The sequence below is a fragment of the Cyrtonyx montezumae genome, unplaced genomic scaffold (assembly GCF_038088225.1).
Source record: "Cyrtonyx montezumae isolate F1298 unplaced genomic scaffold, pur_monq_1.0 scaffold_13, whole genome shotgun sequence".
NCBI lineage: Eukaryota > Metazoa > Chordata > Aves > Galliformes > Odontophoridae > Cyrtonyx > Cyrtonyx montezumae.
In genome coordinates, this window is record NW_027071859.1 from 30,743,506 (window position 1) to 30,887,684 (window position 144,179).

Genomic DNA, 144,179 nt, shown 5'->3' on the forward strand with positions numbered 1-144,179 from the left:
TGGGAACTACTAAGTCACAGCCTGAACCACTGAATGAGCACCTGAGGAAAGATCTGGTCAGCTCTGGGAGCACAGGTGAAGGCAATTCACCTGTGCAACCAGAAGGGATAGAGCCAGGCTCAACCCCTCTTAGACCTCATTTAAGGGCTGTCTGCTACTGAGTAAAGATCTCTTTTTGGAGATCCCTCCTTTATGGAGTTCCTTCCCTGTGAGTGTAGATCTTTGGAGATGGGTGAACAGTCATTTTCCTTCTTTTTGTAACACCGCCTTGTTTGTGCTGGTCTCTTTGCTTTTACAACCTTTTCAAAACACATTTCCCATGGTATCTGAAGGAGAAAGAGTCACAGATCTGATTATATTCAAAGGTAGTTTTGGGGATTTGCAGACCTTGCTTATTTTATCGTATGTAAAATGATAATCTGCTATCATATGTAAAATATCTGCTATCAGCTAGCTAATCTGTGGTGTGTATAGAGATGCTAGATTTGATACTTATGTTCAATAGTATAAGATACATTTCAGTTTAATATGATAGTAGGCTCCTTACTTTGTTTAAACACTTCTCTCAATCACTTTTTTCAGCTCTTGCGTCTGCTTTCTAGCAGGAGAGGACTACTGGGAAAAGTCTTTTCAGTGCTGCTCTGAAGATAGCATTGCTAGCTGAGAGTGTTTCCTAACTTTGCTTTTTTTTAAGAATTGTGCCCATTCTCTACTCTACTTTGATTTCCAGCATTTTGCCTTTGCTGAACAAACAAGTTGCATATCTACTCATATTTAAGATAACAGATGGTACTTGTCCTGGTGCTGATTAGGGTGACTATACAAACTGTTTGTAGGGTGGAAGAGCTGCAGTAGTGTCTGGCACTGCCTAGGTTGAGGTTATTTTTGCTGTGCTGGGCAGCAGAAAGACTCCAGATTGCAGCATCTTTCCATGAACTACTTCAATCTAAATCTTGCTTTAGGAGAAATGGCCCAGTAGCAACAAGCACATCCTGTATGTGGAGGGCCAAAGCCATGCTGATGGGGCTCCGTGTGAAGAAGGCTCAGATGCTACTTTGCCAAGGGGCAGGGTAAAACTCTTCCACATCTCACCAGGCTGCTCATCAGGGAAAGGACTTACTCATCCAGCTGGGATTTTTTGTTTGTGTTATACAGCCAAGATAGTCCTTTGGGGTTTATTTATGTATTTGCATACGTGGTAATCAACCGTTGCTTCAAATTCTTAAGGGGGTGAAGAGTTAAGAGTAATCTTCCTGTGTCATCTCATCTTCTGGGAGAGGAGCATCACTGGGCTGTTACTTACGTTGTAGTCTCAGGTTTGGACATAGCCCTAGATGGCACATGTGTGCATTCACATTTGAAACATTCTTGTTCAAGAAGTTCCTAAGCTGCAAAAGATCGAGGACAAGGAAAATACTCCTGATAAGTGTGGTATTTGTCTTTCTTCCTGAAACACTCAAGTTTGGCAGCTGCCAAGGTAAAAAAAACAAAAACAAAAAACAAAACAACAAACTGGGTGAGATGGCCCTTAAGCTTTTGTATTATCTGACAAAGTCTCTACAGCCTTTCAGATATCCTATTAAGCAAATTAAGGCTATGGGGTGAGGGCCAAAGATACTGCAAAAATACTAGGTTACTGGAAAAATCCTCCTCAGTCAAGCTTTGATGGCTAGCAGTGAATTGGGCAGCTCATCACTGGGAACTTTTAGCAGAAGTTCAGAAGGTGAAGAATTCATTGTGGAAATTTTGGGACTCAGGTGTAAGTGCAAAAGAAGATATCTCTCTCAAAGCTGTAATTCTTTTTCATTCTGATAAGTTCTCCTGGATATAACACAAGTGATCATGTGCCCAGGAGGATGTATGACATTTTCCTCTGTGTATGGAAAAGAGTAAAACCAAATGCTTGTCTATGAATGTTGCTAAATATTCTCAAAATCGATATCCCACAGTTTAATGATTTTCTTCCCAAAGAGAGCTAAGTTCCTTAGAGGTTGTCAGTAGGTCACCCACTGTAAGCTAATATGGATTTTTTTTAGGCAAATCCTAAGTCATAAGGAATTAACCACATCACTGATTTTCAGTTAAAAAATAACCCATCAGCCTCACACCCCCCCCATCCCCTCCTGTAGAGGGTAGGAGGGATGGTGTGACATTGTGTGATATGAATGTCTCAGATGTGTGAATGAGGCTCCCTCCGGAGCAAGAACACTGGAGAAATTAAGTCAGTCTACATCATCTGAGTAGCGTTAATAAGGCAAGAATAACATTAATATGGCAAGAGTACATAGCTTTCAATTCTTTCTTTCTTCACGCTTTTGGTATTTCTACATGCAAAGCCTGGGACAGTAGCAGAACAGATCAGGCAAGCAGTCAGATCCTTTCACATCTGGTGCCAAGTTGAGCCTCTTTTAGGGAGGAAGGTGGCCCAGGTCAGCATTGCAGAGGCAAGGAATTATTATGAGCTGAGTTCTGAGCACTCTGAAGTAAATGGAAATTCTTATTGGCTCCAGACCGCTCTGGCTCGGGTCCTGACTCCTTCCACAGCTTCCCCGTCAGCAGTGTGCTATACCTGGGGCTATGCCAAAAGGATGCTTGTAGGCTTTGGTTATTCCATGGTATTTCTTACAGTGAGTGGTTTATAGGCTGCTCAAAGGCTGTAGTGTCTTTGTATTTGTTTCCAACGGAATCCAAACTCTGACTCTTAATGTTTAATGCCATTCACATGGTTTGTATCACGTTAAATGTCTGTGCTGCAGCATCAGACCAGTGGAATTCTTTTCAGTGCAAGTTATTTTCTCAATATTTCACTACAGAATCAGGCTGAAAGCAATCACCAGTTTTATCCAGTGTGATAAGAAGAGGATAAATCCATCATTTGAAATTGTACAGTTTAAAAAGTAGGTATTTTTATTATCTCAGTGGATAAAATACAATTTTCACTTAACGAGGAATAAAGAAGCAGCAGAAGTTGTGTTATGTTCTGGATCCATGCCTTCTGCTGCCTGCTGGTTCCCCAGAGGCCCAGAGACAGCTGATAGCTTCACAAAGCCTCCCTTGCCTCTCATCTGGATGACTCTGGGCTACAGCAACCACCTGGGTCTTACACATGGCCCAGGCTACCCTTTATTTACCTGCTTTGCAGCAAAAGAATTTGCACAGCTGTTGCTTCATGGTCATTCTTAATAGTTTTGAAATACTTTCCACTAGACTGGGGAAATATCATCTACATACTTGCAGCAAATTTTCAGCAGGCTTTTTAGATTTGGATTGATGTTTGGGCAAATCTTAGTATTTTGCATGCCTCAGCTCCAAGAGGATTTCAGGCAGTTGCTATAACAAACAGTGCCAAATCCTTTCTGGATCATGGAATACCTCATGTACTCCTGCTCTGCATGGTATATTTCTTGTTAGGACCTCTAAAACTGGCAAAGAGACAGGATCAGACACAGAGCAGTCCAGATCTGGGTCATGAGATCCACGAGGATCTCCAGTAAATTCTGGAAGATGTCATAGCTCAGCTAGGCAGCATCAGAGATATCTGCATATGCATAGATGAAGGGCCCAGCCACCAGATCTGCTCTAAGATTCAGGTAGTAGGTAAAAGGAAACAGTAGGAAGATTATCCCACCACGGAGCACTGGCATGGCTTGAGAATAAACTACTCTTATCACTTTTGATGGAAATCTATGGTCTTTGGTCTGCCAGCCTGCATGATACTTCACACCACTACCTCCATCTTGCGGGTGTCACCTACCCAATTTAGATTAGTATTGAAGTATTTCTACCTATCCAGACCACAGTCTTAGCATCACTTGGTGTATAAACAACGCTATAAATGTTCTCATTCTCTTCTGTGTCAAAATGATCTCCTGTTGCCGTTTCAAAGCTTTTTTCAGACTACATAGATAATATTTTTTTCCTAGACAGAGTGGTACCATTAACTAGAAAGGCTGACAGAGATAACTGTGCAGAGTACAGAACTAAAGTGTTTGTTCAAGATTGTTTTACTTTGTTTTGGCAGGATACTATGCTCTAAAATGCCCCCACTATGTACACACACTGCAGTAGGAAGCTCATCAAGCTTTGATTAAGTTTATCTAATTGATGTTCAAAGGAAATCTAGGCAAGTTTGCTTGGAATCTTCAGCTAATCACCTCTCTTCAAGACATTGATGTAGATGCTATTGATGAGCACTTCTTCAGGTTCATCTTAGAGGAGGCTACACTAAATTAAGTAATTGTAGAAATACTATATATCAAGCCAGAATGAACTGAAAACAGATGATCTCTGTGCTCTGAAGTACCTAATTTTGAAGAGATGAGAGGATTTGATGACTGATAAAAACATTTCAGAAAAACTATTAATGCATTTTTGTAAGCTATATTTATTTTTGCCTGATGAAATAATCTTTAGACTTTAGAACTTGAAGCAGAGAACTAGAAGCATTTCCAAGACTCCATGTACTTTCAAAAATCTTTAACAATCATAAATTGTTTTTCTAGCAAACAGTGATGTTGCCGTAGTTCCAACTGTATGATTTCTAGCAAGTATTTTTATAACTGTTTAAACACATTTCTTTATGGTTTTGGCTTCCCAGAAGTTTCTGCTTTCAAGTAGTAGTAAAGTGTATTCAGTTCACCACTACTTGGAGATGGATAGTTACAGAAACGATACATAAAAAGCTGATCAGTGATAAAATCAGAATAAATTCTTATGTTCAGAATAGATTTAGGTTATTTTTCCCTGATCACCCACTGACTCCCTTTTCTGTTTCACTTAAAACTCTGTAATTGGCTGTAATTGCCAATTGTACTAACTCCTTTCCCACAGGTTGTTTTGTGTAAGACTCAGAAAAACTGTAGGCATTAAATCCCTTTCCCATATTCACAGAATCCTCCCCTGACTTAGGAACTGAACCATATGGTTCAAAAATCTGTTTATCAGACAAAAGCCATTGTTATATGTCATTTCCAGGATGTGAGTAATGAAGACTGAGAGCTACTGTGTCATGCCATGAGCTGCAGAGCTAAGGTAGCCCAGTTTCCTATAGATTTAAGACCTTTCCCCTTCAAACTGCCCCACATGCTTCTGCAGTTACCTTAGCTTCCCTCCAAACAAATAACAGATGTTGTTCTGTGGACAGAAGAAGTGATGAAATGCTGTTTCCTACAGATGTGTACAATCTGCTCCTCCATTTCTCACTTGCAAGAGTTCCATATGTCTCCACTTCCAGGTGTGCTATGATGTCTTCAGCAAGCATCTTGCCATCTCCTATCTGTCTGGCTGGAGAAGAAATGTGAAATGAAGAAATGGAGAAGCATGTGTTGGGGTTGGCATCAAGCAACGTATATGCTGACTGGTCATCCATCAGGATGATAAAAACAACTGTCAAGCTTATTCTTCAGTTTCAGGAACGTAAACAATTTGCATCTCTTTCCTCTCCTATTCCTTTTCCAATGGATTTTATGAAACTTGGATGAATTTATCTCTGAGGGCATCAAAAAGTTATTTACCAAAAGTAGTATCAGAAGACTGACTCCCTCAAAAACCTTCCAAGGCCTAACAGCTCATACCTTCTGTCTGCCACTAATGTTCCATATCTGCATGTAGCAGTGCAGCATAGGGTTGTAGGTGCAAGGCTTTGCTTTTTTTAAGAATTGTGCAAGGAGAATGTGAAGAAAGGGAAGTAATCGTGGGTGGTTATGGGTGGGAGCCAAAAAGAGAGATCAAAAAAGCAGAAATTTGGGCAGAAGGGTCTTGTTAACCAGCCTAATTTCTGTGTATTGTCCAGCTCGTTGTTATAAGCCAATGGCCAGCTCAACAACTCATCTAATCTACTGTTTCTTAAGTCTCTCCTTGCTTTCATTGCATAACTGACAGTGCAGAACTTGGATTGCAACAGGTCTACAGTCACAGTGTTCTTACAGTTAAATGGAATGAATAGCATCTTACAGAGTGGGGCAGCCACATAAATATAAGTGGCTATATTTTGTCATTTCAGAGTTGTGAGCATCCCATAAATTGAGAGTGTTATGTGGGGAAAAAAAAGGAGGTTATTTTTTCCTAGTGCTGAATACAGGGGGAGGTGCAATTTGCAGCAGTCAGTGGGCTCCCATAGCGGCAATAGTGGTCACAACACCCTGAGTCACACTTCCAAAATGCCATATGGTGTTGTAAGCACTCAGAAGTCAGTCCCCATGCCTCCAAAAGGCAGGAAAATTTTCAATGGCTCTCATCTTGCAGCTTTTATTGCTCCTTTGTAAAGCAGCTGTAATCATACCGACCTTTTTTGTGACAGATGTGTAGAGGACACACACACCAAGCTTTGTGGTGAATGATGCACCTGAGCACCTTAAAGTGTCACTTAGGAAATGAGTAATTCTGTGTTCTACACCATGCTCTATAGCACACAGTAAAATAAAGCGGGGGTCTATGCATTATAGGGAGAAGATAAAAAGACAAGATACTGAAAAAGATGATTTAGGAAGCACTGAGTGAGGCAGTGATTCCATGGGAAGAATAATGTGCCATTAGTTATGGTGTGAACCAGCCTGCGAGTCTCTGGAGTACAGAAAGATGAGCAAGCTCAGAGGGATTTGTGCCTCACTTGTGTGAGATGCCTGTCTTAGGTTGTGTGAATCACATTCTGAGGTGCTTTATCTCTGCATAGTGACACAGCTGTTGAGCCTACCTGACCATTTGGGATTCAGTGCTTAACTTTCAGATGTTAAAGGTTAGATTAATCCCACCTTTGAGAGGTGATCTGTATCCAGTCTGCATGTGCAATATTAATTTTAACCTCTCCTATTGTTAGCATAGCTTGGCTTTGCAGTCCTTATCTTCTTCAAACACTTGTTTTTAAATTTACGTTTCCAGCTAGAAGTGTATTTGTAATAAAGAACAGATCACTGATAATTCAGTGATTTTGTTCACCTTCCCAGAAAGGAACAAGAAGACCCACTATTCTCTGAGAACAGTAGTATATTCAGTTTAAGAATACCAGACTTCAGGAGATATCTTACTCACAAATCTCAATCCATATTATCTTTACCAACCCTTCTGTGAGTATTTTGTGGAAAACTCATAGTAATTAAAATGTTTCGTTAAGAAAACCTAACATTTAACTTTTGATAGAATACAGTTATGAGTCACATTCAATCTCAGTCTTAAATATTGTTTTCTTTGTACCTGAGTTGATTATTATAGGGTATGGCTATGTGCAAAAAATGGTGCTGTACTTCATACTAAAATCACACAAGGAAATATATGCCACATTTACTATCAGGTCTGCTGATAAAACAGCCTAACTCAGGGGAAAAAGCCATGGTGATCAGTTTCTATAATAATGCTAGAGGCTAAAAGAGCCTCAAAATTTTTAATGACAAGGAAGATCTCACTGAATAGAGTGTTACTAACTGTACTGAGATCCTCACTCTTCTCCAGTGGGACAGGACAGGAGAGGGTGAGGCTGTTGTTCAGTTTTGCTTGGGCTTGTTATCAACTGTTGTCCTAGGTGAGGTTGATTTTGAAAGTACAAGTTGTCATTCTTCCTGCTCACCTCTTTTCTACAAACATACACACACACACACACACATTGCCCAGGGGTAGCAGAAATGTTGCAAGATGAAGCATTGTAAACGTCAGATAAGATAAGAACTTCACTAAAGTAAGGTATGGTCACAGCTTTCTGCTAGCAGGTAATATCAGGGAGCCAAAAAAACACTGGGTTTCAATTAGCGTGGGAAAGATCCCATTTCAGTCACAGAGGAAATGGTGCAAGCCATGCACACTCGAACAAAGACAGATGCTCACTAGCAGGGCAGGTTAGAAATCCAGTGTGGCTGAAACAGCAGTGAGGATAGGAGGGGAGTGTGCAAAAGAAAGTTATTGCTTATGCAGATCTAGAACGATCTAGGAGCCTTTTCCCACCACAATCCAGCAATTAGGATTAATCTCTCACTTGCCAATACTGTACAGATGTTTGCTTGCAATTATACAAATATCAGTCAATGCACTGGAACATGATGATGTTGTAGATGGATGTGGTCGTTGCAGCATGAACAGGGTTTGTACTTCTGTAGAAAAAGTAACAGTGGCATCATCTTTGCTGTATAACACTGGGAACTCAGCACAGCTGTGAGAGCTCTCGTTTTTTTCCTGATGACATGTAATACATAACGTTGGTGGATCAGACTGATAGAAAGACAATCACAGAATAACAGATGTTGGAAGGATCCTGTGGAGAGTAAGCCACTAAACTTCATACCTGCATGGAGAAGTGACCAGCGGGATGTTACAAGTGGCTCCCAAGCATATGGCCATGATACCCTGGATTGGCAAACATTGCTACAACCTTTCTTCTTGAACCTCAGTCCCTCCAGCCCTGCTACATCCAGCTTTTAGTTTCTGCACTCTCCGTTTAAGTGGTTTTCACACCACTCTGAGGCACCAAACGTGAATGCTGTACAGCCCTCTGAAGGCACATCAGTGTGGATTTCCTCACCCACACTCCAAGTTAGGCAAAAGCAAGCCAGTTCAGATCTGAAAGTCATGTATTCGTACAGATTTCACTAACTCCAGCACTGCCCTAGGACACTCCAGCTACACAGATTCCAGAGGTGGGTGGCATCCAGTTGGCATGGAAAGCAAGTGAGGCAAATATATGTCTGTCTGCACCTGTCCTGGTCAATATATATGAGTCAACAGCATCATTATTAGGAAAATAAGATTAGAGTTTAAGATTAGGGATTAGGAAGGTCCTCCTACAGTACTCTGGTTTCTCTTATTGTGGCTACCAATCTTTTATATGATCACTTCCTCAAATTTATCAAACCCTATCTGAAAATTATCTAGGATAAGTTTACATGCTCTGTTTCTAGTGGGATAGCACTCAGAACCTTCTGTTCTGATGGTTAGGAACTTTCCAATTCCAATTCTGAGTTGTTAACAACGAATCATACTATCACAGAATCATAAAATGCTTTTGGTTGGAAGGGATCTTTAAGGTCATCTAGTTCCAGCCCCCTGCTATAGGCAGGGACACCTCCCTCTAGACCAGGTTGCTCAAAGCCCCACCAGCCTGGCCTTGAATGCCTCCAGGGAGGGGGCAGCTTGCTCTACCTGTGGATCATTCACATTGAAAAGACCGCTTTAAAAATATAAGGCATGGTAAGTGAACAACTTGTTTCTTTTATGGTTGCTCCTCCTTTCCCATTTCCACACAGAACCATTCTGTCCCAGACCCAATCAATAACCTTAACCAGTGTACTGTTAGACACCAACATAGTGAGAGTAGAGAAACATCACTGGTATCTCCAAGATCAGATCGTTTAATGTGAAATGCAAGCCAAAGGTCACAACATGCTGCAGACTCCAGGGGCAAATCAGGATGTGCATGCAGCTTGCACCGCACACTGAATTGCATGACCTACCTGTCCTCCAGCAGCCAGTCTTTAAGAGAGCCTGGGTAACAAAATGCAAAATCCTACACCGCAACCAAATGAGGCATGCTGTAGATTTCACAAATACCGAGATAACAGCTTCTGTGCCTACTGTCATTTTTCTCTGGCTGAAGTGGGGGAACAAAGAACTCCCAGCTTCAACATGATTGCCTATATCAAGAGTCACACTGCAGGCCTTCCAAGCACTGCCACCACATATTTTTCTGTGAATAACGGGTTTCAGTCTCTGCATTGTCTCTTATTCAGTCATGTGAGAGTTGCATTGAGCTGAATTTTTCTGCAGATTGGATGAGTCAATGATAAGACAACAAAATAGCTCTTCAGTGCTTTTGCTTCTTTCCAGTGTAAGTTTAACAAGATGTTACAGCAAACTGCAGCTGTATTATGTTTTCTGGAATTGTTACTTCCCACTCTGGTAATGAGTTTAAAACATAAACATATGGAAAAATCTGCACTGAGATTTTCCAGTTAAGCACATATGACGATCTGTGGCATGGTTCCTATCAACAGCACTGGAAAAGAGTTTTAGGACATAAGGATAAATCTCTTAAGAACTGAAATCTGCATCTCGGGGAAATGCTGACCATAGCCAACCTTAATTCCTATTGAGTCGTTAGCAGTGGAATTAGTCTCCTATGCAGCAGTCACTGAATGAGATATCAAAGAGCCATGCCTTACTCTGTGATTCCTGCTACCTACCCTCTCACCTCCACATCCACTGGAATTCTCAAATCAGCCTTAGATTCAGAGAAACAAAGGCTGATGGTAGTACAAATTACCTCTCTTTACATTCACACATCTATCTATCAGCCTGGCTATCTAAACCTTGCCACACCAAACCCAACCTGTCTATGCTGTGTAAAAATCCCCTTGCTGGCCCTAGACAAAAGCCTATTCCTTTCAGACCATTTAGAATCAAGACTCCCTAAAGAGTAATTTTATTTCTTATCTCCCAGTAATGCCTGGTGCAATTCTCCTGGCCTAGAGTCTAACTCCAGCAGTCAGATCTAGCTTGACTAGGTTTAAAAGTAGAGAGAGAAGAATAGATACAGTTATAGTGAGACTTCACTTTTGAAGAACTCCCATTAGGGTGAATATATCATTTTTTTTTCCTCTCTTGACAAAAGGACTGCACAAAAATGAAATCTGAAACAGTCTTGATGAAAGCAGTGATCTCTGTCTGTAAGTTATTTAATTATTAACCACACAAAGCTCTTGACAGTTCACAGTGAGAAATAATTCTAATTCAAAAAGGGTGGAGAGAATGGTCTGACACATCTTTATTTCAACACATGTATTAGATTTCAACAAGTAAAAACATTATTGTTTTCTGCCACCTAATGGTGTTAGTGAAAAATTACAAATCACTATGACAATTCTCAGGTTATGGTATTTCTAATAGATGTTAGTGAATTTATTTAAATATCAAGAAAGATCCAGGGTATGGATAAAAGTTTGAATTACTACAATCTTTCAATGAGTTCCAGGCTGTCTAATATAATCAAAATAATATGTGTCAGTGAAGATGGAAGCCTAAACTAGATGCCTATGCTGTCTGAGGACTCCCAGACCAAGGCCATGGTGCCTTCTATGAGTTTACATTCATAAGGCACAAACATAAGCAAAATTTTATTGTATGTCATAACAAAACAAACAAACAAACAAAAAACCCTTTATAAAAAAGTTAGGAAGAATTACTGTACAGCAATAGTTGACTCAAAAATGTTGAACCAAACTTAGATTTACTCAGAACCATATGAACTGTGCAAGTGAAAAGAACACTAAGGAAGACGTATTCTTTTTATGTTAAAAATAAATTCATCTACACTTACTTTTTTTTAAGGAATAAAGGAAGTGGATTGAGTGTCAATAGAAATATATAATAAGTACCACAGTTAACTTTGTGGCTGCATGGTGGTGACTGCACTGTGCAGACACCTACACCACAATGACTACAACAGCAGAATCTCCAAAACACTGATCTTCTGTAAATCAACCTAGGTATGAAGAAATTGCCTAGATCATCACGTAATGGCAAAGCTCATCAAAACAGAAGTGATTGGTACATAGAAAGGTAAAACCAAAAACAAAAAAGGCATTTAGATTAGATGCCAGAAAACTGGCCAAATGGGATTTTGTCTTCATAAAGCCAGTAGCACAGGTGTCCTTAGAGTATGATCTATTCTAGGGTAGCTTTGAATACTCACTCTATGAATACAGATCTTTTCTGACTTCTCATGGAATGTCAGCCTGGATATTACACTGACTCATGCAATATTGCCTATCTGGCTATTGATACTGGTTCAAGAAGAAGGCAACTGAAAAACAGAAAACGATGTCTCTGGTAGAGCAGAAATTCTATACGTTCAGTTTACAAAAATTGCTATTAACATTATGGGGTAAGACAGACTATTTTTGTAACTGACAGCAGCTCCTGCTCTAATCAGCAATGCAAGGTCAGTCTGTGACAAGGTGAACTGAATCTCAAACATTTATTTAAAGCTGTGGAACATGCTGCCTTGTACACTGCTATCTCCAGTGCAGTATCTGCTGATGGCAGACAGCAATACAGAGGAAAACTGCAGGAAAATCATGTGATCCAAAGGTGACTTCTTTAGAACATGACTGTTTTTTAAAATCTACTTTTATCTGCCCACAAAAGACAGTTCACGGGCTGTGGATTTCCTATTATATTTTATAACACTCTCTTACTTTTATATGTTGATGATATAAGGTTTACTATTTTAATTTAAATCGAAACAAATGCTATCAGTCTGAATGAAATGAACAATTAGTCCTAACAACAGCAGCAAACACACAGAGCTATGCTTAGGACACCCATAGAGGACAAAATGCTTTGTATAGGTTATTTAGACAATTTAGACAAGCACCGGAATTGCACAGGGGAATGGCTAGGGGAAAACAGGGAAGCTTTGCCTCAGTGGATTCCAGGCACAGGTGGATCCATCACATTGTCTTATTTTCTCCTTTTTAACTTCCACTGACCATATTATTAGCAGGTAACTGAACTGACCAATATATGATTGCATATTATTAAAAATATCAAAGAGGCATTCTAGTATATATATGTATGTTCAGCCAGATCTATACAGTATATCTTCTCCTAAGAGATCTCATTTTAATTTGAAGAACAGAAGCTATGACAATCAGCAAATTCTCAGGTAAATTTTTCCTATGTTTAACTATCCTTGAGATAAAAAATATTCTCTTTTTTTCATACAAATTGAACTTAATTATCCTTTATTTATTTTTTGTACTAGAATTATAAGCTGTCAACTACTAGAAATTTCCCTATGCAGTTACTTCTAGATTGAGTGACACAGTAGCACATAGAGCAATTAAATATGCTCTGTGTATTCAAAACCATTTAAACTGATTAAACTAAAAAAAGGAGTGTGAGATTCCCCTCTCAATTATGAAACACTACAATCTTTTATAAGAAAAAAGGTGAATAATGTCTCTGCAGGTAGCCCCTAGTTTCTAGTATTGCTTCACTTAACATTAGGAAATACTCATATCATTTAAAAATTGTATTGCTGATCATAATTAGGGTAGGAGGAAGAGAGAAAACAGCAAAGGAAACAAGAGAACAGCAGTATTGCCAGGGCATAGCATTAGGGTGACAGAAGCGCTCACCAGCACCTCCTGTAAGAGGGGGTGGATAGCTAACTGGGGTGGAAAACATGTTACAAAATTCCTTCTATGACCCACAAAGCAGCGAGAAAACCTTACATCAAGACTATAGCATGAAAGAATTTACAAGATAAAAACAGTGAAACTACGATCAAAGGAATGTAAGAGAAATCTTGTATTTCTCTTGCACATCTACAGAAGTACAGTGTAAACAAAGCAATGGGAAATGTAAGAAGCTCAGAAGGAGTCTAAGATTCACCTACAAGCTATGTCCGAATTTGGAAGATTTTGTGGTAGAATAACAGACCTGGGGCCATACGCTCATGTCAGAGTCCAATATATACAATTAGCTCACAATTAAATTCATGTCGATCTTAAGTAATATCATGAACTTGAAAGGTGTTAACATCTGATAATCTGGTCAGTCCCAGTAGGGTAAGCAGTCACCATCAAAACCTCAGTTATTGCATATGGTTATTCAGAAATAATAGTAAAGATTTCCAGAGTTTTTTTAATGGTTGTCAACAGCACAAAGGATGCTCATGATGAGTAATATGCGCAGATGGAGAGTGCAGTTGATTTCAGTTCTTAATATCTGGCGTATAGGCTTAACAGAAGTGACCCTAAGTGAGTGAATGATTACCAAGTAAGAGCGCTGTCTTCAAAACATAATCAAAGTTGCTGGAATATATGAGAAAGGATATGAACCTTACTTCACTAACAGAGCTGCAAGTCGTCAGTGCTAGGATTTATCTCCAATAACATACAGGTCAGCTAAAGTAGATTTGGATAAAACCCTTAGGTTGTCCATTTCTATTTTCAGTCCAGTGCAGCTTTCCAAGGCCATGTGAGTACAAACTATCCCGTGCATTCAAAACGCAGTAATGAGGTGGCAAGCCTCATCTCCAGGCTCTACTTTCTCTTCCATTCAGGTATGCATGGCAGTAAGCAAGTCTTGCTGCAGGTGAATATTTCTTCTTTGCATGAGATGCCAGAACTTACTCTGTAAGACACAGGGCTGCATTCCTTTTCAATTTCTTTGTACCAGCAGATGTAGGAGGCAATGTACAGCAGCAAGCATCCTTTATCTAAAATGGAGGCATCTCCTGGGATATCTAAGCAAGGTTATTGATATGTGTTATCAATCATTGCATATAAACCTTATGAACGTCACACTCATGGTTTGAATTCAGCAATTCACAGGTCCAGCAATGAAATACTAACAGATGACACCTCGCAGTGTTTTTCTGCACTGTCAGTTCTCCGTTTGCAAGTGTTGCTATGCATATGCATAGCTAAAAATTCTTCCTACTAGAATACATCGTTTGCTGAAAAAAACAATTACCTGAATAATAAATCGGGCCAGAATTACCTATTGCATTATCAGACATATGGGTAAATGCTTATACACAGCTTCAGTTATTATACCTAGCTTCAGTTACTGTACCTTCCATGCCTTGTGCATTTTCAGATATTTGACCTTCGTCTCCCAGTGCAACCCAACAACGTGTTTTTTTTTTTCCCCTCTTGTTTATTACATTTCTCATTAAGTTGCAGACACACACCCCCCCCGCCTCACAATACTACCACGGACTCAACCCCAGCGACCAACTCTCGCCCGTTACCGCGAGACGTGCAACACCCGTGGCCACGCCCCTTTCCATATAGCCCCGCCCCTCCACATAGCCCCGCCCCTCCCGCGTGTCTCAGCGCATAAACACTTCCCACCCACTCTCTCCCATCTCAGCCTCCCCACCCACCGAGGAGCGCCCTCTGATTGGCCCGGAGCCCGCCGTCGCTAGCCAATGAGGGCCCCCATCCGGCACCCCGCCTCTTTAGAGCGCGCGGCGGCCGTGGCGCCCCCGAGCACGGTGGCGATGGCGGCGGTGGGGTTGGTGCGGGCGCTGTGCCGCTCCGGGGGCAGAGCGCGGTGCTGCGCGGCGCTTCGGAGCCGCCCGCCCCCATTACCGGCCGCGCCCCGCCGGGACGCCGCGCACTTCGCTTTCCAGCCGGACCCGGCGCCCAGCGCTTACGGTGAGAGCCGGGCCGGGGTCCTCCCCGCGGGCAGGGCTCTGTTTCCAGGCCCGCCCCCGCCGCCTCTCTGAGGCTGCTGCGGGAACGAGGCCTCCTGGAGCGGTGCCGGCACTCCGTGTGGCTCGGCCTTGGCGTGGCTGAGATCCCTGGGTTTGCTCAGCCCGGAGCAGAGGGGAGGCCTCATGGCGGCTGCAGCTCCTCGCAGGGAGCGGCAGGGCCCGAAGGAACGGCATGGAGCTGTGTCAGGGGAGGGAGGGGCAGCTGGAGGATAGGAAAAGAGGTTGGTGGGCATGGAGCAGCCTGCCCACGGCAGTAGGCACGGCCCCGAGCTGCTGGAGTTGAAGGAATGGTTGGTCTGTGCTCTCAGACATAGCTGGATGGTGCTGTGTGGGGCCAGGGTTTGGGCTCGGTGATTCTTGTGGGGCCCTCCCAATTTAGGGTGTTCTTACGAGATGTTCTGACTCTGTAGGCAGAACATTCAAGGCAGTTCTTAGCCGTTCCCATGTGCTACGGGGAGGCACGGGCATGCGGGATGTGACAGCAATGTCTGTGTGCTGCCGGCCTGTTTTGGAGGTCCCCGTGAAAAAGCACTTGTGGGGCAGTCAGATCTAATGCTAAGAGGGAAGCTAGTTCCCTGTCTTCTTTAAAAAAAATGAAACAAATAAACCCAGCAAGTTTTGTAATTCTGTGAGAAATAATAAAATAAAATAAATGACAGTACTGGTCTGGTCTTGATATTAATCCATTTGTAGCTTCACGGTTCACACCTGAAGGGCATGGTTACTTTCTCCTCTCCTGCAAAGGCTGATGCAGAAGCCGTTAGAAGCATGAGCAGCAGGACTGGAAAGTAAGTGCTATCAGTTCGACAATTGCTGGAGGAATAGACATTTCCTTATAGCAAATACTGGAATGAATGTGTCCAGCTGAAAGGATAGCCTTATGTGGGGAAATAGGAAAAGAGAAACAGCTGCTGTGCTTTTGCTTTGCAAGTGTTGATCACTTATAGCTTTAATACAATTAGAAAGCTCTACGAAACCATTGTGGGAGCTATTCACTTAAAGGCTTGTGTAAATTGTAACAAGGAAAGCTACTGAGCATGAAAAAGTATAGGAACACAGCTCCCTAGATCTGCTTGTTTTGAACCATGACCAAAAAGTGTTAATTACCAATAGGTAATGAGCTGAGTGATTGTTGAGAGATACTGGAAACAGAAAGTAATTCTTCCAGTTGCTCTGATTCCTGTTCTCACGTATTTTTATTTTCTGCCTCTTCTTTCTTTGCAGTGGAGAAGGGGACCTGCATTAGACCATAAAACTTAAATCCCTCTTTAAGTATAGCTGTTCAGTACCTAACTTCCATTTTTTTTTTTTGTTGCTTAATGCTTTTTAATTGCAGGCCAGACAGCAGGTAGGAGGTGTCTGTAAATAGTAAAGGCCAGAGGTTAAAAAATAATTTAAGCACAATAAAGGAAGTTTGCTGAGATCTGGTAAACCTCAGCAGAAGGTATCCCTGTCAATAATGTCACAATAATGCTTTACCATTGTTTTTTAGTTGAAAAACTGAATTAATCTTTCTTCCTAGTATTTTAATAAACTTTGCAATGCTCCATTTGCAGCTATGACTGTACTTTTTTTTTTTTCAAAAAGGCTGAGTTCTAGTCCTGTGGGATTGCAAAGTATGCTGTAGTTGGTCCCATCTAACCCATGAGTTTGTTTGCTCAGCAAATGAGTCTTTGAGGCATTCCTAACAGTGATCTTGTTTATGACTGTTGACTGAGCTTATAGTGATGTTTTGCGCCAGCGTTTTTTTAATGCATTATGTACTTTGTACTGAGTTTAATATCAGAATTATCCTTTTTACACAGGGCAAACTCAGAAGATGAATCTCTTCCAATCCATAACAAGTGCCTTGGATAATGCTTTAGCTAAAGATCCAACTGCAGGTATGCTCTACTTGCTTGCATGTTTTGCTTTGCATCAATTGCATTTTGTATTGCCTATTTGTGCACAACATTAAATATATTTCTCATTGCCTTTAAGCTTTGTCGTAAGTTGTTTCTACATTTTGATATTAAACAAAGCTTAAAAATGTTTTAAGATTTAAAACATAAAGAATATTAACTGATTGTTAATAGGTATGTATTCTAAGCTGTAGTTGTCCTCTCTATAAGCTCACTGTATTTTGATTGAAAGTTTGGACAGAAATATATTCTTATTAACACATTTCTGGTATTTTTAGGGCAGCTTAAGTTGCAGCAGAAAGTAAAGGAAGGCTTTTTGTTTTCACTTTTTCACCAAACTCTCCATACTCAAAAAGTGATATTTATGAAAGACTTTGTTCCTTTCTCTCCATCCCCGTTCTTTACTCCTTTCCTGCTTTACTGATTTTTGAGTCATTACTGTACATAGGCAGTGTAAGATTTCTCCACTCTTTAGCGGTCTGGATAACACAGCTTTGAAGAAACTGGCTTAATGCAGTTCAGTTAAATTTTGGGATAATTCATTTTTTATTTTGCACAAAATGATCCAATTAGTTGATGGAGATAACAGGAGATCAGTTGCTTCTGTCATCCATGAAGGTGTGATGAAGGCCATATATTTGAACAGTTTTTTTAATGACATGAACACAGCCAGAGAAGCTGTATGATCCTGTTGTGTAGGTTTGGTTTTTTGTCTTAATGCATTAGTAACTCTTTTTGTTGCTGTTTAAACCACTGCTTAGTTTGAAGTCTAATTGTCTTATCTGTCAGGGCACATTCCTTGTTCTGTATCTAGGTTTGTATTGCATTCCCTCTCAATCTACAGCTGTGTTATAATCAGCTTTATTAAATTTGACTTTTTTAATTGACATTTGTCAGGCAAATTGGTTCCAAGAACAGATTTTAGTGATATTTCTGCAGTATCAACAGTATAAAAGTAGAATGTAAGTCTATGAGGAACCTGGGCTTGTTCTTCAGCCTTTTACTTGCTTTAAAATTCTAGTCTTGATTCTCAGCTTGCAGGGCTGTATCTGTGTAAAGCTCTTTACCAGACCATACTGGAATTCTGCAGTCCAGATCTGTGAGTTGTCAGTATTGCTCTACTTATTGAACTAATTAGTAATTCTTGCAGTAGAAAGTGTGTGTTTTCAGTTATATGGGAACTGAGTAACTGCTGTTAAGTAGTGGAGGAACTCATACTTGGGTAGATGAGAACTAGAATCTGGCCAGGAAAGCATTTCAGTGGATGAGAAGTATGAGTAAGTTCATGGAAGCTTGCTGACAGCAACATGAAATGGGGCTGTTCTTAATAGCAGATGATTCCAAAGTGCGAAGCCATATGGAAGTAGGAAGATGCTATGAAGATTTTAGCACATTTACAAAAAGCAAATAACTTGGTAAAAATTAATTGCAGCAATGAACTGAGGACATTTCTGTCATGAAATGATGATGGCATATTTTAGCAGAATAAATAAAACTGTTCTAAGGGAAGTCAAACCTCAGTATTTTATAAATTAAAAGAAAAAAGATCAGATTAAAATTTAGCCCTAAATTAGCTAAAGTTAATTACTGTGGGAGGAATGACGTTACCATTCTCATACAGTACCTGGACAATTAGTGTTGAATGCTAATAGCTGACTTGGCTATTAGATTGCCATATTTTCTGTATAGGATTTCCTTTGATGAGGCTCTTGAGGGATCTGTCAAGTTATGTTTGGAGAAGGCTTTCCATTTTACATTAGGCTATTATTTCATAGAGCACTTCAGTTTGATGCTCTTCAAGACATTAAATGTACTGAAATCTGTAGATGAATGTGAATATTTGAGTTGAAGCAACTTCAGTGACTCTTTCATAATTGCTTCTTGGAATTGACTGTGTATGTTTAGATGTCTTGATGTTAAAGAATACTTCAGAAAAATAAATGGCCTAATTAAGTTGTAGCTGAATCAGATTAATACTATTTCAAGCATAGATGTGTTGCTTCTCAAAGAAGTCTGGCTTCTTCTATAGTTAAGCTATGTAAAAGTGCTTTGAGGTCTAGGTGTATCCTGAACTAGAATTAAGTGTTAAGTGATTAACAGAAAACTTGTTGAAACATGTTCATGGAAAAATAAGATGCACTGGCATCACATTAACCTTCCTTTGCTATTTTTTTCTTTTAGTAATATTTGGTGAAGATGTGGCCTTTGGTGGAGTCTTCAGATGTACAGTTGGCTTGCGAGACAAATATGGTAAGCTAGTTTTAACATCTCTTATCTTGATTTTAACATCTGTTTTTCCTACCTCATGGTTTGTGGGAAAAGAGAAGAATATCTAAGGGAGAAATCTTATAAGCGGATTACTTCATTTTTTTCTATTTGTCTTTGATAATAGAAGTTCTGAATGTGTTATCAGTTATTCAAGCTTTCAAAGTTACTGAATTCACAGACACTTCTATTTTTCTTCAAATAACTTTAAAAATTTGAAGTTATTGATAACTGTACTTGAACCAAATGTTCATTGTTTTGGCTCCGTTTAATGATTATTCTTTGCAGTCTTATCTGTCATGAACTGGGAAGGGATTACCTTTAAAATAGGTTTAAGTACTTTGTTAAATATAATGTTTTCTAACACGTCCTGGAAATGTAGAAATCTTATAGCTATCCTTATTCTTCATGTGGAGTGCAATTGGCTTACTTGCTTGGGAGGCTCATGTGAAGGCATTCAGAGAAATGATGTTGCCATCTAAGTATGGAAAAATGCATATGCAAAAATATGAGAATGTGACTTAAGTATCTCAAACAGTCGAGGTGGGTTTAGTGGAAGAAAAATGTAGTTACTTACAGGATCTTTTAATTTTTCTTCTGAAAAAAGGCCACCTTAATTTTTCAAGTGAATTTAAAATAAGGAACCTTCTAGAAAAGAGCAGCTGAATTGGAAGAAGCCTTCAAAGATCATGTAGTCCATCTGAAAGTTTTTGTAATTCAGAAGTTTTCAATAATTTAATGCTTGATTATGATTTAAGTTAATCTTTATATCATGTTTGTTTAAGAAGAAACTTAATTCTGCTCTTTCTGCAGTATGGTTTTCTGTAACTTCACATCAGCAAAGATAAGAAAGATGTAGATCTTGTTACAATTTATAGTCTGAAGGAAATAAGTGCCACATTCACAGTTCTTGGTGGATAGAGTTAAGTGCCTACTCAGTGATATCTTGTTGGCAAATTTGGAGGAATTGTTGGCATCACTGTTTTTTCCTTTGGTATGATTTCCTTAGGTATGCTTTTTGTCACAGGAGCTGCTGTGTGTGGAGTGCTACAAAAAAGAATAACTTTTTAATGTATGGTATGCGAGGCATTACCTAGTGGTTTACCCTCTTGTAGCTATAGTAATGTGGTGGCTTTTAATATGGGAGTTGTCCCCCACTTGGCTATACAACAATTGAAGAACACTGTATGTTCTTCAAGGCACAAAAATCACTGGGACCACTTTTAGCAAGTTGCATCTAGTTCACTTTTTTATATGGAGGAGATGAGTACCTGCTGCCCTGGATGTCACATGAAAACAGTGGACTGAAAAAGCAAAGCCTTACTTCTTTTCCTTTAAGACAGTTTAGTAACTGTGGGGCAAGTAACTCCCAAGGATAGTACTTCACAAAGAAATAGTATAGATGATGGTATATTTTGAGTAGCTCTATATAGACAGTATACAAATAATACAAAAGAGAAGATGGCTCACCTTCAGTATGACAAGGCTCACAGGGGACTCCGTGTGGGACGGATGTTTTCATTCTTTTGGTAGCATGTTAACACTGCATGTTCAAGTGTCCTGGTGCTGTTCAAAGACTCTGTGAACAGCTTCTGCCCTGGGGTGCAGAGCTTCTTTAGAGGGGGTGCTGCTGATGGAATGCAGAGAACGTCTATAAAGTAAGTTGGTTCATGTGACAGGCAACAGTCTCATTATATTGGTAACTTAGCATCTCAGCTGGAGTAGAGAAATTCAAGAAGCTTATTTGATGTTTGTGCCTTAAAATAAATATAATCTTATTCTTTTACTTTTTTGTGATAGAAAGATCTCAAGTTCCCTTTCTGCCTTGTGAATTTTAAGATAGAGGTGTCGCTGAAAAGTGAACTGAAGATGTTGATAGTGATTGAGATGGAAGGTGATAGTAGAGAAGATGTGATAGGATGAATGAGTTCTTTTAATTATGCTGCTGGTAAAGTACCCGTAAGTACATGGTGACTGAACTACATCTGAACTACAAATTTGGAGAGAGAAATATGAACTTAGTTGTCCACAAAATGATAATTCAGCTTTGTAAGGCAGGTAAGATGACACAAGTAACTTCTGGTTTCTTCACTAACAATGAAATCCTATAGAAAATATGCAATGACTTGAGAGGAAAAAGCGAAGAACCTCATGACAAACTGAAGATTTTACAGGGCTTAGAAGAACTAGGAAAATCTGAAAGCACAGAAGTTGAAAGAATCCAAAATTTCACTAAAGATGTAGCTGGCTGTCAGTGTTGCCTTAGACATACGCTCCAGATACAGTGCTTGTTTTAAGCAGAGGCTGTATGTAGTCTATGTAAAATAAGGAGGAATTCCAGAGTGCAGCCAGCCTCATGGATCTTACTTGTACAATGAAGATTACGTACTTATTGACCTCTTTTTAACACACTTAACTCCTGCAATTACCATTAGCATAGTAATAGAGGATGGGAAGTAACATAGAATGTTGATGTAAAATTTGATGCAACTGGAGACTTTTTTTTCCAATTCTGTAGCTAATCAAAATCACTAGGTGGCAGTCTGTGCCTACAAGTAATAATTTTCCCACGTATTGGTAGCTGCTTTTAAAGCATATTATGGAGGTTGAAGTCTAATTATCTAGTATTATAGCAGTGGGAGTTCAGCATATTAATATTCAGCAGTAGTGCTATGCAGATGGTGGTGGCTATCCAGACTGTTACTCAAGTCTCTCTGGACAGGTAGTGAAGAGGAAAAAAAACTTTTAGAATAAATTATTATCAGATCTAAGACTTTTTTTTTGCCAGAAAAGCTGCTTAAGCCCTGTGTTTTAATAAAAACACAGCTAGAGATGTATACTAATAAGCAGAAGCCCAGCTTTTTGGCATTATAAGGAAATAAATCTTGTTGATCAGATGAGTTTTTTAAGTTGTTTAATTGAGGAGTCATAAGTAAGCAGGTCAGCATGCAGAAGTTTCTTCTCTACAACAGCTGTACCTAGGATATTATGTTTCTTCCTGTGCATCTTCTGTTAACATCTGAAGTAGTGATGTCAGAAAGCTGGATTCAACCTTAGCAAATCATCATTCTTCCATGGGTACTGGTAAGTTTTGCATTAACCAAATGCTTAGAACTCAGTTGCTGAATAATCCTCCTTCCTGAAAATGTGTAATTCCTGATTATTATTATTACGATTAATTTTTTTGTGTGTGAAGTTCCCTTTGAATAAAGGAACAAAGTCTTGTTTTTCTTTTGCCACTCCCTTAGGTCTTACACACTGCATGGCATACTCTTACCTTATTCCTTCTCTCCTCCCCCATTATTTTCTGACATGTTTTTGTTCTCACCATTTTGCAGAGGTTGCATACTCTAACCTGAACAATATCTTTTATTGAAAAAACGAGTGTCTGTTGCACCATACTCCTATCTTGAAAAGGTTTCTTGTTTCTTGTCTCTAGTGCAAAGATGTAAACCAAATGTTTTGTATCTGGTTCCCTTGCCTACTTGATTTTTGTATCTTATGCAATCTGTGTAAATCATTTATTTCTTTCTTTGAAGGCATACGTATTAGTTTAGACTTTGAAGAGAATGACAACTGGCTGAAATAGCTGTATATTTGTTCTTAAGCCTGTGGATGGATTTAAAATGATCTTAGTGTAAATACATGTGTCTAGTTGCTCTGCTTGAAGAGCGAAATAAAACTGTGGCATGGAAAAATTAGCATTAACTCTTTCCCTTATTCACTATTAATGAAAATACAGAATAGATCATAGGGAGGAATCAGGTGACAGCAGTTAAAGGAGGGGGTGGAGAACAGGCCTAGATAAATATGGAAAAAATGGACAGAAGTGAAGACTGAGAAACAAAAATGTCAGAAATAGTGACTGAGAGGACAGAATATTAACCATGTCTAAATAGACCATTCCAAAGAAAGGTCCACCTAGGCTACTGTGGCCAAAAATGAGCATGTTGGGAAGTTCATATAACCAGAGGAAGTGAGACATGTATGTATAATTTTGTGAATATTCTTTCTACCATCTTCCAGACATGTCTTGAGGGCTTCCTGACCCAGAAGTGCTTCTATGTAGTAATGAGCCATTCTGGTCTGTGCTTGAAAGGAGGGTCTGATCTGTGCTTACTGCTGTGTCAGGCATCTATCAGTGTAGGATCAGTCCTTACTCAGAGCTCTGAGAATTCAGCAGAAGTAGGATTGACTCATCAGCTCTTTTTCTAAAGCAATGCCCTGGGGAGACAGAAGTTCTTTGGTTTATGTGCAGCGAGTTTTGCATATCCTGGGCTGTTATTTTTGCAGGTAGTAGAAACCAAACACACATGCTTTCTAAATGAAAGTGGAATATGGTATCAAAAATTCCCATTAAGAACTTCATAATTATGAAAATTAATTTACATCCCTAGTAAATATGTATATATAGGTTTCCAATACCTCACCTGTTTATAGGTCTTATCAGTTACATCCAGATGCCTTTCACAAAGATGCACTCATCTGTATGTATGTATCTGGATACTGTGTTTTGGTGAAGTTATATTTTAGGTAAGAATTGTGAGGGTAAAGTGCTTGCCAAAATTTTTATAGGGATATATGACGGCATTCCATAATTCCAGCCCTCTGTTAAGGAATCTGGGGGGTTCCTGCTGGTGGGAAGGTGTGCCTGAGCCAGCAGCATGCCCTGGCAGCCAGAAGGATCAGTTGTGCCCTGGGGTGCATGGGGTAGCAGGCCCAGGGTGCCACAACAGGGTGTGAGGTGGGTGGGGAAAAAAGATTGTGAATAAAAATTAGGATCTGTTTAATCTATCCAGGATACAAGATATTTTCTTGCAAGCTGGAGAACCACAGAAGAAGAAATAGCACTTGTATAGAACCCCGTGGGTGCAGGGGGACTTAAATCGAAGATTTGCCCAGTGGAAAATTTCAATCAACATCAAAAAGCAAGTGACTTAACTGCATATGAAACCACAGTTAGAGCAAGAAAATAACATCCTTATGTGAGGATGACCTAGCCACATCATTCGGAATCAGCTGGATGCTGTAAAAATGATTTTATTTATCACTTCCATATTTGTTTTGCTCTACTTTCTGCCTGCCTTACAGAGTTGGATCCCTAAAGGACAGGGTATGTTTTGGGACAGATAACTGCCAAGGCTGTTCTTAGCCTTCAGATATGGAAATTCTGTGGCTTCCCCTACGCACACTGTCCCAGCACAGGATTATACTTTCAAAGCTCTTTCTTATTGATCAATCTTTTCTGGACTCTAGTTGCTGCAGCTGAAGATTATGGGCCATCCAAAGCTGAGTACATTACTCTACTTGGATCTTCCTTAGTAAAACATGATTGCTTACAGCTTTCTACTGATATATCCCGTCATAATGCTAGCTTGTCATGCAGCACTGATGTTTATTTCCAGTGTCTGATCCGCTGTAATCCCTGAATGTTATTTTGCAGATTCTGTGTCTAAGGTGTAAGCTTGTGTGTGAGTTTTCAGGGAACACTTCATTTTTGGTAAATGACTGGTCTGTATGTAGTCCAGCAAAATAATTCAGGAGGTTTTGTTTATCTAGCCAGGAGAGCCTGCATTTTTTAAACTGAGGTAGTCATTCTCTGGAGAAAACAAACACAAAAAAAATATTGTAATAAAATATTGTAATAAAAATATTATAAAGCTGCAGAAAGCCTCTGAAAGCAGACTATTTAAGTGAAGTGCTTATGGGGAAAAATGTAAATGATGATGGGATATACCATAACAACCTTGGGTCTTCTATTAGATGAAGTTCCTGACTAATGATTGGATATGGTTAAAAATTAAAAAAATGCTGAACATCCTGACAGCTTTCATTGTTGTGAAAGTTTTTTGAAGCTAGGTAAATAGAGGTAGAGTTTTTTTTAATTCTAAAATTTTTCCTCTAAAATCTAAAAAAAAATACTTCAAAGTGTTTATATTGTGGATGTGTTTTTATTTTTTATTTTTTTGGGCAAATTAGTTATTATGGAGACTTCAAAGCCAGTTACTGCTAAGGGAATAGAGATCCATCAGTGGAAGTTCTGTGTCTGCACTTGTAGTGCCAAGCAGTGTACTGCAAGATCACCATGTATATGAATATAGTTTGGACAGTCTGACTGGGACTTGTAATGCCTTCCTAAACTCTATGACTAGTTGGGGATTACTTAAATAAGTGCAAGATGCTCCTTTCTCCTGTTCTGAGGGTTTTTTTTTTTTAATCAATAATCATAGTGTCTTTTGCATGCTGTATTGACACAGCAATAAGCTGAGGAGAAAAATTCATCCTAAAGAAGCATGGGAAGTAAGTGATTAGGGGTTTATTCTATAAACATTGCTTCAGAAGCAGACTGTAAATTTATTGGAGAAGCACCCTGCTACCCCTTTTATGGATATGCTTGTCCTTACACACACAGTGCATGAGGTTGAATGAAATAATTCAGTATTTCTTGATTTGTCAGACTTAAGCTTTGAGTGGAAAACTTCATTGAGTTAAAATTGTCTGTATATATAGAAGAGGTAAATCTAAGAAGCCTGGAGTTTGTTTATCCTTATATCTTTGTCGATAGACTTAAGTAGATCATTCTGCAGCTTTTTTTGCCTGGTTCTTCCAGAGCAGTCTGGCAAGATTGATTTAGTTCTGATTTATATAAATGCCTTTGAACAGGAACATCTGGAGAACGTGTTCCATGTTCATTACACAATCGTACATTTTGTTCATTTTCATCTTAAATAGCCAATTCTTTTCTAAATTCTTTCTGTAAATACAGCTAGAAAAAAAAGTTATTTGAGAATTTGATAATAGCACAGTATGTACTTCTGTTCTCTGTATCAATGAGATATTGACATAAAAAAAGTCAATACCAGAACTACATATTTAATTTTTAGCTTTGTATAGTTGTAAAGGGCAATAAGGTCTCTCCTGAGCCTCCTCTTTTCCATGAGGAGTCATGGAAAAGTCATGACACTGAGGTTTTTATGTCATGTAGTGAGGGACCCAGAACTGAACGCAGTACTCAAGATGCGGTCTCACCAGAGTTGTGTACAGTAGGTACTCAAAATCTGGTCTGTCCAGGTCCCTTGGTAGGGCCTTTTTACCCCCTGATTGTCACTTCCTCCCAACTTAGTGTCATCTTCAAACTTACTGTGGGTGGACTCAATGTCCTCATCCAGGTTGTCAATAAAGGTATTGACCAAAGACATTATCAATAGAGGTATTGAAAATGGCTCAAATACCTGAGCCGTTTTGCAACAGAAGCACTTTGAGAGCGTGTTAGCCTTAACTTAGTTCAGTATTGTCTTCTAGTGACTAGACTCATATAACAAGTTAGGAATTACTGAAAATCTCCTTTATGCTAATCTGTAGAGATATTATATCCTTATAATCTGGCAGGGGTTTTTCACTATTCTATGGAAGCATTGTATATAGATCAGTTTTCATTTTTCTTATACACGTACTTTGCATTATCTGAGATAGATGTTTTTCATTACTGCAGATTCCTGGTAATTCAGTACTTTATTTTTTTTTTTAGCAGTGTTAAATCCTTGCTGTTGTGTTGAGTGTAGTTGCTTCACAATGTAGACTAGAGCCAGCTTGCTTTCAGATTGTCATAAAATATTTCTACACTACTGATTCTAATGAGTGGGAGAGGCTGCCTCTGCTTCTTCCTCACTTTGTCATCCAGATAGTCTACCCAGCCTCTCATAGCATGGAAGCTATGATTTAATACTTAGCTTTGGTAACTGTTGTGTATTTTCCTGTTGGATATCTTGTAGTGCTATGTAATATCACACGTAGTCAGAAAACGCCTGGAACTGATCAAAGTTTTATCTCATGTATAAGATGTATGCTGATCTTAGTGCTTGGTTTTGCAAGTGAATATTCTGTCACCTGATACAGCTTTCCAAGTCTCCATTGTCAGTTAGGTTTTTCTGCAGGTGTGCTTCTTGTGCAGCAGAAGTTTTGGTGGGTGGGCAGGGGGTGCTATGAATCATTGCTGTGTAGGAAGACATGAAAATGCTGTGGTGTGGTTAAGCAGAGTGCTTTTTTCTTGAGGCTGGTATAACGTGGTTCATAAACCAGATGATCAGAGTGAATTCATCACTGAGTGGGCTACCTGCATAGTCATCAGCAGAAAGAAATTCTGGTGAGTAAATCTGCAGCTAAATGTGAGCTGCTGATAACATATTTTTCTAAGAATTTGGAGCTGAATCAGTACTGTTTTTTTTATTGATGTCATAAAATATCCCCATCAGCAGGATAGGTGCAGGCAAAACGTTAGGGCATTCAGCACATAGCCCTGCTTGGGGCTGTTAACAAATCATAGAATAATAAGGGTTGGAAGGAGGAGACCTTGAAGGTCATCTGCTCCAATTCAGTTTTCAGAGTAAGAACTAGTTTAGGTTGCTTGTGGTCTTGTCCAGGTGAGTTTTGAATATGTCCAAGAAAGGAGCTTGCTTGTTTGAGCATGTCTAACATCACAGTGAACTGTGTTCTTTATATAATTAGTTTTCCTTTTTGCATCTGTTTAACACATCAGCGTGCTCCTGAAGAGAACTATGCAATTGCTTGGCTGCTTTTCTATTATGGAAGGATTAAGTGATGTAAAAAATTACTGTTTCAGGTTAATGCAAAAGCTTTGCATTAGCCTCTCCTGACCTATTCTGTTCCCGCTTGCCTGCTGAGAAAGGGAGAAAATTAGGTAACATATTTTATCATTTTTGCTTTACTCTGTAGCTTCTGTGGGGATGCTAGTTTGTCATAAATGATAGGAAATCTAGGAGAGGGCAAGAAAAGCAAGTTTAACTTACGTTCTTTAGGTGCCAGAGAGCCACATGCCTGGCAGTTAAGTGAATGATTAATGTTACTTCATGTTAGTAAAGCCTTGAAGTTGTTTCTAGAAAGTAAGCATCATTTCTTTCCAAAGCTGCAACTCACTGAACAGACTATAAGAATTTAAGAATTGTATAAGAGTATAAGAATAAGGAGCAACCCCCTCAATAACCTTACCCATGGTAACATTTTCTTTGTGCTCCAGTACTTCTGACTCTGATATTATAGAGGCTCTTTGAGAATGATGATGAAATGGAAATCGAGTAAATATTTTCTTCTAAGGGACATTTAGGGGAGAGGTGAAAGTAAAATTTGGGTAAATGGAACACTTGGGAATAAAATGTACCACCTTGAACAAGAGAGCACCATGTTGAGAATGCTTTGAACTGTTGCTACTTCAAATATTGAGGTCTATTTATATGTATGAATGTCTCAGAAATAGTAACCAGGGAAGACTTAGAGGGAAAAATACCCCTTCAGCTGCTTATAATTTCCTGTTTACAACTCTTCTGAGGTGTTGGTTGTGTCAGTGGAACAAAAGAAATCTGGATAAACCTGGGGGGAATTCCTGTTCTTTGCAGCTACGCAGGTGTACTTTCCTTTGGGCAACACTGTGGTGATCAGTGCTTCAGAAGTATAGATTTATTTATCTTTCCTAATTGAATATTTTCTGAGAATCCTGTGGAACAAGTGAAATGAAGTAGGAAGACTTATCTGACAGTTGTGGAACTTATATATGGAAGGTGGCAGGATCCTTTGTTGCAAAGCAGTGTTATAGCAGGTTGTACAGCAACAGAATAGGGAGCAGAAAACTTAGTTCAATGCATGCAAGTCTCCTTTCTGACCTAGATTTCTGTTGCTTTCAGTTTTCTTAAATGTCTATTTTTGACTTAGTTATGCCTGGATGCCGTGGTGTGGCTTCTTGGTTTAAAGGAAAGGCAGGAGGACTATCATGGAATTACCTGCTGATTTATCAAAATTCAAATGAATTTTTCATTCACCCTGAGTTGTGGGATATATATTTAGCTTTAGAATATATCTAGCTTGTTGGACTCTTTTGTTTGACTTCTAATGAAGATTTTTAATGGAAGCTACTGAGATCACATGGCAAATAAAATGTTGCCTAGATAGATTGCTAATAATTTTAGTAATAAAATAACCCAGTATTAACTTTTTTTTTTTTAAGGTGCCTTTTTTAACAAGAGTGATATAGAAATATCCAAAGGAAAAGTGTCCTTAGTAAAATAACTGGTACTATACAAACCACTCAAATATTTGAACATAGGCTCTTGCAGAGTAAAAGGCTCCAGAGTTGGAGCCTTGGGTCATGTGTTAGTGTATAGGAGATTTTATATTGTTTGAATAACTCATTTTTGGAGATAAATTAAAACAGAAAGATGTTTCACTCACTGTAGATATTGAAAGCTGAAATACTTTTTTCCTGACAGCTTGGAATAAATAAGGAAGAAGTGGGCCAAAACATTAATGCATAATAATCGACTACATATGCCTGTAAACATGTGTTCTGTTAGGTTGCTATGAAGCTTTTCCTTTTGGAGCAGGAAATGGTTGTAAGACTGATTTAAACCCGTTGCCCCTTAGGCAGAGTGTCAGTAACAGTCTGAGCACTGGTGAGGTTCTTTTTGTTCAGAAAATGTCAGAGACCAATGTTGTTTCTTTCAAATAAAAGCAGTTCACTGGGGGGTGAGGGGAAGAACTGTATAAAAAAACCCAACTTTTAATCAGCTGCTACTTTTTTCCTCAATTTTTAATCTTTTCAGATTTACCACACTATGTACCTACCTGTACGCTATTTACCACTAATGTATTTATTCACTTTCTTACCATGCATCTAACCCTTTTCCTGAATTCTTGGGGTGGAGACATAAGGAGAATCATCCATTTTCCACATAGCCCCGTGTGTCTCTTGTTTAATTCACTGCATGGAAAAGAGTAGCAACTTGTTCAGATGACTGAAAGCATGGATGCTGATAAAGCTGGGCAGGATGAATGAAAGAGGGCAGCACTGTAATGTCGCCCCAGAGGTTGATGCATGCGGATTCAGATAAGGCGAAGCTGTCACTTCCTTCCACCTGTGGTGAAAAACTGAGTTTGTACTGGCTTGTTTTGAGCTGCTTGGCTGACATAGAAGGCATGTTTGGGGAAATGTTTCTTCACTGATACGGAAATGAAATATAGAAAGATAAAATATCTCTGGATTGTTAGTCTTGATTTAAATTTTAGCTGAGTGAATCGTTTCCAAAGGCTGCTATGAAAAACTTCTTCACAACAGACTTCCTTTCCACATTTTGTAAAATATGTAAACATACATAAGCTTTTAGTTTTCAGTGTTTGATATTTGGTATTCCTTTTATTAATGGCTTTCAGACTGTATAAATCCAAATAAGAGGCTAAAAACATACCATAACATTATGCTTTATCTAATGGCGTGTATATCTTTTGTCTTGAAAGGCAACTTTTATGGAAAACAAGATCTTAATGAAACGATATCCAAGACTTGTTTTCCCATCTACTGAATAGAAAAGGCATACTTCAGGCTTTGGTTGAAAGAAGGATCAACGTAATTGTTTTAAATCTAAAATTAATTCCCAAGTAATGAATCTCATATAGTGAGCATTACCTGACCATCTTTATGGTTTTAAGCTGTAGTACCTCATGGTTACACCTTTACTTCTGGAAGTTCAAATTGTTCAAAGTGCTTCAAACTGATTACATTACAACAGTCATAGTATATTTTACGTTTTCTTTCACTGATTCTCACATCATTTATTTTATTCTATCCATTGATAGCATCATGCTGCCTCTAATTTAATCCCGAAACTTTTTCAGCAATTTCATTAGGATGTCTTTTATATTCTGCATCACAGAGGGGAATGTTAATGTGGTGATTCTAAAATGCTTTTAATTTGTTCATCTACCTACAAATGATATTAAACAGTTATTATTATTATTATTATTATTAGTTATTATTAGATAAATTAATACTCAAAAACTAATCTCATAAGACTGTTTAAATTCATTTATTTTTTTTGTGTGATGATAGTACATTTATTTATACAACCAATGCACAAAACTATTTCAGCACACTCTGAAAATCTGTTCTTAAAGGAATCAGATCAGGTAAGCTTAGTATTATATGACTATTTGTGGGCAATTATCAGTGATCCATTTCTTATGTGACAGTAAGCACTGCTGGCTTCTTTTACCTTTCTGTTTTCTAATACACCCATGAAATAGCTTCTAGTGCTCTGAGAGGGAAGAATTGTGACTAAATGGAACAGCACATCTGAGAGAAACAGGTTAAAATGCAAACCTTGCCCTACCCTTCCCTTACGCAGCTACTGGTTTTCAGGGGCCTGCTTAGTGTGGTGAATTTAAAAAATACATCTGCCTGTATACAATCAGAACACTGTGTAAGCGAACGAGGTGAAATGCTTTGAACTGCCTGTAGACATCTATGAAGCAGGGACTTTTAATATGATGTTAATGCCTTTTAAATTTGAGACAAAATGATTTAAAAAGAAATTAAGAAAAGCAAACATGACACGCATCATCAAAGAGAAGGGCTTCCTCACAGGCCCAGGCGGTGGTGAAGCCTGGGTCAAATACATTTTCATGTTCCTTTTTCGTGGCTAAAAATTCTTTTGGCTGAAGAATTTTGGATTATACTGGCTATAGAGCCTGAAAATAAAAATATGGGTGCTAAAATGGAGCTTGGATTGCTCAGGTTGCTATGGGTGGTGCAGTTGAGGCCCTTGGACATTAGGAGTAAGGGGAAGGCTGTGGTGTCCTTCAGCAGAGGGAGCCCCCAGAGGAGGCATACAGCTGTCCTCTGGGGTCAAGGGCAGCAGCATATGGGTTGCTCTAGTTTAAAAATAATACTATGGTCTTGTTATAGGATTTCTTTCATCTTTCCATGCTGTTTCTTTCTTTCTCTGTCCTATTAATTAGTTTACTGATCTGGTGATTCTGTATTCTGCTAAATAGCCCTGAGAGCCAAAATTACTTTTTCCACATGTGAAAAGAAAAGTACTGATGTGACTTAAACTGTCTCCATTTTTCATTTTCTAAGGGAAGAGATAATTCCCAGTTGAAGATTTTCAAAACAGATTTTCTTCTTATTAAATTTCTCTACAGTAAGGTCAATGAATTATCAATATCTGTCTGAAGTTAGTATAATTTAATTGCAAGGACAATAAAAATGAACAACATTTTAATAAAGATCTGTGTCTGGCTTTCCCAGTCTTTTTATGGGAGCCTTCGGGGGTTGAGCCTATTTTTATGTAGTGATGGTGGTAGTACTTGTAAAGGAGGAATAGAAATATGCAGTCTTGCTGCTTTACCAAGGCACACTGGTAAGATAAATGCCCAGCAACAATAAATGTCAGTGCTATGAAATTGCTGTCATTCTGACTTTCTGCATCATTTTCAGTTTGAAGAACTTTTAAACATGGTATCTGTAAGGATTTTATGTATGTATTTATTTATTTTTTGCAGGACGTGTGAAACAAAGTATAGATGGATGACCCACATGTGGAAATTACTTGGGTCAATTTGCTCCTATATTTTGGATATGAGAGCCAGTTGATCTTCCTACTTGTAAAATGTTCTGATATCTGCATCGTAATGTGATTCAAGAGTTGATCAGGATAATATTCAATGAATATTTGGCATATTGACAACAAATAACTTATTTCAAAAGCTATGCAATGATTTTGTTAATCTGGAATTCAGTCTTAATTACTGATTTAGCTATGGTAACATTCTTGTTTCTCCCAGGAATGGCAATACTTCTAAGTCCTAAGAAATGAAAGCTTGAAGTTTCTTGGAGATTAATTTCTAAACAAAAAGTGGCCCAGTGTGCACATATCTTAAAAGTACTGTAGGCCACAGGGATTTGGTACAAACATTCATTTTTAAGAAATGAGTAGAAGTTGCGGGAGTTCAGAAAGCAATGCTTCCCTCCAAATAAATGTTTTTTAAGGTGCTTGAAAATATTTCTCCTGTCTTGCCTGTGAAACTGTAACACATCCTGCAATTGTACTAGGCATTCAGACTTGTCATGACTTACGTAGCTGCACTGACACTACTATCATTTCAGTACTGTTGCAAAGCATTTTTTTTACTTGCCTTAAATAAGTCATAGAAGTATTCTTACGGAGGTGTGAGAGGAGGAAAGCAGAAGGAGAGAGAGCCAAAACCTGATGCCTGATCTGTCAAAAACCAAACCAGAACAACTCTTAAAGTGTGAAACTCAAAACACTGCTAGCAAATATTGCATGTATACCTTACAGAAGAAACTGCAATGGTGTTTCACCTCCCTCCCCTCCTTGTTTTTAATTGTTTAATTTTTTTAATTTCTAATTTCATGAACAATTTTGTAATTACTTATTATATCAAAGTGTATTTGGAATTGAAGTTACACAGAAGTGTCAGTTAAAATGAGTTTTGCATGGAGATGTTACAAAACCCAGAATACTTGGTTTCCAGTCTTGTTCCTTCAAAATCAGGAGCAGCTTTTTTTCCGGTTGATGAACCATGCTGATACACATAAAAAGCCTATATAAGGAGCAATATGCTTAATTGCAGGTGATTTAACTTGAGTATTTATGGGACTAAATTTTCCACTTACAACTGGTGTGTTAAAGAAATTGTTCTTGTTTTACAGGCAAAGATAGAGTTTTCAATACTCCCTTGTGTGAGCAAGGAATTGTCGGATTTGGTATTGGAGTTGCTGTTGCAGGTGCTACAGCCATTGCAGAAATTCAGTTTGCCGATTACATTTTTCCAGCATTTGATCAGGTTAGTGCTGATAATATTGAATGAAATAAAAAATAAACTTCATGAATTTAAATATTCTTTTGTTATGCAAAATGTTAGCATTGATACTTGGTCTGAATATGTGCTTTATGCAAAAAATAGCCACAGCTGCAATACTAATATTGATGTATATACTAAGTAAACAGGAAGCTACCAGAGCCAGGTTGGACACTGATTAAATAGTGTAGATTAATGATGTGGTTTGAAACACATATCACTCTTTTATTTATTTATTTTGTGGTCCTGTTAGCTTAAACAGTCTTAAACTCCCCAGCTGTGTTGTCCCAACACCATCTCTTACTTCTTTGTGTGATTGCAGGCCAACCATTAGTCAACAGGATAAACTGCAAATTTGAACTGAGCTGTCTGACTGTCTTCTAGGAATGGGGAAACAACTGGGCTGTGCAACTGCTCTGGGCAACTGAGTGTTTAACGTGAACACACTTGAATTACCAACTCACTTGCCATGGAAAATGTTTAACTTTCCGTAGACTTGCAGGAGTCTTCTGCCTCTAGCTTGGTCATCTGCATGGAGTAGATGATATAGGTACATCTTGTGTGTTGTAGAGGTTTAATGATATGTAACTAGAGGTATTGGACTGGATATTACTTTTTCTTTTTTCCCCAGATTGTTAACGAAGCAGCAAAATATCGTTACCGCTCTGGAGATCTGTTTAATTGTGGAAACCTCACCATCAGAGCCCCCTGGGGTTGTGTGGGACATGGTGCACTGTATCACTCTCAAAGCCCAGAAGCTTTTTTCGCTCACTGCCCGGGAATAAAGGTACAGTAATTCATATGTTACAGAGATTGATTTTTTTTTTTTTTTGGGTGAACCTGACTAAGTAGACTAATGAGTTTGGGTGCAGTCAGGGAAGGGAGGATGGAAGTCAGTGTACACAGCAGAACATCTGAATATGCTAATTAAGAACTGTGTTAGAACTTTTCCATTAATAAAGCTTAAACTCTGTTAAAAAGTTGAAGAGTTCTTAGTAATAATTGAAACAATCCTTAGCAGGTACAGCATTGTTTGCTTTTTGCACTAAAAGCATACATTTTACATTTGCTCGGTGTCCTCAACATACTGCAGAAATTTAAAACTAATAGTGCTTTCCTTTTTTTTTCCTACATGTTTCCTTAAGTGATGTATAAAATCGACATATAAATAACGGTGAAAGAACAAGAGCATTTAGATACACACAGAAACATGGGAGGTTCAATCAGAAACACCAGGAAGCATTTCTGTTTAACAGTGTGGGTGACTGAGCCCTGGTTGCCCAGAGAGGTTGTAGAGCCTCCTTTCTTGGGGAAATTAGAAGCCATTCCTGGGCAACCTGCTTTGGGTTTCTCGGCTTGAGCAGGGATTGTGCCAGCTGGATCCAGAGGGCCCTTCCAACCTCAACTGTACTGTGATTCTGTGAATGATACCTTGGGGCAGACTTTCTGTGTAGGGAAAGTGGCATTTCTTGAAAGTAAAGATTCTTAGCATTTAGATGGATGTGAAGATGGAGTGAAGATGGTTCTAGTGAAGATGGAGGGGAGGGATGTTGACATTATAATCATATGGTTAAGAAAACACTGTTTACTGGCTTTCTGAGTAAATTCTGAGTAAAATCCATTCTTTCTGAGTAAACCTTATGTCGATGGACTTGTACATTTGGATTAACTGACATCCAATCCATTAAAGAATGAATCATAGCTTGATTAATGGGATGGACTTGAAAAAAAGCAGTATTTGTATGTGGAAGACACATGTTCATTGTTTATCTTCTGTTTAAACTATTCCTTAATATGGTATTGGTGTACTGAAATGTGAGATACTAATCTTGTACAGGGAGGCCATAAGCATTTACCCTACTTGCAACTAAGAGCTTATATTGTTCCCATTTTATTGTATGTTATTTACATTATATTTCATGATACTTGAAAAAGGGGAAGCATTGTCTTTGAATGTTATTTATGGCCTTTGAGGTGTTCTTAGACTAAACTTGAAAATATTCAGTGATATGGACAGAAGTAAACTATAAATTCTCTTGCCAGGTAATTAATTCTGAAGGTTTCTTGATCTTTTTCGAAAAAACATGAGCAGTTTATTATGATGTAGAAGAATAAGATGATTAAATGATGAATAAGATGATTTCTATGATTAAAGATACTGACACCAGGTCTGTCTGCTGGCCTTGTTTGTCAATCTCAAATGCTTCCTACTGAAATAAATAACCAGAGAGATTTTGTTGTGATCAAACCCTTTCTAATTCAGTGCAGTCTAATACTACTGAGTTTAGTCTTCTGAGTAAGTTAGTCCAAATTTTATTTTATTGTCTGATGATTTTACTTTCTTTTGTATTTGATCCTTTTTCTTTTTTTCCTTTTGCTGTAAATGTGTGTAGTGTATGGAAAATACCCTTCCAGTTCAGTTTCTTAAAATGTATATCTTAGCTGTACCAAGGATGAGATGCAAGGATCTATTAATGGATGGGGGCAAATACGCTGTTTTATGGCTTGTAGGTGCTAATGGGAGGAAGTGATGGGCAATAAGATTTGTAAGAAGCCTTAGGGACTGTAGGGAAATATGAGTTGCTTGAAGACCTTAAAGGAACCCAAAGCAGAAATTCCTTGGGTAACATGCTAAAATATATGGTCACAATTAATTGCTGCCATCTCAGATAAAGAGTACATTAAATTCTATGGGATTGATGGAACCATGTATTAATTTTGGATGCATGGAGAGTTACTTTAGACTCTGTCTTTTGAATTTTAAATCTTTGTGAAAACAGCTTTGTGCCTTTAATATTTTCTGCAAAGCTGCTCATTAATTGAGTTAATGTTTAAAGCAGTTATTACTGCTTTACTGAAATTGAAACTTATCTCTATTTCATGTGAATGTGGTAGTAGTAGAATATTGATGTAACTCAGCGAAGACTTTGTCATGTGTGCATATTTTGCATGAGAAGTAAGGCTGAGATTTACAGGTTGGGGAGGAGAGGAAATATGTAACAGGAGAATGCTTTGCAGAACTGCCCTCTTCCTAAGCTCTGCAGTTGGTTACTGACTGAAGGTTTTAACACTGTTCTTATTAAGTGAAAAGTGAGGTTCAGATTCCCTTAGCAGAAGAAGGTTTGAACAACTTTGGTTGTGGAAGGGAGAATCTATAATCGTTCAGTGCTTAAGAATGAGGGTTATTGAAGTGAGGAGGACATTGTTAGATTATTGTTTCTTTTGTCTACCATTCTAAGGAGATGTCTTAAATTACAGTATTGACTCTTTTATTCAATTGCAAGAGTGCTCCAGGATCTTTGCCATTGCAGATAGTTTTTTTTTTTCCATTCCCAGCCAAAATGTCTTTCTAACTTGAATCTTCAACTCATCTTTTCTTTCATGTACAGAGAGCAATTTTTTCCTTTTAGTCATTGTTTCTTCTTAGACTAAACAAATCAAACTATCAAGGAGATGCAGAACAATTTCTGAAGCTGTTTTTGGCATCTGTTTTGATTCATTTTCTTTCAAAACAATGTACTCATGAAATATTCCAACTGAATTCCTAGCAGTGATTTTTTTTTCTGTAACGCTAACACTTCCTTTACTACATGATGATGCCTTTTGAAGCTGTACTGCTTGGTGTCTTACTTATATGTTGAGTAAATAGTGCATTCAGATCTTTGTCTGAATGTCTACTGCTGAGCTCTAAATTTGTAACAAAAAATTACTTTCTAAATGCTGACTTACTACTGTGTATTGTTCAGTTTTCTTTTGCTTTCATCTATCACATTTTTAATGTGAATTGTTTTTATCATCCTCTCCGTTGGTGGTGACTCTGAGCTTTTGAATAGTTTTCATTTCTGCATTCTGAGTTAACATCATAAATGAGTATAGCCTGAAAGTGATCCTGAAGGAGCTGAGCTGCTAGCATTCATCAGTCTGATAATTTCTCATGTCTGTTATCAAATGTTTTGTTGAAATTTTTGGTGAAATAGATTGCTTCTCCCTTGCTTAAAAATTCACTTACCAAGTTAATTGGATGAGATAGATGATTTAGGTTGTGTTTTGAATCTTGACAGATATAAAATGAAGTTCTAAATAACTTCACAGCTATAAAATCTCACATCCTTGACCCCCAGCATATCTCAGATTTGAGTTCCATGGGATGTAATTTATTTGATTCTTATTTTCTGAGGAAATTGAGCTCTCTTGGCTTTTGTTTTCATTTAAACTGTGACAATTTGGTGACTTTGTTTGTTATTAATGTTCTTAGATCATCCATATTTAACTCTTCTGTTGGCAAAACAGTTATATATTTTTTTCCTTATGAGTGCTCAGATTACATCTAAGGACTTTATTTAGTTTTCTTAGTTTGACAGTTTCTTTTTTTCTTGTGGGACCTCCAAAATGACCAATTTCAAACTTCTACCATAAGTAAAATTCCTCTTCCAGTCTTCAAAATGTACTGGATCAAGTCTGAAGATCTTCAGACTTCTTGTATGGAGTTTACCTACACAACTTGAGATCACTCAGCTGCTTTTTTTGTCATCCGTTGTCTTGGTTTCATGATTTTTGTTGTCAGTATTCCACATCATAATATCATGTAAAGCACTGTGAGTTAAAGAGTTAATGCTCCAGTTCCATGGACTGCTGAATTTCTGGGTAGCTGGTTCTCAGAAGAGAAGGAGAGTTACATACCCCAGAGGACTTTGCATGCAGTTTTATCTTTCTCTCTGAATGGAAAACAGGAACACAAAAAATGTTATGATGTGGAATACTGATAACAAAAGTCAAGAAACCATGACTTTCATCTACATTAATTTTACAAAGCTAGTACTTTAATAATTTGTTGAATCTGACTTTTTTCTATTCTTTCAACTTCAAAATGCTCTTTGTAAAATGCTAGTTTTAGTATTATCTGAGGGGAATGAATTAGTATTTATATCATATGTAAAAGGAAACTATTCTAGTCTGAAGAATAAATAAAAAATGAAATTTCAAAACTTGGGAGTGTTAGCATTTTTATTACACTTTGTAACAGAATCACAGGATTGTAGGGGTTGGAAGGGACCTCAGAGATCGAGTCCAACCCCCTGCCAAAGCAGCTCCCTAGCCCAGGTTGCACAGGTAGGCGTCCAGGTGGGTCTTGAATGTCTCCAGAGAAGGAGACTCCAGTAACTGAGTAACAACTCAGTTGCTATGGAGTTCTATTTAAAGCAAATACTTGCTTCATTTTACAGTCAGTGTATTGTTGAGGAAGCTTGTAGGAGACTTGTAATAAACTATTTAAAAATATTTTTACAGATTGTTATTCCCAGGAGTCCTCTTCAGGCCAAAGGATTGCTGCTGTCATGCATAGAGGATAAAAATCCGTGCATATTCTTTGAACCTAAAATACTTTATAGAGCTGCAGGTAAGGATGTGCTGTATTTTCCAATAAGGCAACACTGATTTTTGCACGTATATTTCCTTAGGTACAGCTAAATTGATATTGTAGCAAAAATCTCGACGTGCACTCATTTTGTCTTTAGCTTTGTTTCGGCTTGCATTTGTAGAGAAAATCTGAGAACTGGGTAAGATTTCAAAATTTGAATACGAACATGAAAATTTAGTGTCAGATTCATGTTCAGCAAATGCTGGACGTGGAATGCTTTGTACAGTCTTCAGTTTAGGAAAAAAAGAATAACTAGAGCTAAAAGGCATTGTCTTATGTGAAACTGCTCAGTGGAAATACAAACAAGACTGAGTTTCTTCAAGTGGTGTGCAGAGTATTTAGTTAATGGCAAGAATTTGGTAGTTAGAAAAACTAAACCTTGAATCATCTAAAGATAAACTGGCTATAGTTAGCATGTTGATTTGCGGAGTTCCTTACAGGCTTTATTGGACTAGGACAGTGTAAGTCTGACAGAAGAGAAAGTGCTGTTCTCTTGGTAATTTCAAATACTAAAATAAATTGCTAGAATTGTCTTTATTTTGATTTTACACAATCACCATTATTACAAATCTTAAATTTCCTTTGAGTCTTTCTAAAAATCTAGAAAATCTGTTCCTTTAAAGTCTGATTTTATCTGGCAGGGAATTCAACTGCCTTTGCTATTTTTCTTTCCTTCAGTCATAGTGACCTTTTTGTTCAATTAAGTTTTAGCAGCCTTCATTATGCATGACATAATAACTCAGTCATTTGAAGATGATAGTGCATGTTGTATAATCAGTGTTAATTTTAACAATGCAGTTGTTTCTAAGGACTGGGGAAGCTATATTGGACAAGAGAGCATAGAAAAACAAAATTGCATAGGGAGAGATTGACAGAGTGTCTGGGTGAGCAACTGACAGCAATAGCCATCACTTACATTCATCATTCCTATGTCATATAATTTTGTCTACCAGCTATACTTGAATAGTGAAACCAATATCTTCAAAAGAGCTCTTTCTTTCACTGTTTTTACTATTTAAAAATCTCAGCTGCAGACTGCAGTGTTAATAAAATATTTACTTCCATAATGGAATGAATGATTGCACATTAAAAATGTCACACAGCTGTTAAGAGTATAGTAGGATTTTCATATATGAGAAATTGATCTATGAAAGAATTACTGGATCTTCTGGAGAACACAAATGAGCCATGTGATTGAAATCTTGAGTGAAGATGTGCTGAAATCGTGGTTAGTGGTGTTGATCTGTAACCAACCACAGCATTGTTGCAAGACTTCAGTGATTTCTGAAAGAACTTTTCTGATAGTCTTGCCCTGTAATCTCATGGTCTGATTTCCAGAGGAATTACCTTAGATTTTTAAGAACATCTGTTTAGTGATCTAGACTGAAATCTGTAGTGCCACCATCTGACAAAGCCAGCTTTGACTGTGTGTTGTTGATCACATTTGTGCCTTTGGGTGTGCCTTCTTATGACTTCACTCCTTGTCTTGATTTATTCCCGTTTGCATTGGAAAAATCCTTTTTCAGCTACTCTTAATGAGAGCAGAATTTTTTTACATATATTCATGTGCCTTTTATAAAATTAGAAGCAAACCGATGCAAACATTTCTGAGAAAAAGTCCGAAGTTAAATATGGAAGTGTACATCTACAGAGGGAATTCTGCTGCTGCTTAAATTACAAAATTCTAACATTATTGCAAATGCCATGTTAACGTCCCCCTAAATGTCAGTGATGCTAAGGAAATATCTGAATTTAAAAAAAAACAGAATAGAAAGAAAAAGGAGGCTCTGGTTTATAAATAAGTAGTTATCAACCTCTGTGTGTAGTGTCAAGAGCGTGTAATGATTATGAATCAAAGGAGATGAGTCACCTTGACATTATCAGGTTTAGACATCTTGTGGAGAACCTACTCTGATGTTTTTTGACCTTTTCAGTTTCATTTCGTTGTACTATATATGACATTGGTGGTGTAGAAATAAATACAACTTGCATCAGTGGTTGTTATAGAGACAAGACAGTAAGATTAGAAAACATATGTTTTCTTTCTGTGCTTCAGACTGCTCTTTAAAAAAAAAAAAGCAACAGATGGTGCAACCTCTTAAGACTGTGATAGTCCTTTTTGTCTGATTACTACTTTTTGTTAATTGCTTTTCCTGACATCTGGCTTTGAAATACTTGATTTAAAATATTTATAAATTCAGTAATAGATGAATGGGGTGCTGTGCGTATAAACACTGTTGTCCTGGTGTGGTTACTTGTTCTGCAAGAAAATGCACAGGATAATTTCATGTGCTGTTTTGTATCACTGCTAGTGGAGGGAGGAGACTTGTAAAGGCATTTGAAGAGAGTCCTGACAAGTCTAGATTTCCCTTAGTTATTTTTTTGACAAGCATTTAAGTATCATGAGTGGTTTAGTTATAATAAAAATTTGATAATTGTAATTTGTAATTGTATACTGCATTTAATTCCTCTAAATGGCTGAAACCATTACTCAGAGGAGCTCTTTGTGTCATATGTGCTGTCCAGGTCTTCTGCTGGTTCATCTACCTGTCTTCCAAACTGAATTCATGTCAGTTGCCTGGGCTTACATTTGAAGGTCCTGTGGTATTTTTATAGGATTCTTCTCCAGGTTTCATGTAGATGAAAATCCATTGAAAAATGCAATAATGTGATGTGCTTTCATCTTTCATGCCTATCATGAGGTTTTTATAATAAGCAAAATCCAGAGCAGCCTGGTTTGCTTTTACTGTCAGCCAGAAGGGCTGGCTGTGCCTTATGCCTCTTTCTTTCGCTACCCCATATTCTTCTATTCATTTGTCATTTAAAGAAATTACTACAGGAAGCTGCTACTAATTTAATGCATTAATTGTCACTAAAGAGATCTGACTTCTGAGCTGTGTTAAAATGGACTTTAAAACTGATGTTTTTTCTTTCCATCACTGAATGGACACGTGTTCTTGAATTACTAATTATGCTGAATAAGCTTCCTATTCTGTCTTTAGCAAGAAAGAAGTTAAATTGGTATCTATTTCTACTCTGTCTCTGTTCACGTTGAGATATGTGACATAAAAATAGGAAAAAACATTTTATTCAGTGTGGCCAAACACAGGAACAGATTGCCCAGAGGGGTTGTGGAGGTGCTGGAAACCCTACTGGCCATGGCTCTGAACAACATCCTTTTGGTGAGAGAGGGCTGTGAGAAGGGGCCTTGGACTGGATGATCCCTGGAACTTGCTTTCTCCTTCAGCCACTGTATGATTCTGTAGTACTTGGTGTTTGTATACCATCTCTGGTGGGGGGGAAAAAGGTATTATTTAGCAATTTATTCAACTATTCACTACTTGATTTATTAAAAATAGATGTGTTCCTACTTCAAGAACTACTTGCATTGGGTCTACAAATGAGAGGCAAAATATGATATTTAATTTTTCTTAAGATGTTTACATCTAAAATTTGTTAAACTGGTATTAATTTTAATGGATCCATCTTCAGAGTTACATTGAAGACAAGATGCTTTTTTTTCCTAGTTACTCTAATTGTAATGTATTTTTGGTGAATTAACTATTTGAGTCACGTAAAACTGCTATCATCAGAAGTTCCTGTGACAGTTTCTGTGCAGATTCTGAAACCTGTTTTTCCTACCACTTTGCTGGAGAAATATGGAGTGTTGTTCCTTGTAGGCAGCAGGAGAGTGCTCTGAGTATTGAAGTGTGATTTCAAGGCTGTGTTGATGCTTATTCAAATCAACTGCAGTCTTTGCTTGAATTTTTATCCGTTTAAACCATTTCCAAATCTGACGCTAGTATCACTGACTTGGTAGCAGGATCTCTTGCTACAGTGGTGTATATGTGTATCTTTTTGTGTGCCACACAAGATAAGTGAAACATTAACACATTGATGTATCCAGTGTATAATTAAAATATTTTTAAATATTTAAATTAAAATATTTTTAATTATAGCTAAACTTCTGAAATAAAGGATAATTCTTAATGTGATTATTGCTTTAAATAGCATTATTAAGAAAGTTCAGTGTATGTTTTTATGGGATAGTACTGATTAGTAAAATAATCCAATGCTTATTTTTCACTTAGTTTTTAAATTTTTTTTTAGTGGAACAAGTTCCTGTGGAGCCCTACAACATTCCTCTGTCTCAAGCTGAGGTGCTGCAGCAAGGCAGTGATGTGACGCTGGTTGCTTGGGGCACACAGGTCAGTAAGGTTCTTTGAAGCTCTTTGTTGTTTGTCAGAGCCCAGGTTAAGGGCCAGGAGTTGAACTGTGTACACAGTCTGAAGTGCCAGACAGTAAACTTTGTATGTCTTCCATTGGTTCATGCTTGAATGAATGATTCTCTTTATTTCTATTTATATGAAACCTGCTTTTTAATATGCAAGATTTTTCTCCTTTTTTTTTTTTGTTGAAGCTGACACTGAAAATGGGGAAGAAGTGTGGAACCTCTGCTGGAGGTTGATTATTTGAATATGGTTATGAAAGTTACACTTCTAAGGACATGGCAGTGGAATGTGACCCTGAGGAAGGCAATGGGAAGGACAGTTGAATGTTGTATGTTGAAAGAAAAGTATAGGTCTTTACTTCACAATTTAAGAATAGTGCAATCAGTCTGAGGTTGCCTTTATGCAGAGAGCTGAAATATACAGAAAATTTAGGTAATTTAAAACTATTAATACAAATAAAGATAGCTTTGTTTCTGATGATTTATTTTCAAAGCTGTGATTTGACTCCCCTTGTCCCCAGCTGAGATGTTCAAATATATAAAAAAAAAAAGAGCGAAACTATACAAAAATCCCAGACATTCATGTTGAAGAATGATAGAAAAAAAATTTTAACCTAGTTTGGAATTACCAGAAAAATCTTTAAATTGCCTTTAACCTGTAATTTAGAAAATTGCTGTTTTCCTGGCTTAATTATGTGTTAGAAGCTGTTAGCGGGAGGGAGTGTTGTAACTTTCATCACGTTAGTGTTGATCTGTGGTTTTGTTTCTTTTTGTTTTTTGCTTTTCCTTTGAAATCTGTAATCTTCATTGCTTTCTTGTGGTAGGTCAAGCAGCTAGAAGACAAGAAAACTTATGATTGTTCCTGCTAGTTGGTGCACTGGTGTTAAATTATACTACTTTGATATCTTTATTTGTGTTTATTTCTTCAGCAGAACAGAATTTACTTTTCTCCTTGTTCCCTTTTGAAAGTGCATGCACGTTTTTTCCTATATAATGCCCACTCGGTTTGGATGAAGTCTTCATTTTCATCACACTCGCCAAAACTGAAATGATAAATAACCATAAGGATGTTATACTTCAAAGGTCACCTAAGTATTGGCTATAAAGCTGTCACAAGCAATTGAAATAATATCCTGCAGTTGTATGGAGTGGATTTGGAATGACATCTTTTCAAAGAACTGTGCTTAAGAGCTTGCAGAACATAAGCAGAGTGTTGAGATAGGCAGTTGTTTTGATGTACAGCCCTAATGTGGATTAATCCTAATCTGACTTCACCATGGGTGTGGCTGTGTAACAGTTCCCCTTTCAGTATTACACAGGACTTCTCCCTCTTTCAGGATTTCTTGATGGAAGTCTGAGCATGTCCATTGCACGGCGGATGTGCACTGTTGCCTTATACCAAAAATGTTGAGCATACCTCTGTGTAGATAGTTAGCATGTAAGCAGACAGAAAACACGGTGTATTACGTGACAGACTTGTGCAAGTGAATTTGTGTTGTGAGTATTTGCAGGCTGCGTGCATAAACTTGGAACATGAACCAACAAATCCAGAATTTATTTTCAATAGGCAGAGAGTGTTTGCATGTACTGAGTGGTTAATTCTTGTGGCTTTTGTGTGCTAGGTAGTTGCTTGGCAGCTGCTGCCTTAATGAGGTTACCTGGTGTGTGCTTTCCTGAGTTTTTCTAATGAAAGGCAGTAATGGCTTTTAGTTCCTTTCCAGTTGTACTCAATGTTTTATGGTCATTAACTAATCCTTATCTGTTGTGAACTAGGCAAATATTTTCACTTATGCATCACAGAAAAGGCAAAAACATCCTTCCCATGTGTCACACTGAAAAATCTCAAACCATTACAGCCACTGATGCTATAGAAGTTTAAACAAAAACACAAGCTATTTCTTTTTACTGTTACGATACTTGTATTGTGATTTATCTTTTAAGCAATCCTCTGATGTTTAGCTATTCCAATTTCTGTAGCACAGATTCATTTAAAATTCTTAATCATCTTGTTTCAGCATAGATTTTTGCTCTGTGACATTGACTGCAGCCCTTTGATCCCCCAGCAGTTACTGCCATCTAACAGTGTTAATATTATTAAATGCTGTTGTCTTACCAACCAAGGTGACCACATCAAAATCTGGGGGTGGTCCTTGGTCTCCATCCTCTGAACTGTGCCTAGCAGTTGTTCAGGGGAGGTCAGGTACCTCAGTCTGAACCTGCCTTGTGAAACATTCCGATCTTCTGACAATGAGGACTACACCAAAATTTATGACAACATTGTATCAGGAAATTCTGTATTAAAATACATCACTGATATTTGGATCTTGGTTTAGATACAGACATGAGAAAAATTTTCTCCTAAAACCCAGGCTGACTGCAATAATCAAATTTCGAGGCCTGATGCTACTCAGTGAAGGATACTTTTCTAGAAAGTAACAGTTCTGTTTTCAATGATCCTTCGCTGAAATTTATTTTTCCTTTTTTGTAGTAATACTGAAATGCAAAGACTAATTTAAGGAGAAATTAAAGGAATGAAGTGAGCAATAAGTACTGATTAGATTACTAAATGTTTTCTGCTAAAAAAGCAAGTAACATGTTAAATCATTATGTGTATCAGTATGTCTTATTTGGAACATCTTAAACTAAATGTTTACTTGTAATAATACATTGCCTTTTTCAGGTACATGTGATCAAAGAGGTTGCAGCGATGGCTCAGGAAAAGCTAGGGGTGTCCTGTGAAGTAATTGATCTGAGGACTATTTTACCCTGGGATACAGAGACTATTTGCAAGGTAAGAAAACGATGTATATTAATAAAAAAAAATGAAACAAAAACCTATTGGTAAAAACAATTTAAATGCTAATGACTTTGTATTTTGTTTTTTTTAACATCTAAATTTTTGTGTAGTTAAACGTGGAGCTATATGTTGCTTCTTAAATGTTTGATTTTTCAGCTGAAGTGTTTTCAGTGTTCGTTTTCAGTGTATTTAATATTACTTGGATGTGCTTTTAGTAAAAAATGAAATGAGTTAACAATATGAAGAGAAACTTTTATGTGCTATTTCAGTTATTTCTAATAAATCCTTTATAAGCCCTTGTGAATAAGTCAAAATTAACCAAGTTGTTGAATGTTTTCTCCCTTTTTTAAAAACTTGAGCTGTCTTGCTGTGAAATCAAAGCACCTCTGTGAAAGAGCATTTAAGTCTGTTTCATTGGCTTGAATCTGCACTGAAATGCAGTCAGGAAAGAAATGTGGTTGTGCACAGGAAACACAGAGCTGTAGTTCTACAACAGTTTGTGAATCTGTGCTTCAGAAATAGATACTCTGTGAAGATCTTCAGCTTATTTTCCATTCTAATAACCTTTTAAAAGTAATAGTTGCATAAATAAAGAAGATGGAGTTGATAAACATATTGCTTTAGATTTTTTAGCAAGTTTACTGTTAAGTATTTAAAGTGAGTTATTTCTTGTAGTGCACATTGGCTGAACAGTTCCTGTATTATAACCAATGTCTAACAATAAATATTTTTAGTGTTGCTTTTATGTTAGTATGTATGCCGACTGGCCTGTCTAGTAGGAGAAATGTTAACTTATCCCTTTATATCTATCTTGTCTGCTTGTTCAGCTGGAAACAATCAGTAGTTTGTATTTGATACTGTGCAACTCTGCAAGTTTTAAACTTCATTTGTAGCCTGTGCAGCTTTTGAGGTGGCTAATATCTAACATAAGCAGAAAGATGAAAATTTTGGCTGTAGCTGCTTGCTGTCATCTCATTTAAAGAGAAACTCCTTACTGGAGTTGTAAATGTCAGTGGCTTTCAGGGTCAGTTCTAGGATCACGACTTGCTGTATTTCAGTTACTCCTTTCATGAGATGCCATCATGAAGGACTGAGAGAGCAGCAGAAAATATAGTGATGCCAGAGAAATTCCTCAGCTTCCCATGGGACTATTTGAAGTCCTGTTTGTGGGCTCATAGTAGGTAATGAGATTGGTTTTGCTGTAGTCCAACCAATGAGCAAATCATCAGCTGCTACAAAGCTGTCCTTTGTTTGAATTTCACTTACATCAGTGTCTCTGAATCTTAGGCAAAGTTTTTGTTTTTTCTTGCATTATGTGTTTGAAATATGTCTATAATCTTTTTCCTGTTGGATGCTAAGGAAATGGATGGTGTATGTGATAAGCTGCAGGCTGGGTGCCATTCTGCTGTGCTGGCATGCAAGATCTTCTGCTGATGTCCAGTGTGTACTGGGGGTTTAACAGAGCAGACTTCGTGTTTTGGTGTAAAACTACATCTCTGTTTTACTGCTGAGAGTGGTGTGCTTTGTTCTCAGTACAGGTTATTTCAGTCCTGGGTCTGCTGTTTCCACTCTCATTTTGTTCATACCTTAACATTTCCATTACAATTCTGTGCTTTATCACAATTCTCCTGACTGCTGCTTCTTTCTAGAAGGCAGGAAGCTTATCTAACTTCTTGTAGGCTATATTCTTCTTACTAATCATATGCCAAAATTTTGGTACAGCCTTCTAAGGGACCAAGTGTTTTCATAGAATCATAGAATGGCCTGGGTTGAAAAGGACGTTGAAGATCATCTAGTTTCAACTCCCCTGCTGTGGGCAGGGTCGTCAGCCATTAGACAAGGCTGCCCAGAGCCACATCCAGCCTTGCCTTGTGTGCTTCCAGGGATGGGGCACCCACAACCTCTCTGGGCAACCTATTTCAGTGTGTCACCACCCTCTGAGTGAAAAACTTCCTCTTAACATCCAACCTAAATCTCCCCTGTCTTAGTTTAAAACCATTCCCCCCTTGTTCTGTCACTATCAACCTGTGTAAACAGTTGTTCCCCCCTCCCATTCATATGTTCCCTTCAAGTACTGGTATGCTACCATGAGGTCTTCCTGGGGCCTTCTCTTCTCCAAGCTAAACAAGCCCAGTTCCCTCAACCTTTCCTCATAGGAGAGGTGCTCCAGCCCTCTGATCATTTTAGTGTCTCTTCTCTGGACCCGTTCCAAGAGCTCATTTTTCTTGTGCTGGAGACCCCAGGCCTGGACACAGTACTCCAGATGAGGCCTTACAAATCTGAGTAGAGGAGGAGAATCACCTCCCTGTCCCTGCTGACCACCCTTTATTTAATGCATCCCAGGATGTAGCTCGCACTGCTGACTCATGACCAACTTTTCTGTGGGTCAGATTCATTATTCTATAATAAAGAACTGAATTTTGTAGAAATACTATAAGTTTGCTTGACATATGTTTTAATCTGCAGGTTTATTTTATTATTACAGTTATCCAAGAAGTGTTATGATTTTTATATAGAAACATTTTACTGGATTTTCCTAATTATATAATTTTCTTAAACAGAATGAAGGAGCATTCATGGTGGATCTTAGGGAATTAGCAGGAATGAAATGCTTAACTGAAAATACATGCAGCATTAAGACTGTGACAACTGTAGTGTTGGAATGAGGATGGGTGGACTGAGATGGTTACTGCTTTGGAGATGAGCATCAAAATTTTCACTGGAAATATAATTGCTTTGAGTACTTCTATATAAAAATGTATACGTTGAAAGCTATGTTACTAAAATACCTATTTCTTGAAACTTTGAGTAGCTATACTTTGTAACTGCCACCAGAGGCCTCTTTTTAGCCAAGTTATGCAGCTGCTTATACTTTTACACTGCTCCTTTGAGCGTGTTATGAACATATGGCTGTGAGTGAAACATAAATACGACATGGATAAGTATGAGGATACACAGATAAGAATTTAAGCCAGATTTTACTGAAAATTTCATTTTCAAGGTCCTGATATCATATTTAATTTTGAAATAGGTTAACGTATATTTGCGTGAGGGGGAGATGTGGGTATTGAAATCTGAGCTAGTGACAACAGCTCATAGAGTTCATGGAGAAGGATATCTCCTGAAAGTCATTCATCTCAGCAGCTTATTGTGAGATGAAATAGTGTCCTCTAGAAATGTCTTGGGTTTTAAAAAAATAAGAAATTATGGGAGCCTCAATTACGTATAAAGTCAGGAAGGATAAATCCTGCCTTCATTCATCATCTGAGAGATGATACCCACTGCTGACAGAAAGGAATCAGGTATTTGTCCAGTTTAAAAAGATCTCCTTGCTCAGATAAAATCAAAGATTCCTTGTGTGTATAAATACAGTTTCTTTATATAAGGCTTCATTGCTGTTTAACTTGGGAAAGAAGCTTGAGAAATAGTAGGTGCTTCTTTACATAAAGACAATGGATAGAGTTCCTAGCCAACGAAAACTGATGTAGCTTGTTCCAAGGTTCCATAGCATTCTTGAGGAATAACATTTTTGCTCTGTATCAAGAGAAATAATTGATTTTTAAATATTGGCATCTTAAAAGAGATGCAGGAAATACTTTATTGCTTTTCACAAAAATGCAAACAGGTAAAAAAAAGTCAAACTGCATAAAATGCAGTATGTCACTTAGTTGTCTGTACTTAATCAGAATTTGTCACTGTGACCAGATTTCAAACAGCTGAAATTATGACTTCTTGACTCTGCTGTTTGATATATTTAATGCCATGAATGGCTGATGTGGTGTCTTTTCTAAACTTCACAACTAAGTGCTCATGTGCTTAGAAAACTGATTTCTGAAGTGATTATTTTCCTGAATTTTATGAATTAAGTTCCAGATAAACTTTTGGTTTTTTTTTGAAGATTTTGAGTTTTCATTTTCCTTTGACACTGATATTTTTTTTTAATGTGTCACTTCTATTTTCTGGTTTGCAGTTGAGCTGGCATACTTGGATGACATGATCACTTGAGGGCTTAACTTCTCAGAAAATTCAAATCACAGTGGAAAAGTCACTAGGTGGATCTTCCAGATAAATTTTTGTTTGCACCTTTTTAATAAAGAACAGTGTTCTGAAAACGAAGATAAGATGCTTTTTAATGTCCTCCTTACAGGAAACATCACATGCTTTTTGCTTTCTCTTTTACTGTACTGTGTGTTCCCTGTGCTTATTCTAACATTAGAGTCCTATTTTTTTGTCTTTAATTTGTGTATGAAGGAGCTGGGGTGAGGAGTGATCTCAACCCTTTATATATTGAAGTGGAAATAAAAACTCATGAAATCAGCGTGCTTCTCAACACATGCTGCTGATAACCATAGCTCTGCCTTGACTCTACTCTGCTGAATCCCCAGCTGTCGCATGGCATGTAGGTTTCCAGGCTCAGTGCAGCCACACCAAAGAGACTGCTTGCTCTATAGATTGGTAATGCTTTCCTACTGCTTGACTGAGCAGCTGCCTTATTATTATTGGAAGAGCAGTCTGCCATGAAGGGTGCTGTTCCAGAAACTGAAACATGAAATGTGTATGAAATATCTATAAAATATCTACAAAATTTGTTTCTTTACAACCTACAAAACTATTTAAAGATGCTTTTCTTCCTTGCATAAACTGTACTTTCAGACATTTTTCTTTTTTCGTTATGTTTAACAGATTTGCTTTGAAGCTTTGAGATTAGACTGTGTGGATTTCTGTCTCTAGAACTGTTGTATGGTGTGGTATTGATTAAAGACGCAATGGCACACCTCCCAGTGCTTCACTGGTCACACTTGGGGTAAAACTTTGTGGTTATAGTGGTTTTTTTTTAAGTCCTGGAATGACTATGTTACTGGAAGTAGGAAATCTAGTTCAGAGTTAAATGCTCTTAAGGGACTGTAGGAGTTTCTATATTTTATTCACCCTGTATTGAACCAAGCATGTTATTTAAACTTTAAATAGATTAGAACTAAACTGTTCAGTAAATTTCACTTTTGGAAGTGCAAATTTTTAACTTCACTTTTTTGTACTTGTGTATTATTTAGAAGGCAACTATTTCCTATGCATAGCAATGAAGCTTTGCATTTATTTCCCAATTAATCTTATACTAAAGGTCTTTGAACTGTTCTTATGCAAGAAAGCACTGAGTTATTCCTTTATGACTTAGTAATGAAGGCACTATAGACTGAACTTAGCTTTAAAGACCTGTGGTTTATTGAGAGCTTATGTAACTGTGACACAACTGTGTACATTTTGCAGAAAAATAATGTTGTCCTTGCAGAAAATTAGTTTATGGATTGACATTATCAATGGGTAGCAACTGTGAACTTTATTTTCACAAGACAGTATTTAACAGACAAGTGAATGGGTTTATGTTGTTCTGGGCACCTGGGGTTGCTTTACTCTTCTACTGAAAAGTTCTTGCAGACCTCCCATCAGGTCAAAATAAATGCTTAACAGTAGAAAAAAACAAAACAAAATCTGCACTCACTGGAAAGAGAAATTTGAGCAAAAGTGAAAGCAGCAGCAGTGGGAGCTTGTGAAGAATCCAGCATCATGAGTGGATTAGTGAAAACCATCAGGGCTGCTTGGTTTGCTACAGTAAGCATTAAAACTTTCTCCTTGATGTGCAGGTAGCATTTTTGTCAGTCATGATCATCACGATGATTGAATAATTCTTAAGTAGACTCCTGGTACTTTATATCTTATAGTCCTAATGGACTTAATAATCTGCTGGTCCTCCAGCTTGTTCTTCCCATTCCTTTATGTTTACTTCATCTAATTGGATTGTGAATAAAGGAAAATCAGGATCAGCAAGCCTGATTTATTAATTTTTTTTAACTACATGCTCCAGGCATTGAACTGTACAATTGCAGTGCAGGTGTCCTGGGATCAAATTTGTATTTCTTGGCCATCTATTCTTGATGTTTTGCCATTTTACTTATTGCTCATTAGATTTCTTACTAAATGGATGCTCATACCTATAAAGTGTGATTAAAATTATATTGCTTACATGATGACAGTTGACTTTGTCACTGAGAAACTTGTTTCTTTTGGTTGTCTTGTACTTTGGTTGAGACCGTGTCATAGGCTATTGTTTGGCTGACCGAAGCAGAACTCTGGAACCATGCCCTGAAGTAGTCATTTCTGAGTTATGAGAATACGTAGAACCATTTATAAATGAATTATTCACATCTTTTGCTCTTCTGTATTTCAGGAAAGCTTAAAATGGAAAGCTTGTAGTTATTGTTTCAAGCAAGTACCTCAAAGCTGATATATTTTTATAGCTCTTGTTTTCTTCTCCTTTCTCCCTTCCAATATAAAATTCACATCTAATTTTCATGTATGTGTTGTCAAATGGTGCTAGAGTAGGAATCAGATTGTTTAAAAACAAAAAACCCACAACCCCCTTGAATAAATAGGGATAAGGAAAAAGGTATATGCATGTTGTTTCTGTTAACATTGAACATTGTGTTGATAGTATGGTCAGTGAATTCCTTGTGAAACCTCTTTTCACTTTTGCCCACATTCCATGTTTCAAGCTTCAAATTTAAAGGGACTTAAGCAAGTAAATGAGTAATGATGCTTAGTCTATAGTTAGAAGGTATTTTATAGCTCCAATGTGTGTTTTTTTCCCCATAGATGCTGATTGAATTCTGATGGATGTTTGGATTAAGTTCTACAATAGTAATCATATATGAATCATTCTTCCATGGAGATAATTATTACTTCTCTACAGTATCGCCTTCCTTTAAATGTCTGCAGCTATTTATCCTGTTATTATCACTTAGTTCAGCCAGCTACTTTTTCTAAACTACTTATTCAGGATTCAGATATTTCAGATTCTTACTATTTGTGCATTATTAAACTTAAAGCTAAACTATCTGGGCTAAAGTATTTCTGCAATACTTCTGGAGCTTTTAAGGTAATTTGATGATTCAGTCTGCTTTTTACTGAATTACCGTGTAATAGCATAATGCATTATATTTGGCTTACTGTAAGTATTTTTGACAATCAGTATTGATTAGCTTTCTATGAAGGCAGTCACCACTGATCATAATTGTGCTGGATAGACTGCAGAGATTTCCAAATGTAAATATACTGATTTTATGATAAGATTTTTGTTAACTTTTAAGGTTTACTAAAACTCAGAGCTCTGGCTGGTAAGATGACAGGCTGAACTTTGGTCAGATAGACTTACTGATTAATTATGCTGTTAGTTTCCACTGCTGCTAATGTGTGGCTAAAGAAAGCTTTTACCTTCTCTACTGCCATTGTTTTGTGCTGAAGAACCTGCATTTTTGTACTGCTTTTAATTTTGGTTTGTTACTCAACGTCACCCACCAAAATCAAAGGATTTCTTCTAAATAAACCCAGTGTATTTTATGGTAACCTCTTCTATTAAGTCACTATTACCATTACTTTAAAATCCCCCTGGTCTCATAACTTAAAGTGTATTTTCATGAACATTTCAAGCTATTATAAGTTAGCTTGACTGTAGGAATACAAGAAAAAGGATGTTCAGATCTCCATGAAATGCTCATTTAATGCACTTTTTGTCCTTGGTACTACTAAAATCCCTGGAATCTTTTGTAACTTCTTTGAGCTTACTTAACTTTTTCCCTGTAGAACTCATAAGCTGAGTAAATGCATCAAATCGTGAGTGCTTGACTACCAAATTATCTCATTAAGATAGAAAACAATTGTTGCCCTGTGTACTTGCTTCTATCATATTATCTTGTTATGGATCTTGGAAGGCTGTAAGGCTCTGGCACAATGTAAAAATTTAATTTGTTAATAAGTTCTTTATTGCATCTTTTATGTAGATGTGATTTGCTTTTCATTGCATGTAACCTACGTTGTCCTCAAACATGGTGTTAAATATTTCACTAAATATGATGACATAGAACAAAAATTACCTGGGCTATGGTGTATATTTTACTGTGCCTGTGAATTTATGAAAACAAAAGTTACTGGATGGTCATGCAAAATGTTTGTGAAATGAAGTTTGTGGATTGTAATCACTACATATTCATGCAATTGTTTAATGAATGGAAGAGATGAGCGTGGAAATCTTTTTTTCTTCCCTTGAATGAATGTGACTGGATTTTTTTTTTGTAGCTCTTTGTGCCTGGAACACAGTCTTTTGATATTTTAACCTGTTGCTTCTGGTGTAAATTTAAATTACCTTAAACTGAAGTATATTTTTCAGAAAAGTAGACTTGAAGTATTTAAATGGGTTAGTGGATGCTTCAGTAGCTACAGTAAGGAGAATATTTAACTGGATTTTTCATGTATAATAGTACATTTAGCAGCATACCAGTCAACTTGCTCTCTCTTTACTTGAAATACTTTACCTGTGTGGCAGTGTAGCATTGATTGGTGTCATTGCCATACAGCATGTTGCTCTGTAACTCACCTGTTATACAGTAATCTTTATTTCTTTGTAAAAATAGGTGATAAGCAGGGGTTTAATTTTTTTTGCCCTGAAATCATCAAAAAATCATCAAAAGTGCCAGCATTACACAATACTTACAGTGATGTCATTTTCAGTCTTTTTTCTACTTGAACCATATGTGAGGTACTTAATTATCAGAACAATATACTGTCTTAAGTCGTAGTCACATTACTTAGACCATCAATGCAGCATTCCATGAGTCAGAACAGTATTTTGGTTGAGGTCATCTAGCTTATAAGTTATTGTTGACAGAGAATGCTAATCAAACTTTCCAGATGAGAAAAACAGTAAGTGGCAAATTATAACCAGCACAAATACAGTATAAGTAAGTTAAAGTTATAAATTGATTATAAATAATGCTCATGATTTATCATGATAATGCATCATAATTTCTACATCCAGCTAAAAAAACAAAAAGCAAAAAGACCACAACTATTTTTAGCAAAAGTTACATGTTCTGCAAAGGACAAAACTTTAAAACCACTCTTTATGTGTGGTCAAAGATTACCACAGAGTACCAGTCGATACTGTATTATTATCTCCAACATTTGTGGTGCTCTTATGTTACCTAGACTCTAAGGTTTCCCACAGTGCTCTGGAAGATTTGTAGAAAAAGGGCTCTTATACACATGGCTTTATTGCAAATTTGGAGGTATTTTGAACTTTAAGTAGCATTCTCTTCACCATTTGCAAATATACTGGTTCGTTATTTTAGCACCAAAAACCAAAGTTTGGGATATTATTTTCGTCAGTTCTTTTTTTTTTAGATTCTTCTTAAAAAATGTCAAATTCTTTAATAAATAACAATAAATTTAGAATTTAGAGGTAAAGTCAAGAAGTTAAATAATTCGGTTGGGCAGTCCTGACTTCTAGCTTTATTTTTGATAGTGTTGAACTATCTGCAATCTAATAGCAAGAAATGTTGGTCTTTAAAAGGCCTGTGGAAACAGTTAATTTCTTGTTACCAACTTCGATGTTTTGTTGCCATTAAAGAAATCTTCTATCATCTATTTTTTTGGCTTATATCCTTAATGATGTTTTAAATATGGATTGTCTAGAGGAGGATTTGATTTTAGGTCTTAAAAATACCATTGGCAGTTTGTGTTCTTATGGTCTTAAAGTTTTATGTTCCTATAAAAGAAAACAAATCTATCAGAGTAATATCTTATGTAAATTGTCTTTTCTACCAAAAGATCTTAGAATCATCAAGTGGTTTTGAGTTGAAAGGAAGCTTAAAGATCAATATATATATTAAAGTTGTTAATATATATGTTGTAGAGGATATGCAAGTCTAGATTTAAAACAGATCATTGTGGCTGATAAAGCTTTTTTGCAGTTAAAATTTAAATATCTTCTTTGTTTTACCTAGTTACATTTGTTTGCACAAATTAAACTTTGAAGTGTAGAGATTTTATCAGGGCAATTACTTGATAATTGAAATTTAATTCAGAAAAGTAATTGCAGAGATAATGTATAGGATCTTTGTCATGTCAGTCACTGACTTAGTTTAACACTGCAATTTACTTACTACATAAAATAAATTTAGCTATATACTTTATTTTTGTTTATTCAGTCATTGTTAATTGTTTTAAAGTATTGTAACTTTGTGTTCCTTAAGGCATCAGTGTTAAGTAGTTTTCTGACGTGTATCTGTAATGCACTATAATAAAATACCAAGATGTATTTTTTTTCTGTGAGGCAGAAGTCAAGACTTGCATTTCAACTCCCTCCTGTATTCTTTATTGGTGCCACAACTGTTTGTAGCAATGAACTGTGACATACCAGTCTATATAGTTTCATTCAGTTGACAAGTTTGATAGTTGCATTTGTTCCATTGACATTTATGCAACTAGTCAGTATTCCTAGGATCTTGTACTTAACATCTTCTCTTTGGTACTTGCATGGAGAGAATGAATATGAGGAGTTCTCAGTGAGCATTTCTGATTACAGTGATGCTGAATTGGTTTCTGGCTTGGCATGAATGTCATCCAAGAGCTTTATGTCAGGAAATCAAAACTTCAATCAGTAAGAGCTTATTAGTGCTTGTATGGGTTCTTAAGCAAAGCTCTTGGATTCTGTCTGAATCTTACCTTTCACATAAACTAAACACCTCCTTAGTTGGGAGGAAATTCTTGGTGACAGCCTGTCAGATGTGTTAATAATATGTAGTAAGAAGAAACAAGGGAACAAATTCTCCATTAGTTGACGATATTCTAAACTCTGAAGTGAATTTACAGGCTTTGATTTGTTATTGTGTCATTGCAAAGGTGACAGCTGTCTTCTAGCTTGATAAACCTGTGAAACAAGCCTCCTAGGCTCTTGCTCTAAGGAAAACTGCCAATATCTGTGTATTGTGTCAAATTTTCTTGTGAAACCAAGGAATGAGTTCTTTGAGGAGTTATGCACTCATTTTATAACGTAATGCCTGTAACTTGTTCATGCTGAAGACTCATTTTGATGCTATGATGATCTCTACAAAGGAAAAATATGTAACAGGCTGTTTTTCCTGTTGTCGCTTTCATGAATTTTAGGCTCACTGGGGGAAGGTATTTATAATGAGTGTCTTGGTCTGTAGGTAGTCTTAATAGTTTCTGATGTTGTTTTATGTTTATTGAAAGTGTTGAGGCTGCAGTCACTCTAGGAGAGAAAGGTAAAATCCAGGCAACTGGATTTAGCAAGACACATCAAGATCAATCTGAAGCTATTACACTAGAAGCATCAGAATTGCTTTCAAATAGAAATCAACTATCTTATTGCAGTCATGTTATTTTAATGGAAATTTGAATTAAAAAGTTACAAGCATATTACTGAACAATAATTATATATCAAGAACAGATTGTAGGAATGTTCTTGTGAAATGGAAGCTTGGAAGAAAAAATCAGAATTCTGAGATGTTTTAAGGGCTTTGAATTTGGCCTTATCTTTTCTATTTCCATGCCATGCCGTGAAGGTATAGAAATGTATTTACTTTTTTTCCTTTGGATAACAGCATTATCATAAAGAATGAAAATAAATTACTGTGTGAGTAATGAAACCTGTACAGATTTATGTTCCATATTTCCTACCCTTTACCTTTCCATATTCCTCATTTACTTCTGTAGATTGTCTTTCTAAAATGGCTGTCTAGACAAAAAGTAGCATTGAAAACAATTTGGTGCTTATTGGAAGAGCTGTGGGAAAGGTAGTGCTAAGAGCATCTTTTATTTTAGTCTACTAAATTAGAAGGGCTACTAATTTCCTTTACCCAGAGAGACTGAATTTTACTGAACTTGCAGGAACTTTAAGGCTTTATCCTTAATCTTTAAGACTTGCATTCGGCTGCAACGTGGTTATCAGGAGACTGACACATAGACAGAAGAAAATCAAACTAGCTCACTGAACCATCATTTCCTTGGCTAACAGGCTGAAAATGAATATAACTGTACCTTGAAAATGACTATTCATTTTTCCATTAGTTGAACTAGGTCAGAGTTTGTGACTGATAAAGAATGGAGACTGAAGAAATGAGGGTTGCTTAGACAGCTTTGATTAAGAGGGCGCAGTGAACAGAAAAGATAACACTGCAAGAATGAAAAGGGAAAAAGGAGTGAGTTGTTGCCTTAGAAAAATAAATTTAAAGAGAAAGTAATACAGAAAAAAAGGTATCCGGAAGAATATTATCAACAGAAAAAGTAATCTTTGAAAACAGTTTTGCAAGGTATTTGGCACAACATTCTTAGATGGTGTGTTTTTCAAGTACAAATCGCATCCATTAGACTTCTGCTATTGTTTACTTTCGGAAGGGGTCAAATATGATGCAGGTGGCATTCTTAGACATCTGCTTGCCATCTTCATCTACTTATCTCTAAATAATTTACGGAAAATGTTTGCTTATATGGAAACCTGATCAAAATTAGTAATACGGATGATAAATCCTAACTGAGTGGGTTCAACAGCAGTGGTGAAACAGATTTATCTGCCCTGTGATGAGTTGTGTGAATTTCTATGAATCAGAACTGGGTTAAGTTCAGGAATTGAGATGAGCCTTCCTTTTGTGGTTCTTTCTGTATTACTTGAAATACACTGTTCCTCTGTCTGAGGAATATCAGTATCTTCACAGATGTTTATTGCTGGCTAAAAACATACTGTTTTGTTTTTCTGCATCAAAGATGTTTTGTGAAGGTACAGGAACTACAGACTGGCTTCATTATTTTAGCCAAACTCTGGATCTGTGACAGTTTGAATACCTTGGACAACCTTTTTTAAACATCTTTAGTCTTGGGTTGAGAAACATCATTTTAGCTTTCAGCTGTTTATTCCAGCTTATTTATTCCAGTTATTGCAGCTATTTATTCCATCATGGGGTAATTGGTAAGACATGTGGGTTGTTTGCAAGAACAACCATAGTTAGACATAGTTAGAGCCATAGTTAGACTGTGTGGATGGGAATCAACTGTAGAATTTGCACAGTCTGTTCCCTTGATGAAGGAGGGTCATTTTAATGGGATGCCAAGTTTTTGGTGAAAAGCGAAACAGTGTTTCCTGTTTTCTTTTTTTTGATGGAAAAAAAGAAAGAAACCCCATTGCATAGTTCTGAATCTTCACGTTTGAATAGTTGGGTCATCAGTTGTTTTGAGTGGCACAATTAGCTTTAAGATGTACTTTATTATATTTCACGTGGTATTCATGTCAGTCGTAGCACCTGACATTCAGTTTCCTTTTTCTCTTGATATGGTGGTGAGATGATTGGTCAGATCATCTCAACACAATAGCTTGAGGATGCTTAGATTTTTAAAAGGAGTTATTTGAGTACATTGTGGATGTGACTATTTCTTCCTTTTCTCCTGAAAGAAGACATTAAGCAATATCACTTATGGAAGACGCTTTATGGTGGATAAAGAGAAAATTGCATACATTAGGCCATGAAAGCCCACTGGTAGCCTGGCTAGTAATCTTGCTGCTGTTGAGTGCTGTTTTATTAGCTGTGTTGGAACATCCAGTTCATACCATGAGCTGGAATCAAAGGTAGCTAACGTGCCACATATGCCACAGGTGATACTGCCAAAAATTTCATATTTCCTTTCACTATGCCTTCCAGAATGCAGGTATTTTCTTTCTGCAACTTGACATCTTTTATTTTGTCCTTCTTTTTTCTCACTGTACTTTTCTTCATCTACATTTTTGCATATCTAATTTTTCATATTTCATGTTTTTTTCCTCCTTATGTTCTCTTTTCAAGTTCTTTGATTAATCTTCTGTCAGTCTTTCTGTACATCTTCAAGAAATACCAATTTCATTTTAATCTTTCTATTTGGAAAATTGAAAGGGTGCTTAGATAGTGAAAGAAAATTAGAGGCTATCAAGCATTTGCTATTGTTCTACCTAGTGGCTTTACATCACATGCTGCACTTTTTACTAGCTGATAGTCTTTGTATAGCTTTGAGTAAATTGCCATATACTTTGATAGGTCCTTCATTACGTTTTTAATGTAATTGTAAAGATGAAAGATAGTGGTGTATGTATATGTACTTTCTATTCAGTAATGTAAAATCAAAGGAGGTTTTTTTAATTATTATTTTTCTATTTTTTTCCTAGGATACTGTTTCTCCTACAGTTATTTCAGTCAGGTTAGAAGCTTCTTAAATGTGACAATTGATGAGTTCAGCAATAAAATTTGTCTTTATTTCCTTGGTGTTACCTAATGCTCTTTTTCTTTAAAGAATAATTATTTCCTTTTTTCTTTTAAGTTCCCCAAACATCTTGTTAATAAAGTTATATTTAGAAGGCCTTACACGAGTCGTACGTAGTGTTTGTTTGAAATCTGTATGAGGTATCTTTGCTGCTAGATGAATACTGCTAAAATTTGTGCCAGGAAGTGTCTATTTACACCAGAGCATGAGAACAGCAGTGAATTTGTTGCTGTGTTCTTGGATCCTCCAAAATAACAGCAAAAAATTTGTAATTCTTGCTATATCTGGGGAATTCAATGAGGTGTTCGACAGTATTCAGTTGCTGCTTAGTAATGTCAAAGAGAAGCAGCAGCCTATGCATTTGCACTCCAGTATACATATATATATATATATATATATATATATATATATACACACTATGGTTAGGTTGTTTGTCTAATTTTCTGTGCAGAAGCTGTAGGATGAGGCTTGTATTATCAGGAAAGTTGTGAATCTTACAAGTAACTGAATTCTCCATGAGAGATCATTCAGAACTGCCCAGATTTCCATCTGTTTTTCAAGAATAAAATCATAAGTAGCACATAGAGATCTGATTGAGCTACTGTCCTTCTGTAATTAGCAATTTAGCTGCGTATTTGTTCCTTAAGACTCTCAACGAGAGTTAAAGCATCTGGAAGAACTAGAATGCTTTCCATCCTTTTCTTGGATGAAAACAAGCTCCTTAATGAAAAAGAACCTCTATTTCAGTGTTTTCCATCAATGTTTATCTATGTGACTTTCTACTAGTTTTGCTTCTCCAGAAGGATGGAAGTAGACTAGTGGGCAAAGGGAAGTACAAATTTGCCCATAGTGTGTTATTAACAGCTGATTAAGTTTGGAGGCTGCTGCTGAAGTTCTTGTGTTTTGAAACCTTTACTATTGGTCTTATGTTTCAGATTACATAGTTAGTATTGTTTGAAGAGATGTATCTAGTTATGTTACCTAGGCAGGTACAACTGGAAGTGTTGAGGAATTTAAGTTAACAGCCCGCTGGATTTGTGTATATTTTTCATAAGTTCAGTTGACTTAAAAAGACTATTTTAGGACTTCTTGTTCATCAGTATTACCAGAAGACAGTGACTGGGGAGATCTAGAAATACTTTATCAAGAGAAGCATTTTTTATTCATGTTATGTATTTCTGTACTGTTATTCAGGTATGTGGCATCCCCCAAAATTAACAGGAACTGTGTAAATTAAACTTATATAAACTAGTAATTGTCACTGTTAAGGGAAGCTTCTAATAAAAGAAAACAAATGAGATGTGAAAAGCTGGAGAAGACAAAGAAATGAAGACAGTGTATATCACAGATTCATGGAATCACAGAATTGTAAGGGTTGGAAGGGACCTCCAGAGATCACTGAGTCCAACCCCCTGCCAGAGCAGCTCCCTAGCCCAGGTTGCACAGGTAGGCGTCCAGGCGGGTCTGGAATGTCTCCAGAGAAGGAGACTCCACCACCTCTCTGTGCAGCTGTGCCACTGCTCCGTCACTGCACTGGGAAGAAGTTCCTGTGCTCATTTGTGCAGAACTTCCTATGCTTCAGTTTGTGACTGTTTCTCCTTGTCCTATTGCACTTAGTGCTGAGAAGAGTCCAGCCTCACCCCTTGGCCTCCCACGCCTTAGTTAGTTACTTATAGATGTGGATCAGATCCCCTCTGAGTCTTTTTTTTCGAGGCTGAGCAGACCCAGGTCTCTCCGCCTTTCCTCATAAGGAGGTGTTCAACATTCTACCTATAAAGTGTCAGGGGTGAGCCGGGTGGGTTGGAAGTCAAAAGCAAACCTGAAAGTAAGAATCAGGTTTTTTTTTTTTTCTAATTAGTTTATTCCAATGTGTAAATAGAAATTTGATCTTGTGGATATCAAGAGGTCACACTGTAGAATTCTTCTAGGAGTAATTTTTATTTGCTTAACTTCTCCTGAATTTGGTTAATTTCTTTTGAGACTAAGCAGAAGGGTTTGTGTGCATAAATGTAACTTTTCTCCATTGTCTCCACATCCATTGATCATTTCTACTAGCTATTATTTTCTTGTCAGTTAACTTCTTTAAGGTACATGGAAGAAAGTGTTACCTGAGTGCTTCTGTTAGGGTTGTTTTACAAGAAGCTAAACTTCCTGGAGGTGTTAGAAAGGTAGACACTGGTTGATACGGTCCTTTTAATTTAGCTTAGCACACTTCTAAATAAATCTGTCGACCTAAACTGTTGAGATAGATATGATGCAGCAGAGTACATTTTTTTTTTGTGTTCAGGGTTTTAGCTGCTCAAATTGAAAGCTGTTTTGGGTATGAATTCCCTTCTACTCTATGTCTTTGTGCTGTGTAACACATTGGGAATCTATCTTGCAAGTTGGCTTTACTGGAATCTTTATAGATATTTATGTTGAATGTATCAGCTGCTCCGTGACAGTATCTGTGCAGTAGAAAAGTCATATTCTGATCTCAGTTATTTTATTTTTATTGCTTCTGTGGATGTTCAGCCTAGCTCTATAGCCAGCTCCTCTGATTTTAGTTGTCATTTTTTAATTCTGAAGGTTACTTTTGTAGTAACCTGGAATTATTTTACTTTGCCTTGCTCCTGTGCTTGCTTTCTCTATCTCTGCACCACGATCTTTGTACTGCAGTGTTGTTTTCAGAGCAGTGCAAGAAAAACCCACGTTAGTCTTCCAGAATAATTTCTGGCATTTGTAGTGTAAAATTATACATACTGGAACAATGAAGTATTGTAACAATGAAGTCCTGGTGTATTGAGGTAGTGAGCTTTATGGTTGCATTAACATTTCTTTTCAAGATGTTCCTTTTATGTGTATCCCAGCTGTGGTCACTTGAGTTTTTTTGCGCTATTCTTACCATACGTGTATTTTTTAACTGGGGAAGAAGATCAGTCCTGAAGTGGATTTCAAAGTGGTGAAAACAGTGCATTGCACTGTGTCAGCATAATGCTGTAAATGGTGCAATCCTGGCCTGGGCACCACTGAACAGAGCTTGTTCAGGTGTTTCTGTACAGTGATGAAATCCTTCTCCTGAGTCTTCTCAAGTCTGAACAGTGCCAGCTCTCGCAGACTTTCCTCGTGGCAGAGAGATAATTCAGTCCCTTCTTCATATCTGTTGCCCATTGCTAGGCTCTTTCCAGTTTGTCCACATTTCTTGTACTTGGGAGCCCAGTAGTGGACCTAGCACTCAGTTGTAGTCTCAGCAGTGTTGAGTAGAGAGATCTTCTCCCTGCTGGTTATACGTGGCCTAAAGCAGCCCGGAATACTGTTAACTTTAACTACAAGGACGTGTTACTTGATCTGTTACTTTGAAAATACACTTTGGCATGGGAGGAAGCTGAAATGAAAACTCAAGGAACTCATTTGAGTTCAGAGGCGATAAAACCCTCACCCACTTAGTATGACACTATATGAGATATATAAAGGACATCATGGGGCTCTTACTACATCAAACTAATTCCTGGGAATTGTTTTTCTTCTACCATAAGAGGCCATGTAGATTTAAAGTGGAGTGGAGTTGTTAAAGTGAAGCTGATAAGAGAACTGGGAGTTAGTCACTAGATATTACTTATTTTTAGACATCTGAGAGGTTATTTATGCTGAATATCAGAACAGATTATGACTGACTCCTGAGTGGAACATTTCTATTGCTTTGACACACTGAGATATTCATTTCAGGCTTCAAACAGCTTTTTACTTTTGAGACTTGTCTCAGAAATCAGTATAACGTTTTGTTTCAGCTGGGAACAAGGAAAACAGACATGCATCTGCATGCAGATCTAGGTATGCATATAAAAACTGACAAAGTACAGACGAGTCTTTAAGTGTCTTTTTTTTATACTTGGTTGGCCATTTAACAGTATTTTGACAAACAGGAACACTTTTTATTCAGTTCTCATTCATTGCTCACCGTAGGAAAAGCGTATTAGAAAAAAAAAACATCAGAATTCAACCTATTGTAGTTTTTTCTGTATACTCAGGGTCAGAGTTCTTAAGAGAATTGTCTGAAAAAAGGTTTCAAGAATTATTGCAAGCCTGTTAACCTGTTTTTTCCTGCTTGCCTCATGAATGTGGAGCCAGGTTTCTTCACCACAAACTCAGATGAAGCTGGAAACCTTGGAAGTGTGTTTATTCATAACCTTCCTGGCAGTGCAAACAGGGCACAGCTACTCCAGCAGCAGATGATGTAAATGCATGTGCTTGAATATGCTTAAAGAAAAAACATTTTTCTTTCTCTAGTGCATTTGAGTTAGGGATAAGGATATGTGTATGCATACATTGTCTATACATTCAGAATTTTATCAAATGGTGAGCCTTATGGAATTGTCTCTTCTTGGTTTAGCATATTTATGTTGAAACTTAAATTTGTACTGTGATCTTTACTCTTTATTAGAAATCAATATTTGAATGCACAATAATAGCTGTGAAAGAGCTCCAACAGATGAAATGGCAACTGTTTACAACTTGTTTTGATAAACAGCTTATTATGACATTTGGATTTCTAATGTGAGATTTGGTCTTTATGCTCTGTAGGAGCTAATTTTTTGGTCTGATTTGAAATAAAGTGGGCAGTAGGTTAGACTAAAAGCTTTTTAATTTTCAGGGTTTTTTGTTTATTTTCATTTTTAATTCCACAGAAGGCAGGTGAGGGCATAGTCATGTGAAAGGAGGGCTGTGCAGCTGGACAGACTCTGCTCCAGTGGGGTAAGGTTGCATTCTGCAATTAACAGTTTTCAGTTCATTCCTCTCCTGCACCCCTGTTTTTTCCTAATATCCTATGCTTTTTTGGATCATATTCTGTGGTTCTTCACATTCATTCATCGTCACATTCTTTACAGTCTGGAACAGTAATGGACTGCTTGTCCTTACCATATAAATTGCCTGTTGGAGACATTGTCTTTGCCATATAAATTTCTTACTGCAGTTCCTTCCATTCTGGGGTAGTTGTCAGTGGCTCTGAGCTCTGAGCAGCTCTGGTTGATGACAGCAGCAGTTGCTGTGGTACCTGCAGCGTGTGGCAACCAGCACCCTGGGATGGAAAGCTGCTGATGAACCACACAAGCGGGTGGTAATGGATTAAAAGCCTCTGTGTTGTTTAACTACTAGCAGAAAGAGAAGGATTTGTGCTCTGCTGCTGTGGATCAGTTAAAATGATTGGTAATGTTTTAGCAATTGATGTAAAGTTGAGAAGAAATCAAATTTTCTTTTGTGTTCACTGCTGTTAATCTGCATACTCACCTATTACAGATCTTCGTGTGGTTATTTTTTTTCCATTTTATTGTTTGAAAAGACTTTGTTAAAAATTTCTCTTCAATCACCTTTCTGAATGATGGAATACAAATTATATTTTCCCTTTTCAAGTAATTTTATCCTTTGATCTACCAGCATTCCTGCCAGTGTTCAGCTAGAATTCTCTGCTTAATTATTGACCTGTATGCTTACACTAGCCTTACAAATCTTAACAACTTGCACATAAGCTCAGTTGTCTCATTACCAACAGTTAAGAAATCTTATTCATACTTCGGGCTGTTGAGCTGTGTTTTATGAAATAATATTTTTTCTTGTCATTTATTTGTCTTCGCATCTTCAGTTTTACTGATAAATGAGTTTCAATTAACTTCGGAATGTAGTGTAGATATCATGATATAGTAGATCTCATTTCTGAGCTCTGGAAATTTAGTACCATTGGAAACTGAACCATATGTTATTTTCTTTTAGATGAATTTAACGGGAAATTTAGATCAGATGTTAGGAAGAAAAATCTTTACTTAGAGGCTGGTGTGGCACTGACACCTCAAGTAGTGTGTTCAGTTTTGGGCCCCTCACTAGAAGAAGGACATTGAGGCCCTGGAGCGTGTTCAGAGAAGGGCAACAAAACTGGTGAGGGGTCTGGAGCACAAGTCTTATGAGGAGCGGCTGAGGGAGCTGGGATTGTTCAGTCTGGAGAAGAGGAGGCTCAGAGGAGACCTTATTGCACTCTACCACTTCCTGAAGGGGGGTTGTGGTGAGGAGGGGGTGGGCCTCTTCTCCCTGATAAATAATGACAGGACGAGAGGGAATGGCCACAAGTTGCGCCGGGGAAGATTTAGATTAGACCTGAGGAAGCATTTCTTTTCTGAAAGAGTGGTCAGGCACTGGAATGGCCTGCCTGGGGAGGTGGTTGAGGCACCATCCCTAGCGCTGTTCAAGAAGCGTTTAGATGAGGTGCTAAGGGATTTGATTTAGTAGTTGGGTGGGGATAGTGATAGGAGGGGATGGTTGGACTAGATGATCTTGTAGGTCCTTTCCAACCTAATGAACCTATGACATCGGCTGCCCAGGGAAGCTGTGGGTGCCCATCCCTGGAGATGGTCAGTGCCAGGTTGGATGGGGCCCTGCACAGCCTGATCTGGTGGGGGTTGCAACTAAATGATCTTTAAGGTCCCTTCCAACCCAAGCCATTCTGTCGTTCTCTGAATTTCATATCCTTCAATGATATGAATTATTTTTGGAGCTATTAAAGAAATGAATACAGTTTTTAGCTTTAACTACTTAAAGGAGAAGAAGGTAGTTCTTTTGTGCAACTGATAGATATGATTTGCGAACTGGATCATAACATCCATAAGTTAAAGGGCTTTTATATGTCCAGGCTTCCTAGGGCACTTCCTATTCCCTTTCATTCCTTCTTTTTGCATCATAGTGCAGAGGATCTATTTGTCTCATTTTCCAGAGATTCCGCAAGTCCAACGTGGCTCTGGAAACTGGGAATATAATTGCTGCATTTGTTAAGGTGGTTAACCTATCACATGTACAAGAAGTTCCTTTGATAATTTCTTTAAAGGCAGTTGCCATGTAAGGAAAGCAGCTGATTACAGTGGAAATAGTGCTGTTACCGTGTGTATCGGGTAATAGTGTTGGCTATCAAACTCATTTTGATTAAAGTCTGCTTTCCCATAAGTGAGGACCCAGTACATTGCTGGTAATGTCAGCACTTTGATTTCAAAGTGTTTGGAAGTGCCAGATGTGTATTTTATTCTGTCATCAGGACCTGTAAAAGAGGAGAAAGCAGTCAAAATGACAAATTGGGAATTGAACAGAAAAATGATTATGGAAACTCTTGGATAAAGAGTGCAGTGAGGGAGGTTGAAAATAATTCACAAAGCTGCTTCACTGCAAAAACATTGGGCAACTGTTCAGCAAAGCTTCGGCTGCAACCTAAGTCTTGATTCTGGTAAAGGCACAGAGTGTGGTTGAGGAATTGCGCTGCCATCTCTGACAAAACCTTAGTTATCATTGCTGTGTCCTACACCAATGTGAAATGGATCTAACAAGGAAATCGGGGGTGAAAAGCTATATTTGGAATTTGTAGTTTTAAAGTTGATTTAGTAGTTGAAAGCCCTATCCTCTGTTGTCTGAGTACAGCACAGGTAACAGTGGCGTGGCAGCTCATGCATGGCTGTCACTGACTGAGCTTCAGTGGCACTGGAGGGAGCATTGCAGAAGTGTACTGGGAGCTTCTGAAGGAGGTGACCTGGATCTGCCCCCATCTTGGTTGCAATGCCTGCTGATTTCTGCTGACTGTACAGTGCTGTATAGTAAATCAGATTGTCTCCTGAAGCTGGCTTGCCTCATGGCCTTATAGGTGCTTGATGGAATGCCAGGGTAAAACACATGCTCTGGGTTGGGTAGGAGCCTTCCCTTCTGGGAGCAACCAGACTTGCATCAGCTGAACTTGGCTGTGAAAATGCGGAATGGCTGGGGCCCCAGTTCTCTAAATGACCAGATGCTGCTTCTGACTTTTCTCAGTGAACTGTTCCTTTAGATAGTAAGCAAGAGCTCCCATTTTCATTTAATTTGCAGGAAATAGCTACAGATACACTTATTACCCTCAGAAATATCTCTTTGTACTTTAAAGATCAGTCAGTATCAGATATAGATGTAAAGTAGTATTTTCTATCAGTATCAGCCTCCTAAGCCACACCATGTTTTTTGAAGATTTTTTTAAGTATATTACATGAGCTGCAGTGTATGTGTACAATTAAATGTTTGGATCTCCTGCTGAGGTAGGACCAAGTGTAAAGACTTGGGTTTTTTGAAAGATAGGGAAATTTTGGGGGGAAATGGGAAGAGTCAAGCCCTTCTGTAAATGTAAAAAAGTTTCTGGGTTTGAGGGGACCAAATACTTCATTCCTAGAAAGATCACCTATTTCTCTAGGCAACTCAAATGGAGAAAGAATTAACACTCCTAGTACCTGTCTATGTTCTGTGGTAGTCAGTTTATTAATTGTGCCAATTTAAGCAGTTTTCTTTGTTAATTTTTGCACTTTCGTGCTAATGTTATTTCAGTTTCAGTTTGAAGACTGAGGACCCCATTACTCATGCCTACTGTGCCATAGACAGAGCTTCTAGTGGCAGTCTAATAAAATATTTGGACTGCAAAATGCTGTCCTGAATGTTGGGCTTTGGTTACCTTAGAGATTGAAAGCTTGGCTCATTTGCTGTGACAGAGAGTAAAGTTTTGTAGTTGAGTTTAAAAATGAAAATAATATTTTATAGAAGAACATTGATATCCTCAAACAGTCTTAACAGTTCATGTCCACTGTGCTCTGTAGCTTACAATTAGTTTGAAAATTTTCCCTTTAACTCCTTAGGTACTTTGCTTCTAGGAAATAAGATTAAGATTCCATATGAAGGTGTGGAAATAAAATATCTAGCCATTTCAGAACACTGTTGATGCAGGAGAAGCTTTATTTTTTTTAAATCACAGACTACATCTTTCTTCTGAGGGCATATGGAGACTCATTATGTTTGTTGCGCCTTTCAGCCAGTGATTTATGAACCTTTGATGTCTTATGGAATTTCTTCATTTAAAACAAACAAGACAAAGCAAAAACAAAAAAACCCACCCACGAACCAAAAAAAAAAAAACACCAAAAAAACCCATCCCTTCCCCAAAATGTGTACTAAGCCAATTAGGAGGAGTTATCTATAAAACTATGACTAAATTAGCAATGAATAATGCAAGTAGGGAGAAATGGCTTGAAAATACATGATCAGCAGTTGAAAGTTGTTTGAGATCTTCAATAAGTGTTCAAAAAACAAATTTATTTAGTTGAAGTAAGACATTTGATGTGCCCTGACTTAACATTGCCTTTCCCTGCTATTCAGTGAGAATAGCAAAGTCACTGAGGGCTTGCAGAGTGATCTTTTTAACCTGTTTAATATTTCTATCAAAGATATGGAAAACAATTTAAACCCTTTAAAACTATTACTGATTGAGGGGGGGGAGGGGAAATTAAAGCTAGGAAGCAGTTGGAGAAACTGCTCAGACAGCAGTGAAGAGTTGTTTATTATCTGAGCTGAATTCAGGCACACATTATGTTCTTCACCATATTCCAATATAATTTTGCATCTTGAAATAATGAGTGCAGACTATATTCCATCTTTATTCCAGCCAGCAATCATTTGTTAAAGACAAAAAATCAAACAAAAACCCAAAATGTAACAACAAAAAAAAAGTCTGACAAAAAACAGCATAACCCCCAAAAAACCCTCCCTTTTCCCAAGAACAAGGAATCATAGTCAGTTGAATCTGGACTCCTGCAGTTGTGCTTTGACCAAAAGACCTTCTGAGTCCAAGAACTGCAGGATCAAGGTTACATTTATCTCTGTTTGTCAGTGTTCTGAACAAGGATGGAATGCTAATTCTGGATGGGTGTAGGACACTGTAAACTGGAGATGATCCAGGAAAGGATTGTAAGAATGATGAAGGAATTGGAAGCGTGCTGCATGATGAAAGATTTAAAGCTCTGCTTAGTTTAGCAAAAGGGTGATCAGGAGATGATTTGGTCACAATCATAACATATTCACATGGGGAGCAGAGATCTGATAATGGATAACTTCTCCATCTAGCAAACAGAAGAAAAATGAGAACCTTCAGCTTTAAGTTGAAATCAGCCAAATTACTTTTGAAATATAGTGCAGGATTTCAGCAATGAGAGCAGTTGAAGACTGGAACAACTTAGCAATAGCCGTGATGCATTTGTGAACACTGAAAATGCCATAATTAACATAGCATATTTTTCTGAAAGACACTGTAGTTTAAGAACAAGTGCTAAACCTCCTGCAAAAATTAATAAAATAGAACCTGTAATATTCGTGAATTGCAGAACTTGCATTCTTTCTTAAAATTCAGGGCTGTATTGACAGTGCAGTATTGTGCTCATTTTGATTCTCTTTTAATATTTAGAAGAATTTTTAAGGTATTTCAGTATGGCACAATATGGTGTGGATATATGAACAAGCTGAGTTGGGTACCAAGTGCACCATTGCAAGCTAGCCTGGTTGCTGTCCTGGTACTTTTTATTCGAGCTGAGATGCTTGGTGATGATGTATATGTGCTCACTGTTAGGAAATTAACAAGGGCTTTCCCAAGCCCTTGGGAAAATACGTAAAAATGTAGTTCTTTTCAAAGGACAAGAGGATTTTTAAAAATGTTTGTTTTCATGGGTTCTGTTTGTGAGCAGACTCTTTCATAAGAGAAGTTGTTAATAAGAGAGACCATGTTGGACCCACAAAGTCTATGATGTAAAAATAGTTGAAGGCTGAGAAATTCCCTATTCTTATCCTTTCCTAAACATCCAGTGATCTCAGTTTTGGACTCACGATAATGAACTGCTGGAATGCTGGTTTGATCCCATGCAGAATTTTCTTTCATCTGTTTCAACAGTGTCTGCGTTTCACATTTATATATTCTGAAAAATGAAACCTGTAATTTTAGTGGTAGCTTGTGATGTTTCAAACTGTGTACTTCTCAGAAAAATATATGCAAAATAATATCTATTTAAAATAAGAAGATTCTAAAATAAATCAACCTTAAATTGACTAATCGTATCAGCTTTATCGTATCAGATTAAATCTTGAATGCAAATGTTGTTTGTTGAGCTGTTGTTTCGATGTATTTCACAGATTTGTAGTGCAGTTAGTATCTTTGGTCTTCAGATATGAATTTTCAGCGCAGACCTGAGAAACACAAGAAGACGACCTACCAAGCCATACTTTACTTTCCAGTTGTTGAAATGCCTTTTCCTGTCTTGCTTAGATCTGAACCTTGTGAAAGTTTTTGACAGTACATGATAGGGAAAGTTTTTGACAGTACATGATAGGATTTGGATTGCTTGTAGTCCTGTCACCTGCTGGCAGCTCTGTGGATGAGCTACGTAGGGCCAGACAGACATTTTGGAAAAGTGAAAGAATTAGAAAAGTTCTGGCATTACAATGAAAATTCTGTTACTAAGATATAGAATTTACATATTCTTTTATGTAGGTAGCATCGGGGTGTCCCAGTGGACAATGTACTGGTGCAGACTGAAGATCACAGTGTTAAGAAAGATTGACCTATTAGCTAGCACTGTCCTGGGCTTTCCTGCTTGATGACTAATGGTACACCAGCAGTACGTTGGATAATTATCTTTGCAGTCGAACTGTAACTGACACCAAAATAATGACATACACATTCTTTTTTTTTTCCTAGCATGTCTCTCAAGAAGCTCTTAGATTTTTTTAATGCACCTTATAAAATGGTGAGGTTGCTGCTGTATTTCTGACATATATTTTTTTAACCATAGGCAATTTTCCATGTAGTTGCAATAAACTTAGTGTGTATTGAAGCTTTATACTCTAATCACATTCCAGTGTTTTTTCTTGAATTATTATGTTTCAACATAAATACAATTTTTTGTTAATTAGAAGTTGTTTGTCGCATTCTGTATATATTGTACTATGTAGCTGTTTCTGAAATGAGTCTCATAAAAACTGCACAAACATTGAGATTTGAAAGTTAAAAATGCTGCTTGTAATTGCTGAGTAAAACTTGAATAAGAAGCACCACACAATTGTTTTATTGCTAAGTGTGTATATATATATATATGTATATGTATATATACTCTTCTTGAATTGTTGTGATTTGTGGGTTCAGATTGACTCTTAGGCAAATTCATTTATCAGTGAATGATTTATTTGCATGCATGATTCTCAGTGTTTTCAGAATCCATGCTGACCTCTAAGTGAAATCTTATTTTCCTGTTGCAGATTGTTCTGAAATGATAAAATTAGTGGAAACTATTCTTCGTGTCTGTTTTAAATGGAATAGATGATGTTACCACTTCTGTAATGAATGACAATACTGTAGTAAATGTAGAAGCATTACATGCTGTATTAGTTACTCAGTTTAGATTTCTCAGGTGATTCACTATTTCAGTGAAAATGCAAGAGGGAAAAGGTTGCTAAATCCAAATACTACTAATTATATCACACAATTCATATATTTCATAAGCAACACATGTAAAAAAATCACGAGCTGTAACTTGATTGCATTTTTGGGTTTGTTTTTCCTTTTCAGTCAGTGGCGAAGACCGGGCGGTTGCTGATCAGCCATGAGGCTCCCTTGACAGGAGGGTTTGCGTCTGAAATCAGTTCCACAGTTCAGGTACACAGATAAATTTTCTTTTTAAAGTGTCTGAATACGTTTACCTGTAGATGTATTTATGAATGTATTAAAAATTGAGGTTTTTGTATTTTTGAAATTAGTTTCTTTTATATTTTGATTTCAGTTTTGTGGTTATTTGCATTACTCTATCTGAACAGATGATAAGCCATATACCCTGCAGTGTGCTTTGCAGCTGCTAAGCTAGGAAACTTCCAGTGAATAGCAGGGAATATATACTGTCAGATGCAAAGGAAAAATCTTTTGTATGATATACTTTTAATGTGTTTTTCTAACCTTTCTCGTGTTTTGTCCTCATAACTTCTTAAAATTCATTCTGGGCATGTTGAAATCAGAAACAGAAAAGCATCCAAATCCAGTAAAGTACAGGGTGGTGTTAAACAGGAATGTAGTCTACAGAAGTGGTTCTGGTAGTGTTTTGGTAGTTTCCATACATACGCTGAGCTTGTCTGCACAGAATGGCTTCGAAAGTCTGAGATGTTTGAGATCAACTGTCTAGAGCACCAGGCTTTAACAGAAGTTCTTTTGAGTTTTTGACTATGTTTTTATCTGTATTTGCATGTAGATTTTCCCATTAACTAAATTTCTTTCCTATGTGTGTCAGTGATACTGGTTCATATAAAAATCTAAACTAATCATGTGTTTCACTATTGGATTACTCTTTTCTGATTACTCTGATCTCAGAAGAGTAAAATCAGAAATTAGAGAGAAAAGTGATTCCAAAGTTTACACAAATAATAATCCATACGGACAGTAGTTGAAGCTTAGGAATTAGCCTTTTTTTCCTTCCCTTTTCCCACAGAATAATGGAGTTAATTGATCTTGGAATGTAAATTGAGTTGAATATGCATAAGAGTTCAGAAAACTTAATTTTTTTTAGTATATGTGAAACAATTTTAAAGAGTAGTTGTATTCATTTTAACATTGCTATGAAAATAATTAACTTTTTCTATGAAAATTTTCTTTCCATGAGCAACCAAATATTTATAATCTTTCTAAGTAATTAGTATTTGACTCTGGTTCCATCTCCTCCCTTCTATAGGTGACCTTACTGGTTAAAATAGGACTAGTAAAATTACTGCCAACCATGAACCTTGGAAGTGATGATTTCTCTTAAATTCATATGAAAACGTGAAACAAAATCAATGGAAGTGTGTCTTTTAGTGTCTTATGTTTTTATGAACAGTTGAGGAGAAAATTATTTTAATGACTAATAGCATAAAAGGGGAGAGCATGTGTGTTTGAGTAGAGAAAGAAGTTGAGGAAATAAGCTTATCAGTAAATTTTACTGGGAGATTGATTGCCTGGGATAGTTAATGTACTGCTGGAACTACAAAATGAGTATTTGTTCTCCTCAGTCCTCTGATGAGAAAGAATCTCACTTAATTGATCCATCTTGGGTTGTTTTTCATATAAGGGATGTACCTTGACAAATATGACTTATTTAGAAAATGAAGTTTTAAATTCCTAATAATTTATTATTTCTCTTAGTCCATACTGAAAACATATATTATTATCATGGTAGTAACTAACAATCTTACATTCATCTTTTCTAGGAAGTGAGGATTTGCTTCTTGAGAAATATTAGTTATATAAACTGGCTAACTTGAATCTGTCATATGACTATGTTATCATTACTCCTTAAATCCATTCTTGAAGATTTTAACATCCTATCCACAATTCTTCATACCGGTTAAGAATAGCTATATTGAAAAAGCGATTAAAATTTGGAAAACATCGCAGCTATTTCAAGAGCAGTATCACTTTAGGCATTATAAAACCTTGCTTTTTTAAATTTAGTTAAATGTATTCCCTAAATAATCAAGTAAAGTCTATATGTCTGATACCAGTTTGCAGTAAAAATAAAAATGAAAAGTGAAATTCATTTTTTCTGGACGCAGTGCATACTGAGAATGCCAAAAACTGGGGACTGCAGTTGGCTTTACTTTCCTTACATATGGAAATAATAAGACTTCAATCACTTGTGTTCGGTTGGATTGGATGGTTAGTTTCCATATTGTTATTCCATCCTTGCTGTGAGGTCTCTCATCATAGAAATAAGGTGAATAAAAGTACATAGGTTATTTCAAAACAGTTAACTGTCATAAACATTTCATGATGATGTAGACTTCAAGGAAATGAGTATGAATGGAAATGATAGTTTTCACTCATGAGTTAGGGAGAAAACTGTATGGAATGGTTTCCTTTTTTGGTGTTTGAGAGATGAAAAGCAGTATTTGGTGAGCATAGTAACTGAGTTCTCTGTCAAATACAGACTATTTAGAAGGGGTTCATTATTGCATTAAATAGCTATTCACTGATTTCTTAAACACATAAAGCTAAGAATGGGACAAAGTAGTGTTGTTAAAACTCCACGTACTCTTAACTTTGTCCTCAGTAGTGCAGTTTTTGTGTGTGCTCTATGGATATTTTGAAATCATGGAATATAATAGGACAAACTCAGTACATGTGTAGTTAATACTATCTATTATATTCAGTATAACAGCTTTCAGAAGTGTTCAGCAGGAAGGACACTAAACTTCCTTAAGGGACATCACTGAAACATGGTTGGAGAATCCTTGGCAAAAGGACCACTGAGATGTCAGCTCCGAAAAATTGGGTGTAGAAATCATCAGTACATTATTAACTTATAGTGTAAAATAAAGTAAATCCAGTGTTTGCATCCCCATGAAAAATAAAATGAGAGAAATGGTTGTTTTCAAGGAGGGAAGGGCTCTCCTGTGTGTTGAAACAGGAGTGGATTATGTTAGGTTATGTGACAAATCTATAGTTTCTGCTTACACGTGCCAAGAAGCCCAGTCACAGCCCAGGCAACGGATCCACAGTAGTCCACCCTTGGAAATGGAGCCCTGCTCTGGCTCTCCTTGTGGACTGGGGGGGGACAGCCAGCATCAACAGTCGGGGGGGACTGAGTAAAAAGGGCACCAGCAGCGAGAGTGTCTGTGTCTCTTACCAGCTAACATTGGACTGGACAAACTGGGGGTAGGTTCAGTGACAAAGGAGCCAGGAATATGTGTGTGTGCCTATGGATGAGAGTCAACTGGAGAAGCTGGCTGCTGGAGGAACTGATAGGTCTAAGCCAGCTGCTGGCTTTGCAGCCTTTGGACATGTTAAACTGACAAGAAGAGAATTTATGTCAGGGTAATGCGAGTACCTGCTGTGTTAGTTTGCCTTTTCTTTTTTGCTAATCTTATAATCATTTTATTTTAATTAACTTGTAGTGCTTCGCCTTCTAAGTGCCTACTGTTCCAGAGCTGTAGGTGAGGCTGACCAACCTCAGTGCATGGTGTTTCTCTAATTAGAGCAATCAGGGAGCCTTCTGAATGTTTCTGAAATTGGGTTAAGCTCTAATTTGGGCATATGCAGCCTGTGGCCCTCATGAAGCCTGGCACAGCTGGCACTGTATCCCAGCCCCTGCCCTGTGCCAGCTGCCTCTGTGACTCTGCCCCACCAAGTACCTCAGCCCAGCCCCAGGGATGGACCCACCACTCACCAGCAGCCAATTGGTATGCTGTTAATGCTGTCTGAGCTGAAAACGGGGCATGGGGAGTGTGCAGTGCAGTGCCAGCTCCAGTTATAGCAAATAATTGGATGTATTTTGATTCACTGGCTAAACAGAGTCCTCTGAACAGCAAAAAATATGCAGCCTTGCTTTCCATTCTGATAAAGGAATGTAATGATAGGTTTCAAGATTGTAATAAAAAGTCTTTTTTTTGTGTGTGTATGTACTTGCTACTTCATTTTCCGTTGACATAAATACATTACTTGGGAATTTTCAAATGAAGAGTATGGAGTAGCAGTCCAACCAGTCTCAGTCAGGTATTCAACTCTAAAATCTGATCATCTCTCTACTTTTATAAGGCCTGTTTTAGTAGAGAAAAACATTCCTTACTTCTCAATCACACCATATTCAAGTCATTGCTTTTTTGGCAGTATACACATTTGTAAACATCTATTTTCAATGATGAAGCATGGGAAGAATAAAATTTAATTAAAAATATCTGATGAATGCTGAGAACTCACTAGAAATTGCAGCCATTGACATCAGACCAGATATTGATGCACTGGTTTCACAAAAATAGGGTCACATATCCCACTAGTTCTGTGTTATTGTTACTCTCTTTTTTTGTTCTAATAAAAAATAATAAAGATTATATAAGTAACAAAACTTATTTTATATCAATTATATTATGTATTTTAGGAAGGCTACTCTCAAAGTAATGCCTTCTGTTTTATTATATTGTCCCACAGTGTCAGAGGTGGATGTTGGTCATATGGCAGTATAAATTGAACCTTCCCACCCGTATTCTATAACATTTTGTTGCTGTGCTACAGATGGCAGCAGAAAAGCAGTCTGACACAATGGTGTCTGACATGAAAGTGTGCATGGTGCAAACATGTGTCATTGAATTTCTCCACCTGGAAAAAATGACACCCATTGTCCGATGCTTGCTGAGCATTGATGGAGACCAAACAGTGGATGGGAGCACAGCGAGGTGGTGTGTGGTGCATTGCAGCAGTGGTGACAGTGACAGTAGGTCATCTCCTCTGATGCATTTTTGTATGGGAGTGGCATACAGCTCTTGTTCATCACTGGCAAAAGTCCAAAGCTAATGGTGGTGACTGTGTTGAAAAATCTTGTTTTGGAGATGAGGCTTTGCTCTATCGAATAGTGGTATTGTATTCTTTGTAGCAGTTGTGTCCACAGAAATAGGAGGTTTTACTTTTGGAGAGGTCTTGTGTATGCAGTCCAGGACAATTTCTCTTTACTCAGTGTGGCCCAGGCAAGCTAGAAGACTGAACACCCGTGCTCTTAATTGATGGCTTTCTTTCTGTGTGTGTGGTAAAACCTACCTTACAGAGGCAGGTTGCTGTCCCACTTTTTCCTCATCATTGCTGCCTCACTGACAAAATAAAGATGATGGTGTGATATACTGTCAGAAAGAAAAGGAGCCTTATTAGAGGACTATGAAACAAACAATTGTACAAAAGAAACTGAACTACAGGAAAAACTAATCCTTGATGTTAGAAGTCTTGAAACCATCACTTGAAAGAGGGTTGAAGTTAATAAAGATTTCACTTTCAACAGTGAGATGGTACTGAAAGGCTTATCTAAAACTAATTCAAAGGTGGTCTTTTCTTGAAGATGTCATCATCTCTTTCTTTTATTCCATATTTATCTTTCACTCCGAGATGCAACACATTAGAAAGCTAACTTTACACTGAAGGCCTTAAATCTTATTATGCTTTATGTGACATATCAGACACGTCAGAGAATGCTAGGATTCTGTTTTTAGCAAGGGCTTAAACTTCATTCCCTCCTCTAAAAACAGGTGCCCTTTTAGTATGAGAGCTCAAGCTCTTATTTGTGGTTCTTCATGACGTATTAGAAGAGAGTGTTCGAAATTTGGATGTGGTTGAAAATTTCTTGGAAATCTGAAGAACATTTCCTTAAAAGCCTTTTTGAATTGTACAGTTTTGAGAAAGATGTCATGTAAATCTGAAAAAAAATAGCTTTTGTGTTTAGAATTGAATTCTGAGTTGGCACTGGTACAGTATGCAGTTGTTGGAGTTTGCTGTTTTTATGTAGCTTCTTTGCGTGACAGAATGCGCACACTACTTTGAACTCCAGAGGCTGTTCTGCTTAATTTCTGATGCACTTGGGAAAGTAAATATCAACTGCTTGACAGCAGAACTTAATCAGCACTGAATCGACAAAATACAGTGTGTAATATTCTTTTTTGTCCTTCTTTATTGAAACTCTTTTAGAAGAGCTGTACTACTGTTCTGAGAAGTGATAGCACTTTGGCAGAGAATGTATTTAGAAATTGGTAAGTTGTGGAGAACAGAGTTAAAATTGCTGGGGAAATTTGTAGGTAGTGTAGGAAATGTTTGTGTTGGGTAAGGTTTATGGCATGAGTGCTGAATAATGGCTTGATTTTTTTTTCATTTCCTTCTTTTTAGTGCTTGTTCATTCAGTGCATAGTTGATTCCTGCTTTTGATGGGACTAGATGTGGGAAGATTGTGTTATGGTTCCAGTAACGGTAGTTACTATTTTCTTTTAGGACTGAAAATAAACGGGAAATTAGCAGAAACCATCTGTCATTGATCTTGCAAACACAGTAAGACTGTGTCACATGAGTCTTTGTGATTTATCCCCCATTCTCTATAGGTACTATTTAAGTTACTGAAAAAAATGGATAATATTTTACTAAATTTTGAGTGGTTTAAGATTTTTGAAATTTCATTTAGGAAGATTGTTGCATAAGTCACATTAGTAAAATTACAGCAGAATGCACCAGCAGAAGTATATTTGTGTGTGTAGATAACATACGTGGCTCAAGAAGGATGTCATCTCATTGCTGTCTATAGAGTATCAAAGTGGAGCAATGTATTGTTTTTTTTTTTGTAGGAGTCTTGAACAGATATAAAAAGGAAAGTATTCAGTGCTGTAGGAACAGAGGAGGTTCTGGTTTAATTGTGGGTTTCTGTTTTAGTAGTGTGGCTTCTTTTCTTATTGCCTGGCAGCTATTCTGACCCTGAGCATTTGATTAATCAAAGAACAGAGCTCGCTTCTCTGGATTTCTTCCAGAAGATATCATGTGCTTCTCCAAGTTGCACTGGGGTTTGTCTTATAAAAGATTAACATTAATCAGGGGAACGGTCCCAGCAAATTCAATGAAATAACACGTATCAGAGGATTGAGTTACGTGATCTTATTTTTTCAGTTGTTCAGTTCTGTATAGAAAATTGGATATAGTAATCTTTCTCTGTTTGGATTGGTGGTGCTTTTTATTTCCTTCTGCCACTGCAAAATAGGACTTAATCTGCAGTAAGTGGGGTAATTTCCTGCTACTGTGTAACACTAGGAGAAACTATTAGGTGAGCTATTTTTGTGAGAAGTATTTCAGGAAAAAAGAGAAGTTGATATGTCCAGGAATGCCTTTCAAAGATGTAACTGCTTCAGAGGAAAAGAAAAAATCACCCTCCCAAATTTATACTTTCAGATTCTTTGAAATAAATGCCATTGCATGTTGTGTCTTTGGAATATCTAAACCACCCAAATTGTAAACAGTTCCATTACTTCATTCTTCTCATAAGTTGAAGTTAAACTGGTTTTGACTCAGTGAAGCAGAAGCAGTCTTCCATGGCTCTTTGTGGCTCTTAGAACAAATGGTTGCAATGCAGAACTCCAAAAATATTTGAGAGTGCAAATTTGAGTTTCAAATCACTCACCTGTGTCTGCATTAGGGATTTACATACTGCAGTTGAAACTAATTAATAACTTGAGGTGGTCTCTGGGAGTTTATTTTGTGATTATGATAAATAGCATTGAATCTTGTGCTGGTGGCATTGAAAATCTAGTTTTAATGAACAGATTGCAAACTTCTCTTCAAGCCTGTCTGTGTTGAAAGCAATTTTTCTGGTGCAATTGAAATTCATTTGTATTTAAATGATTTAATTTTCACAATATGTACTGAAACAAATTACGTTCTGAACTGATCATCGAGATACAGTGGAATGGGTAACTAACTCCTAAGAATTTGGAAGAAATCGAGGTACAAAATGTTCACACTATTTGATTATGGAAGTGAAGGGTTTGGAAGAATTCTCCAACCATTCCGAGACATAAGAGAAGATGACTCAAACTCTTTTTCCAAACTGACTACAAAGATGACTCAGAACAAGCCAGTTTGGACAGCTTTTCAGTAATGTGCAGACATTTTTGCTGTTGAGGTCCATTTCATGGAGTTAGGTAAATGAAGAGGTCCTGGATTAAATATAAAATGGAGGCTTAAGAAAACAGCACACAGAAACATATAAGTGCAGGACTATGGTCATTCAGCTTGCATACATATGAATTCAGATTTAATAATTTATTTTTTTTAACCTTGCTTTGACACAGTCACAATAGGCAGTAAGAAAGTAAGTAAAACACTGTGTCAGGATTTCACTTCTGTTCTATTAAATTTTGTTTGCTGCTTCCATGCTTTTAGTCCACGTATCAGGAATCACAAGCTATAAAAGCCTGGTTGTATAGATTGCAACATCAATTTCTGTCACTGTGAGGATGATCTAAGAAATGTTGGTATAAAATATAAAGAAAAGCTGGAATAAACACAGAGAAGTAAATTCAAGATGAGAAGAAAATATATGCAGTGGAAGAAATGCAGTGATTTGAAGGAATAGAAAATCAGAACATACAGAAATTAACCTATAATATTGGAAAACGTGAGCAGGTATATGATGGTGCTCACTGTGTTTATAAAATATGAATATAGACCATTCAGTGAGCCCCCAACTTCTGTTGCATTGTACACTGGAAGCAATTGTTGTTATGCAAGACTGAATTCTTGGAATGCTTCAAATGTCTTCAGCAGATTTTGATAATATAGAAAATAAGTGAAATTTTTCTAAAACACAAGCAGAAAGAGTAATAATAACAATGACATCTGTTATGTGCTCAGATGACAAGAGAGTGTTCTGTTCTAAGTTAGAATAAATTCAATACAGAAAATAGTGGTGTAATGAAATGAATATAGCCAAATAGTGAACTGCAGGCAGTCATCTATTTGCATTGTATAAAACTCCTAAGTCCTTAAACACAGACAAATCCCAACTCCTCATCTAACGTGTAAAATGAAGTACTCAAATTGTAGTGTGTATAAAATTGACCTCCAAACATGGTCTTTATAATTGTAAATGCAGGGTAGTATGTCTGATTAGTCCAGTTTGTAAGCACAGTAAAAGTCAGAATGTATTATTAATCAGCAGTTTGACTTGAAGTTCTGTAATCAACCTCTGTGAAACATTTAATGAAAATATCCCTGCAAGACTGCACACATATTAAGAGATGTTGGTATTTCTTAGTTGTATGCACTCCTCTTGTTTTTAGGGAACAGCCTCATTTACTGCATGAGACAGCACAATGCAACCTCTTCTCCCTGATAAGGTATCAGGGAGAAGAGGTATTACTTATCAGGGAGAAGAGGTAGGCCTCTTCTCCCTGATAAGTAATGACAGGACGAGAGGGAATGGCCACAAGTTGCGCCAGGGAAGATTTAGATTAGACCTCAGGAAGCATTTCTTTTCTGAAAGAGTGGTCAGGCACTGGAATGGCCTGCCTAGGGAGGTGGTTGAGGCACCATCCCTAGCGCTGTTCAAGAAGCGTTTAGATGAGGTGCTAAAGGACTTAATTTAGTAGTTGGGTAGAGATAGTGATAGGAGGATGGTTGGACTAGATGATCTTATAGGTCCTTTCCAACCTTATGAACTTATGAACTTATGAACCCTACTGTTCCCCATGCACTGCTTGCAAATGAATAACCAGGTGGTTTTGGGTTCAAGCTGTGGTTTGGAGCAAGATTTTCCCACACACTGTGAATATCCTAACAGCTAATGGAGGTTAAAGCAGTTCCTTTTTTTTTTTTTTTTTGTCTAGAGAGGTGGAAACAGGAATGGGCTTAGCAGTTTCCATAGGCACTAAGAAGCAGTAAGATCTGCCTTGTTATGAGTGTTGAGTAAGTGAGGGAGCAAAGCCACCCGTAGAGTTTTGGGTGATTCTTCCCAGTGCATGTGAATAAATCTGCCTTCATGGAGCACACACACCAGCTCACATCTGTCCTGTAAGTGTTGTAATGTTGTGCTTTCCACTCCGAAATCAAACATTAATATATAGTACAACCAGTTCTTACAAAATAATCAAATACATTAATGTGCCCGTTGTGTTTTGTGGGTGAAACTGATTTCAGGTAAATACTGATCTGTTAGTGATATTAGATGGACATCATTAACAATTTATGGCTTTCAAGTGGCGTACAAATTTAGAAGTCAGGATGGTTGTGTCATTTGCTTTTCTTTAGTCCAGCACCATGTGCCTTATGAACTCCTGTGGCTGTTTTGATTCAGTGTTGCCATATTATAATAAAGTGTGTAGCAGTATGGGATTCGGCAGTAAATATCAGTAAAATCATGCAGTTAGTAGCTTTTAATTCTGGAAGAGAGACAAAATGGTTAAGTTTAGATTTAGCAGTTATGTTTGTATTGTGGAAGAGATCATAGAAAAACCTTGTTAATTCAGTTCTTAGCACTAAAGTAGCTGAACATATTGGAACCATTTTAATAGCTTATTTAAATCTCATCTTTTTTCCACTGATACTTCTACTTTTCCATAAATGAAAGTAGCAACATCCTTTTCTAAGCTTTCAAGATGTTTGAGCTTTATAGCATTTTGCAGGAAATCCAGAGAAACTATCACTATAACTGTACGTTTAAATGGAGTACTCTTCTGGGAGGCAGTGGCTTTGTTGATACATGATCAAAGTTCACCAAGTGACACTGTAGCTGGGTTTGACAGACGTGCTAATTTAGACCGCTGGTCTCTCCTGGCAAACACTCATGGTGTGAACTACCCAGCAAGGTCTGTCACTTTTTAGGAAGGCATTAAACTGAGAGAAGAATGATTTTAAAATTTCATGTTAACTTGTATGCATTCTGTAGAGTTATTTATTTTCAAGTAACGTGAAATTTGTTTTCAAATAGATGCTTTTGTCACTGATGCACAGCAGCCCCCTTCTTTCACATCCGTGCTTCTGTCCTGCTTTCAGCTGTGCTGTCTGTTAGGCAGGGGGCAGCATTTCTTCTAGATGCAGCAATAGCCTATTTGATGGTCTTCTCTGTGAGCTGTTCTTCCTGCTATGCAAGCGTGGAGCTGCATACTTGCTCATTCCTTACACAAATTATTGGATAGGCACAAGGAGTTTATTCCAGGACAATACATAATGCTATAATACATCAGGAGTCGTAGTTGTTCAAGCAAATGGAATATTTAGGTTTGGCTTTTGAACAAGTGTTGGATTCACCTTAATCAGTAGAGTGTATAATATTTAGTATTCTCATAGTGTTTTTATTGAGGACACTTTTCCCATGATCTGATATTTAATTTGGCATACAATCGCTCATAAGCCTGAGGCTGAACTCCAGGATTGTCTTGCTGATGGATCTGCACTCACTCATTGTGATTTATATATTTGAACAATGTGTTTGGCCTTCCATATGCTAATACTAAGAAGAGCCCAAACTCTGGCCACCGAGGCAGAATTAAAATTCTCTTTGCTGTGCACTAACCCCAGTTTGTGCATCGATCTCTCTAGCTGTTAGATATTTCTCCTGAAGGGAAAGGAAATATTTTGTGTTTATGCTTACTCTGAGGTACAGTTTGCACTTGCAAAAGTTCAAATTTAATTCAAGCTGTTTTGATTAGAACCATATTGTGATCCTAACCATACATTTCAGATAACCCACAAAGTGATTAAAATGAGGAGGTTTCCCTCTGAACAGCGAGGAGGGCAAAAAACCTTCTATGACTGCATATGTTGTGTTTTCTCCTCTGTGATGTGGTGATACTTTTTCCATTTTTTCCCCACTAATAGTGTATTGGAGTTCAGTTACATCAGCCTTTTTAACTAGTACGTAAACAAAACTAATAATGTTTTAGGAGCACATCAAAGCATGAGGCCTTCAATTAGCATTTTTAGGTAAATGTTACAGCTGTTAAGCAGACCTTTATATTATACCATGTCGAATTGCCAGTTCATTGCTTAATTCAAATTAATAAAAAGAAAATCTCTGCCATTTTAAATGGGCTTTACAGTCCTTTGAAACTGTGACTCTACTCTGATAAAGGCGATCTGTGGCAGGACTCCTGATGTACAGAATTGAGGGTGTCTGTGTTGAGGGAACTGGGCTTGTTTAGCTTGAAGAAGTTAAGGCTCCAGGGAGACCTCATTGTGGCCTTTCAGTACTTGAAGGGAGCTGATGAGTAGGATGGGGCCTGATTTTTTACATGCTCTAATAGTGACAGGACAAGGGGAATGACTTTGAACTAAAAGAGGAGAAATTTAGTTAGATGTTAGGCTGAAATTCTTTACTCAGGAAGTGGTGAGGCACTGGCACAGCTGTCCAGAGAGCTGTTGGTGCCCCATCCCTGGAGGCATTCAAGGCCAGGTTGGATGTTGCACTGGGCAGCTGAGCTTGTGGGGGGCAGCCCTGCCCACAACAGGGGACTTGATCTTGAAGGTCCCTTCCAACCAAAGCCATTCTATGATTAAGGCAGATGTAATTAATAGCTTATATTAATATTTTATACTAATATTTAACTTCTCTGTTTATAAAGCTAACAATGCTATGTTTTACCTGATTTTTTTTATTTATTGTATTACTGTATTTGGCATTATCTTTTCTTAAGAATGAGTTATGAATTGCTGTTGAACAGCAGTTTATGATGCCATACCTATCAGACCAGAGTAACAGCATAGTTTCGAATGTTCTTCCATTTGTGAATGTGTTGATACCTATAAAAGGCTTCTTGGAGGCTTAACGTCTCTTCCCTTCATCACCATCTCAAAACACTTCTGTGGATGCTAAAATTCTTTATCAGACACAGGTTATGGGAACATCAGTACTAAAGCACCCTGGTAAGCCACGGTGGAAAATAACGTGGAGTTTGGTAGTTTCAGTGTCTGGGAGGAGACCTCATTTTGGCCTCCTGATGAGGTGAGCAGAGGGTCAGGCACTGTTTCTGCTCCCTGGTGACAACAACAGGACCTGAGGGAACAGCATGGAGCTGCATGAGGGGGAGGGTCCTGTTGGGGGTTAAGAAAAGGTTCTTAACCAGAGGATGGTCAGGCCCTGGAACGGGCTCCCCAGGGTGGTGGACACGGCCACAAACTGCTGGAGTTCAAGGAGCATTTGCATAGTGCTCTCAGAAATAGGTTCTCATTTTTTGGATGGTCATTTGTGGAGCCTTGGTGATCATTGTGGTTCCCTTCCAATGTGGAATATTCGATGATTATATACTTTAATGGTTGTGTCTGGGGTTTTAATGGGTAGGTTTGGGGTTACTGAGTGTTGATTCATAGGAGCATATTGTTTTATACTTTCCTGGCCATTCATATGATCATTAGAAATGAGTGGCTTGATGAGTTTGCAGCAGTGGTCATAGCTCAGAGTAGCATGACTGGAATAGAGTGGTCTGTGACATATAAAAACCTCTGCAGGATCAAGAGGAAAAATATACAACAAACTGAAGAAAAATCTGTACTTCCATGCTAATGACTCACTGAAGGTTTTAAAATACTATTCATATAAGCAGTATTTTTTTTTTTCCTGTTCACAGGGGTCTACTATGATTAATACACAAAAGCCCTTTAAAACAGCATGTCTGGCATTTTATGTATGCACTCAAGATCAAATCATTTCAGTTCTGTACTGAATATACTAATAAGAAGGGGTGTAAAAAGATCCTCTTGAACTCTTTGACACTTCAGTGCCCTTCTAAAGTGCTGTGTAATTTTTATACTCTTGCTGTTAGCTACATTTAAGGTCTTTAATGGAGACAAATAGAAACTGTAATTCTGTTGCCTTTTAAAGCATAGATTAGCAGCTTCAGCTTCATCCTTGAGTAGGTAAGGGCATGTGTAGCACTGTGTGCAGCCACAGTTCAAGTTAGTACTCAGGTGTTCACTAGCTTCAGGTCTCAAGTACGGACATATGATTGTAGGATGAGTGGTGGCAATTCTTAATTTTTATATAGAAGCTTAAATAGGCCCAGAGAAAGAACTTATGGAATATCTTTTTAGTCCACTAGGCATTCTAAATGCACATGTATTCATCACTGTCACATAGGGATGTAGCAATTAAAAAGCCACAAAAGCAATTAAAAATTCCTGAGTAGCAAAAGTAAACTGAAAATTAGTTCCTGAGAAAAACATATAAGCCAATTTCAGTTGCATGAGAAGAACAGCATCACTGGGAAATAGCCCTGCAAGCCCCTCTGTTCCTGTCACCTTATCTGCAGCAATCCTGTAGACTGCCTGCAAGTGGTCCATTATACACTCAGTGTAATACCAACATGAGCAAATGAACATGAGTTACTTATCCTAGTGGTAAGCATGATTCATGTGCTATGTTTAGGTAGTGCCTGTAATGCTTTCTGTAGTTGTGCTCTTTGCTACGGAAGTGGGATCCTGAATGGCAGCAGCTATATTGAAAGCAATGTTTGTTAGTGCTACAGTGTTTAATAGGGGAGATCTAAGCAAAGAATAAGGGCGGAGGCACATACAGCACGGGCTGTTCTGTCTGCATGTTTCTCACAAGGAACAAAAATTGATGGGTGTTTAATGTTAGACATGACTGAGTCAGGAAGAAAAGTAGGTCTTCTTCTATTGTACCAAACATTATATAAAACACACAGTGTGAAACAGTTTGAAACTGAGAGAGTTTCTCTTTGAAGAGCCAAACGCACATATTCCTTCTATATGGAAGATGTGACTCTGGAAAAGTAGATGCACGCATCTGGAACTGTTCCTGAGCTACAAATGCAAATAATACTGTGCTCACTGTGAATGAGCACACTCGCTAAGGGAAGTGCCTGTTGTCCGTTTCATGGTAAGCAAAGTTCTGATCACTGACTGCTTTTTGTAGAAGCACTAAGCACGAGCAAATGACTGTGCAGTCTCTTTGATGTCTGAGTGTACCTACTGACTTGGACAGGAGTCAGAAGCAGGGGGCATTTCCCTCTCTCCCATCATTTGGTGAAAAAGTTCAATTTCTCATTTACTTTTTAAAGAAATGACAATCCTCAATTAAGGGAATTGCTGAAGAGGAAGGAATTTGGATAAAACATAGCTCTCTGCTAGAGGTAACATTAAAAAAACCTCTTAGGTGGGGAGGTGGTAGGAAATGCAAATTGCTGTGATTTCAATGCCATTACCTGAACACTGCATCCTCTCACTCCCCTCTGTGTCTCTGGCACTGCAGACTTGGCTCGAATTCACTGAAGGTGAAAGCCTAGGCCCGACTAGTGAGGTCAGTGGAATGATGATTTCAATTTGAATATATATATATATAATAATTTACAAGTCAGTGCCTGGGGATGGTTGGTCATAGTTGTCACCTCTCTTAATTTTTTTTCTTTATTGACTGCACATGCATGACATTTGAAAGCTAGAGATCTCTGTAGCAGAAACTACAGTGGTTTGCTTTTCTGCACATTGGTTCACTAATTGTACTGCATACCAATGAATAACCCAGCAATAAATCCCTGAAAAGTACAATGGCTTTGGGCAAAGAAAACATCAAGAATGTGTTCTATTACAGTATTATGAATCAAATCAATACACTACAAAGAACAAATGTTTCAAGGTTTTCTAGAGAGGAGGCTTCTCCAATTTTACATTCCCTTTTTTTTTTTTTCAGCAATGTTTTCAGAATCTTGTAGGGCTTATTACTTCATATAACAAGTATAATCAGAGCTTACTGTATATGAAAAGAGATAAATGAAGTTATTTAGCACTCAGCTATTAGAGTAAAGTTGTAACTTTGGCTAATACAACTTAAGGTAATTGTGTCATAATGTATTGCTATGTTTTAGGGTACTCAGATTTCTTCAGTGCAGTGACTCATTTCAAAATTGCACCTATGCCACATCAAAAGGTAAAAGCTACAATAAAGAAGGAATCTCATTTTTGAGTTATGAGCAGAATGTGGAATATTCACTATCCATTAGTTCTTCAAAAATGCAAATTAATTATTTCATGCCTTACTGGAAATTATACAAAGCAACACATTTACAGACATTACACAACCCTCAGAAATATAAGCCTCAGTTGTGGGTCTGTGGCAGAGGATCAGAAAAGGTCGTTTAATTTTTGTAACCTTTAATCTTAAATGCCATTTGTATGACTACGTAGTTATATAGTTCTTTTTTTCTTTTCTCCTATATAGCTTTCTTTCAAAAAGGGCCTTTGAAAAACCAAACACACACACACACACACACACACACACACACACACTATATATATATATATATATATATATATATATATATATATATATATACACATATATGTAATATACCTGTTGTATATTCTGTTACTCCAAGAAGTCTGTATTTGATCACCTTAGTATATGTCCTGAATTACAAAAATGTTCATCTTTCATGAGACTTATCCTAACAGCACTGCAGGCTTCTTTTTCTTTTTAAATGTTTCAGTAATGGGAAAGAGCAATTATCAGGTACTTGTAAAAGGTAATTGTAACATCTTCCAGTTTTTCCTTTCAAGGTTCATTCTTGATAGATTGTCTGTTTAAGAAATGAAAGTACATAATCAGAGTGATACTTTTACAAAGGAAAGTGCTGAAAGAAAAAGAATCATCATAGAGCCAGTGACATTAGTTACTAGTATTAATCTGTTCTGAAGTTCCCTGGTGAAGAGTAATTGAACCACTGAGATCATCAAGCCATTTAGTTCACTTTGGCAGGACAGATGTTTCAAAATTCATCAAAGAAACTGTTTTAGACTACCTGAAAGCGTCAGCATGGTACTTTTGAATGCAAGAGGTAGCAGAATTTTATGCAGAAGTTCTGTAGCAGCTCTGCATAACTATGTAACTGAAAAGATTTTGTGTGCATACGTCCATAGGTTGATTTGAGAGCATCTTTCACATTAATTCATTATGGAAACGAGAAGTTAAAGCTGTTGTTTAAAAGATTCTCTTAGTATGGGCTTTGGAAGTATTTTATTCTTTCCAAGATAACAGAGCTTTCAAGGTTAACAGTGGCATGTTTCATGGCTTACAAATTAAATACAGGGATGATTTGTTTTGAAATATAATAAAATTAACATTTGGAATAAAAATTCATTTCATTTCATTTCATTTTTTTTTTCCCCCTTCTGTGAGCTGAACTTGCCCAAGAGCGAGCATTGTTAATAGATGGGATGGCTTGATGAAAAAGAGAGCTTAGAATTAGTTTAAACCATGCTTCAGTCATCTTTCTACTAAATTCAGTGTTTTCATAAGTCTGGGATGTGCAGCTGTAACTTCCAGAAAGTTGTCTGGCTTCTGTGATTATGTAAGCTCATTATGTTGTTCTCTTGTGGTTAAAAACATTGGTTTATCAGAAACTGATTTAGTTAAAAGATGCAGATGTAATATTCTGTGCCACGCACAAAGCATTGGTTAGGCAGTGGAGTAACCACTGTGACAAAGTCATGAATTTTCTGTTAAACTGATCAAATATTTTGTATTGAGTATATTCAGACAGTCCAACAAAAAGCAAGCAGGAATAATTAAAGCTCCACTGTGATCCCATGATTAAGATATTCCTCATTATTGCCTCTTCCAAACACCACAGCTAGGTAACTCGAGATGGCTTAATAAAAGTAGCTGCTAGAAATTTCAGTGAAGATGGTATATATCTGTTTTGGAGTACAGTAGAGAATTACAATGATGCGTTTTAGAGCTGTGCAATGAGAACTGCTGAAACATTTACAGACGTGCAGCTTGATACTGCAAAAGTGGATTTCTGGTATGTGTGTGTGGTGGTAGTATGCATTGTTGTCTGAATGAAAGGAGGAGGGAAAAGCTGCTACTGAAGTGTGCTCGTCAGTGTTTGTAAGTGTTGCTCCGATCAGACTAAAGTGTATTTCTAACTGTACAAGCATGTGTTGCCAAAGAAAATCTGTTTACTCACCAGACTGCTGCCAAGCAGTTAAAATTTCATAACGTCTTAAATAAAACATTTTTACAGTGTTACATAAAATGGAGGTTTGGTTTCCTATTGGGATTTATAGCCTGTACAATGTCATAATTGGGTAGCTTTGCTTTAATTTGCTCTTAAAAAGACAAACATCATTATTAATACTTTTAGTAATAAGGAAATAAGTCCTTTTGACTGGTATTTTAAAACATGTTCTGGAAGAAAGTATGCTTGCTTGCAAATGTTCCAGTGCTTTTCTGTGTGCTTCAGTTCTGTATGCAGTTAGTCATACTCTAATCCATCAGACTGGAGTGCTGCTGGAATGCATGACAGGGGTCACTTATACCTGTGGAAGTTATTTGGTTGTATCAGACTTGAAAAGCTATCTGTAGTATTAAAAATGTATTCCTGTGTATTTAAGTGCTAATTAGGTTTATGCTGACCTTGGTTGGTAGTCTTGTGCTAACTGCCTTGGTAGCTGTTAGGTAATTTACAAAGTCTGAGGTACAAGTGCTAATTTTCAGTTTGTGTACTGCAAGTCTTAATCTGGTCTTGGTTCTGCAACAGTTGGGTTGAGTGGCTAAGGAGGGTAATTACAGCACAGATTTTGAGGAGCATGGATTATTATATATGTATAAATGTTGCTGGTGACAGAAGAGCCAATATATATGTTTGTTTTGTTCCTTATGTTGAGCCATACAGCCAGCAGCAAAGTGAGCACTTAAAATTCAGCTCTGAAATAACGAGGAAGAAAAGCTGAAAAGCCCTAAAAGCTGGGGAATAACATCAGGAAAGGCTGCTGTTTTATTGCTTACTGGATGTGCAGACTGCCTTGCTGGTGACAAGCTGTGGTAGTTGAGTTAAATGCACATATGTTTCCATTGCATTCACACTCTGCGCAAGCAAGGGGTGGGAAGCCTTTTCAGACTGCTCTAAATTTATTCAGTGAAAGTGTAATCTGTCCATAGAGAATGAATGATACAAAGGATGTATTTCCTGGGAAGGAAAGTTTATCTTGACCAGCAGCAGTGACAGAACAAGAAAAGTCATTCTAAGTATCACCCTCTAAAGAAACAACAACAAATAAACCAAAACAAGCACTTAACCCAAATCCTTTCTGTATCAGAAATGAAGTCACCTCTGGTATAAATCCACTGACTAAGAAGGAATCCCCGAGGACATTAAGTTTACAAATGTTTGCTTGAATACAGCGTACTGGCATCGTTTTGGACAAAAAAACAAAGGCCATCTTCCCCCTTGCTTTGGTATCTTTTGAGGGATAAAGGGAAGGCCCTTGCTTTTAAAAATTGTCATTTTACACACACTTCAAATGCTGGACTCGTAAGAATTTGCTTGCCCAAGGCTGTATTGTGCAATAGCTTTAGTCCTTACAGCACTGATGTTATGCAAAGGTATACAGGCAAATTGCTTGCTATGTTCTGGGCAGCCCCACCACTGAGGAGCATGCACATTCATCATTACTTTCCCCAGACAGTTGCAAAATTTTCTGATCTGTGTTCACTTCTGCCAGAATTCTCAGCATATTAAAAAAAGTCAAAGCAGTTGAGGAAGATGGCTTATGTAAAAAGTTTTCAAAGTTGTTAGAATTTAGTCACAGCACAGCTGATGTGACTAAAAGCAATCCGATTGCAACATGCCTTTTTTCTCCTCTGAATGAAGTGGCAACACGTGTGCATTCTGGAACCTTAGGGATACATAAATCGGAAGGAAAAACACGGCTGCAGTTTTGAAGTTTGAAAATAAGCAGTGAATAAATATGGTTTTAATGCACTTCCAAGATGGAATAAGATTCATTTTTTTGACTGTATAAAGATTACTTTTTCCTTTGGGGTGGGGTGAGGAAAGGGGATGGAAGAGTCCTGTTCTTCCCAAGTTTTCAAGCTGGAATTAATTATGTGAGTGGTTCTGAACTGCTGGTATCCTTTGATCATGGAAGATGATGACAGTCATTAGCTTCACATGTAGGTGATTTTTATTGACTGAACATTTTTTAGATAAGAAATAACAGCAAAAACTAATTTTTGGAAGATGTGTGCATGCATGCTCCCTTCATACTGTTTTCTTTCTTATGCTTGCAAAAATGTTTGGTGTAGCCGTTCTGTTACAGTGTCGTGTCTGCGTTCTGTGCTAAAGATATTATTGAATCGTTTCTATAAGGTTTCTTTGAGGGCCAAATGAGTTGTGTTCATGCTACTGTTTCTTCTGGCTTTGTTGAATCCTTTTCCCCACTTTCTCATCTGCACCGTGCTGCATGAACTGCAGCTTACTAAAAGAGATCATGAGCAGATCTAGGACATATCCTTTATAGGCATGGCCGCTGATGTTTTCATTTTTTCATACCTAGGGGATGGACATGGGAGGCAAATAATAGCTCTTCACTCACAGAAAAATACATTGTCTTGTGCTCTGTATTTTTTGATTTGAAGTTATCACACACTGAAATTCAAGAATATTCTTTTAGCGGAAGATGTGAGCATTTATTACCCCATCACACAACACCTGAGCCCGTGCCTACCGTACCGAGCAGCACTAATTAGGGAAAGCGGGACAGCGAGGGCTGGAAATGTCTCAGTTCTCACAGTTAATCCATGTCTGTTATTTTAGAAAGGTTTGAAATCATAAAAGCTTTTTGCAAAGGGCTGCCCAGTGCCTAATAACCATACAGTACTGATGTCAGTGACTACGCAAGCAGGCTTTCCAGTTTACTTTGCACTTCCCCATATACAGTGCAAACAGATAGCTAATGACTGGGCAAATACAATGGGAATGTACTTTGTGCACTATGTGTTCTGAGCTTGAGTGTTTTGGTCTTTATTTTGTTTGCCTATTTTTATATTCTTTCACAAGCACATTTTGTAATGATGGAATATTACAGAGTTCCTAGTACAGTACAGAGGAATAACACAAGGAATGCATTGTGCTCACTCTTTTTAAATCTGAAATCTTTGATGCTAATTATTTTTGGCTTTTATTCTTTTGAACTAATATAGTATGAATGGAGGTAATGTGCTATGATTCTTCTGGCACAAGAGTGTTCATTCAAAGCAAAAAAAAGCAACCAATAACAAAAACTCCATAATACATAGAAATGTAACTGTCAGACTTTGGTGTATACACATTTTTTTCCTAGCTCTTTTGTTTTATAAGGAAAATCCATAGAAAGTTATAAATAAAATCCATAGAAAGTGTATGACAGATATGATAGAGCTGAGGAAAATATCATTAGCTGAGAACTACCAGCAGTAGTAGCATTAATCCCCAAGCCATATAGTGGATATATAATGGATATAATTTATGAATTTATTTATAATTTATGAAACATTGAAAGGAAGGTCCTTTAAACCAGGCTGATTTGGGACTTGCTAATACAACCCAGTGCTTCCCAATATTCAGGTTAGTCAGGCAGGCTTTGCCTTTCTTAATTTTTTGTTGGTCACTTCCAAATAACTTATGGTCCTTGATGTTCTTAAACACAGCATCTCAGATGGCTTGCTTCATTATCTTTCTAGGAAATTGAGATTATGCTGACTGACTTATGGTTTGGTTGATATTCTTTCCTTGCCCTTCTTGAAAACACAAATATGTTGCTACACAGCTCATGTTCATACTGTCTCTTATTCTTTCAGGCATACTAGCTAGAAATCAGCTATTATAAATCATTCTCTGCTGCCAGAGATTCCTTCTAAGAAAAATAAGTAAATCAACCCTCTATCTATTTGATTTAACTGCTGCACCCACTGGCCTGAATGGAACGGATTGGCACGAGTGTAGTGGCTTAGGTCTGTTCTTATATAACTATTTTTTCTAATTAATTTAGAATTTTACAATAAAAAGGGAAACTAATTATAACATTCTGCAGAAACCAAGTGCCTGCCAATTATTATGTAAACTTGCAAAGCTGCAGTGCCCGAGTGAGACTTGGATGTTTTGCTACACATTGTGTTAACATATCTCACTCCCTAAATTACCTCTCATCTAGTCTGTCAAGTCCAGTTGTGATCAGACAGGTCGATTAAGTTAATGTTTAAACATTCACCTGATGTACTGGTCTCTAAGATGTAAGCAATGACAGTTTGAGATATTTGGAAAACATAAGCTAAGTGAATAATTTATTGTTTTTGTGAGAAGGAAGATATTTATTTTGGAAGTCTGGAATGCTTCATATCCCTAAGGAGTGCATGGTCCTCGGCATCAGATTTCTCTACAGGTTTTTGGCAATGTATTCCTTGTCAGCATCTGGAATTGGCCTGAGAAAATGGACAAATGGAACAGTTATCTGAGAAAAATTTGGAAAACTTTATCTCCTGTGTTCCTGTTTTGCATATTGTTGGCTGATTTAGAGAAATCTAAACTTTAGTTTGGAAAGTTGGGACGCCCATGATGTGTTTGTGTGAGAATAATTTGCATCAGAAGTGCAGTGTTGCAGCCTGGGTGTTCATCTCTTATTGGGTGCATATCTTTCCTGAGCAGTTCCCTGCTGCTGCGTGAGCCTTAGCAGCTCTTACTTTTCTAATTGTTTCTGTAGGGTTTTAGTGCTTGAATTCATTTATATTTGGGATTACTGGAAGATATCTGAGTGAAGCCTAATTGCTTATCATTTATGGGACAGTGTACTAGATGTTCTGAACGGCCCTTCAGATCTCTGTATTAGCAAGTTAAATTGCTCCATTACCTAATCAATAATTTTTGTTTTTTACTTTGTTTTGAATGTACCTTGTTTATTTTTGTTACTGTACTATTTACATATGAATATTAGCAGCTTTTTAAAATGTGCTTGGAAGGAAAGCAATCATATGGTCCTATTTAAAAGAAAATATTTAAATTGATCTAATGAAAACTGTTCATGGTAAACTGACTTGCTTTTAATTCGGGCTATAAAACTAATTAGAGAAGCATTGTGAAGTGGCAAATAAACCCTTTACTATTTTAAGATGAATTGCAGAGCAAGAAAGTGCACTCTGTGAGGGAAGTTACAGAAGTGCAGTGATTTAGGTCTGCAAACTGAGATAGAATTGGCAAGTAGCTAATTGATCTTGCTGAGACTGCTGCTTTCAGTAGGTGCTCATTAACAATTGCTGTGTTATTTTATTGAATTACTGTATAACTGCTTCACTGCCACTGACTGCATCAATGTGATCAATACAATGTTAGCAGTTGGAAATGAAATCTTTAAATCTTCAAATTAGTACCAAACTTGCAAACGTCACTTACAAATTATAACAGCATGTGACCTTTATGTTTCAGATCAGAGAAGATGAGTGGACATGATGGGTGTATTTGCTCATTAGTCATTACTTAAAAAATTAAATTGCTTAATAACATTCAAAACAATGTTGAACTGATTACATCTGGGAATATTTTATATTCATATGCAACAATATCAATGTGTTGTAATTGAATGTTCTCTGAAGGCAAATTATAGTTTAGAGTTGTACTGTGGGCTGTCAACTTCTTAGTACAAAATGCTTTGTCAAAGATTTAATCAATTAAGGTAAAAGCTCTCTTTATTTTCCTGATGCAAAAAACAAAAAAAGCACATGGGAGAGCATATTATCTCCACTGTCTCATATTTCCTTGTATAGAAAATACATTATGTTTGCGAGTATGCCCAGTTTAGCCTAAAGTTAAGAGAGAAATTTCATCTTAGAGACTAGTAAATAACAGGCAGCTAAATGAACAGCACAAACCAGGCTGCGTTATTCATAATCGAGGACTTAGACATTCTGTAGCTGGTAACAATTAAATACTGAAACTTCTCGTTTTGAGTGAGAGGTGATAATGTCATCTGCTCAGACAAGTAATAAACTTTTAAAAGGCAGCACATTGTGTTCAGAAATATTTTTGTCAGTTTTATTGGTGATAGGAAACATGGAAGTAGTAAATTCCTTGCAATTAGTCCTTGTTTTGGACATGCTCAGATTTGTCAGTCTAGGGTCAAATTGTCTTCAGAGCAGGCATGAGTTGCCAAATAGTGGGCTATTTCAAAGGCTATTTTTTAACTTTGAATATTCTCAATATTTTGAATAAGGTAAGGAAGGTATTTAGAAGTGAGATTAACACGTTTATGGCTGAAGACCAGGTATAGGGATCAGCTTTGAACTGTAGAGGGAGTTAAGAAATTTTACACTGAATTTTACCTAGTGTGACGTGAGCTGTAACACGAGAAACATGTTAATAAAATGCAATCAGATGGGAGCAGATACCCTTTGCTACGTATATGTAGCTTTGAATATATCTATGTATGTCTAGATTGGTATAAAGTAAGCATTCATAGCTATAAATCGTGGGTAAAAATGCTATCAAAGTTTATAAACAAAATCAAACTACATTTCCCACCCTTTAATTATTCTCACAGAAGCAGTAGCATACCTTTTTAATCATTACTCTCTTAACAAATGACAGACTTTGAAATCATTTATGAAAAATGAGCTGTAGTTTTTTGCAGCACGCAGCTGAGAAATGTTGGGATTAAATGATTTTGAAAATGAATTAAATGATAATTTCTTGAGTTTTAATTTCTGAGAACTGAAATGAATCTGTCAAAAATATGACCAGTTTAGTGTAATCATATAACTGAAATGACATGTTACTAAATGAAATTAAGAAGCTGCTGCTTGAATTCTTTAGACATTAGTTAAGAATATGTTAAAGAATGTGAGCTTGATCAGCCTGCTATGTCCAGCAGATTCCCTGGTTTTCAGATATCATGAAAATCCTGAAACTAACTCAGAAATCTGATTTTTTTTTTCTTTGTGCAATGCAGTTATTTTTAAGTAGTGTCAGTTTCAGGGGAAAAAGACGGTTCAGTACTTAGAATTCTCCAGTATTATTGGAAAGAAGTACTACTGGAATTGAGAAGGGAGTTAAAGAAAACTGGCATATGCAGGAGTGCTTGCAAAATTCAGAGTTCATAAGAAAAAAATAGCGAGGATGCAATATCAAAATGTTAGCCTTGTAAAGGTCAGATAAAATTAATTCTGGATGACAAATGCATGAAGAGCAACAAAAGAAGGTGCTAAATGAATAAGTAAATGCAGTTGAAACTATGATATAAAATTAGCTTTGTCCTTGACTTGCTAGCTTTGGTAATGGCCTAGACAGAGACTGTCTGTGTATTATGTACACAAAAATATTGACAGATTGTAATAAGAAGTGGAGCAGGTCTATATGCTGTTGTTAGATATTCTTAAACGTCAGCCAGTCTCTTTCACAGAAATGTTTTGGTATGGAGAGTTTTTTAATAAGCTTATAATTACTGAATTATATGCATACTTTTATGGGCTTTGAATTCCTTTTACTTTGTTAGAAATCTGAATTTTCAACAATATTTTTATATCTGGGGAAAACATATATAAAAATACACGATTCCAAAAAAAAATTAGGTATAAAAGCTGTTCATATGTTTTTTCCTATAGAATCATTGCTCATAAGATCCAACTTGCTAGACGTGTGCCTGATTTTCAATTGGACAGTGTTCGTCATGCTTTTGAAAATGAGCTTTTGTATGTGAAATTTTGAAAATCAATGCATGTGAACTGTGTGTGGTTTTGGTGATTCAATTTGTTCATGTACCGTAAATAAATGCTCTGTTTGTTGGGAAAGCTGTTGCAGACCTTGCAGAGCAATATGCTTGAGCTGGTTGGAACCACTGTCGGTTTCGATTCTGTAGCTGGGAAGTGGTGAGCTACCAATTACTCATATATCTCTTGTGAGTCTTCACCCTGGAATATTAAGGAAAGGAAATTTCATGTCAGCTCAGAGCTGTTACATATTTATGGAAAGAGAGTTGGAGAAGTAGGATTTTCAGCTGTAAAACTTAGGTATTTGTGTTTTAAACTAAACAATGCTCTTAATCTAAGATAGGTTCACCTTACCTAGGCGCAGAGCAAGGGTATGAAGTGGTAAAGTGCTGGAGCCTGAGCCTGTCATTAGCAAAGCAGGGGAAGGTGATAGAAAACAAATTTGTTAAAGACACTGCTGTGCAAATAAGCAAGCTGGTAGTCTACTGTGTGACAGTGATATAAACTCTTGAACATTTCAATACCACGTAAGTATTTTCTTTTACTTTGTTTACACTATTGAGCTTTTTTGGCATACGGTAGTTTTTAGTATTGATGTTGCACAGTCTTTTGGCTGGATCTTTTTTTTCTATTCCAAAGTGGCTCTTTTGATTTAAGACATGCTCTTCAATGACATCTACCAGCATGCGTTGATTTATTGCACTAAATGAAAAATAAAGATATCACTTCATTAGGTATGGAGCCGTTGGGATTACTGAATCTGCAGATAGGAGAAAGTAACTAAACCAAACAACACTCCTAATTTTCCAGCTTCCTACTACTCTTTATGGCTTGAATAGCTGAAATTTTCAGTTGATTGTTGCTTTTTTTTTAATAGCAGTTACTTCTAGATTTAATTATTTCTTGTCTTGACAGTTGCCTGGGTCAGATTAAGTGTAGGGGCCAAGAAATTCTGCTGCTTTAAGCTCTGTTCTGGTTGAACAGCAGAAGTCTTGGCAGCGCCAGTGTCCCAGAGCCTGAGGAGTGTGTGCAGGAAGGCTCCCACTCTGTAATGTTGTATGGAGATCTCAAACAGCTTAAACCAGCTTCTGACTCTCCAGCAGCCAGATGAGAGTAGAAATAGCCCACTTAAGTGGCCTGGTCTTGAATACTGTGTTGGGAGGAGAGTTTTACATTAAATATTTCACTGTCCAAAGTACATTTTTAAGTTCTTTGGGATAACACTCTGCTGCAGCTGCTGCTGTTTCCCACTGGGTAATGTTCACAGCAAATTAATGTACAGTCTGTATATATACAGCAGCTTCTGAGTAACAGGAGCTGCTTTTAGCTTTGTAAAACGACCAGACTGGGGGCTGTCATTCTCATTTCTTACACTCAGGGACTCACCTGTGCTGCCTGATGTTGGAGACTGGTGGCTGTGCAGCCCCTGGGTGCTGAGGGGGCCACCACCTCAGTGAGGTGGGGTGGGGACTTGCACATGCCCTGCCCGAGCACTCTAGCCTGGACTTAAATTGGGTCCATGGGCCTGTTAATTGGTCATCAGTCAATAGGTAAGGCCCCACTATTTTGCCACACCAACCCTTTTCTGAGAAGGGAGCATGGTGTTGCACACAGACACTATTGTGTGTCACTTTATGCAAGTTGGTCATTTTCCTTCCTTGTTTGAAATAGTGATATTTGTTAATGCGTATGGCTGTCTGTTTGTATGGCCAAAATACCCATTGAGCTCTGCCTGAGTACAGTGGGGCTGAACCCATAGAAAACAAATTGGGGTACTGTTTTACAAATATAATATTTCTTGGTTTAAGTCCACAGTTCAGTGTTTGTTTAGTAAAATAAATACAAGGAAATTCAGTGTTTTTTAACTTGTTCAGCACTATTTCTTTCACACACACACACACACAAAACAAACAAACAAACAAAAAAACCCCCACAAACAATAAAAACCAGCAAAAAGCCAACAACAGAACCAAACCCAAACATTACCTATGTTTACAGTTTCAGACTGCTACAACAGTTGTATTCAATAATACTGTCAGTGCCGTGGTGCACAGTCAGATCAAGTCCTTATGAAATTAGACTTTCTGCAGTTTTCAGTTACTCTTACCTTCAGAGATAGCATTCCTTGTGTTGTTTGCTTCTGTCATCTCCCACTGAAGTGTAAGAGTTCTAAGTAAAATGGAAAGCATTTTGCAGTACTGGTGTTTTTAATTCAATGTGATGTTAAAACTTTTCTGATAATTTAAAGCCATCCTCTTTGTTTGCACAGTAGAAAGGAATGGTAGCAGATGAATATTAGAATGAAAGAATTTAGTTTGTCTTTCCATTTAAGTATTAATCCCAATTACAAAACAGTATTTCAGATAAAAAATATATTTTTGGTATTATATTGTGGCATATTCACTCCCCCCCCCCTCCTTTTTTTTTAAGTAGCTTGATACTAAAAGATAATAAATTATCTCTAATTCTCCTTAAGTAAACAGGCATATTTGCAAAGTATCACCATTTCAAATCAGTGTTTTAAAATCTTTATTTTCTCTAAACACAACCTAAGATGATTGCAATTAGCGTTAATTGCTTGCATGTGCTCTAGTTTCTAGTAGGTCGAAAGCTTTAACATTTGAAAGCTATTCTGCCTATTTCATAGCATGAGATTTTCTTTTTACAGTACATTGCAGAGTATAAATACAGAACTGAAATACCAAACAGTAACTTAGAACAGTCTTTCTTCACTAAAACGATCTGTTTATCTTCTGTAATTTTCTACAGATTATTAAAATTCTAAAGATTTAAAAACATATCATTAGAAACAACTTTATCTGTTAAGAAAAATGTAATTTTTGATAAAGAAAAATCTGAACAGCACATTGTAAATCTGAAACTTAAATTTTTGATGTGTAAAAATCATGGTATTAATTATGATATTGTATATGAAACTCTGTGTGTTAAAGCTATTTTTTTTTAATTAAAGTGAAAAGTTTCTTTTTTTCAGCTGTTCTTAGCTTTCACAGTCAAGAGCAGTTTTGAATAATACAATGGAAACTTCAAGGGCTACATTTGTACTCTTGCCAAAGGTAATTAATTATGTAAAAAAAAACAAACCCAAAACCTCAGAAGCTAATCTTACAATAATTAAAATACACAAACTGCCGTCATCGTATTTTGAAAGTTTACTGAATGTGAATCATCTGTCAGTTGAAGCTGAGACACAGGTCTAGTTCCACGTGTTTTATAATCTGATCTCAGCATATAAAATCTTCACAGCAATATAAATGTTTGTGTAAATGAATTGTTTTAACTTTCAATTCTCATAATATAAATCCCTTGAATCGTGAAACCTCAGACCAAAGATATTCCATCAGGGAGGCAGAAATGCTAGTAACAGTGAAATCCAAAAAGTGTACAAGAAACAGCTTTTGGGTTTATGAGTCCAAAGACAACTCACGTGGTGTTCCTGCAAAAACTTAAGGAGAAAAAAAAAAAAAGAAAAACAAAACCAACAAAAACCCTCTGCTTAAATCCCACATTATAACGTGAAAGATCCATGCTTTTGTTGGACAGCTGAAATGGATGAATCCTAAAGTATTTTAAGATTGGCTGCTGCTCTGAGTACAGTTAAACTTATACTGTGCAACATTGTCACAGAAAATAAGTTATCTGCAAGCCCAAGTTTCTGTAATTAAATCCTGGAAGGCCCCTTGGGTGGCTAGCATTGACTGGTGTTATTCAAGAGAAAGAAGCATCGCATTTCATTTATGAAATACTCAAATAGAAAAATAATACATCTGTCTCTTTACCTAATGCAGTTTCAGTATTTTTCTCTGAGTTGAACTGAGGAAGATGTGCAGATTCTTGTATTTGAATGCATCTGTAAGATGTGGATAGGTCCAAGGAAGTAGTAGGGGAGGAAGAGAGGTGAAAATCACAGAAGACCTGGAGAGTGAATGGCCACCCAGTTCCACTGGGATGCCTGTACATTGGCTGCTCCAAAAGTAATGCCTTCTATATATTTCCATGGAAACTGCAGCAGATGCAAAACGCACAAAAACACTATTTGATAGAGCAAAATCTCAACAACAAAACATTATTTTTTCCAACCTTGTTGCTACCACTAGCTATTCATTTTCACCGGCAATGAACAGGAGCATACACACTAAATTCATAAAAATCTGTGCCAGTGGAGGTCACTTGCTGTCACCACTGCACACCACCCATTGCCTCAGTGTGCTTATAACCACTGTTCAGTCCCCATAAACATTTTGTAAGCATTGATGAATGTCAGTGGCTGTCATTTTTTCTGCATGGTGGAATTCTATTCCATACCTTTGCTTCATATGACCTTCCATGTCAGACTGCTTTCCTGCTGCCATTTGTTGCACAGCAGCAAAATGTCATGGAGTATTTGTGGGATGGTTCAACCTCTGCTGCCATGCCACCATCTACCTCTTAGGTTGTGGGCTGACATAATAAAATGGGAGGTATTACTTTTGGAGCAGCCCTGGTACTTAGTCCCTGGAAACCTATTGTTGCAGTCAGACAGGAAGCTAATTGCATGCAACTTTTTCATCCTTTAAACAAGACAAAGTTTCTTTGTATTTTGACTAGTGTGGATTTTTTGACAAAATGCTGACAGAAAAGGCCATTGTTAGATCTTCTTGCAGTTTTAGCAGACAGTTTTGTCAGGCAGCAGTTCTGTCTTTCCAGATGGAACTTCTGACATGCTTCATTGAAAATCTGAATCATTTCCTCGGTCTGTTTCCATATTTTACATCCACAACCGTTGGATGAAATATACGTACAAGGAAGAACAGAAAGGAACTCAGGAGCTCCAGTCCCCAAGGTGAGCACGTTGGAAGTGCCAGACTCGTGCTTGCTTGCTTGCTGTTCAGTGACTGTATCTGATACAAACCCTTTATAATTACGAATAGTGTTCATATCTGTCATACCTTGGTAATTTCTAACCAAGTTTAAGATTTGGCAATGCAATGTTTAGATGTGTGGTAAAAAAAATACTGTGACATGTCTGTTTTCTGTTTTGCAATGAAGTATCCCTTGCACAGCAAAACATCCATTTCTTAACAGTTACATGGATTAGTTTTTCCTGCAACAGACTGACAAATAACTCTCCAACTCTCTTTGTGAAGTTACTACCAATGAGAAGTTAAAAATCTTGCATAGTGGTGCAAAATTCTAGTTTCCTAATAGCAAGAATCCTAAAATATGTGCCTGGATACGCCCTGTGCATCTTGTTAGGAATTTAATTCATCCTCCTTTTTACAGTGATCATCCAGATGACACTTACGTGCGTGGTTGCTAGTTTTCTAAGAATGAGAAATGCCAAATATTTTTTTAAAAGCTAGCACTGAATTTTCTTGGGTACACCGTAGGTGTCAAGGTCAAGCCTGCAGTATGCTCATCTGCCTGAATCAAAAAGTATATATTGCTGTTGGTAGAATTAATGCAATTAAACGTTAAGAAATAAACTGATGGAGCTATTACTGTATTCAGCCCCAGTGGGCAGAAATGAAAGAATAGAAAATGCCTCTGACAGTATCAGTTGTTACACTATATATTGCTGCACTGAGGAAACAAATTGTTCTTATTTATTCAGTATGGCTCAGAGAAGGAATTTATATTGAACGTATTTTGAGAATGCTTTGGATGAGCAAAGAACCTAGTAACTGATAACAGAATAAGCAATGAAATTTTGTTACAAGACTACTTTATCAAAATTGTATTTCAGAGTCTGTTTTAGCAGCTTTATTTTAGAGGAATTCTGCTTGATTAAACGAAACTTGAGAAACCTAATTTCCTTTGAGGCAAAAATCCTCTAATTCGACGTACTTAATCACTATCTATATTTAGAATGCTGAGAAAATGCTTTCTCCTATTAATAAGCCTGACAGGATTGAGTGACTAAAATGTGGACGTTATCCACTTTATAACTTCCCAAAAATCATCAACAATCTCCAGCTATTCTCTATATGAACTTCTCCCCTTTTCATGGTTTTTTTTTTTTTTTTTTTGAGCTACTGGAGGTAACCATCCGTTTCTGAATACTATGTGTAATATTATCTACAAGTGAAGAAGTGCTCAGTTTTATAATTGTGGAACAGTATATCATTAAATGTTTTCCTTATCAGTTCATTCACTTTCATTACTTACAGAAGGTTGAGAAAATCTAATTGGATTCTATTAATAGGAAATGATAATTTTGATTATCTGCCTCATTTGAGAAGCGAGTTACTCTTAAACTTGCTGATGTGAATTTATAGGAACGTCTTCAGAATTTATCATATCACCTAACAAATGCCATGATGTTTTTTTCTGTGATGCATGTGATGATTTGCAGTCTTTGGTCACCTTTACAGCTGAATATTACTCCAACTTTGAATTCCAGCAGATAGTCAAGAAACTTGAAAGTTTTTAAGTTAAATAAATGTCCTTGCCCCAAAGAATTTCATTTACATTCTAAACAGCTTATAGCTTTTTTCTACTGTTATTCATATTTATTAGCTGTTCATGACTTTAGTAATGTTCTGCAATTTACATAATTAGAAACACTTGCACTATCTGAAGTGACCCATTCCAAAGCAAAATGTTATAATGAAGGAAAATTACCCTGGCTTAGTCGTTGTTTGTTTTCAAAGAAGCTGACAAACTGAACATGACATGTAACAGCCCAGAGTAAGAAGACCAGTTGATTAGAGCTGAGAGATTCGGATATATTTTTCATATTCCCATTTTGGGGGGGGGAAATAAAGTAGGAAAAATGAAGTCTTGAAAACATCTGTTTTAAGAAAGCAAACAGTAGTCATTTAGAAAAGATACAGCAAAATAAGAATGAAATCTTTCAAAAGATAATTGGTTATTGGAAACTATTACACTAAGAAATAACATAAGAAAACTGCAAAGCAGCAGCTTGAGTTTCAGGATGCTTTGTTCACCACACTGCAGCAAACCTCAGCCATCACTTTGCTTGGTCAGAGAGTCTTCTAGGCTGAAGTTGTTTATTAACCACTAAAAGTTAAGCTTTTCTTTCTCGCTATAATTTGTGGTGACCAGTGAAATGAGTAGAAACATCTTGAAAAATTATCTGCTGTTCAGAGAAATCTGCTTAAACCTCTTATTTTTGTAGAGCTTTCAAGATAATATTAATTTTTTACTATGGATAGGAAACTGTGCAGCCAACAAAACCCATAATTTCTGGAATATCCCTGGCTTCATGTGGGATACAAACCATGAAAATAATGTGCTACATGTGAGTTTTATTTGCGTGGTTTTTTTTTTTCTTCAAACTAACCACTAAAGAAGACATTTGAAACACATTTCCTGTCTTGATGAAGACACTAAGGAACATGTTAAACTCTTAGAGCTGGATCTTCGGTAATATAAACCTGTGTCTGTAATATCTGAAGGATTCTTCCTTACACTTGTTAGCAGAACTGGCGGGCTTTATTTTTACCAGCTGATACATGAAAAAAACAAGCAAACAGAAACTAAACTCAGAATTAATATAGTCACCAAATGCAATGAGAAAAGTTTTTGTACATGCCGTTTTTTTTCTGCACTCTTTTCCCATTTGCATGACTTTGCAAAGGGATATAATACTTATTTGATTCAGTTATTGTATTTGGATGTCGTTTTTTGTCAGACTGATGTTTCCTTAAACTGAATTTGTTACTGACTTGTGGGGTATTATATAGAAAGTCTGTGTTGTGCCAAAATCAACCTAACAGGTCTTGGTATAATAAAATCTTGATGGTAAAAGAACTGCAGAGTATATGATTAATGTTTTTTTATTTGATTATTTTGTCTTTACATAATCATATAGGTTATTAGTTGGACAAAAGAGGAAGAGGTAATTGAACTTGCATCCATTACACTCTGTTCAGTTATGTACCACCAACACCATGTAGCTGGATAAAAGGGCAAGTACTTTTCCAGAGTGTTTTACAGTAGAAATAGTAATGGTTTAGTTGTAGAAGGTACTGGCAGGATGTTCTGTGGAGCAGCGTGAGAATCGTTGTTGTCTGATTTTAAGAAAAAATAGTTGGAACCAGTGAGTGAGAAGCTGTGAGGGCAGATGGGTGATGTGGAAAGCTTGCTTTGTGAGCAACTTTGCAGTACCCAGTCAAAATAAAGGCTAGTTAATCATCAGGAAGACCTTGTTTTACTAACACTGGGCAAGAACAAATGAATGAATTTAGCCTTAAAATTTGAAAAAGAGTTTTAATATTTCCTATTACAAAGGAGAAGCAGGGTTTAAAATCTGATAACTACAGTATAGTACAATGCAGTTCAAACACAATCTATGATAGAAACCATGGCCATCTGTGTTAGCAGGGAATAGTCTTCTATTCTGTGACCTCATCAAGTTTTGGACCCTTATGCTGTCTCAGAAGTTCTGAAAAGGAAAGCTGTTCAGGTAGACATGCCACAGTGGCCTGATTTATTGAGAAGAATTAAAATATGTAGAGTGGTAGAAGGAGGAATTTCCCTGAATTGTTGGTCACTGTTTAAAAATGTGTTTTGGCCTTGTGGTTGCACAGCTGGAAGAAAACATCAGTATCATTGCACTTCATCCCTGACTTCTGCCATCAGAAGTGATGTTATGGGTCAGGAATTCTGATCAGGGCAACGGTGGGTTTGGCAGCCAGCAAAAGAAGTGAACCTAAAGAAAAGCTCTGACTTCCACAGAATTCTGCTTTTTGGTTTCTGTCTTTATGCTTCCTATTATATGTCATATATCCCAGCCTCCGTGACTGCAAATGGCTGGAGTTTCTGCTACCGTGTAATTACAGATTACTGGGTTTAAGCAAAACAAGAAGCCCAATGTTTTTCCAAATATTGAATAAATCAGTTATGTAGGGGCAGTTCCTTGATTCTTGGTCCTGCTTTAATGTAACAACTGTGAATTTTATTTCAGAGAAAAGTGCTTGATTGCTCTTTGCTTATTATCTTTACTGAATCAGACTTCCTGAACATTATTAAAACAATTCTCATTGATATCACAGTTCTGATTTATACTTCTGATATCTCCACTCCCTAGCATGCAGTTTGTGTTGATAAATTAATTTTGATGACATTTTTACTTACTTTAAAAATTGAGAAATAACTTTCTGATTTACTTAGATGAGGCAAATGTTTTGATTTTTACGTTTTAGCAGTCATTTGGGGGAAAAGAAAACCTCAGCTTTCAGTTGGTTGCAATTTCCTTTTTGCAGTTTCACCAGTAGCTTATTTTTACTTTTCATTCATGGCAACTGTGGTTGAAGCAATGCTTTGTGTAACTGAACAGAAGAAAATTCTGCTAGGTGCTTGTTGTTAACTAAGACAACAGTATAGATATTTCACTTTTTGCTCTGTGTTTTCGTTCTTTATGCAGTAGATAATATTGGTAGGAGAGGGAGGTTAGGTTGCCTAAAAGATGTATAGTTTTCTCTGCAGCAGAAAGTACAATGGTGCAGGGAATTATAGCAATTTATAGTAGATTTAATGTAAAAGTGAAGTTCACATCATTATTATATGATTTCTTCTTTTTTGGACAGTCACTTCTGCAATACAGATAAAGTTAAATATGCTTACTCCAGTCAAACCTTCAGTGGGAATCCTAGGGTATACAGCTAATCTCTACCACTGACTTCCACCCTTCTGTCTCTCCAGAGTTTAAAAACAATTAATACTGTTGTCTCTATTTCTGTTCTTAAATGCATTTGTATCCTTAAATTATTTTTTCTTTTTAAGTGTTGTTGCTGGATGCTTTACGGTTCCCATATGTTTGTAAATGTACAATTTGTTGGCTTTCAAAATCAGGTCTTTGATTTGGAATAGTTAATTCTGGGATAAAAGTAACCTAACATTTCAGAGCTTTTGAAATATATTATTCATGGTCTTTATTTCAGAGCAGTTCTTACAAAATGTTAACTTTTTTGAAAGTTTTCTCAGACGTCAACATCAATAAAACCAAGCATGTATTGAACTTAAAACATATATCTTTTGCTATTGTAACAAAACTGCATTTAATTTTTCTCTGTGGAAAAATTAGCATGCTTTTTTGTTGTTTATTTCCTTAGAGGTGTATTTTATTTTTTTAATTTATAATTATTATTATTTTGCCTCGGCCAACGAGAGCAATACCTATTTTTCTTTAGGGTGGAACAGCTCTGTAGCCTGTTTGGCAAAGAACAATTCAGTTATGAATTGTAGTGAAAAATAATTAGAACTATTTAAAAAGTACGTCTGTGTAAAGAAGAGCTAATAGATGTATAAAAGTTGTGCATAATTTGATATAAAAATGGATGTTTGTAAGTTAAAATAATTATTTCATGCCTTGTAAGTCACCCTGTACCCAGTTGCTCAGTCTCCAGTAAGATTTATTCAGTGTTTCTCAGTGTTTTTCTGAGGCAATACTTTTTATTATAAAACCTCATTGCATTTTACTTGAAACAATTTTTTTAACTTTTTTTTAATAGAATAAAATGTATTTTATATTGATAAAATTATTATATATATATATATAAAGTAAAAATCTTTCTCTGTATTTACAAGTCAGTTACAGCCATTATATGAGAGAATATTTAATATATGAGTTTAAACTTTGCACAAGAATACTTCTGTCTGTGGCTCTGAATTGTCAAGCAGGTTCCCATAAATTAAATTAAATACACCATTAAAATGGCAGTTTATTTTTAAAGAATAGGCTATAAAACTCCTTATACAGCTGTTTCGAGTAATGTAATACATCCCCCTGCTCCAAGTTCATTTTGCAAAGATGGTATGTTAAAAAATGCTGTAGAAAAATACTAGATCCCACCTCTTTGTGGGTGGAAGAGATCATGTCCTTTACTTGCCTCTCCCTGGCTCTCTGCATTGCAATACAGAAGCGTTCAATGACGGTCAATCAGAATGACAGTAATTTTTAAATTACGCTGTCACAAAAATGAAAATGCTTTGATATCAAATGCCTTAAATTATTTAATACCGGCAGATGCAATTACATTTCCTTAGCAAATTAGTGTGTTGAGTGAAGTACTTCTGTTTTACTGTTTTACTGGGCTGAATGTGTAGATTGACAAGGCTGCTTTTGCAAGAATGTCTGAGCTGTCTAAACAGTTGTAAAAATAGAAATACCACTCACTAGTTGTTAAAAATCTTAGTAGTAAATCCTTTCAGTCACTTTTGGCACGTTGAGCTTAACTAAGAGATGATTTTGCAGAATATTTAAGTGATTACCATGTCAGGTGATAGACGGTGATCCAGAAGTACAAAATGGGATTTTCAAGGGGTATTTCAAGGGTATTTCAAACTTTGTGATTAAATGGTGTCAGTTTTGCTTAGAAGTCAGATGATGCTTGCTTAAAAATCTTAAATGTTGATTGTGTTCTTTCTTGAGGAAGAGAAATTACTTGTGATCTGCTAACGTTTTTACATGCAAATAATTTAATGTAGATACTTGATTTCCATTGATTTCACTTGGGTTTTTCACCATTGTTAACATGTGACAGTTGTCAGGATCCTTGGCTGAACAGTTGAGTTAGTAATGCCAACTAATTAAGTTAAGCAACCCTTGAGCCTAGAAAACCATTATAACTATGGGACTAAGGGCAAGCTTAGAAAATACGTGGTACCACTGCAAAATATTCATAATTATTACTGGTGTTTTAAGAAACTGAATAGTAAACTTGAAATTTACTATAGAAAATATAACATGTGGTGACCATGCTGTAAGATTATTTGTTATTCTACAGAATAAGTAGCAACTGTAATTTGTAGGGGAGAGAGAGTGTAGGTTGTTTCAGATACAGTGAAATGATAAAGAAATAAGAAAAATAGTATTTATAGTACTTGTAGAGAAAAGGCGGGAAGTGCTCATCTAGAAGGCTACATTTAAAGATAGAAAACCCTACTTGCCAAAAGACATTGTTAGGGTTCTCTTAAGACAGGAGCATATTTTAGCAATCTTGAAGCCCTGTTACATCCTCTTGTGCTTTTCTGTTGTGTGCCGTGTATTTTGTGGAGTAGAATCACTGTCTTCTTCTGCATCTCATAGATGAAATTGTAAAAAAACTGTTTAACAATAAAGTTATAAATTTTCAGTGAAGAGCTCCAAATCTGTCAATTTGTCATTCTGAACTGAATGTATTTAAATTCCAGTCTTGGAGTGTTGCACGTTAGTTATAAATTGTGTAAAATTTTCATGGAAAATCTTTTTGGGATAAAACATGATGGGATGGAGTGGAGTCAAAATTACTTTTTATTTTTTGTCTTCACTTATGGGAAGGATAAATTAATATGAACAGATTTTTTGTCGATTTGTTATATAAATACCTTAGAATTGTGGTGCTGATTTTGGTTTTGTACTACCAGGAGCACTAAGTCACTGACCAAGTCTTTAGTCTCAACAGCTTCTTAATGCTGTTTTCATGACCATTTCCTGGAGTGATTGTGTTGTAAATTTGACAAAAGGAACTTTAACAATCCAATGCAAGACTGATATAGTTTGTTAAGATTATTACTGTTCGTTTGTTAAGCTAGCTGAAATTCAGTTTGAAGACAGTCTTGAAACCAGTGTGTGCACAAGAACCTAGCTGCATCAGACACATCTCACATAACTGATGTTGCAGCTAATGAAGTTCAAAAAAGTGATATAATAAACAAGAAATAAAATATTCTTGAGTCTGTACAAAAGTCGTCCACGTGTAATAGAGCTATGTTATGGAAATGAATAAAGGTAAATTAATGTGTCATTGGTGACTCCTGTCACCTGTAAACCAGTTGGAACTGGAGAAATTAGTTTATGTTTTAGTTTACATGTAATTGCAGTACTCTTAAGAACTCGCAGTTAATATTTCATGAACAACAGGGTTTTCTTAGTGTAGGCAGCTTAATGATTCTGTGATTTCAGAACACAAGCTACAAAAGGTGTGACTCCAGAAAAATAATGCACACGGATTTCAAAACTTGAAATTCAGCTCATAATAAGGAGCATGTCCTGAATTGCTGATCAAGTCCTCTTTCAGGATATTTACAGCTCCCAAAGGTACAAGTGACAGTGAATACAACGTTATCCTCATTAGTTTTACTTGGCTAATTATGCACATTCTTTTCTGTGAAATGGAAGTAATGAGCTTAGCAGGATAAATTGGTTATTTTTTTAATATAAAGAAATTGCAAATGGTCTGGAAAAATATGCAACATAAACATTTTTCGGGGACATAAAGAATAAAACATCCTTTCAATGTCATTCGTTTCATCAGCTAATAATGTGCCAGAAACAAAACATGGAAACTTGTATCTGCAGTGTATCAGGGATAACAGAAAATTATGTATTGGTTTCTCTAGACAGTGGCTTTCAATCATATATTTCAATCGTTATTTTTTACTTCTATTAAACAGAAAATAACCTATATTGACAACATTCACTTGCAAGATAGCTGTTGGCATGTAGCCACCCAGTAGTTGCTTTAGGAGACCTAATATCATTTTATGGAATTGCATAAAATTCTGTTAAATTCGTCTGCATAAAAGTCCGTTGCACCAGAAGTTGTATCCTGCCCGAGGGGAGCAGTTTTGCAAATATTTTATTTACCACGTACATATGTTTTTATTCTCACGTGTAATATGTCAGGGTTACTTCCACATGTATTAACCTCATTTTACTTTCTGTTCAAAGTCCTTCAGCATTTATTGGGAAAACTTTTTTTTTAGGAAGTGGTGTATGGTAGAAATATATTCTCTAAATGTTTGTGTGTTATGTATATAAAAGAAATACATATTTCTCAATAGCCATGTCTCTGTCTCCTGTGCATGTTCCCTTCTTCTCCTGATTGAATTGTATGTACTACATACGGTTTGATGGAGACAGTATATAAAATGGACATGCTCTGTCCCTTTCTTTTCTGGTAAAGATCTTGATATAAATAAGTCATGTACCAAGCTTCCTTTTATTTTATTTTATTTTATTTTATTTTATTTTATTTTATTTTATTTTATTTTATTTTATTTTATTTTATTTTATTTTATTTTATTTTATTTTATTTTATTTTATTTTATTTATTTTATTTTATGTTTGAGATAAGTATGATAATGTAGTATCTCTTAGGTGATTTAAAACAGACTGGAATAAGCAAGACTGTTGAAATGCTGCGTTATGGTGTACATGTCTGGATTCTAAATGTCCTGTGACCAGTGAATATTCACTGTAAATAGATCCAGTGCTCATTAAAAATAGCTGGAGTAAATTCTTAGGTTGGTATGACAATGATGGCTGTAAGAGAGATGAGAATTAATTGGAATTAAGCTTGTGTATTTCATATTATATGCTTTATCTTATGTGTAGTAATATTGGGCTTCATTTATAAATGTTGTTTTATGTGATTTGGTCCTCTAAAGACGATATTTGCTATTCATTGTTTTTTGTGGTCATAAGCCAATAAATTATACAAAACTAATCCCCCTCCCCCAAGGAAATCTTTATTTCTAATTGCCTATCTATTTTCTAATTAAAATGTTTTCTATTTGGAAATAGAAATCCTGAAATAAATAATTTTAGCAGTGAACTATTTATCTGTATTTGACGAGATATTAATTATGTAAATTCAAAGAACTGGTAACAAATAAAAACAAACATTGCAAGCTGTGCTAAGTTATAAAATAATTATTTGTGATCTCATAAAAAGCAGAAAGCTCTGTGATAGAATTGAGTGTTAAAAGTATAACTTCACTACTCTTTGTGGAAAAAAATATCACTATTAAAGCTATCAGGAAGAGTTTTTTTATAGTGTTATTTTAAGTTGAGTAAGGCTAAACCACTGGAGAAAAAACAAAAACAAAGCCTCCATCTAAAAATTGAAACAAAAACATAATTTCAGAATATCTCTTGTATGTACCGCTCTTATGCAGCTCGTAGAAGCGACTGTTCAGAAGTATGTAACATATATTTTGTCAAAGCAAATTTTGTTCAAATTCACTTGTGGCATTCAGTGCTTGCAGCTGTCAGGGAAATTGCTGGTGCTACAATGAATGACACATATGAAAGCTGGCACTGCTTAACGTTTCCCTTCTTGAAAGTAAACTGTTCAAAGTAGGGAATTTTTAGAGTCAGAAACCAAAGAAAGGCTTTGTCTGTACTTAGAATTTGTATCAAGAAATCAACCTTCTATGAAACTATTTTGAAAATCTCCATCTGTATTTTGTTATATATATACATATATATATATATATGTATATATATATATGTATTAAAAGGAGCTCATGCTTATTATTTACCTAGAATAGGATTCATTTCATTCATACTGCAGCAGATAATGTACCGTTGAAAATCTGCATGGGGAAATAATAGCTAAAATAAATGTAACATTCCTCTACAGGATTATACAGAATAAGTGTTCTTAACTGCTTGAACCCACACTTGTGTTCAGGATAATGATGCATCTGAAATAAAAATAACAGAAGAGAATCTCTAAGGTGATAAGTGTTTTCTCTGAAACCTTCCTTGAAGATATATACATTTGAATGTTACCATCTCTATATATGTGTGTGTGCATTTCTTTTTGAACAGTCTACAGATAAGATGCAAAATACAGAATTCTAGTTGACAGAAATTTCTCAATTGAATTAAACCTTTGCAAGCAGTCACTGAGTTCTTGGGTGTAAATTTTTGCAGTTATTCTGTGCAGAAAAGTAATTCATGAAAAATTTTCCTACAGTTTGTCTTATGCAGAGGACCTTAACTTTATGTTTAATCTTATTTATATCACAGCAGCTGAACTCCAAGAGAAATATTAAAACTCCATCCAAATTTATCCAAACATGATAGTCTTAAAACTTGACTTTTGATTTGTCAGACATTCTAAATTCTTTGAAAAAGGAGTTCACTGTTGTCATATAGCAGCTCTGTAGTCATGTAATATTGTTCAAGCTTTCCATCTTTTTTGGGTATCCCTACTGTTGCTAAATAAATGTAGCATGAGAGAGGAACATGAAATGTTGATGAAATAATTGATTTTTTAACAGAAGTTTACTCACCTTCAGGAATATTCTACGGAGAATAATAAAAAAGATTTCCTAAGCAGTGCCAATGAACAGGAAAAACGAACTAGATCCAAAACATATGGAAATAAGGAGACCAGAGTAGGATGTATAATTACTAGTATCATTTATGAATCATCAATCTTACTTACTTACACGTTAAATAGTGTCATTTACTGTTACTTATCGATGTGTTTGCATATGGAAGTTTTTTTTGCTATATGTATAGGATGATGAAGATTCCCTTTTACAGAAAAAAGAACTGGAACAATAAACTTTTAAGTGTTTTCTTTCTGGCCAGAAGCCTAAAAGCTCTCTCTCTAAACTGTGTACCAGATTGCTGCATTTTTCTATAAGTTGCAGAAGGATGAGTAATACTTTCTTTCAATAATGTCCAAAATGAATTTGTTTTTTCATCATTCTGTATCTCTATAAATACCCGCAGTTCTCAGTTCGGCGTGTTTTCAACGGTTTTACACTCAGATCCTGATTCAGCAATGCACTAAAGACAAACCTGAGAACCTGGCTCTCTGATGAGAGTAAAGTGTACACTTCAGAGCCTTACTGAATGATAGTGTGAAGCTAAAATAAACTTGGGTAAAGTTTTGGACATGGGCTAGAGCACGATACTTTAAGGAAACAGTGGGTCTGAGCCCGGTAACAGAGGCTTCACATTTAAAACATTTAAAATAGAATCCTGCAACATCTTGCAAGCCCTTGTTTTCAACATTTACTCTAAAAATTGAGGGTCAAGATTCTTTTGTGGTGTCACGTCTGATACGTTTGACTGATGGTTCTGAATTTCACATTGGATTTGCACTTCTGAGTTGTTTTGAACTCTTCCTAAATTCATGTCAAACATCATAGGTCAGAATAAAAGAATGTTTCTAACTAAAATAACTTGATGGAATATAATAATGTATGTTACCAGAGGTGTTGATTGAAATTCAGGGAAATGAAGGTAATAGGCAAAGGTCATATTGATTAACTGAGGCCAGAATTTTACTTATGCATTTCAGAAGCAGGAAGGAGAGCAATGATTTAGTTCTGCCTTTATTAAGACAATTTGGATGCGTTACACTAATATCCATTATGTTTTCTTCTGAGCATTTTTCTCTAACAGAGACTTATTTTTTGCTTCATTTGAACGTTGGAATCTAATATATGCCAAACAAGTGTGATTTTATTCATAGTTATTTTCAAAATTGAACTTCAGAGCATGAATCAGAAAAGCTGTACCTATTTTGCTTCAAAGCCATTTAATTTGTTTTTTCCTAACATCTTTCCCTGAAAGACAAGAGATTTTTAAGTAGTCTCAAATAAGCAGAGACGTATTGAAGGCTTTCAGTTTGTGTTCCTCTGTAGTACAAGAACATTTTGAGCAGTATAGCCCTTATATGCTTTAGTGCATAAATGCACTAAATTTAAATTTATGCTCTCCTATCACTCTTGTAAATACTACAGTATACTTGTGCTTTTAGGCATGTACAATGAATGTCTTCTAATCAGTCCTTAAACAGAGCTGGATGTGATGTACTTAGTATTCTTGGTTATGTTTCCCTGCAAAATGGTTGCACAGGTGCAAAAAATCTGGCACAAAAATCTGTGCAGCAGATGTCGCAGTGTCATGTTCTTGATCAGGTGAACAGTTGTTTCTCGTACAGTCTAACTTTTAGCAGCAGCTGTGAACAAAAATCCATTTAAGATAGGCTGTTTGATGGGCCAATCACTTGTTTTTCAAACTCAGAAGGGGAGATGAGTTAGAAATTTGCCTAGGGACTAAAAATCGTTTTGAATTAGCACACAGTACTTGTTAGCACTACTATTTTTCTAGGTGTAATGCCACTAATTAAGAACATCATGTAATTTGCTTGCATTGCAGATTTGAGATTTCATTTGGAACAAAATACTTAGTACATGACAAGTGTAACTGTAATTCTTACGACCACCTGAATGTTTTATTTCCTTCAATGTAGTATGCCTCTTCAAATGCACAGAAGTGGTAGCTGGAAGAATTATATTTATATAATTATGTTCACGGTGTCTTGCAAGTGCTGCCATGTATCGTGATGTATATAAAGCGCAGTATGGCAGAGTTTGGCTGCCATGAACTTCAAGGCAACATTCACTGACAATAGAGATACATTTCATCTCTTCATTTGTGTGCTCTGGAAAGCAAATAGATGTGCTAAGACATGATGGAAAACGAGATAATAATTAACGTCAACATTAGTTTGATGTGACAAAATGCATTCATGTGTTGCCAGTAATCATGGTCTATGCCTTCACTCTTGTACTTGAGACTAGCAATATTCAATCCCTATTATATATTCAGTTATTAAATATGGTAACAGTTTATGCATGTTTCCACAGGTTATTTTCAGATTAATGTGGTGCAGTATTTTGTGCCCTGGTAGGCTGAGTAGAGAAACTCGGTCACTGCCAAATCTGGTCTCTGAATAGAACAAAATTTGTGTTTATTTTATTTATTCTGGATTTTACTCATGGGGCTGGAGATGTGGAAATGTTTTCAAGTTCAAGTTCATAATTTCCACAAGTGCTTAGCACTACTCAGGCAGAGTCTTAATTGTAGGACTGTAAAAAAAAATTTAAATATGATGATGTGCACTGTTAGATTACATAGATTTTCTGCATGTTTAAAAGTGGCACAGGAAAAAAACTCATTCCTTTGTTCCTAAAATATTTGGGGTTTTTTTTGGCAGCATTTGTCTGGATGTATAGCAGATGTACTAAGTATAACCTGAGTACAACTTAATGGAGCACAAATGTAGCAAATGAAGATAACATTAATGGAAGTTGTTATTTTAATATGGACCTTTGGGCAAACGGAAGCAATGTTCTGGTCTGGAATTCTTATGCTGTGATATAAATAGAAGGTTTCAGTTTCCAGGACTGTCAGTCTGGCAAAGTTCATTTGACCTCAATTTGTGATGCAAGACTTTTGCAAATAATGGCCTCACATTTATTCTCTGTTTCTCTTAATAGGAGGAATGCTTTTTGAATTTAGAGGCTCCTATTTCAAGAGTTTGTGGCTATGACACACCTTTCCCTCACATCTTTGAGCCTTTCTACATCCCAGACAAATGGAAATGCTATGATGCCCTTCGAAAAATGATTAACTACTGAGCAGTAACACAGGTGAGAAATAATGTACAATGATAGTTTGTTTATAAACTATTTTAACAGGGTGATTGCAAGGTTTGAGGATGAAGTATCACTCCTTCATTTATTTTTCTTTCACAAGAATTTCTCCTTATGGCGTTGGGCCTTTAGTCTGAAAAGTATCTGAACATTTTTTAGTAGTGCCACCAAAGACAGTGTTTGAAATTAATCACCTTCAGTTATCGGGAAATTAAATTGCTTTGTATCCTGTCAAGTAAGATCAGATATTTTTTCACCCATATTTAAAGACTATTCTTTCATAGGCAAATCATATTGTTAAATTGTATTTTTCACTCTTTGGGGTGGACTTGTAACCCTGCGAAGTAGTAAGGCCTGGTTTACACTGAATATAGGCACTGCATTGCAAGAATGCACAGAGCACTAAAATTGTAGGAAGCATTTGTAGTGTTCTGCAGTTCTATTCAAATATGATTATAAGGGCTATATTTAATGTTTGTTCTAAAAAAACCATTCTTCTGTATAATTTGCATGTAATGTGATCTTGGAGAGATGTCTACTTGCAGAGCCTTCAGACACCTAGCCTATGAAGTAGTCTATTTTGATTACGTATCTATTAATCACAGTCTCTATTGTCTTTGTCTTTGATTTCATTTTAATATCATACCAAGCAGCATTAGGCTGTGTATTGGCTAACCGACTTCAGAAGTTGTTGGGTGTTATTACTGTAGAATATAAAACAAATAATCATATTCTAAACAAATAATCAAAGTTTAATTGACCATTGTTCTGATCTTCCTTTAATTATGTAAATTGAATAGCATATTGAGTCTCAATTGTTCTTGTACTTCTAAACTAAAAAGAAAAGAGAAAAACATGCAGATGAAACCATAACTGGCCAGTTTCCTTTTAGAACAAAGAGATCCTCCAGTATGTAGGGGAATTTGTAGTTGACTCTGAAGACCATGGGTATAAGGTAGGCCCTATATTAGGAGCGCCCTCTTGTGTCCATTTTACTCTGACTTTAAGCTGAGAATTACGTTTAGGGACAGGGGAGAAAGTTGTCAGTACCTTAATGTCAATCTCGTTTGTATACGTACTTTCTCCCAGGATGACTATTTGCGTTTCACTGTCTTTCTTTCCCGTGGTAGCTGACACTGAGGCAGCATCTCCCAAAATAACCTAGTTCCACATACAGTGTCTCCAAAATCACCCGTTACTGACATACCACAGCATTTCTTAGGCTTAAAACTGGGGAATGTTGTAAACTCTTTTGTAGAGCAGGCTGTCTTTTTCACAGCAGTTATTCTTGTCTTTTATCTAAGTTTAACTTATTCTACCCATGTTGACAGTGCCTCACATGCACATAGTTGCTTATCTTGAGGTAGATGTTACAGATTGTTTTCTTGCTCAAAGATAAGAGTTTGACAGTACTTACTGTATAGCTGCAAGTGACAGACACAAGAACAAAATCTGTATCTTTCAGCAGCTTCTTAGTTATTAAAATTTATAGCTATGTTAGGTAGAAGACAAATAGCTTTGAGGTAGGCATCTAGGTTCCAGACAAGTCTTTGTAGCTGGAAAAAAAGATAAAAAGAGGAGAAGCTGTGAGATTCAGATGGATGCACAGTTCCTGGGTAGTGGTATCTGGTCTCTCACTTGAGGAAAAAAAGGAAGAGAAGGAGAAACAGAGGAAAGCAAACAACAAATTATATAACATACGCTCTTGTTGTATGCAAATATATTGAAGAGAGCTGTAGAAAATTGCCAAGTGTTTTTTTTACATGTGCAGCTTTATTGACCATATTTGCATGTTTTGGTTTGTTGTTAAATTATGAGTACTAAAGCTGTTAACAGATGACCTGCCTAAGTGTTTGTGTGTTTGTGTAAGTTGACATAATTTGCCAAACTGAAGCAAAATGTCTCAAGTCACTTGTGTTTAACTTCCTTTTCACCAAAGGTCAGAAATGGATTTAATCCAAATGTATGTCTGATAAAGGGTTTTTTTTTAATGCACTGCAGAGAGCGTTATACATTTAAAAAGGAAGATTTCCAAGAAGAATGATAGGTGTTTAAATTGTGGATATTACTTTCTGCCTTAAGATATATAATTTATTTTATCTTCTCTGCAGAGCTGAGAGGAAACACAGGAAAATACAGAAGTCTTCAAAACTCTTGGCACTTACTAAAAATGATTTTGGAATTCATATAGCAGACTGTTTTCTCTGAACTCAGCTGTCCTTTAGTATTTACTTCGGCTGTTATTCAGAAAGTTCAAATCCTCATTAATTATGAAATTGGTAGACAGGTGATTGCTATGATAAGTAGTGTCGGTTGTATTAAAGATATTCCAGATGTTCTATGAATGTTACACATTGCAGTGATTCACAAAGTTACATCTCTAAACTTAATTGTGTAAATATCAGAAGCAGTATTTTATTCAATAAAACATATTATACACACGTGGTCTCTTGGTTTTGTTATTGTTTTGGGAATACCCAAAATGTAAAATGGCCCCAAATACCAATTTTCCTTTCTGCAAGGGAAATGAAAACTCCCATGTTTTTCTTGAGGGAGGAGAGATTTTTGTTGCATTGTTGTTATAGTTGAGGAGCTCCACTGGTTCACCACAATGCAATACCTGTCTTCAGTATTTTTCTTCTAGAAGTGGAATGTGTAACATGTGAACCATTTCTTATAAATGTGCTGTTACACTGCAGGATTCATGCTGGTGGTGGGAGAGGAGACACTGCACGTAACATTTTCTGTCGGTGAGGACGTAGAAGTACAGAATTATCAGAAAGACAATACAGTAAAGTTAAACTGGAATGTTTTTCACAGCACTGAATGTCACAAAGTACAAAAAGAATTTCAGGCTTCCGTGGTGAGAGCTTCTGAGATCAGGGGAATTTTGCCAGATTTTTGGTAATATCCTTTTTTTTTCCATATGACAAGCTAAGGACAGAACAGAGATGAAAGTTGGCCTCCCTTGTCCTACATTCCAGGACTGCTGAAAGGGCAGCAGATCTAGCATGGTAGTTTCAAAGCCTGTTAGTGAGGTCCTTTGGTAACAGCTTTATCTCATTTTTCCACCATCTAGACTGTGGATTCAGCAGTTTCGAGTCTATTCTCTCTGTACAAATGAATCTGTGTGTAATATCATGTTGCTTCTTAATTTTTGAGAGAAGGAGTAGAGGGGTGAGAAATTGGGAAGAAGTGTGCCAATAGCCAAATAACATCTCTACTCTAATTAAGCAAGATCTTCCAGGGAGAAAGAGGAATATCTTCTGTATCTGTTGGTTGGAACACCGCAGAGATGAAGCTCAAGAGGGTGATTTCATGCTGAGTGTCAGTGTATGTTCTGTCCCCATGCCTGTCCATCATCCATTCTGATGATCTGGGGGAGTGGAGCAGATCCACTGGAATCCAGGAGAAGCTTGGCTTTTGGACCAGCACTCTCAGGCGTGTTATAATAGGTGTCTCAAAGTACTTGTGCCCACATCTCAAAGCATCTTCACGGGGCTACCAGGCAACTTTCATTGCAGTCTCCCAAACCTCAGAAGTAATCCTTGTCGACTTACTTTATTGTTTGTAAGATGGGCTGATGCTTGCTTTCTAATAGAACTCAATTTGAAGATCCAGGTTCAAAAGATATTACCAATGGAAGGTGCTAAATTATAATGCTTCAGGTCCTGCTGCCATGTTGTCTAAGATTCTGCGTTCGTAGTTTGTTGCCCACGTTACCTTACATGAAGGAAAGGAGGAGGAAGACATTTTGTCATAACACAACTGAAAATTAATCTGTTTATTAATATTTCTGATCAAAATTACATTATTACTAAAGTCTTCTGTAAATGTCTTCTGCCTGTAAGTCTTCTGTAAATGCTATGCATAGAATTTGTTTATTGTTTTAAATGGAATGAGTACATTATATATTTTATATTTTGTACCATATGAAGGTAATTGTTTTGCTTTTGTGATGAAAAATTAATTTTAGAATTTTGTACAAAATCAAGATTTTATTGTATTTCAAAAATGTGCTACTATATTTTAGGGCATATAAATTAGATACTGTACTGCCAAATTAAAATGTGCTCTCTTAAAAGCCTTAATCCTATATGCCTTTGTGTATGTTTGTACTTTTCATAGACACAAGCATTTTCTAATTTATTGTAGAGTTTAAAATTACCTTACATGTATGGAAATACAGAAATAATGTATTTCTCAATAAACACGTAGAAAATATTTTCTCTGAATGCAGACTACTGCGCTGTTTGAAAAGTATTTTTTCTGTTTTCAGCGAGTTGTGATGTGCCGTTCGTTAATGGCATAAAACTTGTTCCTCTCTCCTCCACTTTTGGTAAGGGAATCCCGGGCCAAGATGGTTAATATTTGAAGGCACGTGCTGTTCCCACAAACCTGCCTAGATGGCAGTATGCGCTCGTGTAACCTGACAGGTGCTGCCGTTGAAAGAGTATTGTGGAAAAATAATTTATGGCTCTAATTGGAAAGGAAGGTGTGTGCTGATACATACAAATAACTGTCTCGCTAAATTTCTCAGTAATATAATCCACAGATGTTTCATGGTTGGTGCTTTTTTTTTTTTTTTACTGCGAACGTTTCTTAAATAGATTAATTATATCATGCAAAATGAGCTAATTGATATAAAATATGAGATACAAAGTGTAATATGAGATGGAATATTGTCCAGTTCACCCTGGAATACCGTAGTGGTTGCTCCACAACTACTGTCTACTTCTAAAGAAAAACCTTGTCACTGCTCCTTTCTATTGGTAGGGAAAATTAGAAATCTGTCAAGTCATGCTTGTTTAATATTAATTGCTGGAAATAAATAATTACTGTATATAGTTCAGTGCTGGGTCCCTAGACAGCAAGCTGAAATTCATGAAAGGCGTACAGAGCCTTCACGGGACCACAGGTTTATTAACTGCAAAGACATGTATGCTTGTCTCCATCTGTACAGCTAAGACTGTAGTGCTGTGAAAACTTTGCAGTAATAGGCATTGCACCAATTAATAATAATTAAAAAAAAGATTTAAATCACTTGAGATGTTCTCCTTGGTGGAACTGCATGTTTTTAGAAGAGGATTACGCAGTAGCATATTCTCACCATGGTAGCCAGGAGTCTTGACGTAATGACCTTCCACTCCTATGCTCTGATAATCAGTTCTGTGCTCATGAATCTTTTCAGACAGCTATCTTGCTTTCGTGGCTAAAAAATGTTCACAGTGCTCGAGTATATTGCTGAACCCTTGTTCTAGCAACATAACTTCGGAGGCAGCAACTGAAAGGCATCTATTCAGCAAGCTGGCAGAGATTGTTATCATAGCAACTCATGGGGTTCAGTGAGCATTTTATGTTCATAACAAAATAAGCTGACACAATCCTGCCAGATTTCAGCAGACCCAACATAAGGATGCAGTTCTTTTGTAGCTCTTCTGCTGCCTAGCAGCTCCACGAGATATGTGTTTGTTAGATACAGGAGGCATACATCTGACTGCAGCATAAGCAAGATCTTTGGAACTTAATTCATTTGCTTATGCTTTGGCAACAAGTACCATTTGATACACCCTGGGGTGTATCAAGAGATAGCCCTGCAGGGTCTCTAGCCACTGCTTCCATCGGTCCTATTGATATCTGCCAACACCATGTGTACCTTGGGTGCTTTACGTCATCTCAAATGGCAGTGGATGCCTCTGTTCAGGCATATAAATGGAGCCCTTTGTTTTCTGGGGCTTGGATAGCTGATATCTGACTATTTTTCTGCGAGCTTACATAAAGTGCGAGTGCTGAGATTAGTGTATGCCTCAATTTTCAAAATGAATTGCTCAAATCCCCGCTAAGTACATAAGATGGGATACAGGACGTGTTGTGCACGTGAAAGAAGGGGTTGCCATCTGGGTGATGGGCTGCCGCTGTTCTTGGGAGTTGGTTCCTTTAGGAGAATAATTTAAATCAAAATTCCAATCCTATAAGTGTCCCCTGGCTGCAGCTCTTAAAGTCTCTGCTGAACCTCTGAAGACAGCATGTGGGCAGGACCCGCTTCAAGTCCAGCAAAGCCACGAACAACGGTTGTGAGTTAATGGGAGATGAGGAAGGTGCAGTCCCACTGCTTCCTGCAGGAGCTTGTGCATGGGATTCAGCTCGGGGTTAAGCCACCTATGTTTAAGTGCTAAACTATATATTTGTTTGGCTGTGCAGAGCAGCTGAGCTCACTAGTAAAGAGTTTTTATGGTAATCTGACTCAATCTGCAAGCTGAATTGATTGTATTGACTGTTGTTCACGCGTAGCATCAAATGAGAGGCTGTAATGTATCCTGCCTGGCCTTCACTTGGAAGTCTGGAGGGGTTCAGATCTCCCATTGGTCCTCCATCACACCTCCTAGCTCGGGTCTTGCATCTCAGTTGTTTCCAGCATCTCTGTTTGATGGGATCCAATTCTCCAGTGGCTGCAGTAGGATCACAGCCCAAAAGTGAATGTTGGGGTTTAGATGTTTAACTTCAGCTGAACTTGCCCATTCCATGCCCTTGGCAGAAAGGCAAAGAAAGCAGTGAGACAGCACGTGAAGGTGTGTGCTGGGGTCAGTCCCTCAGCCTGCTGGTTCTGCCCCACTGGTATGTAATGTTGCACCATACCAAGGGATTAAATAATCTCATAGCCACAATGATTAATTTAGTCATCACATTTGAATATATTTCATATAATCATTTTATAAGTGCAACACCAAGTCATTTCCAGCTTTGGGTTTATGTTATTTGCTTTGAAATATTTGTAAGCTCTTCTGTTGCCTTTTTCAACCTAATTTTTGTCTCTTTTGTGGAAAAAAATAAAAAGCCAAAACAATTGTACTACATTATGGGCAAAAACTTGAGTCTGTTCGTGCTCATGTAGGTCAGTGGATAAGTAGTCCACAACTGGCAGTAATGTGCCATCAGTGTTTGAAAAGGATTCCCTGTTGATTCCTGTGTCTAGTTAATTACTTTTATATGATAATTAAATCATTCCCACTTACTCGCACTCCATTTGCTTGCAGCTGAGTACTTGCTGAAAACAGAAATTGTCTGAATTTGTTACGCCTGTGGTTGCACTGCTTTACTGTGTTTGCAAGCTCTGTGGTGTGTGAGCTGCTGCTAGCTCCAGTTTTCTGTGTCCTAAGCAGATTTTAGCTCAGTGACCTGGGCTGCAGATGGATGATTTCTCTCCAGTCATTTCACCGCAGCCCTTACCGGCACCCTGGTGATGAAATGGTGTAGATGAACATGGCTATTCCCCTCTGGGCAGAACTCGTGGGTTAACTCTGCTGTGGATGGAGACAGAGACAGCTCCTGCCTAAAATGGATTGGCTCTGCTTGTCCCAGAGGAGAACCTGGTGCTGGTGGAGGAGCATGGCTGGTGGTGCTGGGATCTTCCTGTGGCTTTCAGGCAGAGACAACAGTCCCCACTGCTGCTTCTACCCATGCACTTCAGTGTCAGCAAGAACCTCCACTGTACAAAAGCAGTTTGGCTTGCCAGGGCTCTGGCATAATCCAAATGAATGGTAAAGCCATTGTCCCCTTCTTCCTTTGTGCATAGGACCTTGCTGAGGCATGACTGACGGAAGCTAATATCAGCTTATGAAGCAATGCCCGAAACCTGAGTCCCTTTCGTTTCACCCTGGGTCAGGTAAGGAGCGCTCACACAGACAGTTCCTCTGCCTGAGCTGGGGCAGTGATACTGTGTGGGAGATGCAGGGATGGCAGCCTTCACTGAGTGACAGAAGCACTATGCACAGTGGCAACACAGGCAGTGGCCCAACAGTGCCTTCATCCAGCAACTGAGTCAGAGCAGCCTGATAGATGGAAGGCGGGAAATTAGCCGTGATAGAGACAGATGGAGGAGCCAGCTCATCTCTGCAAGCTTGGAGACAGAGCCTGGCTGGCCTTGAACAGCATGTCCAGGTGGTAGGTCTCAATGGCAGGTGGGATGTGATTGCACAGAGGAAGCATTAGGGAAAGATTGCTGCTCAGTGGTAACCTGGGACTTGGCAGGCACTGAATGACTCAACACCTGCACACATTTGCAGTGCAGTACTGCAGCTTTCCATGTGCTCAGATAGCTCAGCTAACTCACACTCTCTATTTGCTAACCGAGGCTTTGTAGCAGAGGGTCAGCCTAAATATGTTTTTTGTTTGGTTGGTTGGCTGGTTTGTGTAGAAGGTGTGCAGAGGGTAGCTCCAGCAGGATCCATGGATGCAACCCAGCACTGCAGGCTTTCCTTGCTCAGCCAGCCTGGTGCAGAGCAGTGCCTCAAATCAACACAGGACACTTGAGAGGTACATATCACATATTAGTGTGGTTTCAGCTCAGGTTTTTTTCTTAATTTTTTTAAATTTCATAATTTAAAAATACCTAACTACTTCATCTACTAGAACATTTTAAAATTCTTGAAGTGACTTCTATCTCACTAGCTTGTATTAAAGCCAGTATTTTGGATATTGAGCCATTCCTCATTTGGCATTCTCTTTACTTGAGGTGACTGCAGCAATGGCTGGTGAACACTAAAATGTCAGAGACCCTGCAGATCATCTGGTGACATTACTTCCTTTGTCTGTCCCTTTGTGCTTTCCTTGCTAGCTTTGTTCCTTGCCACCACCAACCAATGCTCCCTGTAGCACGGCAGAAACTTTGCTGCTCCATGGAGGGACTGCTGGTTCCAACCACACAGAACTAAGCAATTCATTATGTCATTGCAAGAACCACCTGTGCTCAGCCTGGTGTTTTGGGGAGGAGGGGTGCTCAAGTTGTTGGTATGGTTTAAGTAATCTCAGTGAAGCATAGCTGTAAAAGCAAGCTGGAATTTACATGTGTGTGTGTTTGTGTGTCTGTACATACTCATTGAATGGAGTGAGGCTGCTCTTGAATCAATCTGGTTCCCCAAGATTGAAGTTCAAAGTCCTTTCCCAAATGAATTTGATTATTTGCATTTTTAAAGGCAAACAGCCCTTGGGTTTCAGTTATTTCCTTCCTCTGTGTTAGTAACATCTGTCTGTATCCATAGATGAATCCTTTCGATCATTCATCAAGGTATGAAAAATTCAGCCATTTCCTAAGTAGGTTCTTTGGATTTATTTGCTTATTTTTCAACCAGTGGGAACAGATAAATGAAATTGTTCTCTTATTGCTTCTTTATGGGACCATTCAGTCCTTTCACTAATTCGTGGTGTGCTGAGCCAAGCCTCCATGCTGTCCCTTGCAGTGAGGTGAGCCTGGCCCTGGTCTTGGAAACATTGCCAGGGTGAATAGAAACCACTGAAACCTTATAAATGTAAGAGAGTGATGACTATTGTCCTGTGCAGGGACAGCCCTACCACCGTGCCCACCAAGATGGCGGCTGGGCTGATGCGGGCCTTGCCACACTCTCTCCAGCTGGGGCATGTGGCTGACAGAGCCCAGTACATAAATGCTCCTGCCTGGGAATAAGTGCTTAAGGACAGGACCTTCAACGACGAGCTGTGGCAGACTCTATTTGCACCCAATCTCTGCGAGCTTACCCAATTGGCATTTCAGGCTTTTCTTTGCTCATCAGATATCCTTCTTTTCTAGGGTAGTCGAGTCATGGGAGGGCACTCTTCAGCCTCACCACCTGTTGTTTCCTCTGACTGCAGTGAAAAGTGACCTTTTCCATCGTGGTGGAACACTGAGGTGTCGCCTGCCCTGAGGTGTAGGCATCTGGACTGTTTGTTTGCCAGCCCTACCAGGAAGGAAAGAGCTGAGCTTGGCTGGCAGCCATGAGGCTGCTCCCCAGGCAGACTACCACAGCAGTGTTTGACTGGGTCAGCTGGAACTCTGTGCACTCCTAATATTCTAGATCAAAAATGATCAGAGGTGAAGATTTGTGGCATAAGCCCCATCTGCCTGAGGTAGAAATTTGTGTATTTTAAGCTTTTGGCACATTGACTGCTGATGGCACGTGTGTATACTATATATATATATATATATATATAATCTGCTTTGGTATACAGCGTGCTCCATGTACCTGAGCGTCATGGACAAAAATAAACACAACCAAATATTGCTCATACATGTTTTAGAGACTGTATATAGTCAGGCTCTCTAGCTGTGTCTCATTATCTGAAATGAGGTGTTAAGAAACATCTCAGTCAAGATTCAAGAAAGTGACAAAATGCGGTGAAGGCTATAAATCATAAACTACAAAGCAAGCCCACATCTTGCAACAAAAGCTGCTTTATTCAGGCAAAGAAGTGCACTTAGGAGTAACTTTAAATAGCAGGCATCATAAAAACTCTCTCAAATTCTATATAATTTGACATAATTAAATGTAGGTATTTCATCCGACTACAATTTACTGCCTTGCCCCTTGTGCCTACAATGCTGATATTCATCATAGATTTGAGCTGTTTATTTCAGTGAACACTAACCCACCCTTGCAGAGCACAAATTATAATTATGCTGTTCCCAAATGTCAGTTGTGATCACTGCATTCTCCCATTTGCTCACAGTCAGAGCCAGCCATGGCACTCACACTGCACCAGATGCAAGGGTGTGCAGGTAGATCTCTGAGCAAGCTGAAACCAACCCAGTGCCTTTGTCTTCCTTCTGGACTCGACTTGGCCAGAATGCTCAGTTTCCCTCTTTGTTTTGATCCTCCTGTTCCCGGCCACAGACCTGATGTGAACCTGGGTAGAGCTGCTGGCCACAAAATTGAGCAAGCTATCGCCAGATCATCACACCTGTGGGTTTTCAGATCGTGGCCTGCTCAGGGACACTGAGGTCTGTAACCAAGGCAGTGCCAGCTCATCAAGAGTATTGCTTGCACGTGGGGAACCTGCAGCAGCTAATGCTTAGCTCCTCACTGAGCTGCTGAAAGCAACCAGCAGCACTGCTCTGCTTTGGAGCTACAAACAAAAGGCAGTAAATCTGGCCAAGACTGTGGCTCCAGGTTAATTGCTGTCACCCGTGCAGTACTGCTGGTGTGCTGGAAATGTTGCAGGACGTGTGGTGATGTCAGTGAGAGCCTTGCCTGTGTCCAAAGCAAATGGTCTGTCACCAGGGGAGGTACAGGTTGACCTAAGAGTGGCTGAGGATCTGTCTCAGCAGGGTCAGCTCAGTCACCTTAAGAACTGTCCCATCACTCACATTTCAACTTCAGGCTTGCAACGGCGTCATCTGTACATTGTACACTGGTACATATCTGTGTGACATATACTTAGTCTGGTATATACTACCAAACCATTCTTTAGTTGGGATGTGGTCTATCCATATTACCCATGTTCAGCTTAATTCCTTGCTTCCTCTTTCTTATCTGGTAGTTGTTAGAAGAAAAAAAAAAGCGAACAAGAGGCTTCTCCAGTGATTTATGTTGAGAACATCTAAAAATGTAGCCAGCAATGTACTAAACTAATTCTTTGATGTCAGCTCAACGCCAGTTATTTTAAGTTCTGATAAATCAGTTTGCACCTCCAAGTCTTTTCATTTCTATTTTTTGGCTTTTTTGCTCTCTGAAAAAAAAAACCTGTGACAAAATACACTCAGGAGAAAAGTGCCAAGGTTCTGTTGGTGTGCCAAAAGCTGGAAATTCAACCAGATAAAAGCACTGGAGGAGAGAGTTTTTAGTTTGGCTATTCTTAAATCCACTGCATGGAAGAGTGCTGCCACATATAGTGGAGCAACGGATTTATTCCTGAAAGATAACTGTGCCAATTTACGTTACTATGAACGTGTACACCACAAAGGAAGACCATGCGATGTTCAGTGTTAATAAGAGATGCAAGTGTAGTCAAAGTCAAATTTACAACACAACAGAAGCCAACATCTGTCAAATAATCACTGATAGCTTAAATGTCTTTTTTCAATGGCTAAATTAAATGTCATCCAAGTCACGGACTTGGATTAGGGCTCTGTGCTCATAAGATGAATGTGAAAAATATTCATTTTAGTACATTTTAGTTTGTTTGCTGGGATCCATTTTTAGCTCTGGAGACTTAAGGCAGAGCTCATAGCATTGGTATCTAAAAATACTTTCATGCGGATGTAAGATTTCCAAATTGACACAATTTCTTTAACAGAAAAATCTGTCTAAACAAAGCCCTTGATTTACTTTTTTCTCACCGCTGTCTCTCAGACTTGGCTGCCCTCAGCTTGCAGCATAGGTACAGCTAAAGGCAATGGAAAACATGCAAGAAAGTAGTATGGGGGTTAGCTGGCATGCTCAGTCATTTCTCAGCGACACTGCCTGGGCTTTCAGGGTGAGATTGTCATATCCATACATTTCTGTTTTTACATCCTGCAAGAAACATGTTATTACAACCAAATTCAGCAAGGCCAGCGGAGAGGGCTATAGTCCCTGTGAACTTTTACAGGCATGCCCAGTGTGAAAATCAGAGCTGATTCCTTGTTTTGGTGTCCTCAATGGGAAGCTGTAGCTGGTGCCAGGGCTCAAACCTAACTTGTGCCTTCAGGGCTTTGCAGAGAAATGACATTTATCACGTCCTTTTTAGGTTTCCTGGTTTGCAGCAAGTAAACAGGTCAGTGGTTTCACAGTTAGTGGGATTAAAGTCCTGAAAGCTCTGCTGAATTTCCCTAATAATGAGAAGAATTGAAAAAGAAGGTTTTCTATTGCATGAACATGCCAAAAGATACAGGAAATCTATGGAAAGATAGATAGATTTTTCACTTTGACAGATCCCATAAGATTAATGCATTTGCTGAAAAGTCCTTTTGCAAGCAGTATTTATGCCAAGCATTTCCTTCTGAAGCTCAGAAAATACCTGAAAGTATTAAAAACCCCACGTTCTGTACCTGTACAGCTTCCAGTTATAATAAAGTCAGTCATGTGCTGAATATGATCAAACTGATCTTTTGTAGTATTTTGGGATTGTTTACATAGTTGAAGTTTTCTAATTCAAGTCCCTGTGCCAGGAACTTGCAGCAACCTTTCCATGGGGAAGTTTTTTGAAGCGTTATTTTTCATTACGTTCTCCCACAGTCCTACTTTACAGTTTGATACCAAGCAAGAAAGGCATTTTAGGCATTCCCTGAGTGAAAGGTAAAACTGAAGCTCCAGGTGTGATCCTCACCACGAATGTTTGCTGAGGCAAGCTGTCCTGTATACTGGCTTTTGCTCTTGAGATCTCCTTTGGGCAAAATTACATGAAAATATGGTTAAAATGTTCAAGAAAACAGTGATTAGTTCAAGAGGGATGACTGCTGCAGTGGAGACCACTGCATCTTGGCCAGGCTGGGGGCAACATATGCTAGCTGCAGCAATAATAACAACTGGGAATGCAGACAATTCCAGAGAGATCTCCAGCCTGCAAGAGGAGCCGTACCTTGGTGCTTGCAAAAGGTGGCAGTACCTTGGGAAATGGCAAAAGAAATAGAGAAACAAAGCAGCAACTCTTCACAGACAGTGAAGGCAAAGCCCCATCCACAAACCAACAGGTATGATAAAGGTAGTAACAAAGATTGGGCTGGGATGATGGACATTTTGTGGGGTGGTGTGGGTGTTGCCTGGCATGCAGGCAAAGGTGCCTAGCAGTATCTGAGATGGGAAGGAGACCTGAGTAAGTTTTGTTTGCTTTTTGTGGAGGAGAACAGCAGCAGCAACAAGAGGCAGTAAAGGTCAGTAACGCTGAGGAATTTCATTTCCTTGGTGATCCTGTACCGGTATGGCAACAATAGACAGGTCAGAGAGAAAGCCAAGGAGGGAGGGCAGTGAAACTCGTATCAAGGTGAAGCAGTGAGATATCAACATACTGCTTGCTGGTGGAAAAGAGTTAAAACTTCAGTTTGTCTCATAATGTTGACAGAGGATAAGGGCTGAGGGAACATGGCTATGCGTCTGGAAATGTAAGAAAGAACTGGACAAGAGCCAGTAAGCTACGGTAGAAAAGCTGGTCAGGTCACACACACTGAGGTGGAAAGCAGGCAAAGTCCTATAGCCAAAACAAGTCCAGAAGATGTTTGGCAATGGGAAAAGGTTTGGCCGTGGATCGCAAAGAGCGTTGTGTCGATGGAACGTTAACAGTGACCTAAAAGAGCTAAAGATCAGCCATGGAGAGGTGGATGAAAGGGCCAGAGGCTGCGGTTTTGGAGAAATAATCTGTTGGGTTTATGTGTCATAGAGACTAAAACCAGAAAGGAACCAGAACTGTGCAGTCGCAGTTATGTACTGCTGGGTCAGGATGAACCGCTAATCTAATGTGTATGTGCTGTATTGCTGATTCTCTCCAGTTAAATAATAGGCCTTTTTACACCCAGAAAAATGAGTAATGCTTACAAGCTTAACACATACCACTTGCACTGCTTCTTTTGCAGATCTAGTTGCCAGTGATTGTAAGTGTACATGGGAACCTTGGCTGTTCTGTTGCTTTCATTTAATCCATTTGCTGCACTTATGGTGAGACACTGGAACGTTGCAAACCAGGTTGCTTTTGCTGGATGCCATTGCACTTCAGCTCCAGTTATTTTCCTTCCCTTTAAAACCACTGTGCATCATGAGTCCTCCATGTTGTGGAGCAGAGCTTTCTGTCCCCAAGCAACAGCTGGAGAGGTGGTGGCTGTCACACATTCATGGCCAGATGCGTGTGCATGGCTGCACGTGTGCCTGTGATAGAATGAGATGCGGCAAGTTATGAACTGTGTTTTTTATGATGTGCTGGTGCTTGCTTGGAGTCCGGATGAGGACAAGCCTGTTCTATCACATTCCTGAGAGTTTGGGGAAAGATTTCTGAGGACCTTTTATGGGGTGTTACTGAAGTCTATAATAATTAAAGTGTGTGACACCAACGGTTTCTCAGTCACTAGCAGCCTTCTGGTGCCTGGCAGATGGGGACGCCAACAGAACTGATGGATCTGGTATTTTCCATCACTTCTGATGCTCGTTGACTTGAGGAGGAGGTCTCTGATGTACTAATGCTTTCCCCCTGCTTATGTACATAACAACATATGTGACTGTCATTTCTTCTAACAACAGTAAGACCATGCTACACAGAGGAAGACCAGTGGGAGAAGAAACAGTAGTGGTCATCTATCTGAGCTCTGTTCCTACTGCTCTGGTTGGCAAATTCTGAACTCCACTCACCGTAAGGAGCAGAAAATCTTGTCAAAACTTGTGTTATTTATTGGAAGATGTTAGGTTTCAGGTCACTGTCTCACTTTTTATCCTGAGGAAAACTTCGACATTATCAAACATGGGATGTTCCTGGTTGCCTCAGTCCCACAAGTATAAGACGGGTTCCTTCCTAAATCAGTTCAGACACAGGTTTGACTTTCCACTAGAAAAGGTGGTTCCTTACCTCATTCCAAAGCAATGCTAAGAATGTGGTCAAGAAATGTTATGAATAATGGTCAAGAAATGCTAAATAAAACTTGGGCTGACTTCAGGATAAGTTACAACCATGTTTTCTGCATAATCATCTCTACTCAGAGTTTTTCTTTCCCAAACCACTGATGGCAGATTAGAGGCCATGATTCATTTATTCAGTAATGCAGTAAAATCCAGGCCCCAAACTTCCCAGCTCCTGTCTACTCACAACCTTACACAAATCTCATCAACGCTGCCTGTATGTAGCTCACCAGAGAGCTCATTTTGATTAAATTTTTGTAATTATTTAAGAGGCACAGGATCTGTTTCTCTCCAAACTCACTTATTTTTCTCCTTATCAAAGATGTTTATTCCTTTCTTAAGATCAAAGACACTTTACATTTTTAGAAGTTTCTTATGTTAAGAACTAAGACAACAATCACAGCATGCTCAACTGACACTTCTATGAAATAATACTTTGGTATGCCCATTAGTTTTATTTTGTGCACTCTCTACTGTGCTTATTTTTTGTTTTGATTTCTTTTAACCTCAGGAGCACAGGAGGACTGGCATCAGGCACTACACTAGCTTTGGTATCCCTGTTATAACACAGTCATAGTCTTAGCTTTTTAAATTTCATAAAGCACTTGGGTATGTATTCCAGAAAATTAAATAGACCTATTTAGTACTGGATTATAGACTCCCATAGAGAATTGTGTTAATGAATAAAAGAGATAAATTGCGCAGGCAGATGCATTTAGCAGACAGCATGAAGCTTCAGGGAGCTGTTTCTTATCACACTTATGCACACTCCTTGGAGCACATGGAGGACAGAGAAGAGGGGATGATGTCTCACAAAGCAGCAAAATCTCCTGTGCATCCAGAATGACAGAATATCCACAAGCAAAAGCTTCAGACCTGGGGAAAACAATTTCACTATTTTGTGCTCCTGATGATTTAGAAAAGAAGATTTGCATTGGATACTGGGAAAAAACTCTTTTTTGAAAGAGTGGTGAGGCAGTGGCACAGGCTGCCCGGGGAGGTGGTGGAGTCACTGACCCTGAAGGTGTTTCAGAACTATTTGGATGTGGGACATGGGACATAGTTTAGTAGGCAACATTGGTGGTAGGTGGATAGTTGTACTAGATGATCTTAGAGGTCTATTCCAACCTTAATGCTTCTATGATTCTATTCTATATGCTTCCTTGGCATGAATTCAACAGCAAAAATGAGGTAGGTCATAATTACTTTGGGGGGCAGGGGGAGGTTCCTGCAAAAGGCAATAGCAGCTGCTTTGATCAGAAGCACAGCCACAGGAGAGGAGGTGGCTCTCTGTTCCTTCCCTTAGTACCCACGGACACATTTCACAAGGTCCTTAGTGAGCAAACCCCAAAAGGTTAGCACTGAAGTAGGTGCTGGCCGTAGGACTGCTACACGTAAAACAAGAAGCGAGGCCTGAGGCAGTTTTGCCTCTCCTTCTCAAACAGTCAAAGCAACTGATCCCAGCTGCAGGAGAAGTTCCAGCTGCAGACAAATGTGGTTGAAAGGATCTAGTCGGGCTTTAGGATGAGACAGACAATTTCTTCCAGTAGAGATGGGAAGCATTAGCACCACTGTGCAAGGCTTTATGTATGATTTTGTTTAGAAAATTGCTTCCAGCTCTGATCAGCTGTGTTTTAAAAAAGGATAAACTGGAACAGATGTGGTGAAAGGCTCTAAGGGTGATCAAGGCAATGCGAACTCTATCATCCACATGAGGAATTAAAGTGACTTGCTTAAGCTTAATAAAACAAAAAAAAAGCAGGACATGCATTACAAAAATATGGTGTGAAATAATATGGAGAGAAAACAATTATTTAGGTGAAATGATAATGCTGATAGCAGGGGAAAAAAAAGCTGTAGATGAAGAAATTTTGGTTGGAAATAAGAAATCCTCTGCCTTAGGTATGGTGACAGGAAGGAGCATCCTCATCAAACATCAGTGAGGAGCTGAGATGGCTTCAAGGAGGAGCAGAAAAATGTGTGTGGCACTGGGCAGGCCTTCACGCTGCTCAGAAGCCTCCCAGCATATTGTAAAACAGGAGTGAGCACTACCCTCATGCTGCGCATTCTTCCAGGTCCACATTTCATTTCCATGCTGCTGGACAACCAAATTCCTCAGTACTTGTGTGGCTCTGGCCTTTCATATCTGCTGCCATTTGCTATGTGCCATGAAGCAGAGCTGTTACAGCTGTGCTGCTCAGCTGAGGAGCTGGCAACAGGAGTTATGGTAAAGGCAGCGATCTGCCATCATGAAGTTCTGTGAGCAGCTGGGGCAAGAGGGCTGTGATTTCCAAAGACCCTGAAAACTTTGAACATTGAAATTTTGAATAATTTTGAACTTTGAAAACCTGTTTTCTTGCAGCTGCTTCTGAGAAGGGTTACTGGGAGGAGAAGGGCAGCAGGTGCACAGCCTGGCCTGAGGTCTGTGTGCTCTGAGTGCTTCTCCCAAATCTCTGTGCCTACAGTTTTATGTGTGCTTCAAAACATCATAGAAACATAGGATTACAGAATGGTTTGGTTTGAAAGGAGCTTTAAGACCATCTAGTTTCAAGCCCCTGCTATAGGCAGGGACACGTCCCCCTAGGCCAGGTTGCTCAAAGCCCCACCCAGCCTGGCCTTGAATGTTTCCAGGGAGTGGGCATCCACAACCTCACTGGGCAACCTGTTCCAGTGTCTCACCACCCTCATTCTTTCTAATATCTAGCCTAAACCTACCCTCTTCCAGTTTAAAGTCATTTCCCTTTGTTTTGTTGCTGCCTGTCCTTATGAAAGCATGCAGCAAGTTCTCCTCAGATTTCCATTCACAGTCCTTGCAGAGCTACTTGCAGCACACACTGCTAAGGCAGCTGCTGCCTGCAAAACAAAGCCAGTTTCTGTTGTCTGCCTTTCAGAAGGTTGCACTAAAGCCTCTCCACTTTCCCAGCAAAAGCCAGCATTGTTACTGTCCAGATGTTCCCTCCTTTATAGCTGGAGGTCAGTCCACAATAATCAGCTGCTCTAAGTTTATCTGCGCAAATGTATACTTTCATGTAAACAGGAAGAAAAAGTGACACAGCATTTGTGTGGTTTGGATACAGTTTGCAGGGCTCCTGAGAGCTATTAAAGCACCGCTGCCAGAAAGGAGGACCATGATTGTTTCAGTCTGGCAGCAGTCTACAGGACACCTATTTGGAGGTTACGCTGCTCATCACTCATTGTCAGCAGTTGTTAGAAAATATCAGGAAATGAAAGAAAGGACCCAAACTAAATCGTTCCCAAGTGAGAAATGGAACAACCTAGCTGCCAGCTCTCCTACCCACACCCCCTAGGCTGCATTACAGAGGAGCTTGTACAGATCACCTCTTCCCTTACCCACATCCTTGGGCTGTCTGCTTTTGTTTTGCTCTGAGAACTAGTTAATGATTTTCACCTGACTTCAGATAGAAAGAACAGAGCTTATTTGTGTGGCTCTGATCTCTGTTTCATTTATCTCTGCATGTGTTGCATCTGTAGCTTTACAGAGGTTATTTCTCAAAGAATACATCCAGCAGTGCTCTAAGGGTTACCCGAGCACAGCTCTAAGGAATTAATAGACTCAGAATATCTGGTCAATATAACAACAACAACAAAAAGACCAATTTTCTCCCAGGCAGCAGCCTAATCAGTTTTATCACAGCTCATGCATTGCTGGCAGTTGTTCTTTGAACAAGGCACGTCTGGGCTTAGTGGACTGACATTGCAGCGTGTCTGGATAATTCAATTATTTCTGTGATCACTTCTGAGAAAAGCACCTGTAGATTAAATTCCATTCACTGTGTATTGGACATGAGCATGGAATGCATCAGCTGCAGAACTCCCCTCATTCCCCAGAGGGAACCGTGTATTTGTTCACATACACATCAATGGTATTTCATTTGCTCCCCACTGAGTGCTTTCCAGTTCAAGAACAAATTGCCACATTGTCCCATGTACTCTGATTACATGCCCCCTGGTGGCACTGACATCTGCCAAAGACTTTACTTGGACCCCACAACTCCACTGTGTTGCTTTTGTTGCAGCTGTATGGGACGTCGCATGGATGCCTGGCCTGGAGTGGAGATGGGCAGTAAGCTTTCATTCCAGACAGAGCCACAGAAACAGCAAAACAACAGGTTCTCTCAATGGGCTACAGGCTCGTATTTCAGTAACACTCCATAAAACGAGCAGTTTATGAATACCCAGCAAAAAAGTCACATGGAGCAGCAACACATTTTCTGCAGAAGGTACAAGCTGCTTTCAGGTAGCTCCAGCTTTTTTTTTCTCTCCTAGGGTGTTTGAGAGCATGAGACCTTTTTGAATCCTTTTGAGAACACTGTGGACAGATGTCTTTGGGAGACAGCTAGTAGGTTGTGCCTGATTCCCTTCACAAGCTTACGGGACCTCGTGAACTGCATGGCAGAAATAACATTTTATTGTTTGTTTATATCTTAAGTCTGCAGTGTCTGATTATTTTTCATTAGCTATAAGGCTGAACTGTAATTATTTTCTCTAGTCTGGTTATTGTATCATTGTAATGTTGGTGGAGATGACTTTTGTAACTAGTATGGAGGGTACTGCAACATACTGTGGTGAAGAAATGCTACGAGAATTTGTAAAAATGGAGCAAGATATACAGATATAAAAAACATATTTAATGGACTGTCGTCCCCATTTCTGGTTACTGTGCTATCTCTCTTTTCCTAAGCTATGTAAAAACAAGGCAAACAGCTGTGCTGTTAGCTATAAGAAACATCTATTTCACCTCTTGATGCATGCTTAAAAAAAACCTATGGGTCCCTAGGGTAATTGCTCTCTGTTCAGCAACCAGTAATTGTCACTTAACCTCCAATTGACATGCAGTCAACAGAGCCCTTACTTGTGAAGCCAGCCCACCTCCCCTAGCTGCTGGCTGCCCAGCATGTTCCTCCTCTTATCTTCTCATCAAGGATCCCACCTCACACTGGAACTGTCCCTACCTGTTCCCTCCCCCAAATTTCTGGTCCCTATCTAAACCTATCTAAACCCTATCAATTCTTCTGCAAGGGACTGTTTCTTTTGCTCCTTCCCAGGGCTTGAATTAACACTGGTCACTGTGGATATGTTAAGAAAGTGTATGTGGAAGGCTTTTTCCTGCCTGTTTTTTACTACTCAGCCTGGAGAGCCCCATTTTAGCTTGAACTCAGGTAAACTCTGGAGCTGTAGGCAGGATTTGGCATGATTCAAATAATACTTTTCTTCTACTTTCAGTTAGTGGCACCTACCATTTCTATGGTAAGTTGCTTCTGTGCCTATTTTAGTTCATGCTGAGTGAAGAATATATTTAAGAAATGTGGAAGAACATCAAGCCATAAAATAGTCCTCCAGTGAGTCACGAAGCCCAAATAGCTCTGCAGAAAGCAAAACAACCCCTGGGCAGCCACCTACTCTTCCCACGCACGCCAGCACCCATCCATCCCTGCTGCCAAGAAGTCCTTTCCATTGAAACCCCCTCATTTGTAATGACCAGATTTAAGGGGTATTACATGCACTTAATTATTTTGTATGTGGAAGGACTTCAGAAATGGAGTTGCAAGGTGTTGTACATGTCTCAAGCACTGCATGTCTTACTCAGTTTTTCTTTTGCAAAGTAGCTTATAATGCAGTATGAAGTTCCCTCCATGAGGTTTTAATGATGGACTAGCTGATGTTGTGCTAAGTGTTTTCCAAATAGAAAAATCTCTGTATCACTTTGTTTGTAATACAGGTACAGTTTCACCTGCTGAAACCCCTCAGAAAGGCTATGCAATCAGAATTTTGGCCTATTTATATTTTTATTTATTTATTTATTTCAGGTTTAACTTAAAGAAAGCCTTTTTCTTCTTGTTAAATCCTTAAAATCTACGTTTTATAATAGACTATGTAGGGACATCATGAAAAACTATTGTCTAAAACTGTAGTTTAGACATATTCTTAATTTAAAAGAAGTATTTGGAAAACATTTTATGACTAAGTAAAGAATTACACAACAGTATTTATTCTGAAAACATTTTTTTCCTGGGATTTCTACATGCTCATGCAATATTTTACCTACAAAAATAGTTCCTATTTTAGTATTGAGCTGGTGTGCATTAGAAGATTGTACCCACGTTGCAAGAAAATACACCTTATCCTTCACTTACAGATATCATCAGGAAATAGTATTGATATGAAGACTCATATGACACATCTATGATTTTCAGCCCCAGGTTCATGTTGTTGAAGAAATGTAGAGATTTAAACATGTCACAATCAGTACCCCAGTTTCCCTTGCTTTTCCAAAACCATCCACTGTCTATCCATCTTTATCAGACTTGATGACGATGTTACATAAATTGCAGCAAAGGCTGCAGTGGCAGTGTAAGCATCGTAACACTGGTGATTTCACAAGGAAGTTATGACCTCTCAGCACATTTAAAAGAGAAAATTTCAATTATAATTTCAGGAGAAATTTGTGACTTCTTCGTCAACAGAAAACTCATCAGCACCACAGCTTGCATGCTCGATGGTTTAATGAAGCTTACTCTGTGTCCAGTATATGCCGAGCTGTCAGACAAGCTCTGATGAGTTTCTTAATGCTGTAATTGTCATCAGAGAAACCTGTCATCTAATTAGTGTAGTCACTGATTTTTCTACTCCTACCTATTGTGAATTGATTGCCATTTGTACAGCTGGCTGGATGAGACATTTCAAATGCTCTATTTTAGCACTGGACTCTGGGCTAAACGTTATCTGCAGGCCTGTACAATGTAGCCCTGCTTGGCCAACTCTGCTACCTGAGAGAAGGGACCTGAGAGCCCATGCCCACCCTTAGGACAGTTTGCTTGAAGCTTACCTTACAGCACTAACATTTATAACTTAATGATAAAAGCAATTGTGAGAATTTGCTCAAAATCCTCCCTGCTAAAGCAAACTCCATTGCAGTATATTGCACATGAAAGCATACAGGTGGGTTTTGAGTATCTCCAGAGGAGATTCTATCACTTCTCAGAGCATCTTGTTCCAGTGCTCCATCACCCTCACAGTAAAGGAATGCTTTCTCGTCTTCAGATGGAGCCTCCTGTTTTGCCATTTGTGCCCACTGCTCCTTGTCCTGTTGCTGGGCACAACTAAGAAAAGCCTGGCTATATGCACTTAATTCCTTCTCTTTAGATATTTATAAGCAAATATGAGATCCAAAAGTCCCTGCTCTTAGCCTTTCCTCGTAAGGGAAACTCTCCAGGCTCTTAATCCTCTTTGGGCCCTTCCACTGGACTCTTCAGTAGTTCCCTGTCTCTCTGGAACTGGGGAGCCCAGAACTGGGTACATTACTCCAGATGAAGCCTCACAAGGGCAGAGCAGAGGGGAAGATTACCTCCCTAGACCTACTAGTCACGCTATTATAATGCCATTGACCTTCTTGGCCTCAGGGGCACACTGCTGGCTCATGGCCAACCTATTGTCCACCAGGACACCCAGGTCCCTCTTTGCAGAATTCCCTTCCAGCAGCTCAGCCCCTAAACTGATGCATCCAGGATCCCTTAAGCATTCTTCCAAATCAAGGAGCTGAAGCAGATTTGAAGTATTTTTCGGTCCATTTCCTACTCTTCTAAACAAGAAAACTATACATGAAGTCAGTTTATTGTAAAATCAGTGCTGCATATTGCCTTGCAAATAGAAATAAAAGATCCTATTACTTCCTATTAAACAATCACTTCAATGGTGTTGCAAAATGGAAATGTCATAACCCTCCCGGCTTATTTACTATTATACAATGAAGGATGTTATGCAATTTACCTGAGGCATGAACTAAATAAATATCCTTTATAAAGGGCAGATATCATCAACACGCAGACTTGTTTGCTGCTTTTATTCAAAGTGGAGCTATGGGCTATTTAGAAAAGTCTTTATGGACCCAAATGTCAAAGGTAATGGCTATTTACCTGACTGTCACTGTTTCGTATACACACACTCAGCTGCTGTATCACATTCTGTATGCTCGTATTGCTCATAAACACATTCCTCTCCCTGCTGTTCCCAAGGTTGAAAGTGGCCCCAGAGTGCAATGCACGTGCAGAAGCTTTATGGGCAGCAGTTCCCAAGGCTCTGCTTTGCCATGGCTAGGTTGGATACATTCAGCACCCAGTTACTGAGAATTGGTGGCACTGATGTTGGAAACATCAGGCTCCAGAACCTAATTGCATTTATGGACATTTTACTGTTGTCAAAGCGATACTGAAGAATTGTTCCTTCTTTGCCCTGATGATTTCATTGTGCTTATGATTGCCAGCACCTCTGATTTCAACTTTGATTTAAAGCTGTCTTTACGCAAGTGTTTCTGTGTTTCCTTCTACCAAGTCCTGACTCCATGCAGCACCATCCAAAAATCAGACCATAAGTCTTAGATGTGCTGCTTGCATCCCCATCTGCGGGGCTGCTGTGGGATGCAATTCCTGCTCTGAAGTGTAACTTCTGTCCCGTGGTGTAATGAGAAAGGTGGAGCTCAGCAAAGCAGGAGGGCAGGTGGGGAACATGTCTCGGCATCTCTCCATGTGAAGGTGTTTTAGTAGTGTCTCCTTGCTGCCCCGCCTCTCTCGTCTGAGTGCATGTTATATGTACAGTTATAGCTTGGAGTATTTTGAGCACAGAATTGGGAAAAAAATTGGTTTTAATCAAGAAATGTGGAGTATTCTCATTACTGGAAAGGTCTAGATGGGGGCAGTTGTTTAATCTTTCACAGAGAAATTAGCTATTCACCTTTGACAGCTCACAGAGTTTTGTTGAAAGTGTGGAAGAGGGAGCTCCTCCTCAGTGTGTTCTGTGAATCCCATCAAAGGATTCACGCCTTAAACAGAACCTGCCTTTCCCAAGGGGTGTGGAGATTGCAACACTGTGCTTGCGTACATTGTGGTGCTGTAGCCAAGGGCAGTGACTGACAGCACAGACAGAGAGGATGGGGATGCCCCAAAGCACTCCCCTAGACCCCAACCTCATTGGAAGTGGAGCCTGTGCAGTGCTCTAACTGAGCCCGAGGATGTTTTCAGTGAGCTGAGTCAGTCTCTAAGTTGCAGTTCTGATGGGAATTCAGGCCCCTGCTCCACTGGCAGGCACTTAAGTCTAGAAGTCTTAGTTGTCTTAGCACTGCTAAGACATCCTGGATGAAGTCTTCCCACTGGGAGAAGCTACAGCTTCTTGCAAGTGAGATTTTTTTTCCTGCTCTTTTAAAAATGCCTTTAAGCACACCCAGGGGTGAAACTGAACAGCAATTAAATAAAGCCCAACAGGAAGAACTAATCGCAAACAATGACTCCTAATGACTGCCTGCAATCAAACAACTCAAGCTCTCTGAGCCAGGAGCTCCTTTCAAGCTCTGCAGCACGGCTGCCCAAGGCTCCCTTTGCAGGAAAACAAGAACAAAAATCTAGAAACTTTTAAACTTCTTTTGAGAAATGCCAACAAGGTTTTCCAAGCTTCTGTTTAATGTGAGTTTAAAAGATGGGAACCGTGGTATTTGGACTGCAAGGAGAAAATGAATTCCAGCAGGTAATGAGTGGCAGTCATATTTTTGCAGTGCTGATGCTAAAAGTGAGTGGAACCAACCTCATGTGCCAGCATGAGCTGTCTCAGTGAGATCTGAGCAATGCCACAGTGCCTCCTGCCAGGGCGCTGCATCAAGTAAAGATGCCATACAGGATGGAGAGGTATTATGTCTTTCTGATTAGCACGTGAGGTGTGTCTTCTTAAGACTGCATGCTTAAGGATCCTCAGATGTGGAGTAACTAGCATAGCCACATCACAACACAACAAAACTGAGAAGATGAGCTGAGCTTCTGAAGAGCTTAGGCTGGAGTCCTGCGGGGGAGGTGGCAAGAGCAGAGAAATGGGCATGGAGCAAGAGGAGGGTGATCATGAGAAGTTTCTGCAGTTCTTGGCTATGGTGAGTCTCTCCTCTCCTGACAGCAGTGACCATTGCTGTGGTTTGTCCCTTTCTGGGGACACTGGGAAAGACTGCGGTACTTGAAGCACCACTGTGCAGTGTATGGACAATTTGGATATCGAGAGCCAAGATGCTGTTGGGAGACACATGGGGAAAACTGGGAGAACATGGATCAAACAAAAATCTGCAGTTGGTTGGACAAGGGAAGGGAGAAGAAGACTTATCCAAGCAGGAGTGCAGTGATCCTGCAGCAAAGGGATCAAGTCTGCATGGATTATTTTAAGACAGATGAACAAAGCTTAGGAGGCTCTATCCTGTAAAACCTGCTGATGGCTTCAGGGTGTGGTGAGGGATGCTCTTTGGCTTGTTTTTTCAACACCACTAAATGCAAACAACCCAAAGCCGGGCATGCAATTGGCCCATGCACATGTTGTTTAATTTCTTTTTTTTCCCAGAACCCTGCATTAAAGCCATTATTTAAGGCCATTGTCGTTATTTCTTACCAGGATGAGGAATCAGTGACCCTAAGGATATTAGCTTTGCTAATGAGCTGGCAGCTCCAGCACAACCCTTCCTCTCCAGACCAAGGACAGAGGGTTGAAAAGGAGTGTCTGGGCAGCCTTGCTTGTCCCCAGATGCTGGGGACCTTGGTGTGCTGCCTCGGTGGCATTTACACAGGCAGATAAATCTGGAACAGATTTGGAACATTGGGTGTGTCTGTGCTTCTCATGGCCACGGCCATGGCCCTCTGGACATGGCTGTCTTCACTACCTAACCTCGGATCCCTCATAGCAGGACAAAACCCAGACAAAAATATCACCTTGTTCATACATAATAAAAGAGTCATTTTCACCCTAAACCAGGGCTCGTTTTGCTCTAAAGCTGGCATGTTCTCAGTGGAAAATGAGCCTGACACTGCTCTCACAAAATGTGCAGAAGTGAACCCATTTGTTTATACTGAACTAGGAAAATCCCTTTACTTTCCTGCAGTTACAAATGCTTTTCATACTACTGTTTGAGACTTCTGTTTTTTCCTCTGGCCTAGAAGACATTTCTCTCAGGCTGTCAAGTACTTGTTAACCCCATTTATGGGAAATGAATGACTGACTCAGAGGGAAGGATGACACTTATTAGATCACCAGCACCCCATGGGTTTTCCTTGGAGGCTTCTCAGTTAAATATTAGCTAGGAAAACACAAGGCCATGGGCACCGACACATTGATGCCAAGCACTGCTTCATCCATTGCAGCCTCATTGGTTCTGGCATGCCTGTGTCCCACCAAGGCCCGGCTCCAGTACCACAGGTTTCACACAGACCTCTCCTTTTGCCATATACTCATTCTTTCCAAGCTCTGTTGTCCAACAACAGCCTGCAAGCCTGCCTGGTGCTCTCCATGAAATGCTGCTGGGCAGTGTTTGCTGCCTCTCCCACCGTGTTTGCTCCAAATCTGGTGGGGCAGTGTGTGACAGCCAGCT

At 37.9% G+C, this 144,179-nt stretch overlaps 1 protein-coding gene across 1 annotated transcript; it reads left to right on the top strand.

Moving 5' to 3' along the window:
- The first annotated feature begins 14,994 nt into the window (after positions 1–14,994).
- BCKDHB (branched chain keto acid dehydrogenase E1 subunit beta) lies at positions 14,995–119,869 on the top strand. The gene is made up of 11 exons (XM_065730938.1): positions 14,995–15,149; positions 17,014–17,091; positions 19,291–19,359; positions 33,893–34,026; positions 34,673–34,828; positions 39,328–39,436; positions 43,568–43,665; positions 46,369–46,479; positions 73,025–73,111; positions 117,273–117,425; positions 119,540–119,869. Exons 2-10 carry the CDS (start codon positions 17,028–17,030, stop codon positions 117,411–117,413), a joined length of 969 nt encoding a protein of 322 aa, XP_065587010.1. The 5' UTR covers positions 14,995–15,149; positions 17,014–17,027; the 3' UTR covers positions 117,414–117,425; positions 119,540–119,869.
- The last annotated feature ends 24,310 nt before the right edge of the window (positions 119,870–144,179 follow it).

What these genes read in the sequence shown, in the direction of transcription:
- BCKDHB (XM_065730938.1), top strand. Translation starts at nt 17,028, where the DNA reads ATGAATCTCTTCCAATCCATAACAAGTGCCTTGGATAATGCTTTAGCT. An exon ending in TTTTTCCAGCATTTGATCAG is followed by an intron (nt 34,027 to 34,672) that starts GTTAGTGCTGAT and finishes TTTTTTCCCCAG; the next exon opens with ATTGTTAACGAAGCAGCAAA. An exon ending in AAATCAGTTCCACAGTTCAG is followed by an intron (nt 73,112 to 117,272) that starts GTACACAGATAA and finishes TTCTCTTAATAG; the next exon opens with GAGGAATGCTTTTTGAATTT.